This window comes from Python bivittatus, unplaced genomic scaffold (genome assembly GCF_059951505.1).
Source record: "Python bivittatus isolate LINGU-HERP-01145 unplaced genomic scaffold, Pbiv_v1 ctg000060_np1212, whole genome shotgun sequence".
Classification (NCBI taxonomy): Eukaryota; Metazoa; Chordata; class Lepidosauria; order Squamata; family Pythonidae; genus Python; species Python bivittatus.
Window position 1 is genome coordinate 271,070 of NW_028277044.1, and position 144,179 is coordinate 415,248.

The 144,179-nt window shown below is 37.8% G+C and overlaps 2 protein-coding genes across 4 annotated transcripts; one reads left to right on the plus strand and one right to left on the minus strand.

Annotated features, from left to right (window-relative positions):
- Nucleotides 1–11,469: 11,469 nt before the first annotated feature.
- Nucleotides 11,470–89,843, minus strand: MBNL2 (muscleblind like splicing regulator 2). Of its 3 annotated transcripts, XM_007428391.4 has the most exons (8): nucleotides 89,694–89,843; nucleotides 71,409–72,109; nucleotides 50,929–51,093; nucleotides 49,169–49,369; nucleotides 41,140–41,403; nucleotides 36,750–36,803; nucleotides 33,779–33,932; nucleotides 11,470–13,945 (listed from the first exon to the last, which is right to left on the minus strand). In XM_007428391.4, the coding sequence occupies exons 2-8, from the start codon at nucleotides 71,580–71,582 to the stop codon at nucleotides 13,818–13,820; spliced, it is 1,140 nt and encodes a 379-aa protein (XP_007428453.1). In that variant the 5' UTR covers nucleotides 71,583–72,109; nucleotides 89,694–89,843; the 3' UTR covers nucleotides 11,470–13,817. The 3 variants fall into 3 exon arrangements, with proteins under 3 accessions (XP_007428453.1, XP_087992565.1, XP_087992564.1); XM_088136439.1 differs by lacking the exon at nucleotides 36,750–36,803 and having other exon boundaries at nucleotides 33,779–33,827; XM_088136438.1 differs by lacking the exon at nucleotides 36,750–36,803.
- A 35,386-nt stretch (nucleotides 89,844–125,229) lies between these two features.
- OXGR1 (oxoglutarate receptor 1) lies at nucleotides 125,230–126,267 on the plus strand. The gene has a single exon (XM_007428396.1). It carries the CDS (start codon nucleotides 125,230–125,232, stop codon nucleotides 126,265–126,267), a length of 1,038 nt encoding a protein of 345 aa, XP_007428458.1.
- The last annotated feature ends 17,912 nt before the right edge of the window (nucleotides 126,268–144,179 follow it).

Sequence of the window (144,179 nt, forward strand, 5' to 3'; positions counted from 1 at the left end):
CAAATGAACACTCAAAATCCAATATATTTGCTGGCCCCAAAGAATGGTTGCAAATCTTGGTTTATGTTTTATACTTTGGGCAAGATTGGTATAAGACTGGCATAACTCTGCATGGCCAAAACCTTCAGGGTACTATCTGGAGAGAGAGAAGTCCTACTAGAAGGCAGCACTGCAAACATAGAAAGATACATGGGAACAGAACTTAACGAAAGTCCAAAGCTGAAAGTTCATGTGAACTGAAAGTTGAACATGTTATCTCGCCAAAGAGAAAGTCCTTTTGGAGGAAAGTTGCTCACCTTGGATCATCATTCTACAATGTCTTGACTGCAGCTGGGAGAAAACAGGTGATATTTGCAACCCTCAAAAGGCATATTCCATTATCAGAAGAACTAATAACATATATACAAAATGAGCTAGACAATAGTGTGAAATGCAAGAGGTTTTCAGTTATTTGATATACTTTACATATATCAAAAGGTTTATCACACAAAAATGATAAATACAACATACTAGCATTAGGGAATAAAAATGTATATTATCTGAAATTTTCTTATTTCAGTAATAATTCAATATTCATTTATTTCACCCAGAGAAATTCTTAGCCAAGCAGGGATTTCAGATAAACAGTTCTTCCTGAGCTTTGTCCAGCATTATATCTGCTATTGATAGTAACTGGTGAGGAACAGTTCTTATAATCATCATACTTTTTAAAAGCCAACATTTTATCACCCAAATGAACTACCTTGTGCATTTGTTCCTCAATTATATATCAACATGTACATGCTAGCTATTTCAAAAACAACAGCTATAGAATCAAGAGAAAGATGAGAATTACCCAGGTTAAATGTAAGTTCACACAAGCTTTGTAAAAGGTTAAGGAACTAGAGATGGCATTTGTCCAATTTACTAAGCTTCCTTTGTAAAGTTTTTTGTTGTTGTTTGTGCAACCCAGCCTCTCTGGTTAGTGGAAACTGTAAGTACTGTGAGAACCCAGAAATTGGGTGATTTCAATAACTAGGTTAAACAGTGTTCAGTGACAGATCAAGTAAATGTAAGTCATAAGTAAGAACATCTCAATTACAAATAAAACACCACATGTGCAGGCTGCTGTCTAGTTTATTGGAAAATAGGCTTCCCTGGAACTCTGTTCATGAGGACATCTAAAGAAAGCCAGGTAGAACAAATTGGAAGGGCTCACCTTAACTCTCCTTTGCAGCATATTGTGTTCTTTGATGCACAGAAGTCATTCAAGAAGTCCTTTAATTACAATGAAGTTCTTTCTAGGACATCACACAGAGATGATTTAGAGAAATAAATTATGGCCAATAGATGTCCATACTGTCATCTACATACTGTAGATGTCCATATTGTCAGAATGTCAAACATGGCACTGAAATGTTTGATCTAAAAATTATTAAAAGATGCTCGTTACACATGCAGTTTCTGTTTTGTGCCTATTATAAACACTAAGCTGAAACAGATGCCTCAGAGAAGCACCACTAGATGGCAGTGTTGGCAAAGGTTTATTGTAGTTCCAGCTTTTTCATTTTCCATAGCAGGACACAAAGTAAATTTGTGATTGGGTGTTAAATAAATGATCTAGTTTATGCCACATAATAATTAAGCATGATATATGTAAATTGCTATAGAGTAGTACTGTAGCAAACTGCTGAAGAGGTGTGTAAAACGGTCAAGGATAGGAACCATACTTTTGGTGTTACTGTAGTGCATATTTTCCATTATATTCAGGAGGAGTTAATGTAGGAAGAATCAAATGCCTCAACATTTAGTTATGTATGGGATCACTTCCCATTCATATATCTGTTGATGATCTCTGGATTCTCCTGCAACCATACTGATGAATTTGAGTGGTGTGAGTCCTGAAGATCAATGGCAGAGTTTTCTACTGTTTTTATCTGAAAAGCATAATAAAATCATAATATAATGGTGATAAGATTGATTGACTGATTATGTGCCATCAAGTCAGTGTCATTTCTTAGCAACTGCACAGACCTGCTCCAGGATGATCTGCCCCAACTTAGCCCATCAAGTCTTCCAGTGGTGCACCTATGCTTGTGTTCATTCAGCTTGCTGCTGGTCATCCTCTTCTCTTTCTTTATACCTTTCCCAACATGGTAGACTTTTCAAGAGAGCTAGGTCTTTGCAAACTTTATTAAAATATGGTCTGGTCATTATGCCTCAAGTGAGAACATTAGATTGATTAATTCTACGATTCATTTGCTTCTTTATTTTGGCTATCATGGCTATTCTCAGGAGTCTCCTCTAGCACCAAAGTTCAAAAGCATCAATATTTTTTATCCTGATTCTTTAACTTTTGCTTCCATAGAGTAACACAGGAAAAAACATTGCCTGCACCAGTCTGATCTTTGTAGGTATAGACAAATTACATTATCTAAATATCTTTTCCCAGGCCTTTATTGCTACCCTGCAAAGTAAACTTATTTCTTGACTGCTTAACTGTTGAAAGGCAGAAGCTACCCACCATTTATAGAATCATAGAGTCACTTTGCGTGAGATGGGCAGCTATATAAATGTAATCAATCAATCAATCAATCAATCATATGGTTGGAAGGAACCTTGGAGGCCTTCTATCCAATGCTCTGCCCAGGGCAGGAATCCCAGATAAACAGTTGTTCAACCCTTGTTTGAAACAATGAGTGATCTGTTCCACAGCCAGCCCTGGCCTTATCTTTTCTTTATAACTGAGCTCTTCTACCTCAGTGTGCCAATATATAGTATAGCCAATTTGATTTCCTTATACTCCATCTGGTGATGTCCATACAGGCATTATTTTAGTTTGAAGATCGTGTTAGCAATGAAGAAATCATTGGATTCCCAGAAACTGGTAAGTTGTTCTCATGCTCCATTTCTGTTTCCTAGTCCATACAGTCAAACTATATTTCTTCCTTACTATTTCCAGCTATGGCATCCCAGCCTCCAACCATAAACAGCACATCTTTCTTGCAAGTTCTGCTGATTTCAGATTAGAATTGACCATAAAAGTTGTCGTCCTCCTCTTCTGCATCAATGGTGGGAACAGAAATGTAGGTAACCATCATATTAAAGGGTTGTACATGAAGTCTAATTGATATTGGATATCTCCTAACTCAAATGCTTAGGTATTCTTCCAAAATAGGGCTACCTGAAGCATTGAGATTTTACAGTGTCAGTCCACTGATACATTTTCCCCATCTTCTTTTGCAACCCTGCATGTGGTTGCTCCCTTCCATTTCTCTCTGCTCCCTACAGAGTAGTCCCCTTGTGTCCTTAAGCTCTGTATTTCTTCAGAGCCATTTCTTTAGATGCAGTATGCTGTATCTTGTCAAAAAGCTTCCTTATTCATATAAACTTTTACAGGATGCCAAAGAAAGAGGTGGGTTAGGTCTTCCAGATTTAAAGTTATACTTTGATGCCTGCTGTCTGGTATGGATGAAAGAATGGATAACTTTACAAAACAAGAGGTTATTGGAATTAGAAGGACATAAGTTAAGATTTGGATGGCATGGATATTTATGGTATGACAAAGTGAAAGCTAATATTGATTTTAAGAATCATTTTATCAGACGTTCTATACTGAGAATCTGGACTAGATATAAGGTAAGATCATCTCCAAAAATTCCTCTGTGGTTGTCACCCCAGGAAGCTTTTTATAGAAGACAAATGAGAGTTAAGCAACCGTAGTTGATGTACACAACTTTGTTATTTTCTGAAGGAGAACCTAACTTGAAGAAGAGAGAAGAATTAGAATTGGAAGGTTTTGTTTGCCAATGGTTTACATGTGCACAGTTGCTGGAAAGATTTAAACTAGATAAGAAAAGCTATGAATTTACCACTGAGAATACTAAGTTTCAATATGTTTTGTGTACTAATGATGAACATCTTATTGCTAAAATGTATACATTTTGGTTAAAGATGAATTTGGAAGATTAATGTTAAAGATTGTATGGTTAAATGGGCAAAAAACTTTGGGTATAACATAATGTTAGACCAGTGGGAAAATATGTGGAATAAAGGGTTAAAGTTCACTCTCAATTGTATGTTGAAAGAAAATTTCTATAAAATTATGTATCATTGGTTTTTGACACCAGATAAATGGTCAGAAATGTATAAAGGAACCTCAAATGCCTGTTGGAAATGTAATCAGTGTGAAAGTACATTCTATCCCTTATGGTGGACTTGTGAAAAGGCTAAGAAATATTGGAATATGACATGTATTTTGATTCAAAAGATTTTAAAAATAGACTTGCAATTGAAACCAGAGACTTTTCTTTTAGGTATGATGGATAAACAAATGGAAAGACAACATGGACATTTGTTAATATGATAGCTCCAGCAAGACTTTTATACGCACAAAAATGGAAGGATTTACAAATACCTACTGTTGAGGAATGGATATTGAAATCAATGGAATTGGCAGAGATGGCGAAACTCACCGCTTTCCTCAAAGACAGGGTACTGTCTAACTTTGTCTCTAATTGGAAACCACTCTTAGACTTTTTGTTTGATGCTCAAAAAAATCCAACTTTGATTCTGGGATTTGCTGATTGATGTTATAGAAATATCTTATACAAATTATATGTATTATCTAAATAGATTGATTTTAAGAATCTTCTTCAATATTAGATTAAAAACTATTTTTTACTATGTAAACTTTTAGATTAATTAGAGTAAGAGGCAAATGAATATATTCTGTATCTATACCTGTATGGAAGCTAATCTTTCTTTCTTATGTCCCTCCTCCTCCCCCTCTTTTTCTTTTTTTCCCTTCCTTTCCCTTCCTTTTTCTTGATTTTTCTGTATTTTAACTTTTTTTAAAAACATAATAAAATTTATAATAAAAAAAAGCTTCCTTGTTCATCTGTCTTCTTATGGATTCTTATTTATTCTCTTACAAATCACACAGGACTACAGCTACTATATAAGCTTAGTTTACGTAGGATATTGAGATGCTTGGAGTGCCAAAGGACCCAAAAAGAGTTGCTGTTTGATATAAGAGTATGCTGCAGTGTAAACTTGTAAAAGAGATGGGGAACATGACAATGAATGCACCCAGAAATGCAAAGACTGTTAATATAATCGAAAGTAGTTTGATCAGGACCTCTAATATCATCCTTTATGGACACAGGGCTGATTCAGACCACAAGCTTGAGAGTATGGGCCACTGACCATTTCTCCATAGCGTTGTCCTCTACCATCCCCAGCTCACTGGGAAGGAAACCTCTGCCCATCTTTTCCTGCTATACATAAAAAATGTGATTCTCTGACTTGATTCACCTGCTGCATTTCATTTCATTGTATATAAATGTCTCCATTCCAGTTAGCTACTGTGTGGGAAGAAACCCTCTGCTCTCATCACTAGTCACTGACTGTTATGACAGGTTTTTTCACTAGTTCACAACTTGAACACAAAAGTCTGGTTTCGTTTTTTAAAAGGTTACTGATGGAAGAGCAGAGCAGTAAAAGATGGACCTGACTTTTTTTTACAGCAGGGTGAAATTGACAAGAGTTCAGCTAATTTCCTCTTTCAGAACTGTAAAGCTGTGGTGTTCCTTTTTCCCATCAATCCTCAAAATCATGTCCAAGTACATTCAATTATTTTAACAATCTAAGTAAGAATTTGAAACCCTAAATGCCAAAATCTCCACTATTTGTTGTTTAAGCATAGAAAAAAGATACCAAAATGTTAAAAATATTATTTTCTATCCCTTTGTTCCACTCTAATACATGATATTTATAGACATTTAACATTTTTGTGTTTCTGATTTCAATTCTCTAGTCAGTTCTTGTTCCTTTTAAAAGCCATACTCTATTTATATTTATCTTGCTGCACATATATATGTATGAAAGTTTACTTACATTGTTAAAATAATTTAATGTACTTTATTTTATATAGTTTTATTGAAAGTTTTTATATAATTAAAAGATAAACAAGAACAATGTATAAAAGTAGAAAAAGATAAAAGATTAAAAAAAAAGTTAAAGCAGCTTCCAATCTTTACAGCAGTTACCCCTGTACAAATTTTTATCATTTCTTCCCCTTTAGAAGTACATTATATTGTTCCATTCTTCCCATATTCAACCCCTTTTAATTGACAAACCTAGAAATTGCCAGTTCATTGTTATCCATTTTCAGCAAAAAGTCCATAAAAGGTTTCCAGTCTTTTATAAAAATACTTATTGTTTCGTCTCTAATGAAACAGGTCAATTTTGCCATCTCTGCAAGTTCTGCCATCTTCACAATCCACTCCTTCATTGTGGGTACTTCTGTATTTTTTCATCACTGTGCATAAAGTAGCCTTGCTGCAGTTACCATAAATAAAACCAATTGTCCATGAGTCCTTGCTAATCGTATATCCATAAGTCCTAATAAAAAAAAATGGTTTCATCTGAATATTAGTTCTTAAAATTTGTTGCATCATTGTATGTATGTGTGTCCAATGCTTTCACATGTCCACCATGCATGACAAAATGTCCCTTCATGCTTTTCACACTTCCAACAAGTTTATACATTTTAGCAATCACATGTTCATCATTTGTACATAATTCATTTTCAAATTCCATTTTATGATATTCTATAACTGGTGTTTTAAAAAATCTATATTAAATCTTTGTCTTAATTGTACATATGAGAACCATTGAAAACTCAATCCTTCTGCAGTCAGTTGTTTTAATCTTAAATTCTCCATTTTCCTGTGCTAACAAATTTGGATTTGTTAGCCATTTCTCTTTGCCCACTGTCTTTTTTCTATAAAACACTTCTTGTGCTGATGCCAATAGAAGTATTTTTGGACACAGCCTGGATCTGTATTTATTCCAGATTCTTAATATGGCACTTCTAACATGATTTTTGAAATCTACATTACTTTATTGTACCATAAAAAAAACCCATGCCAGCCACACCTCAGGTTGTGCTGTTCTAGTTCCAACATTCTCTAATATCTCAGCAATGGCCATTCTTTCATCCATTCACTGAGTTTTTTATGGTTAATTTCTCATCAATGATATATTGAGCACTAATTGTACAATCTTGGTAGTTCCTTTGTCCACTTATGGATATTATATTTCTGTATCTATTTTTTCCCCTGTCTCCTTTTGCTTGCTTGTTCACTTTTTTTTTAAAGATTAATAATTAAAAAAAAAAAAGTCCTGCCCAAGGGAGGGAAAATGATTGGTCCTAGCTTTCCCACCATAGGAGAGAGGGCAAGGAAACAGGGGAATCCACCAATCAGAACTTGGTAAGTAAGGTTCACACAGAATACAGACTATCACTGAGAGAAGGTGAGAGAAGGGGTTGAAATCTAGAAAATATTTTTAAGGCGTTTTTCATTTCTAGTCACTTTACATACATGAAACAAACAGCTGAAAGCTGCCACATGGAAAGGCTCCAAAAAATGATCACCAGGGGAAAAAAATATCCACAAGAGATTCTGCCACTTTTTTTTTACCAACCTTCATCCCCAGCCAGCAAGTTCTTGGGAATAGAGGCTCCGTGACTCCAGAGGGTACCACACTGGAGAAGGCTGTTATGCATGACTGCTTTTCAGAGAATAACTTAATCTTAAAGCTGCAGGGTTTCAGGTCGCAGCACTACCTCTATTTTATCAACTGATTACAACAGCAAATCAAATCAAGTCAGTCCAATCCAAATGATATCTTTATTATGGCCATAAGGCCAACTATCAGATAGAAATAGTGGGGCAAAAAAGTATTTAGTCAGCCACCAATTGTGCAAGTTGTCCCACTTAAAAAGATGAGAGAGGCCTGTAATTTTCATCATAGGTATACCCCAACTATGAGAGACAAAATGGGGAAAAAAATCCAGAAAATCACATTGTCTGATTTTTAAAGAATTTATTTGCAAATCATGGTGGAAAATAAGTATTTGGTCAATATGAAAAGTTCATCTCAATACTTTGTTATATATCCTTTGTTGGCAATGATAGAGGTCAAACGTTTTCTGTAAGTCTTCACAAGGTTTTCACACACTGTTGCTGGTATTTTGGCCCATTCCTCCATGCAGATCTCTTCTAGAGCAGTGATGTTTTGGGGCTGTCGCTGGGCAACACGGACTTTCAACTCCCTCCAAAGGTTTTCCATGGGGTTGAGATCTGGAGACTGGCTAGGCCACTCCAGGACCTTGAAATGCTTCTTACAAAGCCACTCCTTCGTTGCCCGGGCGGTGTGTTTGGGATCATTGTCATGCTGAAAGACCCAGCCACATTTCATCTTCAATGCCCTTGCTGATGGAAGGAGGTGTTCACTCAAAATCTCACAATACATGGCTCCATTCATTCTTTCCTTTACACGGATTAGTCATCCTGGTCCCTTTGCAGAAAAACAGCCCCAAAGCATGATGTTTCCACCCCCATGCTTCACAGTAGGTATGGTGTTCTTTGGATGCAACTCAGCATTCTCTCTCCTCCAAACACGAGTTGAGTTTAGACCAAAACATTCTACTTTGGTTTCATCTGACCATATGACATTCTCCCAGTCCTCTTCTGGATCATCCAAATGCTCTCTAGCAAACTTCAGATAGGCCCGGACATGTACTGGCTTAAGCAGGGGGACACATCTGGCACTGCAGGATTTGAGTCCCTGGCGGCCTAGTGTGTTACTGATGGTAGCCTTTGTTACTTTGGTCCCAGCTCTCTGCAGGTCATTCACTAGGTCCCCCCATGTGGTTCTGGGATTTTTGCTCACCATTCTTGTGATAATTTTGACCCCATGGGGTGAGATCTTGCATGGAGCCCCAGATCGAGGGAGATTATCAGTGGTCTTGTATATCTTCCATTTTCTAATTATTGCTCCCACAGTTGATTTCTTCACACCAAGCTGCTTGCCTATTGCAGATTCAGTCTTCCCAGCCTGGTGCAGGTCTACAATTTTGTTTCTGGTGTCCTTCAACAGCTCTTTGGTCTTGGCCATAGTGGAGTTTGGAGTGTGACTGTTTGAGGTTGTGGACAGGTGTCTTTTATGCTGATAACAAGGTCAAACAGGTGCCATTACTACAGGTAACGAGTGGAGGACAGAGGAGCCTCTTAAAGAAGTAGTTACAGGTCTGTGAGAGCCAGACATCTTGCTTGTTTGTAGGTGACCAAATACTTATTTTCGACCATGATTTGCAAATAAATTCTTTAAAAATCAGACAATGTGATTTTCTGGATTTTCTTTCTCATTTTGTCTCTCATAGTTGAGGTATATCTATGATGAAAATTACAGGCCTCTCTCATCTTTTTAAGTGGGAGAACTTGCACAATTGGTGACTGACTAAATACTTTTTTGCCCCACTGTAAAACAGGTACAAATGAAGATGTATAAAACAAAAAGAAAGTTTTTTTTTTTCAGAGCCAAGGTATACACATACACACATACAGAAGTACAAAATTGGGCAACCTGGAAGGATATATCTGAATGGTCAGACAGGAGAAGGGACCAATAGAATTCATGCTTTCTGCAAGGCAATTTCTTCAGGTTAGGATAAATATCGTCTGGGATTCCCTGTAGAGAGAGCAAAGGAACCCCCCCCCCCGAACTCCATTGCGTTGCTCCCCCACCAAGTATAAATACATTAATAAAATAGAATATTTTTGTAGTGCCCCAATAAGACAGCAGAGGACACTGCATCCATCTTGGCCAAAGTGAAGACCCGGCAAAATTTCAGGACTGTGATAGATGAGAGGTAGAAGACTGGCACATGCCCATTAAACACCCAATGATGAAGAACCAAACAATGCCCAAGACTTTTCTTCAGAAATGATCAACTCTGAGAGTTCCAATGCCTTTTTTTCCTGGAATCCCCTTTCAAAGAAGACCATCAACTTAAAAAGTACTTTGAGACAGCTGATACCAAGCACCAAAATTGAAGGAACAACTTCTTGTCCTACCGAAATTTGATACTGTGCTGCTTCATTATGAACTGAAGATGCTAAGCATCAATATATCTGGCACGACTGTCTGAAAGCAAACTAAATTTCATTCTATGTTTATTTCTTGTAACTAAAAGAAAAATATGTATTTTTCCATTCAAGCATGTTGCTTCTCACTGTCATAGAAATGAAATAAAACTGATATACAGAATGATTTTAAAAGGCTTCTTTTTATTTCCATGATTGCACATTGGCAATTAAATAATATCTCAACACACTTATAAATGGGTATGTATGCTGCTAAATAGTTAAGGACATGGACTAATGGGAGGGATTTATTTAACTGTTAGCAGTGTAAATCATTTTGTATGGACAGATTAAGGTATTTTGGCAAAGACCTTCTTATAGAAAGTACAGACACATTTCAAATAATTTGAAATTATGCTCCAGTTTCTGTATTTGCATGCTATTTTGGCCCATTTGCTTCAAAGGAATTATAAAAAATAAAAATAAAACCAACATGAGGTCCATTTACTATCATTATGCATTATTTTCCAAAATATAAGTGAAATTTTGGCAAATAACATTTATACAAAAAAAAAATCCCCAAATCAATGTAAACTACAAAATTACCCTCTAATAAATAAAAGTATGCACTTCATATTTCATATTTAGGTTGTTTCTTAATACAGACCAAAAGCAAGAGGCACAGAGATTAAATAAAGTGGTGAATATGGGCACAATATAGCTCAGACTAGTAAATTGCTTTTTTGGAAACAGCCATACATATGGGGCAGGTCTATACTTGCATAACTTCTGCTGCCCTAGATAGCCCTGCTGAAACTAATAGAAATAAGATGCTTTTGCAGGTGGACATCACATCTGGCATACACATTCACAGTTAGTTCAGCAAATACACATACACACACACTTGGTAGGGCTTGAACAGAACTTGTTTTGTGATCTCATCTAAAGACTATGTTGGGACAACAGTGTGGACCAAGCAACAAATCAGTGGAATGAAGTTTACTTCAGTTTTGTTTAGATGTCAAAATTAAGAAACGTGAAATTAAGAAACTGGTCAATAAGTACTTGCATGCAAATGCTTGAGGGTTAAAACAACTAGCTAGGACTAAAATCAAGTAATACTGTCCTCTCTAAAGCATAGGAATGTTGATATGCTCATTAAAAAAGCAAAACAACCCGTTTATGAATTGGGGAGTCTGAGCAAAATAAAAATGAAATTGCTGACCATATTGTGGTGGAGGAAATATGAATCAATATTTCCTCAAAAATTTGTAAGAAAGCAGGTAAGGGACAATTTAAGGGCTATATTTTCAAAAGTGGATTGTACAGATATCTATCATGTTCAATGTCATATTCACCATTTGTACATTCTCTGTGACACATACTTTAAAACTACCTAAACCATTTATTCCAGCATATCCCCATGGAGATCAGCTTGACTTTTCTGGAACAAATCATTTAATAGTTATATATATATATATATATATATATATATATATATATATATATATATATTTAATATAGGAACAGAACAAACTTGTATCCAACAGAGGGGATCTCTTTTTTTAAAAAAATACATTTTCTTTTTTTTCATTCTTTATCCAGGATGAAAACTCATACATGTCTTGAAAATCTGTTTATCAATGGACAGTAAATAATATTAGAGTGATTCTAAGAAAATAATTGTTTAAACATAGTATGTTCATATATTCTTTCTACAGTTTAAATATTGTAAACATACATAATTTGCCATTTAGTACCAAATATTTAAATGGATCATTAAAAAACTCTTAACAACCACAGGTTAAGTAAACAGCCAAGTCAACAAACAAGTTATAATGACAGAGTAAATTTACAAGTAAAAACAAAAATTGCATACATTTTTCTCACAAATGAAAATAAATACAAGATTACAAACTTGTTTTCCATAAGATTTTTGGGTGTATGTGTGTGTTCTTCCTTAAATGATCGAAGTACTATTAATATAAACAGACATTAGACATTTGAAAAACAAAATTAATACTGTAAAATAAAGTTGTTAAACATCAATTAGTAGTTCTGGTCTCCTACAATAGGCGGTGCTGCCAAAGCTATAAAACTTAATATCAGTCTGAAAAGCCCAAGTTAAAATACTGCAATCATTTATAATGTTCATAAGGGAAAATGTTTCCAACAATTACGCATATTTTCCTAGACAAGTTTTTGTTTAGAAACATTAATTTAAAAACTATATATTTATGAGATATATGTGCAACATACAAAACATGAAATGTAACATATTTGGTAAAACAGTGTGGAAACCTTAAAAACAAACATACCTTAGTCAAATGTACATAACTATCTTGTAAATCAATGCAGTTTTGAAAAAGGAAATATTAAAATCTGTTTTGCCCATATGTGTGCCTGTACAGTATACAGCTGTATATAATACAATCTGTATTTAATACAGCTGTATAAAATATAACTTTGTATTTCTGTGACATAAAATCTTTTAAAGAAACAATGAAAAGAACTAGTTTCTTTCTCTGTGTTGTAAGCCTGTTTATACCTTTTTAAATCTTATTTTAAAAATATGGCAGCAGTAACAGTGGATTAAAATGAAGCTCTTTGTACATCCTTTTCCATATTTTCCTAATCATCTATATTAAAGTCACTTATTAGCTTTTACAGTGACTGCATTGAGTTTTGAGTTAAAATAGAATGTCATATCATCTCATATAACCTGTAGCCCCATTTCCTTAACTGGGAAGAAGTTATAACATTATTTTTGGTAACCTGATTGCAAATCTGAAAGCTTAACCACCTGGCATAGATTCAATTATAGACTGCAGTGTCACTTAAGTTTCAAGTTTTATGTGACAAAATTTAGGCACTTCTGCAAAGACTTCTTTAAAAAATATTCTCTCTTTGTAAAATAACATAGTCAAGACTTTTGTTAGGGGTATGAAAATCATACCGTGCAAAGGTTTGATTTAATTCTAGAATGTTGTGATTCCAGTATAACTTCTCCATACATATCCCAAAGCAGCTTGTGTGCATTACTGCAATTTGTGCTTTACCTTGGATCCTCTGTTTCAGCTTCATCCAATTGACTGTTCCTCAGACATGGTATATTATGACTCCCTGGACCACCACCACCACCACATGGCCATTGGCTATGCTGGCTGCATATGCTGGAAACAGTAATCCTACCTATCTGGAGGACACCGGGCTAGGAAAACTATTTTGTTTGGAACCTCTAGTGGTGTAGGAATATAACATTCCATTACTGCATCACTTATTTTGTCCTGCAATAGAGAAGTCAGCTTTTTAAGAGAGTACAGAATGTCAAATTACTAAATCTATAGTTGGCATATATTGGCAAAGAACCAAAGAGTTCTGATATGCCCAAAGTATTTTTTTTTTCTCCCTTAACCTACACGCTTGGAGCCACATTCTCCTTTGCAGTATTACAATGTACTTTTGAAAGTCCAGTTTCAAGAGAAGTTCACTGTGCAAACTGGGGTGGGGAGAGTACAGTTGAAGAAACATGCAACCAAAGCAACAGCACTTATGGGGAACTAATCATGTAATTGTTTGGATCCTGGATTTAGTGGCCAATGTAAATCATTTATTGCTAACATTGAAAGAGTCATAAAATTGTGAACTCTACAATATATGAACGGGACTACTTACATTCACTATTTTATGGTGGTAAGACAATATTCCTAAGAAGTAAACAGTGTTATATAAAACTTTTAAAAGAAAAATATTACCCTTTTATGTCTTGAACCATCACAGCTGGCATCAGGTAGTTAACTAGATTAGTTTTGAATATACTAAGCATACCATATTTAATATTCATATATGATATAGCAGTACTAGCTCTTAAGTGTGTTTTGTCCAGATGAACAAACTCTTTACTCAGCATGCAGTTTGTGGCAATTCTGTTAAGGAAGAGACAGGGTTGTATGTACAGTAACAATGCTTTGCTGTTCTCAACAAGGTCTCTTGACATTCCATTCCATTCCTGTTCACTGTTTCAGGATTATCTGTTAGAAGAAAAGAAAACACTGATAAATTTCAGAAGTATATTTAATTGGAATATTTGGAATATTTAATTATTGGAATATTTAATTCTTATGAATGCTACTTTTCCTTTCTCCTTTTTTATAGTTTAAAACTTTCCATCACAAGGAAAGCACACAAGAAATGGATTCATTTTAAGATTTTTATATATTCTTAAAATATATATATATTTTAACAACAGTAATGTTGTTAAAAATACATACATACATACATACATACATACATACATACATATATATATATATATATGTTTTTAACAACAGTAATGCTAATTAATTTTCAAGGAGTATCAGAGACCAAACCAGGGATATTTAATCTCATCTAATATGCTGATGTTGTTTGGAAATAAGCTACATATTCAAAAACAAAGCATCTGATTGGGATTTTATCTCAAAATTATAACCTCTTTTTTCTCTGATGGTGATTGGACTGAAAAGGCTGTTATTTTTTCTTACAAGTTACAAATGATTAACATCTGTACAGCAGACTAATATAATATTTAATGATTTTTATAACATGACTTTTTAGTGACTTTTTGGAATGTTTTCAGACTGTTTTGCTGATTTTTTAAAAAAAATCTGTAGTCTGAAACTTCATATTCAAAATTCTTGAGAAATTGAAATTTATATGTGTTCACATACACACTATGAAGACAGAATTTAATCTAGGAGTGTCAATATATCAGGCTTTAACCATATTTTATCAGCTAGAATCAATACACTATCCTAGAAAGTGAACTATATAATTTAATACTGAAAATAAAATATGTGATAATTTTTGGGGGGGAAGTGGCTTTTTTAAAAAAATCTTTCTCAGGACTTTAACTAACTGATTGTATGGTCTCTGTGTGTATGTACGTGTATATGTCGTGTGGGTGGTGCAACATAAAGACAAACAATTTACTAACACAAGAAAATATTGGTTGAATTTTTGGCCTAGATGAACCTAGCCACTGCAGTTTATAAACCATACATAGTTTATGACTTAGCACAGTGTGTGAATCTCTCATATACAGACTATCCATTATACAATAAACAAATATAGTTGTGTGAAAAAATTAAGTACCCCTGATCAAATTGTATGGAGTGTTTTCGAACTCTCCCTTGCAGAATTCTTCTGGCTCAGAAATATTCTTATGTAAGTGAAGAAACTGAAGCTGAAAAGTGGCTAGATAATTCAGCAAGACAACACTCTGAAACACACCTCTAAATAAACCATTAAGTGCTGGCAGGAAAAACCGAAAAAGGTTTTGAAATAGTCTTCACGGTCCTCAGGCTTGAATATTATTGAGAATCCACAGGGAGATCCCAAACATGTAATACATGCAAGGACACCTAAGAGTATTTCTGAGCTAGAAGAGTTCTACAAGGAAGAATTGGAAAATATTCCAAAAGAATAGAAAAATTCTTACTGGCTACAGAAACATTTGGAAACGGATACTTCTGCCAAAGGAGCTGTCATGAAGAACTAGCTGAAAGGGTGTCCGAATTTCCACGTGTACTATATTCACTGTTTTCTGATTGTGAATCTGTTAATAATTGCATATAAATAATAAGTCTGCATTCAAATTTGCAGAAATACATCACTTTTAACTTTGTAATATGTAGAGGTTGTGTCAGTTTTTGTTCACCAAAACATACAATTTGACCATGGGAACCTAAACTTTTGCATACAACTCTATGGCAGCACATTCCACTCAAACTCATAATTAACATCTGCGTATATATGATTGTTAGAGCATCCAAAACTATAAAAAACCCAAAAGTTAAACCAGAAGACTGATGATGCATAATGTAAAGAGTGGATGGGGAGTAAGGATGTACAAACAGTTGCCTATGCATGTTTTGTCTGAGCACGGATCCAGAATACACATACATGTTCTGAACAGAGATCTTGAACACACATGTTTTGGGCAGAGTATTCCTGGGTGGGAGAGTAAAGAAAAAGAAATGGTCTTCTGAAGTAGTGGAATACAGGAGACAAGAGAAAGGAAGGGCACAAACTTTGGGGATGGAGAGGGTGGGCTGGCTGGTTGTGGCGCAGGCAAGTGGATATGCCCAGCAGTGGCAACAGACAGGTTGGGTATGTGCAGCAGTGTGGGGTGGGCACACAGATAAAGGAAAGGAAGGAGTGGATAATTGGGAGAGGGTGAGCATTTTCTTTTTTTAGGTGAGTGGGGTTATTGTTTATCCTTGGGCATTGGGGAGTTATATGTGGTGGGTTTTCTATGTTTTAATCTTTGTAAATCATCCAAAATCACTTATGTGATATGGGCGGCTACATAAATCATATAAATAACTAAAATAAATAAGCCTAAGCCAAGCAAAGGAGGAGGGGAGAAAGGAGCAAGATGCACCAGCCTTGGACTTCCAAGATCTCTCCAGAATTTGTCTTTGCTCAGAATGGTCTGGCCAAACTTTGAGCCACTATTTCAAATGGAAATAATGGAACAAAACACATTTTTCATTTTATGCACATCTCTAATAAGAGTTTGTGATCTCAGGATGCCTCACTACTGGTCATGTAGGCTAGGGCTGCTGGGAAATGGTCCAGAAGTATCTGGTGGCAAATCCCTTCTCCTGGGATGAGGACATGAAGGCAATCATAAAGTCATGTAAGGTTCCTGCAAACCTTGTTAGACATAAGACTTGTATATTTACAGACCTTCCCTGTAAATTTACTTTGAGAAAAGCATGTTCTGGAATTTAAATGCCTTTTAATTTTGGGGGCCATTTGCTGATTGACTTTCTATAAATGCAGGCACTCGTATTTTTTGGAGATGTAATGAAAGTAAAGGTTCATTAACACACATTTTGTTAATCTGACTTGAGACAGGATTCAAAATTTCTGGACATTCATATAAATTTGAACAACTTTTCTATTACATGGGAATTCATCTGGACAATGTAAAATGGATTTAATATACTGAAGGTGCTATAATTATTTGTTACTGTTTGCCTATAACTGGAGATAGCTACAGGTAATCCTTGGTTAACGACCATTCGTTCAGCGTCTACAGTGGTGTTGAACAAGGAGATTTACAGCTGGTTCTCAAAGTTGTGGCTATCGCAGTGTCCTTGGGGTCATGTAATTGTGATTTGGGTGCTTGGTAACTGACCTGCAATTATGACAGTCACAGTGTCCCGTGGTCACATGATCACCATTTGCAATCTTCACTGCTGGCTTCTGACAAGCAAAGTCAATGGGAAACCAGCAGGAGGTCGCAAATGGCAATCACGTGACGTCATGCCTAACAACCATGATGGATTTGCCTAACAACCACAAATGGAACTGCTGAAATTGCCATCGTAAGTTGGCACAGGTATGTGATGTCATGCTTTACTACTACGCTTCTTAGCAACAGAGTTCCTGGTCCCAATTACCGTTGTTAGGCGAGGACTACCTGTGCTCAATTTTTGATTTCTAATACCTTATCTTGCCACTCCCTCTTATGACCGGAACCCTTCTTTATGACTTGGACTGGTTTGTGGAATTCTCTGATGTTTGAATCCTGGGCCAACACAGACCACTTGTTTTATTGCTGCCACCTTGCCTCTTCTGAACCTGCACACCATTGGCTGCTCATCTTCTTGCCCTGTCTCTTGTCCCTTGTGAATGTGACTCTGGAGTGGATTCTGTGCACCCCTGGCTCTGGATATCTTCCCTGTCAGGGAACTTGTCCTCTATAATAGCCCTCCCTGCCCCCTTCCCCCACTCCAGCCTGTATGTCTCCAAAAGTCTTTGAAACCCTGGCTGTTCTCCCAGGCCTTGGGGAAGGGTGGTTGTTAAGCCCTTGTAGGGTTTTTGTTATGCAAGTTTTTCTGTTCTGGATGTCCATGATCTATTTCTCAATTTTTACTGTTTCTTGCTTTTAAAGGTCACCTGGAGTCATTTGGATTTGGGTAGCCTCTAAGTTATATAAATATTCAAATACAACTGCACAGCCAGTTGTCTACTTCCAGGATCCTGTTTTCTCTTCTTCAGACATAGCATTCCAACTACCTGTGCTTTGAGTTCCTTCACTATCCTGCTCAAGGCTTTGCAGTCTCAAGAGATTCTTTCAGTTTTCTTCTGGTTATATCATTCATCCCCACATGGATTAAGATGAAAACAGTTGTGGGTAGGTTTGAATAGTCTTGGTAACCTGTCACACTCTGTATTTGGGAACATGAAAGGTAAGTTACCTCCCACAACATATCAGATCTGCACACAGCTACTGTACTTTGCCTTAGCAGGGAACCACCAATCACAGTATACACCTCTTCTTTCTCATGGCAGTTAGGTTTCTTTGATTCAAGAGGGTTCAAATGTTCTGTTGCACTGCTTGCTCAGGTGGCTATTAATTGTTTTCTAGAGGGGGGACCTCCTGATGCTCTTTTCTTTGGGTCACATTCTTCCATGTGTTTGCCTCTGGCAAAGGATACCTCTCTCCCCCCTTTTAGTGCATTCTTCACTTCTCTGCCCCTCTTGGAGAATGTCAAATGTCCTGTCCAGGAATCTGTCATCTTCATTAATTTATTTCAGTATAGTAACACTTTCTGAAGTTCTTACACAGCAAGTTTACATTTGCCAGATTTCAGTTCTTTTAAGTAGAAGTCAAACGTTACAGAAACATCACATATCCTTCACTGTTCATGCTACTTGGTGTCTTCCCTGCCAACCCCCCCTAGCCAAATGTCCGTATTAAATGTTCCCTGTTGTGAACTCCCAGAAGATGCCTCTCTGGGTGAGAACTAGTCTGGACTGAAAGATCATCAAAAAAGAGAAAAGAGGCAAAAAACTCTTCTTTGACCTCACCTGCCAAATTTTCTTGCTGTTTGCTTTCCTTGTTTGCTTGCTCAGTGCAGGAAAGTGAAAGTGCAGGTGTATTTATGAATGAAAGTGCTAAAATGTATTTCATAAAATATGAACCAGTGCCACCTATGATTGACCGTTATGGGTGTGTATGAAAATAGGAATCCCTAAGTTGGTGATATTTGGATGTTAAACTCCAGTGAATAATGATAATGGAAAAAACAGACATGAGTTTTGGGGAAAACTGCAGCATGCTAAGTGAATGCAATCCAGGAGGTTAAAAAAAAATCTCGCTACATGATGGAAATGATACAAAAGAATGCAAAAGAAGTAATTAGGCCATTTGGAAACTCAAAAACGAATGAGCATTTAACTGTATGGTGAATATCTGCTTGCCAACAGAAAAAGGTCTGTTTTAGTACATGATTTAAGCATAAGTGCGTATAGCAAAGGAATGAAGATAAATCAAAAAGTGTTACTATTTTGATTATAATAAAAGACAGAGAATTAATGAAGGATACAAATTTGATTAGAAATTCTGAATGCGGGGCAGACCATTTGGGATAGAAACAGACATAAAAAAAAAGGAAACAAGTGAAATAAACAAGAATGAAAATCCTGAATGTGGGACAGACCATTTGGGATAGAAACAGACATTTAAAAAAAAAGGAAAGTAGTGAAATAAATAAGAATGAAAATAAAACTGTAGGAAGATATAGTATGAAACTTTTATGAAAATGTATAATAATAAGATGAAGTGAAAGAGGGTGTGAATGAGAAAAAAATGCCTAAGAGAATTACTGCAGTACAGGTAATCCTTGTTTAGCGACTGCCTCAGACAGCGACTGCTCAAAGTTACGATGGTGATGAAACAGTAACTTTGCAAACAATGTACACATTTATGACCTTCACAGCATCTGTCGTGTGTTCACTATTACAGTCAGTTAGTATGCGTTATCCGGTACCTGACCCATTTTTTCTCCCCCCCCCCCACAAGGCAGCGTGTCCCTAAAAAGTGCTAACTGCATGTTAACAAGCTCAGCAATTAGTTGATTAGAACCCTTTGCTGGTTCCTGTTGCTGCCTGACACTGACAAGACCCTAATCAGTTTCATATTAAAAGCTTTTGTTTGCACCCTAAATGGCTGGCAGCATTAAGTGTGCTAGGCAAATAGCCAGTGCTAGTGCATTCTTTTGATGTGTATTCCCCATTGTGTGCCTGCTTACTCTCTTGTAATCCCTTCCTCACCAATGAATGTAAATACAAACATTAATTCTCTTTTTGCTAATTATCCCAGTGCCCAGGGTAAGCATTCCAAAGGGTGGGGGAGTGGGGAAAAAGGGCTATAAGATTTGCCCTTTTACCCAGCTTCCTCATGAGTCAAGTTCCAGAAAGCTTTCCCGCCATTTAGGTTCACCCAGCTCTTTGGTGTTGTATCCTTCTGACACTGTAACACAAAGGAAAGCTGAAGTAAAATCGTAAGCACAGTTGCAGTCATGTGATTTTTACTTAGTGACCACTTCACTTAATGATGAGTCGCTGGTCCCAACTGCAATTGCTAAACGAGGATTACCTGTAAGGAGGATGAGGGAACGATATTATATAACAGTTATAGAGAGAAATATAGTTGCAAAGAATGTAGATAAAGAGAGCAAAGATTAAGATTAAAGAGGGAATGCAGAGTTTTTAATGGAAATTGAAAAACGTTTTGAAAGCGGGATAAACATGGAGTCTTCAGCAGAATGGAAGGAATTAAAAATAAAAGTGATAAAAAGGATTTGGGATGAAAATGAAAGTAATGCTGGAAGGAACATTTTATTATTTTGTATGGCAATGATTTTTGAAAAGTAGAATTGAAATGAATTCAAGGAAAAAAAACTGATGAAAAGAAAGTCATAAATGTGAGAATGTTGGTCAGATGTAGATGGTATAAGAGGAGAAAAGATAAAATATGGATGTGGTTTGCTTATGAACAGCTACATGACATATTTAACATTGGTGTGAAGGCTGTATTCTTGACTGACAATTGAGAAGTGTCACACTGTTATGGTTCCTCTACAGAAGGAGAATGGTAGCCAGAATGAATGTAGAATCTACAGGGGGATTAAATTGTTAAATGTCCCTGGGAAGGCATTTGTCAGAATTCTGTCTTAAAGGATGCAAGGAGTCTCAATGGACGAAATTTAGGAAATGCAGTGCAGCTTTATGCCAGGCAGGGGTATGCAGACCAGAGCTCTTCAGCAGGTCATGTATGAAAGTGAGAAAGTTGTTGATTTACATTTGTTGATTTAGAGAAAGTGTTTGCTATAGCAAATAGGTTTGAATTATAAACTGAGTTACATGAATTTGGAATTGAAGGTTGGTTTTTGTACGTAAGAGCAGTATATGGTGGAAGTAAAGCACACATGAAAACAAATGAAAGGCATAATGTCAGTTCCCAAATGTAGCATACTGAAGGCTAAAAGAATATGTAAGACATAGCATTTGTCCCACCAAGTTGAGATTTAATGCTGGGCTTATTGGGAGCAAATAGGAACGTGTTTGATGCCATTTAAGATACTTTTATATACTGCTATTGATCATAGCATACAAGTGAATATTAAAAGCAAATATTCCAATGCAAATAATTCTAGCAATTGCTGGTATCCCTCAAGAAACCCTTTTAGTAAGTTACACAATTTCATACTTGGTTTTTGTTTTTTTTCAATTACCAAGACACAGAGGAGAAAGTTTGGCATTGCAAAGACAACAAAAAGTCTTGTGACATCTTAAATAAATATATTATGGTATGTGCTTTTAGTCCAGCATCAGAAGAATTCTAATACTGGAGGCCAGAAGCCAGGGGAGGGTAGTAACTAGGACTGGAGAAACACAGGCTAACTGGAAACTTTAGGTCAGTTCCTATCTCTCAGTCAACCTATTTCACAGGCTTATTGTTTTAAGGAAAAATTGGATCTTGAACTCCTGGAGCAAATGTGATATACAAATCTCACGAACAAATAAACAAACAAGAATTCTCAGTTATATTGAGATGACATGATAGATAAATATGAAGACAAATATGATCTCATAGACACTGCTAAAACTTGGTGGGGGGAACAGACTCACAGAAAGGGAGTGCAGTACATAAAGAAAGCATGACAGTACAGAAACTTACAAACTGGGATATGGAAATCCCATTAGGAGTGTTTGGGTAAGAGTAACAGGAGAAACAAAAGTGATATTGTCATCAGAGTTTATTACTTGGATAGGCAGAAGATATGGATGTGGCTTTTCTGTTTCAGATGACCTGAACTGTTATAAACAAGCTAAGTACTGGCAGAAATCTGAAGCATAACAACACTGCTCTAAATCAAGGATAGAAAAGTGATGCTGCAGCCCTTGAGTCAACAGAAGTTGTGCATATTTGCTTTTGTTTGATGAGAAGCACTCTATAAATATGCTCATCAACCAGCTATAAATCCATATTTTTCCACTGTCTACAAAAATATCATTGGAGAGCTTACCAAAGAGTGTTACTGAAATCAGTATATACTACATGCATACTATTACTTAATCTATAATTCTGTGCTTTCTACTTGATTTTTGCTTTTGCAAAACAAAATAAATCAAGCAAAAAACAACAAAGAAAGCCTTGCTAAAATCTCAAGTAGTTAACAGATTTTGATTATTATCATATAAATTAATAGGATTAAAACTGAATCATCTAAACTAGTTACTGGCATATGAAAAAAACCTAATAAATATTGTTCTATTAACTTATTCCATAATTTGAACTTGAGACTACTACAAATATCTATTTGGCACTTCAGGTAAGGTAATGATTACAAATGGTGCTGTATTTCATATTCCCCAAAGCGTCACAGAATTCAAATATTCATTTTATTTTGAATTTATAGCATTGATACATGAATGGGAAAAAAATTACCTCTTTTTTTTGCGCAATATTTACTACTTAAAATTATAGTTATGAATGTATGATAAACTATATTAATGAACTGCAAAATGATTTAAAATATAAATGACATGCTACCCAAGACAAAAATAAAGAAGCCATCTAAGTGGTGATAGATAGACATTCTCACTCAGTCTTCTATGTCCTTCCTATCTCAATCTCAGTTCTCCATCATGCTTATAGCACAAGTTCCCCTAGTAACATCAAAACTTGGAGCTTCTCTCTTTTATCTGGTTTACGCTCCTACAATTAATGCTGCACTGCTACCACCTTCCTGTCTCAGCAAATAAGAGAGAAAGTCTGCTCCAAAGCATCAGAACTTTTAAAGTACAACAGAACACACTGACAACAGACAAAAATCTTATACTTGAAAGTTTCCTATTCAGTATAAAGAATTGTGACTTTAATCGTGGCCTGTGAATTCCCTTCCCTCATATTCTCTTTGGACTGCAAAGATGACGACTTAATGAGTTTCCTGTGCACAGATATGTGTTGTTAAGCCTAGCATGACTAGGTTCCCTAGATTAGAGATCTCTCTAGCGCAGGAAAGGATACAAATCAGCATTTTACATTTTAATGGTTTCTTCAAGGTAAGCTACTCACCATACAAATTACTGATGACAGATTCTCGAAAAATATTATAAGTGAATTTTTTTGAACAAAACAAAACAAAATCTTTGGATCAATTTGAAAGTTTATCAACTCATCCACAAGTATAAGCTGGGGAAGCTGTAATTTCCATATGATGTAAGCACAAAGCACACCTATGTATTGTTTACAACTGGGTATCTACACTTCTATTATTTCCCTTATTATTTCAGGCCAAATGCTCTTCCTCTGTAAACTGGGGGAACATGAAATAGATGACACAGTGGAGTCAACAGCAACATTTCAACAACTGATCATCTTTCTTTGTACTGGAGCTTAGAAACCACAGGTTTCTTTGTACTGGAGCTTAGAAACTACAGTAAGCCAACCATTTCCTTCTCTTTTCAAACTTTTGTCTTTGATTAGATTGTCAGTTGATTGTCAAAGTACCCAGTACATCCTAGTATACCATCTACTTGTAAAGATACCATAGTTAACATTGTCTGGAAGTTGCATACATAACGTGTGCATGATGTACCACAAACCATGGACAGCTCTGTTCACAATTTTAGTGGTCCAAAACATAAAGTCTGATTTCCATTAGGAATGGATCCTGGTTTATAATGCATCCTAATCAAACCAAGGATGGAAACAACTGTAGTTCCCAAGTTGTACCTCCTTGCAACAGAAATCATCAGTCTAAGCAGCAGGTGCTGCCATACTCATTTGCTCTAAACCACATCAAGCCTTAATGGTTCATATGAACCTGTACACTATGTTCTCCATGCAATTGTGCCCATGTTCAAAGACTTTTCGCTGTCTTTAAGACAGAATTCAAAAATTGGGCAAAACTTTAAATGACAGATATGTAGCTGAGACTTAGGGATTGTTGGTAGCTGATTTTACAGTTATCTAATACAAGTCAAACTCAATGGATGACTTTAGCCTGATCTCTTTCTCTCAGTCCAACTTAATTTTACAGGATTGTTGCAGGAAAAACTGGAGGAATGAATGCTGTGTAAGGCACTTTGAGCTGCTAGAGGAAAGATAGTACAGGCTTCTTATGTTAGACTTTAAGATTTGATCTTTGAATTTTCTATAGGTAGTATCCTTCTAAACTCAACAAGTGTCTACTATTCACTGACTGAGCACGTCCTGTATGTAGATATTTGAAAATAAGTATTGACAGTTTATTTTCAGTTCTATGATGCACATGATATAAACAATTACTTCCTGAATGTAGCATATATTCACTTATGAGTATACTTGTATTTCATTAGTGCTTGTTTCTTTTACATATCTTCTTAATACATTAAGAAGTAATAAATTAAGTATCTGAATTTCATGTTCTTTTATTTTTCTTGGATAGTGCAAGAATACTGCATTGATAGTCTATTCTAAAAAAGTTAAATTACCTAATGATTTTATATATTACTCTATGATTCACTGATTCTTAACAAGATAAAATTGGAAACAGGTTGCACCTATTGACATTTAATAATATTCATAAGGAAACAATTCCAGAAACATTGTTATCTATATATCTGTCTAGATTCTGTTAGCCATTCACAAAAGAGTTAGATGGTCTCAGTTCCCTGCAGGCAGAACAATCCTTAAACTCTTGTTAGAGCAGCTGAAGACAGAAACATCTGACAAACTCTCTTGTGTTTGGGTATTTAAAAACCTCTCCCATGCATTCAATGAGAAGAAATATGCTTAGATTAGTTGTCATTCATGTTGATCAGTTTAGCAGTTTTCATCGGCTCTAATTTTGTAAAAATAGATTAATTTCATAAAATGTTCCAATGATAATCAATTCATAAAACTATACGCAGAGCAATATGTTGCCAGAGTGGCTGCAAAGCTTAAGAAGTATGATAAAATAGCATGACACAACCAGTACATATCCTTAGTTACAGTACTTTAAAAGACTGAAAATGTAAGCCGTTTCTTTTATCAATGCATTCCAAAAAGCATCCAACCCAATGAGAACCCAGAAAAAAAAAGTTCCTTATTCTACACATGAAGAATGGGAACAGATGTTTTCAGTGTTCTCCTGGTCTTCTGCTTATGCTCTAATCATCTTTCCCATGGCTTCATTAATTTCAAACTATCTACCTATACACTATGAAAATTTGAAGGAAGAAAACAGCAAGAACATACAGCCAGAGAGAATGGAAACAGAACTGCAGATCTGATCAGGAATTGCTTCACTTCCCATTGTGGCTGAAATCTGGCCCTTTTACAAACATAAAAGGAATAACCTCCCTAAGCCTCATTAGGTTGCTTTCTAGGTTCTTAATATAAATATAACTCCCGTTTGACGATTACTTTTACCATGAATAGAAGCAGTTAAATAGAGACAAAGCAGAAAAAAAGAGCAATATTGTGAATTGTTAGTAGACATGATTCTTAGGGCTAAATAGAGCTGCCAGGTCTGAAATGCCAAAAAAAAAGGGGGGGGGGAATAACTATTAGGTGGCAAAAAAGTAATGCAGAAAGCTCTAATTCTTTGCTGCCATCAAGAGATCATCCAGAATTTTGCAGCCCATATTAAAGCTCCCACCAAATCTTCCAGTTATAGTATGCAAGCTTCCATAAAAATATGGTAAGTAGAAATATGAGTTATTTCCTTTTCTTCAGCCTCAATCTTTTGGCCTGTTTAAGCCTTAAAAGATTAAATAATTATAATTATGGTATGGAGAAAAGACAGTTAATGGTTAAACCCAGATTTAACACATTTTATTCTAAAATTTACAAGTTAATTGGATAACTAAATCAGCACTAAAATGGTTGTTGAGCTAGCATTAGAGACAAAAAAAATCATACAGACGGAGCAACATTATACCCTTATTTGCAATAAATGTTAACTCTAAATAAGTGCAACCTGTCCGTAAATATTAGCTAAATAATTATTTCAAAATAAAGTCTGATGGGTAAAAACATGAAGAAAAAAATTCTCCAGGAGAATTTTTTTTAAATAAATACCAGCACTCATTTAGAGTTTGGGATTTGTGAAAGAAAGCTTTAAAAGAGGCAAACCTGATTGGCTGAGGCTGTTGCAGCGAAGGGGACACTTGCTGTAGGAGCTGTTGGTGCAGAGACAGTGGCGGACGTAGCGCTGTGCATCATGGATACTTTCAGGAGGGGAACCATGGAAGCAATGAAACGGTGTGGGTAGCATTATGGCAATGGAAGTGGAATTTTGGCATGGTGAATATCAGAGCAGCAAGCCATCAAGTGTTAAACCAGCAGATGGCATGCAATCACAATGCAAAGCAAGAAAGCATGGCAGAGAAATAAAACAAAAGGGAAAATAGCTTATTACATGTACAATTTAAAGGAAGTCTGTCATAGTTATCAGCAATTCCCAGAAAAAAATAATTGTTTTAGGTATTTGTTAATGTTACCTAGGTATTAGGTAATGTTTCAATATTCCTACCATAGTTTCAATATTTGAAAACAGCTGGTGCATGGATTTAATAAAACCTCAAATGTGTTATTTTTTGGAATTGTGATTGCTTAGATGATCTAGATCTGGAGTTACCATATCTCAAAGTTCCTCCGAAAAAGAAGGAAGCAGGGAAGTCTTATTCTGACAGGAAGAAATCAGTGGCAATTATAAAGAAACTTCTTCATATTCTACACAGTATTTTTCTCAAAAGCATGTGATCTAAATTAGGTATCAGTGCTGTGCAGTTACCTTCTAATGAAGTTTTTCTCATGAAACATTTATCCTCCCTCCAAATTAGCCTGCTTGATTGCGGTGGAGTGGAGAACAAATCTTTTCTGTTTTTTTCCCACCTTTTCCAAAATAAAACTTGCCTATCTAGTCTTTTCATCCTTCTCAACCTTGGCAGACTTTTCAGTTCTTATCTTATCTTTCTACAATCTTAATATGGGGTCCAGCAACCCCAACACTCACAAACAGGAGGTTACTTTGCCTTGGGACCTGCTTCTTGCAATCCTTTCTGAAAGCTTACTTTCTGCAACCCTCAGGCAATATGGCCAGCTTATTTTTAAACAACTGAAAACTACATTTTAGTCTTTTTCTATCTCCTTTTTTCATGTCAACACATGAAGAAATCTTCTAATAAAGTAAGTACTATTTTATTTGCTATCATTTTGTTAGCTTATTTCCAGAAATTCTTACTCAGTCTGTTGAATGTAGCACAACTTAATTTTGTGTTAATGTGCATAGTTTTATTTTGTATGTCTCTTTCCCCGTGTAATTCCCTGTCACTTGCAGGTCCTACTTTCCTAGACAACCCTGCATGACCAGAAGCATTATTGAGCATGTCAGTCTTGTTCTGCTTCTTCTATACCACCAACACTGCTTTTAGCTGTTTCTACCACTTGCTGTTTCTACCACTTGCTGAACCTGTTTCATTTTTTTTGTGGCATGACATCCAGTATGAATTCTTGCTTCGAACAGATCCCCCATTTTGTTTCTTTTTTAGCTTGTGCTTTGTATCTGCTTCCATCACGTCCTTTGCTATTATTTAATCACCTGTTTCTTAGTACATTTGGTGAGTTCATGAATAAGTCCATGCAGTTTTCTGGGCAACAAAACAGAAATGCTTGGTTAAGATTTCTGTAATGTTTCTCAACTTCCCAATCTTGCCTACAGCCCTCATATTCCCTGGTACTTTGTCATTCACAGACTAATTGGGCCCAACTCTGCATAGCTTCTGAGCACGTGCAAAGTCAGCCAAATGCCCCCATCTGCTGAGGCACATAATGAGGTAAACTATGCACATGGTAAGGTAAAAACACTCTTGGTGACCATATGAATGGATAAGTTCATGTAACATTCTTTGGCAACAAAACAGAAGTAGTTCACTATTGCTTTATTCTTTTTTGACTTCCTAGTATATATCTATGAGGGAATAGTGTTAAGTGAGTGATAGCAGAATTTGCATTGGTAACAGCATCCCAACATTTTCATTCTTAACAGGTTGTTTGGATAAACAAACATTGAAAAGCATTCACTATTTCATGAGCACCTTCAAATAGTCCATTTATATCACATGTGTGAACTTATGCTAGCATAATGACAATCTTTTAACAAAGATTGAGATCATTCAATCTATCATTTCATATCAGTGAAGTTTCATTATTATCCTTAAATAAAAATACAGTGAACTTCTTAATTTTGGAAATTGAAAAGATGTAGCTATTAAAACAACCTAAATTTGAATTCATGTTTTCTTTTGACTTTTTATTGTGTGTGTGTGTGTGTGTGTGTGAATGTATGTATTCACACACACATACACATGTGTTTGTGGTCCTATAAGCACACTCAATTTATTTTGTAATACTATTAGATGTAACCTAATTACTATCTAAAATTCACAAGAAAAGTGAACATTATGATAATTTATTTTGATTCAGTTTTGCATATATAACTTAAGTGGGGGTATGAGAAAGTTGAGGACATCTGGAAAATACAATCTAAAACCTTGATTTTAAGATATAAGTGGTAAGGCAGGAAATTCAAACAGCAGTGTAATAATGTGAATACTCAAGATTAATTTGAAAAAGGTTTGTTGGACAAATAGCTAAATCAGAAAAGGAAAACTTTCAAATATTTCAAAATGTAAAAGTGTACTGGTATAAATCATTGAATTAAATGAGAATTACTTCTAAAAAACACTTATAGGACTGCAATGATAAATAGCTTTATAGTAGTTTGGAGCAAAATGTATTTAATGTTTACTTTTATTGCAAATATTAAGATAAATGTTTCTGGGAAACACTGATAAAACTTTTTTACAACACAGCAAAAAAGAAAATATAGGCACACCACTATGAAACTTCAAAACACTGATGAAGTTAAATTGCTTTTTTCAATATTTTATGACATAATAATGCTAGCATTATAAAATACACATTAAAAAAACAAAAGCACACTGGAATTCATGATATAAGTGCATTTTGCAGTAGGACTGGTATTGCAAATGATGATGCATCTAAGTAGCAGGGTTGTTTTTTTTTTTAAATAAATAAGTCAAACTTTTTAACAATTCGAGCAAAAATTCAAAAGAACTACCAGAAGGAATCAATTGTCTAAGTTATATTTTAGTTCCTCCAAACAAAGGAAGCTAGAGAATACCATTAAAAAGAGATCAATAAATAAGTTCGAAACCTACCAATACTGGTAGCAGGTGTCATGCACAAAACTGACCCTGTGTGTCATGCAATGGTAGGTGAAAAAAGGTGAATAAAGGGAAGAAACAGGTTAGCTGTTTAGAGTTAACATTCGAAGATCCAAGCACCCCAAGGAAAAACCAAAGTGAGTTATATACAAATTCAAAAAGGCCATTCATAGCTTCTTTGCTATTTTAAAACATTTCCTTTCTATGTACAAATCTTTATAAATACAAATCAAATGAAATCTTTTATTACAGTCAATGATCAGATGTTATAAATACACAATATAGTATGCATTATACATCATAATCTATACAGCAAACATTTCATTTAATATTTTATTTTAGCAAAGGGACCTTCCCATTAAAAAGAATTCAGCTTGAATAGAATAGATAATAGCTGCTTTACTATGTGATCACTTTTAGGGATCAATTTTAAACAGTGTTGTACTAAGTTTGTGGATTAGCATGTCATGTGAGCACAACCAGTAAGTAAGTTTTGCAGAAGATTATGTTTTTTATTTCTAAGTAAACATTGGGCTGTGGTATAGACTACAACTTTGATCTGACAGTGATATTGGCATGCGGTTATTTTTCTTATGTGCTTCGGTAATTTGGAATTATTTCCTCTAACCTAAGAGCTTCCCTGAGTTCTGTAACTGGACAAAATAGAAAGAACAAAACTTTCTCATATGCATAAAATATTTTTGAAGGCAATTAAAAAAAATGAACAGTATTTGAAGAAAAATATTTCTACTGCTTCTGCATGAAATAATCAAGGCACTAAATGGGTATGCTAAATGAACCTTTAGAGGCTGGTTTGGTGTAGTGGCTAAGGCACCAGCTAGAAACTGGGAGACCATGAGTTCTAGTCCCACCTTAGGCACACAGCCATCTGGGTGACCTCAAATCAATCATTCTCTCTCAGCCCCTAGGAAGGAGACAATGCCAGATCACTTCTGAAAAACTTTGCCAAGAAAACTGCAGAGACTAGTCCAGGCAGTTTCCAGGAGTCAAAAACTGACTTGAAGGCACCACGAACCCCCCTGAACTTTAGACTTCATAGACTAAAGTTCAGGGTTTTTGTGCACACTAATTAAGACTACAGTTCACAACCCATTTACTTACTTTAATTATGGATCAAAAAGATGACTCTAGGGTCAGTGTACAATACACATGAGACAGAATGAAATATCAGGAGACAAAGAGGAAGAGCAAAGTATTCCATATTTTCTATATGGTCCAGTTGAACATTTATTTTTCAAAAAAGAAAGCATTTCAACATATTTTCATCAATGAAAACATTATAGGAATCATTCCCAATTTCAAGTAGGACCAATATAAAAATGTTAAATGATTGCAAGAATATCAAACTACTTTCAGTAGCAATTAAACGACAAGAAGGATGTATTTTCTTTTTCTTGGAACATATGATTCACTACTGTTTACTTAATGATGACAATGACTACCCAATATACTAGGGTACAGTACTTGTTCATATACATTCAGAGGTTGGCTGCTACTTCAAATTACTGTAAAAACATTTCTTTTCATACATAATATATAAATCCCACATTATTTTCTATACATGAGATGATTACCTATTCACTTTATAGGTTTTGTTAATACTTATTTATGTACTACTAGGGCTGTTCAAAGCATCCAAAAGAAGTGATTCACAGTGCACAAGACTCAAATCAAGGATATCTCCTTGAATTGGTAAAAGCCACATGTTTTGCAAGGCAACTGCATGTTTTGTAAATCTATTCTTGGACGTGTCCAGATAGGGACAGCCACTTGGTCTGCTTATTATTATGTGATTCTACTAGTTAGAAAATAAAACTTGATAAGCCCTGTTGTATCTAATTTTGGAGCTATTTTCAAAGCCATTAAAGATATGGGGCTACATTGTGCCTCATACAAGTATGAGCTGTAGAGACACGCACATTAAAACATCTCAGCAGACAAATTTGCTGTAAGTTCCTAGACATTTCACTGATGTCATTATGTTTTCCAGACCACCACTGGTTCTTAATGAAAAGTACAGAAAATAGATGCTTATGTAACTTATGTAACTACTGAATAAGATACTCCAGGATTTCAAACAATTGTCTTCCATCAGTACTTTACAAAAGAATGTAAAAAATTACTGTAAAATATGTTGTTATTCATGCAATCATATATCAAGAATAATGCCATCTGGTAAAATGAGGCTGCTGGAAACAACAGAAAACGACTCTTAAACTTTTTTCATGGACTTACACTTGTTCCTCACTGCCCACTAATGTAAAGCAACAAACACAGACATACAAAGTTTTTCCAATAAAAAAGGACAAGCATTCCTAGTGATGATTAATAAATGTATGATGGTTTGTAAAACTGGTATGTGAGAATAAATAAACCACAGAGTAAATGTGGGATCAGTAAGAGTCACTCATTGATATTAGAGGTGTCCCTGAGTGCTCACTAGGTCTAACCAGCCAACCAAACTCTCCTTCTCATTTTTTCAAAATGTTCAAAAATTAAAAAGATACTGCACCTTGAAAACCAGGGCAGCTTACAACAACCTAAACGATGACTTTGATAGGTTTTAACTGGGCCATTAGTTGAGATCCTATAGGCACAATTGTTGTCTCTGATTCATCATGGCGTAAAAAAAAGAATCATGACATAAAATACTGACAATTATATCCAACTATACCCTCCACAGCTATGTTGCAGTCAGAATTGTGGGTCTGATTTATTTGCGCTCAATTACAGACAACCTTGCAGCCTTTCCCTGCACTCTAATTTTCATCATAAGAGTGAAATGTGAATCTATTTGCTTGATTAGGGGAACCTTAAGCACCACTCAGTTTCACAGAACTCATATATATGAAACAACTGTGCACCAAAATGTATATGTATCTATTGTTAAAATATTATTTTGTTGAATATTCTATTTGTTATCACTGGTTCATTTGGGACATAATATCAAACTTTAGGTTACAGTTTAGTACTATGTATATAAGAAATAGTGAGTTTCATATTCACATGCTGTTTCCTTAATGGCATGATATGGTTTTCTTCACATGCTGTTTCCTTTTATGTTACAAACAAGATCAGATCAGGATGTGATGGATGGATACATGTAGGCTACTGCGATAAAGCAATCCCTATACATATTTATCAGTCTTGATGTGTGAAACAGGCACAAAATCTTGGGCAAACAGAGAAATGATTCTGCGTTTGTGATTTTTTAAAAAACTGATAGTTTTTTTAATGCCTCCATTGAGCAGAAGGGAAGGAAAAATGACAGACGTCTGCTAGGGAAGCAAATAATGGGGAGCCACTGTAGATGCTAAAGGATGTAAATCCTCTACTTTCCTCTCCCACAAGGTATAAGCAGTGGCGGCAGCTTAATATTATGCAAATAGGAGCAATTCTTTTTCCATTCTGCTTCCAAGCTCTGATTGATAAAAACTTTAAGATCCTTTCTGGCAAATATTAAAATGGCAGAGAGCAAGGAGGAAAAAGAATGAAGAAAGAGTAAGACATGTAACTTAATGTTACAACAATAGGAGATTCTTGTTATCATATTCTATGCTATTGCCAGATCCCACAGCCTTTGCGAAACTGCCTCATATAAGTTATGATGTAGTACATGGGGCCTCAAGTTAGCATCAAATGTGACAGTAGACGGACAATGTAACAGATATGAAGCAGAAACTTTACTCTGGAACAGAAAGGAAAGAGTAGCCGGCAGTATACATCAGAAACAGAGAAGGAGAGGGTAAACCCACCCCATGGGATTGTTGTTTAGGGGAAAATAGAATAGGAAGCAGAAGCATTATATACTCTGCCTCGGGTTGTACAAAATAAAGGCAGGATACCACACTCCCAGTAAATCTGAATATATTTGGTTTCTCCCTCTGGGTTCTTCTCAATCCTTAAAATATCTATATAGAAGGTATGTGAAAAAATGTTTTTGAAACATGCCAAAAAACTGAGCAAGAACATGCTCTTTTCCAAGAGAATGTTTAGACATATAAAAAAGACCAAGGTTAATCAAATTGTTCAGACTCAAAACTTTTTGGCACTACTTTAGCACTGGTAAAAATTCTGAAATTATAATATTCTGCAGAAATATTAAAAGTAAAAAAAACAACAACAACCATTGTCAATGTCCTCTAACCCTAACCCTAAAAGAGGTTAGAAAAGAACACAATTATTCAGATGAAAGCACAATGAATGGGATCGCATGGAAAGCTTTTTTGGCTAAAGACAAAGTGATCATACTTATTTCTTTAATTCTAAAAAGAACATACCTGTTGGAATAAATGCTGCATGTTGCTGCAACTGTGCACTAGCAAGAGCCTGTTGGTAGTGCAAGAAACTGGGATTAAAAACAGCACTGGCACCATTGCTTTTCTCAAGTGCTTGTCTCTTTGGTAAAGGATGAAGCACACCAGGTGGAAAGGCCTGTGAATTAAACACACACACACACACACACACAAATACACACACACACACATATGTATATATATCTCCATATATATCTATATACATAGATCTATATTTTTAATGAGGATTGTATAATTATTATAGCTTTTTCAACAGTTGAAAATGCCTTGCCATGCTCCAGAGTCAGCAGCGTAAAATGAATTTTGTTGTTATTGATAATTAATGCATGGCACAATTAAACTAAAATTGTAGAATCATAGTAATTAAACTGAAAAAGGGAGTCTAAAGAAAACATTAATTCTTTTTTGAAATAAAGTTACAATAGGACAGGAACATCATTTGTGTTTCATTATATTTCTGTGGAGTCCACGTGGTTCTCTGAGCTTGGTTCTTTTCTTGCAAACGTTTCATTACCCAGCTAGGTAACATCTTCAGTGCTAAAATGGGATGAGGTTTGTTCTCTATTTATCTGCCCTGGCCTGCTTTGCCAGTACTGGTGGGGGTGGGGGTTCTGTTTTGCTCTTCTGGTAGTTCATTGATTAGCATATGTTGACTGCTTGATTGTGTGCCTGGTGGTAACCTTTGCTTAACTGGGTGGTGATTGCTGGTGACTGAATGCTGGTGAAGCGATCTTCTGGTCTTTTGTCTCTTTTGAATAGTATGTAGATGCTGTTTATCTCTATGTGTCTGTTAATTGCTGCCTCGTCTGAATACCAGGCTTCCAAGAATTCTCTTGCATATTTGGATTTGGCTTGGTCTAAAATGCTGACAGTTTCCCAGTTAAAACTGTGGTTGAGTCTGTCCATGTGTTGTGCAATTAAGGAATTTTCATCAAGTCTTCTGACTGCTAGTTGGTGCTCATGGATACGTTCTGCTAGTCTTCTGCCTGTTTGTCCTACGTAGTGTTTGTTACAGTCCTTACACTGTATGTTGTAGATGACTCCTGTTTTTCCTTCTTGGGCAACTGGGTCTTTTGGTTTACTTAGGATATTTTGGAGTGATTTTGTTGGTTTGTGTGCTACAGAGATGCCATATGGTTGTAATAATCTGTTGGTGGTTTCTGAGATGTTTCTGATGTATGGCAGTGTGATCTTTTTCATGGTTTGTGTGGGTTGTGTTGTAGTAGGTTGAGTGGTCAGGCACTTTTTGATAAAATTACGTGGGTATCCATTTTGTTGGAAGATGTTGTATAGGTGGTCTTTTTCCTTTTTCTGCTGTTCTGGGTTGCTGCAATGCGTTTGAGCTCGCTTGAATAATGTTCTTACACAGCTCCTCTTGTGGGAGGTCGGGTTGTTGCTTTGGTAGTGGAGTATCTGATTGGTGTGGGTTGTCTTCTGATAAACTTGGGTTTCTAATTTCCTCTTGTTTCCTCTGCTGATGAGGATATCTAGGAAGGGTACTGTGTTGTTGTTTTCTTCTTCTCTGGTGAATTTTATTCCTTTGAAGATGTTGTTAATGGTTTCATGTGTCTTCTCTAGTTGTTTCTTTTTTATTATAACAAATGTGTCATCTACATACCGGATCCATATTTTAGGCTGTATGTGTGGCAGTGCTATAGTTTCTAGGCGTTGCATTACAATCTCTGCTATGAGTCCTGACAGTGGTGATCCCATGGATGTGCCTCTGATCTGTTGGTATATTTGTCCATCGAATTGAAAATAGGTGGTGAGGCAGAGGTTGATGAGGTCCATGATTCTGGGTATTACGATCTGGGTGTATCTGGTTAGGTCGGGTGTGTTGTGTAGTACAGCTGATATGGATTCTTTCACTATTTCTGGGTTTATGGACATGAAGAGTGCTGTGACATCAAATGAGACCATAATTTCATCTTCATATCATGAACTAGCACACAAACCAACAAAATCACTCCAAAATATCCTAAGTAAACCAAAAGACCCAGTTGCCCAAGAAGAAAAAACAGGAGTCATCTACAACATACAGTGTAAGGACTGTAACAAACACTATGTAGGACAAACAAGCAGAAGACTAGCAGAACGCATCCATGAGCACCAATTAGCAGTCAGAAGACATGATGAAAATTCCTTAATTACACAACACATGGACAGACTCAACCACAGTTTTAACTGGGAAACTGTCAGCATTTTAGACCAAGCCAAATCCAAATATGCAAGAGAATTCTTGGAAGCCTGGTATTCAGACGAGGCAGCAATTAACAGACACATAGAGATAAACAGCATCTACATACTATTCAAAAGAGACAAAAGACCAGAAGATCGCTTCACCAGCATTCAATCACCAGCAATCACCTCCAGGGATCATCACCCAGTTAAGCAAAGGTTACCACCAGGCACACAATCAAGCAGTCAACATATGCTAATCAATGAACTACCAGAAGAGCAAAACAGAACCCCCACCCCCACCAGTACTGGCAAAGCAGGCCACAGCAAATAAATAGAGAGCAAACCTCATCCCATTTTAGCACTGAAGATGTTACCTAGCCGGGTAATGAAATGTTTGCAAGAAAAGAACCAAGCTCAGAGAACCCCATGGACTCTACAGTTCAACCCTGAGCTACACATATTCGCCTCCATTGCTACGTTATATTTCTAAAAGGCACATGTTATTTATTATGGAATAAGCACTGTCAATGAAAAAAATAATTTTTCTCTTCACTTCAACTTTTAAAATAAGTCAATTGAAGATGCAACTTTGTTAGGAAAGAAGTTAGGTTGTTCTGCGATAATAACATGTGAAAATGAGATGACCCAAATACTGAAATTATGTCTTACAATTAAAAATACAATAAAGATAACATTAAATTTGTTTGCATTTTGGAAAAGCTACATGCAAAGCAAAAGGTGAAAGTCAAAGTACCAGGTCTACAGTTGTTTCGAGAGGTCGCTTCATTGCTTTGGCAGTCGACTGAGTCTTTTAAGAATAGGCAGCGAGCACATGATGGCAGTGGCCAATGGAATTCAAGTGAATTAACATACAGGCAAACAGCAAGCAGAGGTGCATCATGGGAACGGCATTGCATTGTGGATAGGTGAGAAGGAAAAAAATATTCTGAATGCAATATACAGAACACCAGGCATGCACAACAACAGAAATACTTTATCATCTAAAGAAATGAACATTACATCTTGAATTAGTATTGGAGCAAAAAATGCATCTATCATAACTTAGTTAAAAACATATAAGAATAAAACAGATGTTTGGAATTTAAGAAAGTTGAATAAAATAGCAGCTTCCAGACAGATAAGCACCAGTAAGCTTTTGCACTATGTAGAAAAGTAGTTATTTCAATGATTTTCCTAAACCAATTTCCAATGTTAGTTATGTCATATTAGAAAGCATAAATTAATTTCCAAAAATTAACATCCAAAATTGAAATCACTGAAAAAAAATTAAGCTATCTAATGAAATGAACATATATAAAACTGAAAAAGTTTAATATTATTTTAAATTTAAATTTTATTTATATGTTCAGTAAATTCTGCTCACTAACTTATCAAATTCAGCATATTTTAAAATGTTGCCTAATTATATTAGGAACCACAGCTTATCATGTTAAATAGAAAAAAATAATAGCATTTTTGTTTAACATTTTGTTTCGGGATGTTAGACATAACGTATTCTATACCAACTGTTAATAACATCTAGAAATGGGAGGACTTTTCTTTGTGAGTAAGAAATTTTGTGTTCTGCTCAGAACAGAAATTACAGTGACAAAATTGCGCTGAATAATATTCCTCAAATATAATTTAATCAGAATACCAAAAGCAGATGTAGCTTTTTTAAACAATCAGATCATAATTTCATCTAACCTAATGCTACTTGCTCTACCTAGCAGGATCTTCCCGGAATCTCAAGAGTTCTTTCCCTGAGATGTTTCTGTTATGAATTTATTCTACTTTACCTATTTAATATATTTTAACTCTATTCATGCATTCAGCATAACAGTTCTCTCCTCAGATGACATTAGAATTCAAGATCACACAATTTCATGCTTGGAATATAAATAAATATAATAACTTAGATAATATCTTATTTAAAAAAGGCAAAAGTTCTGGAAATTCCAAAGGTAATAGCATGAATCAATGGAAGACTAAAACTACACTACCTATCTGACCTCAAAAATAGCTTATCCGGGTTGCACCTGGGTAGCACTTGGATGGGAGACCACCAACAAATCCCAGGCAGATAAACTACCCTGGGAAATTGAAAAATGATAGGCAATAGCAAACTACTTTCTCACTGTTGCCAGCAAAGCTACATGGACATGTAGTCACCAGGAGTCAAGCTTATAGGTTGTTGCTGCAATTGTATCACTACAAACTAACATTCTGAATGCCCAGGCACCTGCTTCATACTGAAAGCCATCCCCACAGTTCTCTTATTTGAAGAGTGGGATTATGTTAATTTAAAAGAGCAGCATATCAGGGTTTCTGGAAGCAGCCTAAGAAAGAAGCAGTAGGGTTCATATTTCCCTTATCAGAACCACAGCAGAAGTGGTCCTAGTTTTCATTTTACTCAATGGTCACAAAGTGAGTTCCAAAGTTATTGGATCATTTGATTGATCACTGTGTAAATACCAGCTGATTCCCTTATATGTAATTTATGATTTAGTAAATCTTTGCTCTCATTTACTTTCTCTTAATCTCTTAGTATTCCTGTGCATATACAAAGTTTAGCGAGTATATTTCCCCTTAATAAGCAGAATTAATTCAATTGTTTGAGACATCAACAAAAAGACTGGTCATACTTCACATAGGTCTGTGCAAAATCACAAAATAACCACAAGTCTGCTTGAATTTTGTTCTCTTCCACCCAAAACACTTTTTTGGGGCTGTCTTATCTTACAGAATGAAGTATTGAGAACTCAAAACCTTTGCACAATGTTTTTGATTCTGAGTTGGCTCAAATAGGTATTTTCTTAATGAGGATAACAGAATTTAAACCATAAAGTTATATTTCTGCAGCATGCCTTCATTTTTGTTTGCAGCATGGTATTACGTGTACTCAGGGACTGAACAAACTCTTGTATCCTGAGTTCGGTAGAGATGGTGGAGAAACGTTCTAATTATCTTTTGTTCTCTTCCAAAAGGGATATCTGTAATGCTAAACTGCACCATTTTCTCAGAACTCACCCCTCAGTAATTCCGACGTCTACTTAATCTGGATTTGTTTGCTTAAAAATGCCCAATATTGAAGTAATATTGAAGTCTTTTCAATATTGGTAGAAATAGTTTTGTCCTCAGCCGAACTCCTAACAGAAGTATTAAACTGTTGTTTTTGTCATTGCAATCAAAATGAACACTCACCAAGGATCACCCAGAACTAGCTATGCAAAACAACAACAAACCATAAGAAGAGCTGTGCTGGATCAGGCCGAGGCTCATCTAGTTCAATACTTTGCTCCCATAGTGACCAATCAAATGCCTGTGGGGAGCCCACAAGGAGGTCAGGAGAGCATTAAAACCTCCCAGTAGCTGTTTCCTGGCAACTGGTATCTAGAGGCTTACTGCCACTGATACTAGAAGTAGTCTATAGCCATAATGCCTAGTAGCTCTTATTTTATTCTTAGGACTTTAAACACCTTTTAAATCCTTCCAAATTGGCCCACACCACTGCATTTTATGGCAGCAAATTCTAAAATTTAACTATCCACTGATCAGAGTGATTTCAGCAAGAAATCAAGGAAAGAGAACTTCTCTGACTTTAGATAGTGATGAATGGGATCCCCAGGCAAAAACAAAATTACAGTACTAAACTGAAGTAAAGCAAAGTTCACACTCCTTAATTCTTACAGTATGGATGGAAATATTAGATGCTCCTTCTTTTTAAACAAGTTCATGTGAAATTATGGTTAATCATAGATTTCTATCTTTGATTGTGTTTATGTTTTGTTATATAATTGTTTGATCCTATCTATCTATCTATCTATCTATCTATCTATCTATCTATCTATCTATCTATCTATCTATCTATCTTAAAAAGAGGCAGAAGTTTGAGTTCTGTTCCCTAAAAGCAGATCTCAATAAATGTCAAATTGATTCTGGTGGATTTAAAATCATTATGTGAGGCTTGCAAGAAGCTACTTATTAGCTGTGTTTCTGACAGTATTTTGTATTGGGGCTGGATGTACAATCTACATCTACCACACAAAGTAACTACTTTGTTTTATTACTTGCCCTGCTAACAGGGAGACAATTCTGAGGGTAAAACAGCTCTTTCAGCACTTCTAAACTAAATAAACTATTTTTGAAAAAATATTGTAAATAGAAATATCATGGTCATTAAAGTGATATTCCTACAAGATTTTAGAATGATCATATAGAGAGCTTAGCTTCGAAATTCAGTAACACAATGACATTTTTTTTCGAAAGCCAAACGTTAGACACATATAGTATAATATTCCACCCACTTAAAGGGGTTATTGGGACTGTGACAAGATATCACAGGTTAATGAATGAAGCTATTCAAAAACTCCACAGGTGACAAAATGGTATTTTCTTTTTTGGAAAAGAAATAAATAGAAATGGTGAAGATCATTCTAACAGAATTATATCATAACAGAGCCTTCCAAGATTATCATTATGAGACATAGTGACTGATTGGCAAAAGTTCCTGCACATGTTTTCTTCCAGGGACTCAGTCTATTCAGAGAATGCATATCACACTATTGTACACCATATTTACCCCATCAAATTAAATAATTTTGGAAAAGAAACTGCGAGAGACATCCAGTGTTTTTTCCTCAAATTAAAAGACATGCATATGAATGAAGTCATCTTTCCTTTCTTCCCAATGTTATAACCACTACAGTCACTGGGTAAGCCACCATGACTCCAGTTGGAGCAGGCAGTATGCAAATTTAATAAAGAGTTATAGATAGGCAGACAGACAGACTACATTGGATATTTCATAAACCACCATATGAATATATAGGTATATGTAGTTAGCAGACCAGTTTATCTGAACTTTGAAGGATCCAAGTTAAATCCAAGTTATTCTTTAGAAATAAGAGCCTGTACTAAATGCAAAGGAAAATGCTGAACAAAAAGGGACAATTAGAACTTGAGCTTTGCTGCATTCCAAGAAGATACCCCTCATGCTGAAATTACTCAGTAAAACAGGTTTGCTGGATTGCTGATATGTAGCAAAAATCCATTTTAAAAGTACCAAGATCAAGGACCTGAAGCTGAATCTCAAAGCAGTCTAGATCCCCCAAAGCAGCCATGATCTGTCCCCGGGCACTTACCATGACTGTAGCAGCTGCAGCAGCTGCCTGGGCCGCCAGTGCAGCTTGGTTTGCTTGGTGCTGAGCAGCTTTGATTTTGGCCTGCAAGTGAGCAGGAGGGTGAAAATATTTGCATTTCTCCCTCAGGCAGCGCCCTTTTATGTAATCCATACAAACAGTTACGGTGTTGTCATTTGTATCAATCATAGTGCTGTCAGCAGGATGTGCAAAGCGACAATCAGTTTCACCCCGTGCACAGTTTCCTCGCTGGAATTCCCTGCAAACCTGGTGCACAAAACAATATTTATTATGCACATGAGGGATGAGGGTAATTACACACTGAGTACAAGAAGGAATTTAAAATGCAATTTTTGAACTGTGCCCAAATTACCTTTGAAAATTGCAAAACCTTTAATCTCAATCTACAACATGGGCTCCACTATAAATTTCGCATTTTACATACATATCATACTCTTGCTCTTTTCATCTTTTCTTTCTGTCAGTTTTTTTCTTCTCTCCAACTGACAGACATTGTTCACTATTTGGGTCATCCCAAGCACCTGATGTGGGGTTTTAGAGGAAATTTAGGGTTGTTTCTAAGACTCTGATGCAGTTTGACTGAAACTTTAGTCACAGTTGGGAATCGAGACACTGATGATGGCCTTGGATTGGATTACACCTGTATGGCCTCTCCCTGGGGAAAGATCCTGAAGCTCCCCCTTGTTTTCAGAGTAACTTCGGAGATGAAATGGCAGAAGAGACACCTAGAGAGCTACTGGAGAATGCAGTAAAAGCCTTTGTTAAGGATTACCTCAGGAATGATAAGAGTGGCAAAACTCTATTTTTCTACTCTTTCCATATTCACAGATTGCCAGCCAGAGGCCCTGTTGAAGATGACCAGTCCTTTCTGGCTAAGGAGAGGCAAGAGCAACATCTGCAGGGCAGCTGTGAGAACTATTTGGATAAAATTGCTCAATTCGCTTTGAGTTGGCTCTGATTGTGCAAGTCCATGGAGTTGACTGAGGCACAGACCGGCTTGGTTATCTGAGAGAAGTTTGAGCCACACTAATCACAAAAAAGTGACTGGCTCCTTGGGGCAGTTAGTGGGGCCCCACTTGTGCTTAAGGAAACAGTGACCCATCCACTCCTCAAGAAGCCATTGCCAGACCCAATGGTATTGGGCAACTTTTGCCCTGTCTCCAACTTCCCTTTTTGGGGAAGGTTGTTGAGAAGGTGATTGGGCTATACCTTCAGATGGCCCTGGAGGAAAAGGATTATCTGGGCCCCTTTCAGCCAGGTTTCAGAACCGAGTATACTACTGAAAATTGTATTCATCACACACACTGTATGGATGATGAATGATGGGATGGGATCATTATGGGATGATGATGATGATGATGATGATTTAAATTATTGGCCACCTATCTCCAGTGGACTCTGGAGTAATGAATCCATCCTGTGTCCTTGATCTCTCAGTGGCTTTCAATATTATCAATCATGGTATCCTTCTGGACTGGCTGAGGGGGTTAGGAATGAGGGTGTGGTATTATGGTGCTTTTCCTTCCTCCACGATTCCATTCCGTGGTGACAAGGGACAGATGTCCAGCCCTAAGCCTCTGCTTTGTGGGGTTCCACAAAGCTCTCCCCTTTTCCCACTCCTATTTAATTTCTATATGAAGCTGGTGGATGAGGTCATCTGATGGCATGGAGTTAAGTATCATTAATATACTGATGATACTCAACTGTATATCTCAACTTCTGGCCAACAAAGTGATGATATCAAGGCTTTTTCTCAAGGCTGAGGGAGTTTGGATGGAAAGAAACAAGCTTAGACTCAACCCTAGCAAGACTGAATGGCTAAGGGGATCCACTGGTTCTGGATGGGAGTGCATTGACCCAGATGGAACATGTTCCTCCTAGATTCTCAGTTCCTGCTAGAAGAGCAGATGGCAGCTGTGGCTAGGAGGGTCTTTGAATAAATTCTTCTTTTGTACCAGTTGTGCCCATTCTTGGATCAGGAGGCCTTGCTCAAAGTCACACACATTTTGTTACTTCCCATTTGAATTATTCCAATGTGCTCTACATGGGGCTGCCCTTGAAGACCCCTTGGAAACTGCAGCTGGTGTCCAATGCAGTAGCACAAGTGGTTATGGGAGCACCTCAGTACATACATGTAACACCACTACTATGTAAACTGCACTAGGTTTCTGGGTCAATTCAAGAGGCTTGGTCATCTTATAAAAGATGTTCATGGCATAGGGCTCAGTTATTTGCGGGACCACCTGTTTCATATTATTTCTGCCAATCCCATAAGGTCTGCCAGGGTGGTCATGGTCTGAGTTCCCTCAATTAAACAATGCCCTCTGATGAGACCCAGAAAGCATGCCATCTCTGTCACTGCACTACGCTGTGGAATAGTATATTCCTGAGATTTGGATGGCCCTAATCCTGATGACTTACTGTAAGGCATTAAAATCTTGGCTATTCCTGTGGGCATTGGGCTAGGAAGTTAAATGAGCCATTTGTTTATGTGTACTGCCACAGGCATGATGGGTTTTGAATTTTGTTGATGTTTTTATTATTCAAATATATTATTATTTTTTTAAAAAACCATTTATTAATCTTTTTTTTAAAGAAGGAAAAAAGAGTAAGCAAAAAGCAAAAGGAGAAAAGAAAAAAAAGAAAAATTATTTGATACAAAAATATAGTATCTGTAAGTGGACAAAGGAATTACCAAGATTGTACAGTTAATGCTCAGTATATTGTTGATGAGAAATTAATTATAAAAAACGAAGTACATTAAATTATTTTAACAATGTAAGGATTTGAATCTCTAGGTGCCAAAATCTCCACCATTACTTCCTAATTTCCCCTTCGTTGTACTCTAATGTATAATGTTTATAGACCTTTACATTTTTTGTAGTTTCTGATTTTAGTCAGTTCTTTTTCCTGATGCCTTCCAAAGTATGAATTGTTTTATTGCCTCTTTTGTTTCTTCGATAGTTTACTTAATATTTGTCTATGTTGGCAATTAAATTCTTTAAGAACAAACTTTTCAATGTATTTATTCATGGCTGCTTCATTGATGTTAGTCACAGAATACAGTTCCTTGAAAAAAGCTACCGGTTCTTCTATAATTTCCAGTCTAATATGTAATTTTAGTCCCTTTCTTTATTGCCGATATTGTCTATGTTTTTTTTCTTGTTTCTAATCTGGTATGCTAAAAATAGTTCACATGTTCAAAATTCTTTTGTTTAGCAAATTTTATCTCCTTTGGCAATTCTTCTATTTCCAATAAATTTAATTGTTGTTTAACTTCTTGTAATTCTTTCACCAGCTGTCTTTTTGGGTTAGTTCTAATTTGTTGTAGCATTTGTTCTAATTCCTTTATTTTGGCATCTTTCCGTTTGTTATGTTGATTTTAAAAAAAAAGGCTTCTTTTTAATATGCTTTACTTGTTTCCCAAATTGTAGTAACAGAGATTCCTGGTGTTTTATTTATTTATTTTTATTTATATCGATTTTCCTCTTTGCAGTTCTGTAGAATACTGTAACGGAGTGGCAAACTGTCATTCATCTTCCATCTGAAAAGTAAGTTTTCTCTGGAATGCCATATATTGTGGTCTGTGGACATCATTGGGAGAATTTGTACTTCTTTAATGAATGGTTTTGAGTCTTAGAGACCCAACACATGTCTGTCCTAGAGTATTTATTTATTTATTTATTTATTAAATTTCTCCCGTGCCCATCTCCCCTCAGTGTGGGACTCTGGGCAGTTCACACAAAACATTAAAACCATAAATACAGTGGTACCTCGGTTCACGAACTTAATTCGTTCCGCGACTCTGGTCGCGACCCAAATCAAATTTTCCCATAAGGTTCAATGTAAATACAGTTAATCCGTTCTGACCCCTCCGAATTTGGTTACGACCCGATTTTTGGTCGCGTCCCAAATCAAATTTCCCCATAAGGTTCAATGTAATTACGGTTAATCTGTTCTGAACCATTTTTGTTTTTTAAACCGCAAAAATATGAAACAAAATACAGTACGAAGAGAGAGAACGCTAACCTTGCTCGACGCAACTTCTGGCGTGGAAGACAGGAAGGCGGGTGGGGAGGCGGTTATTGCTTGGAGGGAGAGTCCCCCTCCCTACAGGAAGCCGCGACCACGTGTCACAGGAGGGAAAATGGCCACGGATCCTGTTTGTCACCCGATCCGGCACTCGCGAACGGAGGCAAAATTTTGCGAACGGAGCTGTTCGTGACCCGAATTGGTCGTGAACAGAAGCGTTCGTGAACTGAGGTACCACTGTACATATAAATACATAAAACATAAAAATTTAAAAAACATTACTAAAAAAGAGGAAGAGAGTCCAAGAAGATGAAGGATCTGGGGCTGAAGACAGCAGGCCTCTATGGGGCTAGCCATCCCCACGCTTGAAATATTCCCTCCCCACCCCAGGCCAAGTGGCAGAACCAGGTCTTCAAAGCCCTCCAAAAGGCCAGGAGTGAGGGGGCCAATCTCACTGCCGGGGACAGAATATTCCAAAGAGTGGGGGCTACCACAGAGAAGGCCCACCTTCTGGACCCCGCTTATCAAAGTCCTTTTACTGCAGGGGTCCGAAGCATGCCCCCTCTGTGTGATCGAGTGGGATGGGTTGAAATCATGGGGAAGAGGTGGTCCATTAGGTAACTTGGTCCTATGCCATGTAGGGCTTTAAAGGTGATAACCAACACCTTGAATTGGACCCGGAAGCAAACTGGTACCCAATGCAGCTCGCAGAGCAACGGCTTTACATGGGCCCTTCTTGGGGCTCCAAAAATAGCCTGTGTGGCTGCATTCTGGATCAGCTGTAGCTTCTGGATACTGTTCAAGGGTAGCCCCATGTAGAGTACACTGCAGTAGTCTATGACTGATACCTTCCAGAGTAAAAGTATAATTTATGTCTTTTCGATTTCACAACCTCCATTTATCTGTCAATACCTATTCATCCATATATTGGAATACGTTTTGCAGAAGCTTTCCTTCTTTCCTCCCTTGAAATGATCTGTCCAAATCTAACAATCCATTCATATCTCCAAGGAAAAATATTTTGCTTTCTTCAACTTCTATTAACATTTGGAAAAATCTTTTGTAGTGTTAATTGCTGTTCATACCCAGCGTCATATGTCAAGTGGGCAGTCATACAAATAAAATAAAATTATATAAAATAAAATAAAGCACATTATGGTTTATACCAGCTGAAAACAAGAATTTTCTCCTGATAGTGTTTAATATATTAGGAGTTGCCCATATTTAAGTATCATTCCTACTTTCTTACAAATTCAAGATTCTTTAACATTTCTGACTCTGGTTCAGATTTTTTTTTTTTTAAATATCTTGTTAAAGTTGTAAGTACATAATTACCTGGTTTGGTGTTAATACATTAAATCAGAAATGGATACTGAGCAATAGGAAGAAATAACACTTTATTTTCTTTGCACTAAAATCAGTAAAAGAATAAAGGAACAAATCCTCCATTTCTCTTACCAATTGTCTTAGCGTATCTTCCTATCTAAATATTTTGCTCTAGTTTCCAGGTACTACAAAGTCAAGAAAGAAGGTCAGATTTTCCATACTTATAGCTCTCTGAGAATGGAGCACACAAAGGTGGTAATGGACAACAATTAATTGAAGTTAATGTTTCTCCCTTGGTTTATTTTTTGTATTTCCTAATGTAATGCTACCACCATAATTTAGTCTACAAATTACATAATAGAGATAATGCAGCACAAATGATATATTTACTAGGGCTATGTAAAACTCTGAGGAGATTATTTGTTCCACAGGTGACTCAAGTGACCATTTTAACTGAATTTCTGGCCTTTCAGAACTCTGTTCATGTACGGAAACTTCTCTAAGATCACTGCTGATGTCTTTACTCTTTGGCATTGTGCTAACACACACACCTCAATACTCAAGACCAGCAAACTTCTAAAACTTCGGCTTTTATAGAGGTAGTCATACTTGCTGATGATCAATTGATCAAGGGCATTTGATTAGCAGCACCTGGCTGCTACTTAGCCTCTTCACACCTATGGAAGCAGTAAGGGTGTACTTAGTTCATGTACTGAAGCCACTTACCTTGAACCAAAGCAGCCCGTCAAGATGAACAGGGCCTGTGCTTCATGAGGTGGAGGACTTCTAGTGCTCACATGAAATGTGTTAAAACAAACCTTTGCACAGGCTTAATAGTGAATTCTGCACTTCTTTACAGCACTTCAACTGCCACACCAAAGATCAGAATAGAAGATCTGCATTGCTTATGCTAAGTAGTTACAGTCATGTGAAAAAGAAAGTACCCCCTCTTTGAGTTCTATGGTTTTATGTATCAGGACATAATAAAAATCATCTGGCCCTTAGCAGTTCTCAAAAGTTAGGTAAATACAACCTCAGATGAACAACAACACATGACATATTATACCATGTCATCATTTATTTTACAAAAAGAAAGCCAAAATGGAGAAGCCATGTGTGAAAAACTAAGTACACCCTTACTGCTTCCATAGGTGTGAAAAGGCTAAGTAGCAGTCAGGTGCTACTAATCAAATGCCCTTGATCAATTGATCATCAGCAAGTGTGACTACCTCCATAAAAGCTGAAGTGTTAGGAGTTTGCTGGTCTTGAGCATTGAGGTGTATGTTAACACAATGCCAAAGAGTAAAGTCATCAGCAATGATCTTAGAGAAGCAATTGTTGCTGCCCACCAATCTGGGAAGGGTTATCAGGCCATTTCCAAACAATTTAAAGTCCATCATTCTACAGTGAGGAAGACTATTCACAAGTGGAAAACATTCAAGACAGTTGCCAATCTTCCCAGGAGTGGATGTCCCAGCAAGTTCACCCCAAGGTCAGACTGTGCAATGCTCAGAGAAATTGCAAAAAATCCAAGAGTTACATCTCAGACTCTACAGGCCTTGGTTAGCATGTGAAATGTTACAGTTCATGATAGTACAATTGGACAAAGACTGAACAAGTATAGTTTGTTTGGAAGGGTTGCCAGGAGAAAGCCTCTTCTCTCTAAAAAGAACATGGCAGCATGGCTCAGGTTTGCAAAGTTGCACCTGAACAAATCACAAGACTTCTGGAACACTGTCCTTTGGACAGACAAGACCAAAGTGGAGATGTTTGGCCACAATGCACAGTGCAACTTTTGGCAAAAACCAAACACAGCATATCAGCACAAACATCCCATACCAACTGTCAAGCACGGTGGTGGAGGGGTGATGATTTGGACTTGTTTTGCAGCCACAGGACCTGGGCACCTTGCAGTCATTGAGTCGACCATGAACTCCTCTGTATACCAAAGGATTCTAGAGTCAAATGTGAGGCCATTTATCCAACAGCTAAAGCTTGGCTGACATCGGGTCATGCAACAGGACAATGATCCCAAGCACACCAGCAAATCTACAACAGAATAGCTAAAAAAGAAAAGAATCAAGGTGTTGCAATGGCCCAGTCAAAGTCCAGACCTCAACCCGACTGAAATGCTGTGGCAGGACCTCAAGAGAGCTGTGCATAAACAAATGCCTGCAAACCTCAATGAACTGAAGCAATGTTGTAAAGAAGAATGGGCCAAAATTCCTCCAAAACAATGTGAGAGACTGATAAAGTCATACAGAAAACAATTACTTCAAGTTATTGCTGCTAAAGGTGGTCCTACAACCTATTGAATCAAAAGGTATACTTACTTTTTCACACATGGCTTCTCCATTTTGGCTTTCTTTTTGTAAAATAAATGATGACATGGTGTAATATGTCATGTGTTGTTGTTCATCTGAGGTTGTATTTACCTACTTTTGAGAACTGCTAACGACCAGATGGTTTTTATTATGTCCTGATATGTAAAACCAAGAACTCAAAGAGGGTGTACTTTCTTTTTCACACGAAAAGACTGTAACTGAAATGAAGTAGGTTTTTCACTATATTTAAATATAGTCACTGCACTTATTCACAATCCTTTACCACCAAATATCAAAGTACCGCATGTATCAGAAGAATGATGCCATACCTCCAGTTTATCTGTCCTGAGGAGTTTCTGTGTGGTACCTGATCCAGAGACAGTTACAGGAGGATTTCCAGGAACAATTACAGGTTGTGCGGGGACAATTTCTGTAGGAACTAATCCAACCCCAGAAGTAACAGGAGTTAAATATGGTGCAAAGTTTAGTGCTGTGTTAGATCCTATTGTTGGTCCTACTGGAAACGATGGCTGAAAGACAGAATAAAAAGAATAAATAAGCATGTAGAAATGAAAATAACGTGCTCTGTAATAAAATGTCAAAGTTCACTGATTTAAGTTAGCTGAGTTCACACATTACACTAAACTGAAACAAAATAAACCATATTTTAACTTAGCAGAATGTATGAACTTAGCTCAAATGTGTAGATATTTGTGGCTTTCTTAATGGCTTAAACTGAGCATCATGTTTTAGTTTTGGTGAACTAGTTCCAAAGGATTCTGAAACAGGCATTATTAACAGAAAAGGCAAACTTCATACTGAATAACTGACTCCGCATGAAAGCTATGGAACCATTTTTGTCTGTGAGGGATTTGATATATGCTACACATATGTAAACTAAAAATAGTGAAAGGATGCTTAACCAAGTGAGGAATGGCCACATACGTTTATAGGAGCAACATTAATTCAGTGATGAAGTAGCATATCTTGCTGATGCAAACAGGGCAGTTGAGGACATATCTTGGTATGACCTTCTGGAAATCAGCAAGAATTCAGAAAAACTTTATTCCACCTAATAAATCAAAACCATAATTTATTATGCATGATTATGCTACATGTTATCCTTCCAATAAGGATGAATAAATTTACACATTAAGGACCTCACTGGTGCTATTCAACACTAAAACTTTTGATGTGAGGTAGATACACACACATTATTGTTTAAAGGAAAAATGTGCTATTTTCCCTTAAGTCCAGATTTAGGTCTCTCTTGAAGAAGAAACAGCATTTGTAAAAAAATAAATTTCTAATCCAAGGAGTACACAAATAAAATTGTGTATAAAATTGCTATATTGTAGAAATATACAATTATGGCAAACAAAACATTGCAAGTTCTTACTTTTTTTTTTTTTTTGGTGCCTTGAGTCAGTGTTGACTCCTGGCAACTGGCTGGCAAGTCCCTGCTGTTTTCTTGCCAAGGTTTCAAAAGAGGTTTGCCATTTCCTTCTTCCTAGGCCTGAGAGAATATGACTGGCTGAAGGTCACCCAGCTGACTTCATGCCTAAGATGGGACTAGAACTCACGGTCTCCCGGTTTCTATCCTGGTGCTTTAACCACTACACCAAACTTTTTACTATTTTTACCTGTTATGATTTCTACATCTCAAAAAGTTTCTGGATCAGTTTAGGATTTTCACATCACAGGCTAAAATTTTATAACTAAATATTCACCAATGTCCATGACAAATTACAAGTGTATGCAAATAATATATATTTATAAATATATTTATATATATTATAAGAAAATTAATATATAAATTATTCAGTTTAGTTGAATCTATGTATTTTCTTTGTAGTTTATCCAGAATAAATTGGCTTGTCCCAATGTGGAAAAAGTTCAACAGCTGCAATAAGATTACAAAGAGAAAACGTTCATAAAAATGATCTATACATTTTTATTTGACAATATAGAATAACAATATTGTAATATATAAATTTAAGTGATAATAAATGCATTTGTCATTTATGTTAGTCAGACGTGAGCTATGAAGATAAGGCAGATGGTCTGGCATTTCATGAAAGGTACTTACCATTGGCTGAAGAGGCGCTCCTGGGAACATAAACTGCATCTGCTGTGCAAGCATTGCTGCTGCAGTTTTCTGTTGGATCAGATTGTTCCTACCATTAATTTCTAGCTGAGTTTTCAAATGTGTTGGTGGATGAAGATATTTGCAGTTCTCTCTTGTACAACGGCCCTGAAAATGTTAGAAAATTATCCATTTTGAGACATTTTATAATGATCTGTTACTGCAAAACAATTATTCCATATGCCCAAAAAGAGTCTTTCACATAAATCAAATAACACCCTGGACTGTACAGCTCTGTTGACATTACTCTGAGGCATTACACATCTATCATAATTGTATTAAGAATTTTACCAAAATCAGATGGGAAGTACTCCCATATCTTTTCTTTAGTATTGCACTGTAGATCCTTAGCTACCTTACACAATAATGTTCCTCACATTAAATGAGGATTCAGGTGTATGCTGTAAAAAGAGGAAGAAGAGAAATAGAATATAAATGCACCAAGGCAGACTCTAATCCTTTTCTGTTGTCCTTCAAAAGTTTATATTTAGGGATGAAGATGAATGAGAACAGAACTGCATTTTCCAAACCCATTTCAAGGACTTTAAAAACAGTAACTCTCTGAAACTCACCATCCAAATTTATGGTGCTCACCCATTCCAGAACCCATCCCAGAGCAATTGTGACATCTTAGGACCATATCTAGCTTGGGACTATTCCAACAACTTGGGTATGCAATATTTCTAAGGGTAGTAGGCAGCAGAATAAGACTTTGGAATATGCAATGCCCTGAGAGAAGATTGGCCAATTACTGATTTCATGGAGGAAAGAAGTCGCCACTTATATCACAAACAGCTGCTATCTTCAGCTGAATGAACAAAATTGATTCAAAACATGAAGGAGCCAATTTCCATCAGATCCAGTAGATTGATTTTAAACTGCCAAGAGAAAGTGAGATAAAAGATGCCAATATATATATTAGTTCAAGGTTCTGATAAGCCAGCTGTCTCCAAGGCCCTTTGACCAATGGGAACCTTATGGCCTCTTGTAAAAACTTTGGGTGTCATTCCATCCAAAAAGGATTAAGAGTTAATAATCCAAATGTTAGCCTATGCCTTATACCTGCTTCATTATTCAGCAGAAAGGCTGAATATCAATCGTTGCCCCTTATAGTCCCCCTTTAACCACAACTGAAGAGGTGGATTACTAAGAACTAGCTCTTATGTTACCATTAAAGCAGCAGAAGAAATAAATATATTAATGACAGACAACAGTTTTCTAACCAAGAGATTTCCTGAAAAAAGGAATGAAGCGATTGCTCCAAATGCATTGCTTTGCTACTTTGCTCATACATCTAACAACAACATCCAAATCTTTTAATCAAGAAGCTCATAGGTCCTTTGTGCAGCAGAAGAACAATTTGCTTAAAGATGTGGTAAATGTGAAATAAGAGGTTGATTTTAGTTTGAACGTATCTAAGGCATCTAAGGTATACTTGAAGATGACTGTTCAGAACTGTCAAAAGTAAGGGCTGGATTTTTTAAACATCTTTTTTACTGGTTAAGTAAAACATGTAAACAAAAAAAGCAAAAACAAAAGGAAAGGAAAAAGATATATATGCATACATAAACGATTTTGAAAAAAGTAAAAAAAAAAAGAATCACCGAAACATTTCAGTAGACATCTTTTACAACTTTTACATCTTACAACTATAAAATAATATTTTATAAATATTATAATTTGCATTATTTATAAATTGCATTTATGTTGCTAGAGATCAGTGAAATTAATGATTTATTTAAATATATAGTTCCATTTGGGAAAGAAGTAATTACATGCATTAACTTTGAGATTTAATATTTTCAGATATTTATATTTGATTGAAGTTTATCACATGGAACTTGACATCTGGATAATGAAAATGGACTTATAGCCAAAAGACTTACTGTTTAGCATTGAAAAGGCAAACATATGCTCCATCTATTCAGTGGTTTGCAGAACTGATTAATACAGATCAGTATGGATGACTGTAACAAATCATGGCTTCAATTTATTGATGTATGTCTGTAAATATATGTCCTGTATGTTTTTGTTTCTTTTTTTCTTATTTTATAATTGTATGTATTCTTTTTCTTTGTTTTTTGCATTAGTTAATAACAAAAATAAAAAAATAGGGGGTGGTAATTACTGGGAAAGCATCTTCATGAAGTAAAAAGTATGCATTATTACAACTGTCATAATGATTAGTTTAAATAATCCTGTCTGTGCTCCTGTCTGTGCTCCTGCACTCTGAAGATGCCAGTCACAGGTGCTGGCGAAACGTTAGGAAACAAAACTTCCAGAACATGGCCACACAGCCCGGAAGACCCACACCAGCCATTAAATAATCACCTTATTTTTTTCTGTAAAATTTCTGATCATGTGTATCAAGCATTTGTATCCTATACTAATACGGGAAGCGTCTATCTTGTTTAAGCTGAACCAATACATAAATTATTATAAAGCAATCTGTGTACTACATCAGGGGGATTATTTTGCCAGTTTGCTCTGGTTCATTAACTTTTTCTCCAGAGCAGCTGGAGATGGCATGTGCCCAAGTTGACTGTGTTCCAGCAGTCAGCAGCCCGGATCTTTCCTGGCGGTTACTGCCCATGAGGAGAGAAAGCGGCAGGTGGTCCTGCTGCCTTGGTGGCTGGTGTCATTGCCTCCTTCTTGCTCTTCCTGCAGAGGCCCCTCAGCCATTGCCTTTGTACTGTTCTGTGGGGACTGGCTGCTGCCCTCTGCCTCTCACGCCCTCTTTTTAATGCTGGTACCCCTGAAACCTACAGCTACCACCACAACTGCCTCTTCACTTCAGGTTGCAGCTACAGATTTTTTTTTTTACAAATTTTATTTAAACAGTACCAGTAATAACAACTGAGCACAATACTTATATTGTGCAATCCAAAAGATTCAAAAAAGCTTTATTTATTATTAAATTTATATGTCACCCATCTCCCCCAGAGATAGATACCTCAATATACTAACTTAACAATAAAACTAGGGAAAAGAAACAAAGAAAAAAAATACTAAAAAGAGAGAAAAAGAGAAGGCAGTATGATGATATAGTCAATAAGCATTTCTTTATATTTATATCTAATATGCTGAACTTAATAAAATCATAATTCTACAAATACTTACGAACAATGAATTACTTTCCTTTGTTCTTTGTTACAGGTCACAAACACCAAACATGTCAAAATAAAATTCAATCAAATACAATAAGAACAATATGACACCCTAATACCTGACTTAATATGACCAGTAATCAATTCCAAATTAATATTAGCAAAGGACTAATTTTACAAGCTACAAATGAAAACCTAGCATTAGCTGTGGTGTCTTTGGAGCTTCGCATAAAATTCATCTGGTAAGATTTGGTGAATGGTCTGATAACTGAGGGAGTGGTGGTTGGAAGCACCTTGATATAGGTATCTCTGGAGAAATTATAGTAAAACGTAGGTCAGTAATTCAATATTCCCATTGGGCAGTAATGTGAAAGCCCTACAGATCGTATTATTAACCTTAAGCTGTTCAAGATACAGGGCTGGTTTAAAACAGATTTTACTATGTCTAAACTGAACTCTGGGAAGTCTTTTGCCATATTCTGCTTGCTATTTGGCATCAAGAATCCTTTGTTTAAGAATCGGCACAGGCTCTTCTCTCGCTCTCTTCTCTCAGGGTCAGTGGCACCTCCAGTGTAAATCCCAGTTTTTGAAGCTAATCTCCAATTTGCTGTTTGCAGAATGTAAATCTAACAAACAAACAAATAATATGATTAGATAACAATTGAAAATATCTAGTTTGTAGCAGGGGATGTGGTGGCGCAGTGGCTTAATGACGCTGAAAGTTGCTGTCCAGAAATTGTTGACGCTTCAACGGTTCGAGTCCAGCCTTCGCGTTAGCAGGGTGAGCTCCTGTTTCCTCCCCAGTTCCTGTCAACCCAACAGTTCGAAAACTCACGTGAGTAGATAAATGGGTACTCTCACTCCGGTGGGAGGAAAAATGCTGGCGGCGCCTTGCAAAAAGGAGTTGGGAGCAGTTGCTGGTAAGCGCGAAAAATCGTGCGCGCCCAAAAAGGGCGCGAAGCAACGGAAACCCCGCCTCCTGCGCTCGCCAGCTGGGCTCTGCTCTAGGAAGGAGGCACTGGCAAACCACTTCCGAAACACGTTGCCTTGAAAACTGCAAAGGACTCCTCCAAGCAGTCACTGCAGAGTCGGTAACGACTGAGTGGAGATAAAAAAAAAAAGTTTGTAGCAATTTGCTACAAATAGTGCTTCCATTGGACACTACAGAAAATATTTGGATGTGCACACCATGCGATCTGCCCTAAGAATCATAATGTATTAGATAGTAAGAAAAGAAAAATGCTGAAGAGGATAGAAATGTGGCCAAACTGACAGTTAAAGGTAGGAATACAAATCAAAAAGAGATATATCCCACAATCAGCATGATTATTAAAACTAAGAAAAACTTCTTATTTTACAGTTACCTAGCAATGGGATTCATTTGATGAATTTAACTCAAGTTTGTGTCATTTTTGGGAATAAACTGGCCAATAAAGTAATGGTACCCAGAAAGCTAAAAAGATATTTCTTAGTAAAACATAGTTATCTTACTGATAAATACAAAAACCTGAAATTTGTTAAAAAGGTCAGATAAAGCTCAGGAAACCAGCTATTCAGCAGCAGAATTGATAGCTAAAACTATGAAACCTCATACAGAGAAACACCAGTTCGTCATGCATGCAGTGCTATAATAAAGGCAATGGTTGGAAATGGAGGAGGAGGAGGTTATCTTAAAGAATAATATTAGCAGGTGGATTTATAAACCACTTATCACTGAATAAAATGTTTGTACCTAATTAAAAACAAAACAAAAACTGAAAAACTTCCCACAAGTGAAATACAGTACTGTGCAAAAGTTTTAGGCAGGTGTGAAAAAATGCTGTAAAGTAAGAATGCTTTCAAAAATATATATTGTAATTGTTTGTTTATCAATTTACAAAATGCAAAGTGAGCTAACAGAAAAAACCCCCAAATCAAATCAATATTTGGTGTGACCACCCTTTGCCTTCAAAACAGCATCAATTCTTCTAGGTACACTTGCACACAGTTTTTGAAGGAACTCAGCAGGTGGGTTGTTCCAAACATCTTGGAGAACTAACCACAGATCTCCTGTGGATGTAGGCTGCCTCAAATCCTTCTGTCTCTTCATGTAATCCCAGACAGACTCGATGTTGTTGTTGTCCTGCTGCAGAATAAATTTGGGGCCAATCACACGCCTCCCTGATGGTATGGCATTATGGATAAGTATCTGCCTGTATTTCTCAGCACTGAGGACACCATTGATGCTGACCAAATCTCCAACTCCATTTGCAGAAATGCAGCCCCAAACTTGCAAGGAGCCTCCACCATGCTTCACTGTTCCCTGCATACACTCATTATTGTACCGCTCTCCAGCCCTTCAGTGAACAAACTGCCTCCTGCCACAGCCAAATATTTCAAATTTTGACTCATCAGTCCAGAGCACCTGCTGCCATTTTTCTGCACCCCAGTTCCTATTTTTCGTGCATAGTTGAGTCGCTTAGCCTTGTTTCCATGTCGAAGGTATGGCTTTTTGGCCACAATTCTTCCATGAAGATAACTTCTGGCCAGATTTCTCCGGACAGTAGATGGGTATACCTAATCCCACTGGTTTCTGCCAGTTCTGCGCTGATGGCACTGCTGGACATCTTCCGATGTCAAAGGGAAGTAGGCATGATATGTCTTCCATCTGCTGCATTGTTTCCTTGGCCAACCACTGTGTCTACGGTCCTCAGCGTTGCCCATTTCTTTGTGCATCTTCAAAAGAACTTGAACAGCACATCTTGAAACCCCAGTCTGCTAACCCTAACCCTAACCACAAAAGCTATGGAAGTAGGGAAAAACCTGAAGCCTGGAAACTTCAGACCTGCCGTTCTCCACACTTGACAAACAAAGGAGGAAGGCACCATTCACATTGTTAGAAACACCCAATATCTTCTGATCCAAAGAAGAGATGGGACAGCATCTTTGGAAAAGCATTCCAATGGATTTGTAACATCTGTGACATCACTGGTTTGTATGCTGAATCTACCCAATGCATATGATAATCAAAGTAATCAAAATAAATAAATGCAGCTACATTTAATTCCATAGGAACCTCAATTTGGAAGAAACTGAAAAGGGGCTAAATTTAAAGTCTCTGAACTGAAGTAATGTAATGCCACAATAATTTATGAAAAATTATGAACCATAATTATCTCTCTAAAATTGGCTAGTGTATAATAAATCATTTAACAACCATCTTCTTATTCTCTTCATAGTAGAGGACCATAATATTTTGCTCTCTTAGAATCACAGTTGCACTGTGGCACATCCATTGTATTTTGATCCACTTTGCATTATAATTATTGCTATTTATTCTTTCAAACCCAGCAGAATGTTGGAAATAAATTAAGTAAAGAGGGAATCTGCTTGTTTGTCCATCAGCAGGATAACTCTCTGAAACAAACAGAATGGGGCCAGATTTGATGTAGGGAAAGAAGCTGGCAAAAGGAAGACTTTGAAACTGGGCCAGATGAGGCTGGATGTTGTGGGGAAAAAATTATATAGTAAAATTCCCCAAATGCATTCCTGGGGGACAGGCAGCTGGAGAATATCTTAAAGACCTAAAGGTTAAAAACATTTCCATCATTAGCCTACTGAGTTTATCACTTACATCATAATGTTGTTAAAAATGGCTGCTTTACTTAGTGGAAATATTTTTCCTTTTTCTTCCTTTCATCAGTGCATGCTAGTAAAATTATGACTGACCACAATCTAATCATAAGAAAAAGGTCCCCACTGCTGGATTATAGGCAATTTCTGAGATTAGAAGTGAATCTGCCTAATTTTAATAAAAATTTCAAGGGGTTTACTTAAAAAGAAAAACAACTGCACATGAACCTCTTATCTTTAGCCATTATTTCTTCTATATTTGTTTTATCTCAGAATTGTTTTGAGATCCATCATGTGTCTATGACTATGTAATAAAACAGAACTGAAAAATATTGAGCTTGCAGGAGTAACAAACTTATTGCACAGTAAAGCCTTATACTGGAAATGTATTTTGGAGTAAATATGAACAGGACTATTTTCTTATATATAAATTTGAACTTTGAAGAAGCAAGATAAAAAGAATATTGATGCTTTTGGTGTTGGAGATGACTCCCAAGAATACCATGGACAGCCAAGGAAACAAACAAATGGATCATCAAACAAATCAACCCAAAGTTCTCACACAAGGTCTCAAATTATCCTACTTTGGACACATTATGAAAAGACCCAGCTCTCTGGGACAGGCTCTAATTCTGGGAAAGATAGAAGGAAAGAAAATAAGAGGACCAACAGCAAGGTGGATGGACTCAGTTACAATGGTGATGAGTGCATCACTGGAAGATCTGAAGGACCAGATAATCATAGAGAAAATCTATCTTTTTGCAAACCCACATATTTATATCTTTAAAATTCTATATCAAGAGATTTTACAGCTTCACAAAAAGAAAAACCAACAAAACCCTGACCCATAAAATAATTCTGTAATTTGACAAATATAAATATCACTGGATGACTTACTCCTGCAAACATAGGGTGTTTTTCTTTCCATAAACTGATTTAAATTAAATTCAAACATGTCAGGTACAAAAAAGGTTACACTGAAATTACACTGAATTTGAAAATCAGTATTAGTCTGCTAGAATGGGCAGAGGAGGAAAACAGAGCCTTTATTTCAGAGATTAATAATGTGGAACCACTGAAGCCAGCATGAATTGTACTCACAGAAACTGTAGCTGGAGTGCTTGCACTTACAGGTTGGCTTTGAATGCCTCCCCCTTTCCTAACCAAAAGAGAAGGGTGTGAGAAAACATGAACAGAGCCAGGTTTTCAAAGGAAGAACAAAGTAAAAAGTAATTACTTCCCACTTTGGTTTGCACAGAAAATAACAACACCGTGCAAGACAAGGCACATAGCAGGTGTTTATGTCCATGCAGGAGGAAGTCAGAAAAAGCCACTTTATGCAACTTTCACAGAGAGATAACTGATTATATCAGAGGCGGGTTTGGGTCCAGAAGTGAAGTTTACTTCCTCAAAATCCCATTCTCCCCATCACTACTATGAACAGAGTCTCTGAGGGATAAGGGAACCTTGGACTAGATTCAGTTCTACACTATAATATTCACGCAAAGATGAAACATGGCTCTTTGCATAGAAAGATTCCACAAAACAAAAGCTTGGTAAGGCTTGAAGCAGGTAAGAAGAGAACCAGAAGTTCCCATGTCAGAGAAGATTGTTAGTAAATATGTAACAACTGCTTGGCTTCAAGACCACCAAGTCCCACAACAAAATCTTTAATTTGAAAGGGCAGGAGGAAGAAGCCTTGTGTTTAATTTCACAAGAGTTTTCACATCCTTGCACTAGCATTGGAAAATCAACAGCTGTGTATGGCTTCATTCTTGTCTTTAAAATTCTAATCAACTGAGCCATTTCTGAGAGTTTCAGCTAATCCCAGCTGCAAAGCGCAGACCAGGAAACCTGACAATAGTGGCTTCTGCCAATGTTGTGCTCAACTTGAGCTAAGATGTATCTGCATGCATCTTCTTTCTCTTCCACTCACACAACTCTTTGCAAGTCTGTACTGAGGAGTCATCAGTCAATCCAGTACCTTGGAATATCCTTCTCACATTAGGAACCTCCTAGGTCTGCCCACCCTGCAGAGAGACCTCTACTTAGTTTGGCCTGAGGATATCACTAATACTCCTGCCAGATTGGCCCCCAAAATCCTCTGTATTTGTTAGCCCCAGGTCATTACAGTGACATCCTGTGATGTCATATACATTCCATTCTTCCAGGCATGGCCAAACCATAATATTCAAGCTACAACCTGTTAAACCTATTTGAGTATGTTATGTGCATGAAGTTGAGAATCAGATCAAATTTGGTTCTTACTATCTACTCCAGGCTGTGGTGGTCTGGATGGAGAAGAATTGGCCTCAGCTCAACCCTGGTGTCAGCCCTATGAGGAAACTGACTCCACAGGAAGACTAGAACTATAGTCAGGTATTCTAATAGTTTCCCTTTGTGTCTTGAGTCCAGAATAGCTTCCACTTCACAGTCTTCCTTTCCATCCACCAGAATGGGGAGCTGGGGGGGGGGGGAGAAAGAACTGACTTTGAATGCAAGGTGCAAGGGTGTTCCCCCCAGACAAGTAGCAATCGGTGGAAGACATGATGAACTGCAAGCAAAAGGCCACTGGCTTACTTTGTTGCACAACCGGAAGGGCCAATGAACTTTGAGTCTAGCTTTTGGGAGGGTCACACAGAAAGTCACACCAAATCTTTTGACTGCAATTTGTTCCCTTTTGCCTGTGTGTATCTGCCGTCTATTTGTACATAGTTTTTGCCAACTCTCCTTTTAGAGAGGTTGAACACCTTGCCTCTCCTGCAGAGAGTCTGAGGTGTGAGACCCTGCAGAAGCAGGAGTCCTGGTGAGTAAAACATGATGAGGAAACTGTAGACTAGAAAGGGAGACATTCCTTTGGAGGAACTGAGGTACTGAGTTGTTGTAGGCAAATGCTGCCATTGGCACAGTTCAGTCCAATTATATTGTCGATAAGAGACATAGTATCTTAAATACTGTAGTAGTAGTAGATGATAATTTTATTGATAAATCAGAAGACTATATCAAACTCAAAACACAATATCACATCAAAATCAATAAAAATATTTTAATATCTGGTTCAATTTCTCAGTTTGGCTGTCTGATTCCAGATAATGGACTCATATAAATGGATCTTAATGTGTAACAATTGGAAGAGGATCTTTCAAAACTTGGAGTAAAATGAGATATGAGATCCAAAGTCACATGATTGACTATGGCTCTGTATCTAAAAACATGGTATAAAAAAAGCTGTGCCATTTCCTGAGCTGATAGAGGTGCTTGCAAGGAATAAAATGAGCCATCTTTGTAAACAAATCCACCAATACAAGAATGCTATACAAGGGGAAGATCAGCAATAAAATCCATGGAAATGCTAAGGTCACAGAGGGGAACACAGAGGCTGGAGGAACAGACTTTGCCTGGCTGTAAACATGACAGGATAAAGCATAATTCTTGACATCTGCCATCACTCTCAGCCACCAGAACTCTTTGAAAACCTGATGCAGTGTCTTAAACACTCCCCAATGTCTTGCAGTACTATCGTCACTGGAGTCATAATAGTTCTTCCGTTAAAGGAAGGGGAATACATAAATGACCACTGGAAATAGCTGCCCATCCTCAGACATGAAAGGTGAAGAATCATCCTGGAAGTCATGCATCCAAGCCCTGGCATAAGTGTCTTGTCACTGCTTCCTTTAATTTGATCTAGCACATTAACAATCTTCCTCCCTGCCTCCAATCTTCTCTGGAGAGTGTAATCCCTGGGGAGGGGCAAAGTTGCTTGATTGTGGTATTGTGGTGGGGAGGGAAGGTCATATTCCAGTTTATTTGACAGGGCATTTGGGAGCTTGTTCTGTGAACCAAGAGTGTATGAGATATAGAATTAAAACAGCAGAAAAACTGTGCCCACTTGATCTGACAAGGTGTGAGAGCTTGTGCTTTCTGCAGAACTTCCAAATTCCTGTAGTCTGTGCATACCCATACTAGGTGGACACTTCCAGGAAGTGTCTCCATTGCTGAAACACTGTCTTTACTGCAAGCAACTCCTTACTGAAAATGTCATAGTTTCATTCAGCTGGTAGGAGCAACCTGGAATAAAATGCACATTGTAGGAAATCTGTCCCCCTCCCTTTCTCTACTTGGAAGAGAATTGCTGATGCATTGGTTTGCACCACAAATTGGCAGGTGGGGTCTGGGTGTCAGAGTACAGGATGTGAGTAGAGTAGGGTAGGGTAGGGTAGGGTAGGGTAGGGTATATTTCAACTCCTGAAATGCTGATTGCTCTTGAATAGACTATATTAATTTATGTTCTTTCTTAAGGAGTTGACACAGCAGATTATAAAATTAGGGATGAACTTCCTAGAGAAATTAGCAAAACACAAAAAATGCTGTGCAATCTTCACATTTTGAGGTGGTTGCCATGAAAATATGGATCCATTGCAGGGTCCATTTGTATGCCTTCTGTAGAAATTCTGGATCATAAATAGTCCAATTGGGTTAGATCAAACAGACATTTCTCCAATTTTGCAAAAAGCTTGTGTTTGCTGAGTCTAAGACATTCCTGACATGAGCTGCATACAAGGAAGGATCCTCAGAATAGAATGGTATGTCATTAAAATACACCACTATATATTTGCCTAAAATGTCAGAAAACATTTCATTCATGAATGTGGAAAAGACTGCTCTCACTTAACCAAGGCAAAAGGCATTATTGTGTACTCAAATTTGCCATACCTGGTGTCAAATGTATTCAAGTATTCATGTCCCTCTTTCATCGTGATCAAATTTTAAGTGCCTCTCAGGTCCAAGGCACTGTGAAAACATGTGCCTTCTGGAGGCAGCCCAGGGGATCGGAAATAAGAGGCAAAGGATTGTAGTTCCTAATGGCCATCTGGTTAAGAAGTTTATAATCAGGAACAGCCCTAAGAGAACCATTGTTTTAGGTGAAGGTAGGTGCAGATGCTGGAGATTTGGAAAGATGAATAAATCATTTTGTCAAGTTGTCATCCAGAAATTCCTTTAATGTGGCCATTAGTAGTAATTGAGTAGGGAATATTGGAATATTGCCTCTTAGCTGGAATCTGGGCTCCTGGCTTCAAGTTGATGGTACAGTCACATGCCCAATGGGAAGCAATGCAGTTGCCTCTTCCTCCTCCCCAAACACACCCACAAAATCTGAGTATTTCTCTGGAGAGGCAGGAGAGTCATTGTGCTGAACAGGCCTGGCAGGGAGGAAGATAGTGAAAAGATTGCAACCAGTGTTGTTGACATTTTGGGGATGGGAAAGAAATAATTCCTTGCTCCCAGCCCACATTTGTAATTGTAATAATAGCCAATAAATTCCCAGCACATGAGGAAGGAAGCAGTCACAAAGAGCGGCAAGAATCTGGTGTGATCTTGTATTGTCAGTTGCAGGGGTAGCACATTGTAATACAGGCCTGGCTCATAGTGTCTGCCCATCCATTGTTTCTACCAGCACTGGTCTTTCTAGGGTTTGACTGGATAAATTAAACTGTTATATTGTGGTCTCATCTACGAAATTGGCTGTCACCCCCAAGTCTATAAGAGTTGTATTTTCCAGGCTTGGAGTGAGTCAGACGCTTGCTACATGGCCTGTAGCTGCGGTGTTTCTTAGCTGAGTCAGAGGTATGAATATTAGCTGTGCAAGAACTGGCTAAATGTCTGAGAGCTCTGCAGCAAAAGCAAATTTCTTCCTTTGTTTTTATTCTGGGGACAAAGATATGTTGACTACTCCAATTTGCTTAATTCCAAGGAGTCCCCTGGAGAGGGTCAGGGATGAAGAGAGACTGTAAAATCCCTTCCCCTTGCCATTTCTCCCACACATCAATTCTTCTATCTGTTACCATGCAACATTGGAATAACTTCCAAATTACCTGGGGTGCCTTGTCTCACCAATTTATCTCTCAGGTCATTTGCAAGTCCTTCTCTAAATTGGTAAAGCAGAGCCAAATTGATGGCTGGTGTGGGTCTTCCGGGCTGTGGCTGTGTTCTGGAAGTTTTGTTTCCTAACATTTCGCCAGCATCTGTGACCGGCATCTTCAGAGAGCAGGAGCACAGACAGGAGCAGTTCTCTCTGTGCCCAGAACTGCTCCTGTCTGTGCTCCTGCTCTCTGAAGATGCCGGTCACAGATGCTGGCAAAACGTTAGGAAACAAAACTTCCAGAACATGGCCACACAGCCTGGAAGACCCACACCAGCCATCGTATTCCGGCCGTGAAAGCCTTCAACAATACACAGAGCCAAATCATTCAACTCCATATTCCTGGTAAATAATTTAAAATCTGATACATATGCCCATACTCTATGCTGACTTTGATTTTGCAAATCTCAAGATTGGTGGTAGATCTCATAGAGGATTCATCAAAGAATGCTCTAAATCTTTGCATGAAACGCTGATAACTGTCAAGTATTGAATTGTTGCCATCAGTGATGGGTACAGCTCATTTGGCTGCCCATTCTTTCAGCAAACTCGGCACAAAAGTCATCTTGGTATAATCTGTTGGAAATTCTGCTGGCCAACCCACCATAAACAGTTCTAACAGAGTTGTGAAGATCAGGAATTGGTTCTGGTCTCCTCCAAGTTTTTCTGGTAAACTCCCATGAGAACACAGAAATACTAGCTGGACTGCAGACTGCTGTGACACTGCTGGCTGAGATAAACTCTTTCCCAAATACTGTATTAGTTGCATCACGGCATTTTGCAGTTAGTTATTTGTAAATCCACCTGTTGTTGGTGTTGCAGTAAAACTGTAGCAAGGTTCTGAAGACAGTGGAGTGTGCTGAGAGTTGGATGCCATCTCCACTAACAAAAGTAAGATCCTCTGCCTCGCTTGAAAGAAAGTAAGAAAGTTGAAAGATTGATGTCAGGCCTACAAGGTAGATCAGATCAGGATATTAACTCCACAGGAAGACTAGAACTATAATTTACTGAGATAGGCTATGGTAACAGAATCTTGCAAGTCTGCCTGTTTTCCCTTCCCTCCCTCTTTTCCCCAGGGATTCAGGGACCATGCAGCAGCACGAAGAATTGTGGGTGCACCATGGTTACACTTCTGCTCTATGAGCTGCACTGGTTCCTATTCAAGGTGCTGGACACCTATAAAACCCTTCATGACATGTGGCCAGCTTATTTGCAGAACCATTTCTCCTTGGTTGTTTCTATCCATCCCACCAGGTCTGACAATTTAAAAATGCCATATAATGGGACCTAGGAAATGGGCCTCTTCTACTGCAGTGCCTGCCCCCTACAACATCATACCTGCCTCCTTTAAGATTTGATTGGCCCTTTCACTAAGTGATGAAGACCTGGATGAACTCCAGGGCATGAGGGTCAGGAGGTTAGATGGTCCAACAAATTATTGTTACTGTTGAGCATTTATTGGGTTTGTTCTCTGTGATGTGACCACTGTAGGTTTTACAAAACATTTTGTTGATGTACTATTTTTCAGTGAGTTGTTAGCTGCCCAAAGTCACATTTGTGAGATGGGCATCCTTGTAAACTAATTTGATAAGTACAATTTTATTTTCCTAGCCTTTCAATTCATGATGATTTTAACTGCTACTTTGTAATTACTGTAATGTGTTTTATTGTTATGTAAACAAGGAACTGAAAATGTACACCAAAACAGCAGCCTTCCTCAATTGTGGCACCTTCCAGATGTGCGGAACTCAACCTCCCGAATTTTCTGTAAAGATCATGCTTAATAAGGGAAGCTGGGAAGTTGAAATCCACAATCTGGAGCTGCCCAGGTTGGGGAAGGCAGCATAACAGTAATGGAAGAAAGTTATGGATTGTCAATGAATAGTAGTGCTGAGCAAATCTGAGGTTAGATGTTATTAAAGGGGCAGGTTAATGTAACACATGATGCCACACTGGACATAGATATTTATACACGATATAATAATAAAGAGTAAATATGCAAAATTATTAAAATATGTGGACTGCCATTATCCTAATTGAACTAGAACATCTCTAGGGGTAAAGATATTAGTACAACAAAGCACAAATTAAGATCATTAATACTGCATAATGATAACTGTTTGGTGTACTCTGTAATGGCTTTTCCTTTTTCTAAGGGTCATTTCTAAGTTTCTTTGCCTCTTAAATATATATACTGTTTCAGAACAAGCACATACTCTTAATGGAAAGTTATTGTATGATTTTACTCATTTCAATTTATGCTTTTAGCTGACACATCTTTATATGTGGCGTAAAACACAATTCATTTGTAAGTGACTTTACATGCTCATCATAGAACTAAGTCTTATTAAGCACTCTTCATCAAATAAAATATGAATGGAACAAGCAAACAGCATAGTTAGGGCAAGGTAAACATAAAGGAAGCTTAGAAAGAGTGTTCTCCTAGATACAAATGTAGTAGAAAATTCTTTCTGAGAACTGCTACCAGAACAGGGTCTATATAAAGATTCTGCCTGTCTGCATCCTTCTGCCACATTATCAACAGAAATAAGCTAGAATTCAGTTTCACATTAGGAAATTCTAGGTTTATTGTTACATACAGACCAGGAATTATACAAACCTGAAAATATCCAGTCATTACATAACCAAGTAGGAGTCTGTAAAAGTAAAATTGAATTCTTGCTTATTTTCTCCTGACCATGTGGGAGGAGGGAAAGGAACACAGTTGGATATGAGCTCATTACTTTGTGAGAGAAAGTTTATGCGTGTGCACACAGTGTTGGATTATGGTTTAAGTATTTAATTATTTAAATTAAGTATTTAAACTGTTTGATGCTTCTCATGAACTATTTGACTACCCACTTAAAGAAGTGCTTCCCAATCATTTTCCTTCATTACCCAAAACTGCTTATCAGAAAGTCCTTTTTACCCAATGTAAGTAAAACACTTTAAGTCAATTTAATGGGTTCATGTGTTGTTACCCAAAGAAAAACCACTTTTACCCACTTTTGGGTAATTTACCCAGGTTTGGGAAGCACTGACTTAAAGAATAGCATCACAACTGAAAGTTTCAGGGTTGGGGAGCTAAATATGATTGCTGAATGAGTTATGAGTTCTTAGTATGTTTATAAAAAGGGTAATTATTTCTAATTAAGCACAACTCCTAGTGATTTCATGGATATAACTTGTAGTTTTCTTGGTAATAATACATAACTGGTTTTCCATTGCCTTCTTCCAGGATATTTTTTGACTTAGGATAGTCTACAGCCCTAGCAATCCCTGGAAGTCTTCCATATAAGCATTGATCGGTCCTGGCCCTTTTTAGCTAAGCTAAGTTGGCCAAGTGCATCTTATGTAAGGTAAACTGGATTAATAAATGTACAGGGTTGAATTATAAAGAGACAGAAGATCAATTTCTGCATTCCTAGTATTCATTATATGTGCATTAATACTCAACCTGCAAAATATTAGTTGACAATTGCTGTTCCTGTCCTGTTTTGTGTTGGAATTTTCTAAATGATTGAAGAAGCTCATCAGCTTGGTGAACTAGAAGATCCCTTGAACTGGCTGACTACAAAGATTGTAAGCAAGCACTAATTATACAGTTCTCTTTGGGTTATGAGAGATTATTGATCTGTGTGTCTGTGCGCACATGTATATGTTGTAAAACTAGACTAACTGCTTATTTGGGTAAATCACTTTGTACATCTCTAACTACAAAAATTTTATGTGGTTTAAATTCTTGCAAACTTTACAAAACCCTTTTGGAATGATATAGAAAGAAGTTGCACTACAATTATGTTTATATTTAAAAGAAGAGGGAATGCTCATGTTTATTAAAAAAACATACATATGCATTGAAGGGAAATGCATTTATCTTGGTATTTTGAAAATGTAAATGTCTAATATTTATTTTTATTGTCTAAAACATTTTAGGAGATGATTAAAAAACTAAAAAAACATTTTAATATATTTTAACTTATTTTAATATAGATAGCAGTTTAGTGTAGCAGTTAAAGACACCAGGATAGAAACCAGGAGTTCTAGTTCTGCTTTAGGCACAAAGCCAGCTGGGTAACTTTCATCCAATCATGCTCTCTCAGCCCTAGGAAGAAGAGGGCAATGGCAAACCACTTCCAAAAATCTTGTGAAGAAAACTGCAGGGAGTCGTCCAGCCAGTCACCAGGAGACAAAACTGACTTGATATCACCAAAAGAAGAAACAAGAACCACCACCTTTAACATAAATTATTTTATTTGGTAACGTGAAGTCAGAAATTATACAAGAGAATATAGAGAGTATTATTAAGAGCAACCATAAACAAAATCCAAAAGATTCTGAGTAAGCAAGGGATGGATATTGAAGTTATATGAGGAGGTACAGATACTAAGGCAAACATACACTGTGTGCACAATTATTAGGCAAGTGAGTATTTTGACCAGATCATCATTTTTATGCATATTTTCCACCTCCAAGCTGTATAAACCTGAATGCTTATTGGATATAAACATATCAGGTGATGTGTATTTGTGTAATGAGGGAGGGTGAGGCCTAAGGAGATCAACACCCTATATCAAGGTGTGCATAATTATAAGGCAGCTTCTTTTCTTCAGGCAAAATGGGCCAAAAAAGAGATTTAACTGACTCTGAAAAGTCAAAAATTGTAAAAAGTCTTTCAGACGGATGCAGCACTCTTGAAATTGCTAAGATATTGGGGCGTGACCACAGAACCATCAAATGTTTTGTTGCAAATAGTCAACAGGGTTGCAAGAAATGTGTTGAGAAAAAAAGATGCAAATTAACTGCCAAAGATTTGAGAAGAATCAAATGTGAAGCTTCCAGGAACCCATTATCCTCCAGTGCTGTCATATTCCAGAATTGCAACCTACCTGGAGTGCCCAGAAGTACAAGGTGTTCAGTGCTCAGAGACATGGCTGAGGTAAGGAAGGCTGAAACTTGACCACCGCTGAACAAGACACCGCTGAAACGACAAGACTGGGCCAAAAAATATCTGAAGACAGATTTTTCAAAAGTTTTATGGACTGATGAGATGAGTGACTCTTGACAGACCAGATGGATGGGCCCGTGGCTGGATCAGTAACGGGCACAGAACTCCACTTCGACTCAGATCCCAGCAAGGTGGAGGTGGGGTACTGGTATGGGCTGGTTGGACCTTTTTGGGTTGAAGATGGACTCAGAATCAACTCCCAAACCTACTGCCAGTTTTTAGAAGTACACTTCAAGCAGTGGTACAGGAAAAAGTCTGCATCTTTCAAGAAGACCATGATGTTTATGCAGGACAATGCTCCATCACATGCACTGAAGTACTCCACTGCGTGGCTAGCCAGTAAAGGCCTGAAAGATGAAAGAATAATGACATGGCCCCCTTCCTCACCTGACCTAAAACCTATTGAGAACTTGTGGGCCCTTCTCAAATGGGAGATTTATGGTGAAGGAAAACAGTACATCCCTCTGAACAGTGTCTGGGAGGCTGTGGTTGCTGCTGCCCAAAAAGTTGATCGTCAGCAGATCAAGAAACTGACCGACTCCATGAATGGAAGGCTTATGACTGTTACTGCAAAGAAGGGTAGCTATATTGGTCACAGATTTTTTTGTCTGAAATGTCAGAAATGTTTATTTATAAATTTTGAGTTTGATTATTATTCTCACTTTAACAGATGAAAATAAATGAGTGAGATGGGGGAATTTTTGTTTTTCATTTAGTTGCATAATAATTCTGCACACTAATAGTTGCCCAATAATTGTGCACACATAGATATGCTCCTAAGAAAGCCAAAACCTCACTTTTACTTTCTTAAATATTCAGGTTTGAGGATTATTAACATTTTGGATTGACCGAGAGCACTGTAGTTGTTCAATAATGAAATTCATCCTCAAAAATACAACTTGCCTAATAATTGTGCACACAGTGTATGCAGGATAAGCAAAAGCCAACAAGGAAATATAAAATTCTTTTCCCCAAAAAGTTATTTGTATATTGTACATTGGACTATATAACGCTGTATATTGGAGTAACAAAGTACCAGATAATGAACCACCTTTATAATTTAGTAATCTTGGGAAATTCACTTTTATGAAATTATTTATTGAATTTCCCAGAAGATAATGGTAAACCATTTCTGTATTGTTGCCAAGAAAACTATATGTACATGTCACCAGGATGTGACTTGAAAGAGACTTTATATAAGTATCTATTTAACCAACTTTTCAAAAACAGAGGAAAAATCTTTGTGTGTGGAACATACAGTAACAACTGTTCCAGTAAAGGGGGCCAGTTTGGTCTAGGGGTTAAGGCTCCAGGCTAGAAACCAGGAGACAGTGAGTTCTACTCCCGCCTTAGGCATGAAAGCCGGCTGGGTGACCTTGGGCCAGTCCCTCTCAGCTCATGACATCAGGCTCAGGCAACAAGCCGATCAGTCAATCCCTGTGGCAGCCAATGAATCAGCATTTGGTTGATCCGGGGAAAAAAAAAAAAGAGCGACCCTGCACCTGTGGGAAAAACACTAGGAAGAAAAAAAAAACTGCTCCAGTAACAACTTTTGCATAAACCTGCTATTCTACTCCATTCTAGAATAGATTGGATGGAAAATCTACATACCCAGTAACCAGGGTTTTTGGTTTATGTTGAGTTGCAATTTTCCTATATCAGACACCTGCCTCTGTTACTCCAAAGAATTACTTTCTGGGAGGTGGCAGGTACCTCTTCTTGCCCTATTGTCATCAACAAGTGATAATTAATGTCATATCTCAAGCAGGGAACAGTTAGTAAATTCACAATGCAGTTTCTAGACCCAGATCCAAAACTGAAAAATGGAAGGGCTCCAATTAATTGCAAATGAAATAATAGCTGTAACTTTTGGATGAGGATATCCTCTGACATATATCTGGCAATGATTTCATATTTATATACCAGGGCCATGAACCAACAATTTTTGGTTTTATTGTACAGGCAGATGTTCCATAATCCATCATAGTTCAGTGAAATGAATCTAAGACTTCCTTATGTCAATAATATACATAATGATACATTTAGGCAGGACTTTAATTGTAGCCGATGAGACATATTCTCTTTTGGCTGGAAGAAAGGTTTAAGATCTGAGCACACAGAGTACCTAACTGTTCAGTGAGACTGAACAAGCATTGAAGCACACCATACGCTACGTGTGTTCTATGAATATGGGGCAAGGGAGGGTGTCTCTGAGTCAGTCTTGACCTCTGACAACTACTTGGAAAGTCCATGCAGTCTTCTTGGTAACATCTTCAGAAGTGATTTGCCACTATCTTCTAGTAGGGAATGACTGGCTCAAAGTCATCCAGCTGGCTTCCATGCCTAAAGCAGTACTAGAATTCAGGTTTCCCTGCTCTAGTCCTTAACCACTAGGCCAAAGTTTAGTAAAATTCAACTAATCAGACAAAGTAAAATAATGTATTGACTGAGTTACTGTAACAATGAGATACCCCAACAATTAATAACATTATTAGCTTACCATCCTCAGTAAATGGCCTCATCTGTACAACTTAAGTTAGATTTGGAAGCTGAACTAGGCCAGGCCCAGTTACTATTTGGATAGGATAGCATCAAGGAATTCCAGAACTGAAGGCTAGTCTGGGAAGCTGGGAAACATTCTGGGAAAAGTCAATAGCAAACCAATTCCATACTGTTGTTGAGAAAACTGCCTGGATGCAATCCATTCAGGCATCAGAAGCTTAGCCCAGCACAAGGGCATGCTTACATTACCTCCTTGTAAGGCATGCATTCTTACCTTTAGGGAATCGAAGCAGGCAATCACTCTTCCATTTTCAACCTGGCAGCTTTTGGATGGATGTGCAAATTTACATTCCTCATCAGAACGTGAACAAGTCCCTCTCTGAAACTGCCTGCACACTTCCAACGTCAGCCATTTTGTGTCTCTTACCGGAGCAACAATCGAGGCCATGATGTAAAACTGCTTTCGATTTTGTGAGTTATTATTAATGAAATTGCCTCTGTGTAAAAACTCCAACAAGTCAAGAAGTTCCTTTCAATAAAACCAGTTGTAGCTTAAGAAACTCCAATGCATACAAAGATGAATAAGCAGCTATTATCAGCAAACATCGCAATTATCAACCAATATATGCCACTCGTACACTTTTGTCTGCAAAATATTCATGCTCAGTAGCATTTCTGGCCAGCGTTCATGCTACTGGTAAAAAACTTTGTTTTCATACAATGGCATTCTTTTATACATGTTAGACTGCAGTACCTTCTTTGTTGGTGTTAATTAGATAGGAAAAGCTACATATTCAGCAGTCTTCTTATTCAGTTCAATATTTTTTCTCACGTTTTGTAAACGCTGGAACCAGATTCACAGGACGCAGCTGGATTTGTAAGGTTAAAACCAAAATCTAGCTGGGAGAGATCATCATGAGAACAATGAAGTTGTCTCTATACAATGACTCCATAAGGCACTTAGAGTGCAGAAACCTGTAAAAATAAAACCAAAAAATCATTCAAATAATATTTGAACACAACTTTTTTCTAGAAAATATTCTAGAGATATAGCTACAATAGTCACATTTGCAATCAGCCACATATTTTAAAAGTCCAGGAAATAAAAAGACAAGATGTACAATACAATAATCCAGTAAAGTAATAAATGATATTCAGAATAAGGCTTTTCTCATTGTATTTATTCACCTTTGGAAGTAAGGACCAAGCTGTCAGAGGATTAAGATTTTAATATTTTTTATGCATTCTGAGGTACCAAGAATGGAATGCTGCTGGCAACGTGTTTTAAATAAAATAACTGAGCCTTTTAATTTGGTTGTATTATGAATGAATATGCTGAATATTGAGAAGATTGGCTAAGTTTCCAGTTCTTTTGCCATGTGCGGTACAATCTTACACAGGCCCACAGTATCACCGGATTCAATATTTGGAACTGCAGCACTGTTTATGATACAGCAATGCTTAAACGTTTGTGAACCTTTTTGAATTTTCAATATTTCTGCATACATATGACCTAAAACGTGATCTGTTTTCCATACATGTCCATATCTAGATAAAAAGAACCCAATTAAACAAATGAGTCAAAAACATTATACTTGTTTATTTATTTATTGAGGAAAATGATCCAAAGCTCTTGGGTGCCCAAAATTACCAGAAGAATCTCCTCTTGGTGCTGTGCTATCCATTCAGAGTGGCTAATTCTCCTTTTCTATGCAATAATTTGCACGATCAATGCAAAGATGTACATCAAAGTCACTAGCAGTTAAAATGTCACAATTTCAAAAATTAGTTGTCACTGGCAACCATGAAACTTTTCCTGGTGACAACCAATCCAAGCTATACAACTATTTTGGATGAGTCTCAGGCAGCACGGTTTTCTTCAGGAATGATAGGAGTTGGTCCAAAACACCTGGACTGCATTGTGTTGGTGAACTTTATACCTGTCTCCATTGTAACATTTCTGTTGTACTCTGGAAAACTAGCAGTGATGTGAAAATTCTTGTGTTTCCCTAAGATGTATCCTCGAAGGAAAACTGAGTCGAGAGGCCAGGCTCTCACTTCATGGTACTGACAAATAGTGAGAGGATTCCTCCTTGATTCCAAATGACAACTATGCCACCACAGACTGAGAAAATATTCCTTCTAACAAAAATCTAAGGGATCAAGGAAGGGGTAGAACCATTGTATTTGTATTTCATTGTACTTAGAAAGCACTAAAGTAACAACATATATTGAATCATTAACAACCATACAGTTTGTTTGTTTCTTACATCTGCTATTATTTTTTTGGAAGGAAGAAAAGTCCCAATCAGCACTCTTTTTTCTCTCATCCCACTCCTAACAACATGTCTTCTTAAAATTGAAAGAGAAACACCCAATTAGCAGCAAAAAATTGGGTGATGGATCCCTACAAAAATCATGTATGTTGTGTCTAGATTATTCCCCAGAAGAAACAAAAGGAATTCTCACTGTTTGATTGCTGATATCCTTTCTCCATAGTGTACAGGTGAGAAGAACCAACCACAAATGGTGGCCAGCTATGAAGGCTTTATACTGTGTCCACACCCAGAATCGTGATCCATTGATAAACACACAAACTGCACTCTGAAAAATATACAGTACTTCACATCCTCATGGTTGTATCACAAAACACTAATCTAAAATTTGGATTGAATGGTAATCTGAATCTATCCTCAATTTTTCTTCAAAATAAAATGAGATTATGTTGCTATACTTCCAAGAAAACTTTGAAATGCTATTAGTAATTAGAAATGCTGTGGATATTTTACAAACCAGAAAGGATGTACATATTTCTAGTGGCCAAGGTTTGAAACTTCTCAGTTCAACCCCTTTTAATCTTCATCAACTATAGCATAACTGTTGTAGGATTGTTCTTCCCTCTATAAATATTTCTCTGCCTTTGAAATCTAAACATATAGTTGATTTGACTAAGATATTTAATCCAAAGGAACACAACACTGAATTTAAGACAATTCCAAAAAGTAAGATTAGACAGGAAAAAAAAATTATGAACACCCTGTCATCCACTATCCATCTTTCAAACTAGTCAACTAAGACTGACAGATGCCACTAAACCAATCCTGGATTTTTTTTGCACAACAAATGTGTACATGCATGTTTATTTGTTTGTGAATATAAATATGTGTTTACATACACTGGCCAGAGGCCTCACTCTGAGCACAGCTAGGACAAAAAATTATTTTTTATTAACTAATGATTGATTAAAATGAATTATGTATTAAAATGAATTATGTATAAAGTACTCCTTTTGTAAAACTATTTCATATGTGTGTGTGTACTGTGTGTATGTGTGTGTGCATACATACATACACACATAGCACACATATACAGTCCATTCAGAAAGTATTCAGACGCCCTTCACTTTTTTCAATTTTGTTATGTTGCAGCCTGATATTACAATCGTTCAAATTCATTTTTTTTCTCATTAATCTACACTCAGTGCCTCATAATGACAAAGTGAAAACAGAATTTTAGAAATGTCTGTAAATTTATTAAAAAGGAAAAACTGAAATATCACATTGGCATAAGTATTCAGACCTTTTGCAACACTTGAAATTTAGCTCAGGTGCCTATTTCTCTTGATAGTTGCTGAGTTGTTTCTACCCCTTGATTGGAGTCCACCTGTGGTAAATTAAATTGATTGGACATGATTTGGAAAGGCACACACCTCTCTATAGAAGGCCTCACAGGTGACAATGCATACTGTATCAGAGAAAAAGCCATGAGGTCAGAGGAACTGCCTGCAGAGCTCAGAGACAGGATTATTGCAAGGCACAGATCTGGGGAAGGCTACAGAAAAATTTCTGCTGCACTCAAGGTTCCCAAGAGCACAGTGGCCTCCATAATTCTCAAATGGAAGAAGTTTGGCATAACCAGGACTCTTCCAAGAGCTGGTCACCCAGCCAAACTGAACAATCGGGGGAGAAGAGCCATAGTAAGAGAGGTGACCAAGAACGTCGATGGTCACTTTGACTGAGCTCCAGAGATCCTGTGTGGAGATGGGACAACCATCATTGCAGCCCTCCATTGATCTCTGCCATAAAGCAGAGTGACTAGACAGAAGTCTCTCCTCAGTGCAAAACACATGAAAGCCCACTTGGTGTTTGCAAAAAAGCACCTGAAGGACTCTCAGACTGTGAGGAACAAGATTCTCTGGTCTGATAAAACCAAGATTGAACTGTTTGGCCTCAATTCTAAAAGTTATGTCTGGAGGAAACCAGACACCGGTTTCCAATACCATCCCAACAGTGAAGCATGGTGGTGGCAGCATCATGCTGTGGGGGTGTTTTTCAGTAGCAGGGACTGGGAGACTGGTCAGGGTTGAGGGAAAGCTGAATGGAACAAAGGACAGAGATATCCTCAATGAAAACCTGTTCCATAGCGCTCAGGACCTCAGACTGGGCCGAAGGTTCACCTTCCAACATGACAACGATCCTAAGCACACAGCCAAGATAACACAGGAATGGCTTAGGGAATTCACTCTGTGAATGTCCTAGAGTGGCCCAGCCAGAGCCCTGACTGAACCCTATTGAACAACTCTGGAGAGACCTGAACATGGCTTTCCACCGATGGTCCCCATCCAACCTGAGCCTGAGAGGATTTGTAAAGAAGAATGGCAGAAAATCCCCCAATCCAGGTGTGCAAAGCTTGTCACATCATACTGAAAAAGACTCGAGGCTGTAATTGCTGCCAAAGGTGCTTCAACAAAGTACTGAGTAAAGGGTCTGAATACTTATGCCAATGTGATATTTCAGTTTTTCCTTTTTAATAAATTTACAGACATTTCTAAAATTCTGTTTTCACTTTGTCATTATGGGGTACTGAGTGTAGATTAATGAGAAAAAGAATGAATTTGAACGATTGTAATAGCAGGCTGCAACATAACAAAATTGAAAAAAGTGAAGGGGGTCTGAATACTTTCTGAATGCACTGTATATTAGAGCAAATTCCTGGCTAGGTGTTTTACTATAGAAATTATATAATTCTGAAGAAAAAGTTCTTCTGTAATTGAAACAGAAGCTGCATTTCTCTAGCTTCCTGGGAGATTCAAACTATTAATTCAGAGGCTGCTGGGAAGGCAGAACATGCCGCTGTTTACCACCTGTAGTCTACAGACTTCTCCTGAGTTCTACCCTTGGGAACATCTTATACCTATGTTGCGGCCACTGCACTGGTTCACTTCTGAGTATAATTTAAAGTGCTGGTGTTAACCTGTAAACCCTTCATGATTTGGCACCAAGAATAGCCTCCTCCAACTGGATTCAGACCAGCCTATTTGATCGTGTAAAGAGGGCTCTTGTTGTCCCGCATATCCATGACAGGGAAGCTGAAACTAGAGGGCACCACTTCTCCAAAGCAGCACCAACACTGTAAAATGGGCTCCCCACTGAGATGAAACCGGCCCCTTTTCTTTTAGGCAGTTTTTAAAAACTAAGCTTTTTCAAGGAGCCTTTCATCACTTGCACCTCTTGAGGTTCTTTCTCTCCTACTTCAGTTTTGTTTTTATGATTTGGATTGTATGTTGTTTTAATTCTGATGTTGTTATTTTACTGTGACATTGTAGCTACCAAGAGTTGCAAGACTGCATCAGGATAAAAATCAAGTATCTTTTCTATCTCCAGCAGAGGAAGAGGTTGAGCTAATCTGATTTGGTATGTGACCAAGAGTCATGCCTCACTTGTGAGCATAGATAGCTGATTTATACATATCAAATCACTGAGTCTTGCTCTACTACAAGTTTGAAAAGTCATAGGTGCCTGACAAATGCACTTGCTCCCGCCCCTCATACCTTCTTCAGATTTTGTGCATGAGTTCATACCAAAAGCTGGAAGTTAATATCTAAACACAATTTGTTAGAAGGAGCAAGAAATGGATGCAAGATCCTAAAATAAAGAGCTAGTTTTGTGCACATGTTCATACAAATGGAGTTGGCCCCATATATGAAGTGGGGTAAAGAACCAATGGAAAGGATAGACAGAAATATGGAGGAGAGATTTTTTTCATTACAAAAAATGAAAAAGAGATGCATTCAAAACATCTCTTGGGACTCTCAGGATGAACTTGCCCGTTGCTTCTGTTTTCCACAGCACCCTTTTTCCATGTGACCCTGACTCTGAAAGATCAGTGAAGCACTTAATGATTCTGCAATGGATGGTAAGAATTTAACAACAGTCTTTAGCTTGTATCTTCCAGAAAGATCTTGAAAGCCTTTCCCTTGCCTGTTTCCTTCTTTCCCTTTCTTTTCCTTTTTTAGATTAGGACACCAGATTTTGTAATCATGTATCAAGCCTCAGACACTCAATTTTGTAATCTGTTACCCAGCTAAGTAAAGGAACAATGAAGAGGAAAACCTTGTCTGCTTTGGGAGTCTCATGCACACAACTTACTGAAGAAGAGAAAGGGCTGTAGCTCAAATACTGTGGCATTGCTATGTTTGAGAAAATGAAATGCATGATTGAAAGAGTTATACAGGGTATCCTAGGGACCAATCTGGCAGGAGTGTCACTGTAAGATTTTGGAGACAGATTTGGTATTCATAAACAAAACCAGAGTCTCTTAGGAAGTAATCTGGTAGAGGTATCCTCATGACTACCTTGGGGTCAGATTTAGCAGAGAATTCCCTGGAGGGTGGGGATGGAGCTACTAATGCAGAAAACTTGAGAGAGATACAGGATAGATTGAAAGACTCATGGAGAAGAGGACTAATTAGTGGCAGTCCATAACATTGGATAGACTGACAAAGTCCCCAAACAGAGTTATGCGAGTGGGAAGGAAAGAAAGCATGCATGACTACTAAACCCCCAAAACTAAGTTGAACACAACATACTATTGTATGTGTCTGAGTCTGGAGCCTGTAGTTGGGCATGCAGGATACATTCACATCTTTTAACAAGACTACATACCAAGATAGAATGAAAGGTACAAGTTATTACATCTAAATTGGACCTGTAAGAGAACAGAAATACTAGAGGGGACATTAAGGGATAAGAGCATAGTCTTGTTGCACTGCCTTAAATATGGGAACACAGAATAGAAAACATATTAAGAACTTTTTATTAGCTACTAAAACTGCATCAGCCTAACATGGAAATTATGATAAATATAGGAAATGGAACAATAACTAAGGAAAGTATATTTAAAACATTTAAAACTGGATGTTAATATAAGATTCAAATTGAAGAAATAAAATTATTTAACAATATTTAGCTATGGAACAATATCATCAAGCTAGTTTCAAAACATATCAATATATCAGTGCCATTCACAAATAGCCATGAAATTATTCTATATTTAACTATCACATTAATAAATAGCATTTAATAATTGAAAAAACAGATTTAAGAACTTCATCTCAAAGGTACTTTTTTTTTTTTTTAATCTGCGCTCAGTCGTTACCGACTCTGCAGTGACTGCACACAAAGTGCTTAATTTAGAGCTGGTGATAATTCAACACAACACAGTACAGAAGATATATTCATTTTCCAACAACAGATATATCCCTTTTCAGCAGAAATGAACTATTCATGGTTGCTAACAAATCACTCTTGGATAAGTAAATAGTACACATATTTGTATTATGCACAACATGTTTTGAATCTGAAACATATTTAATTAAAACACTTTGCTTCAAGTCCAAAGTTATTTTGAGTTCAAAAGTTTGTTTTGGCCATTTTTTAGAGCTAGACTGAGCTCTGTCACTACTTCATTTAAACATCAAACGGGGTTGTTTTGAGTTTAAAACATATCCAGAATGATTGAAACAACCCATTTTGAACTTAGCCCAATCCAATCCTGGGGCTGTTCAGAGTTAAAAACTATCCTCCTCTAACTCAATGATGAATGGGCTACAGTATTTACACAAAACTCTAATCCTGCCCATGACTTGACAGAGTTAAGTTGTGCAAACAGAGCCTACAAGTAGCCTTAGACTGCATTTATATTACTGTAAGGTAAATGGGGTTGAATAATTTTCAAGAGTTCTGTTTTTTCCAAATTGTTATACTGTACTTTAGATCTTAGACCTGATTCATATACATTCTTCACATTTGCATCTACCATGCTTTCTAAAGAAAAAAAATCTCACTGTTTTGTGGTCAGCAGAAACATAGAGTGAAAGATTAGTAATGGAATATATTACTAATAATCTATTAGTAATAGTTTGGAAGTTACCACTAAGGCAGGTATTTATCCAGCAGCTCTATTTCTATCAACACTTCTGCTATAGGAAATAAAAGACAGAGCAGTTGATACTATTCATAAATTACCAGGTAACATTTCTCAGTTAACAGATAGATAAAAATCTGTCATACCGTAAACTCTGGATTGGCTAAAGGTGAGCATGTGTAAACAGACATTTTTTTTCCATAAAGGAATCCAATATCTCTGAAAATCACAGTGAAACTGCAGCAAAAAGAAAGATGTTCAGTTCTTAAATTTATGCCTTAAGTTTTATCTTGTATAAACCTCTGAGAAGTTGAATCTTAAGTACAAATACTCAAAATACACACTATGCATTCATCTTTGTTTGTATATAAAGTTACATAAAGAAAATGTTAAGTACAGACTATCAATGTTTTCTGGGGGGGGGGGAACAAACTGACCCAAATTTTAAGTGAGAAAAATAAAGAATATTGTTAAACATTCATGTAGAGATGAATTACTTAAAAGAAAATCAGAGATATTTTTTGTGAATGCTATTTTTTTTAAAATGAAAGGGTTATTTCCTTGGGCTCTACACAGAACAGTTTAAATTGCTTTGAACTGAATTCATTTAACTCTCACACACTCCTAAACAGATTCTTTGTTCATAGGAGAAATCTCCAAGTAACACATATGGTATGCAGCATACTGCAGTAAACTCTTTAAACTTTCAATAATAATTTCTTTAAAAAACAGCCTCCCACCTACCTTTTGTAGCTCTATCTACTCGACACTTCCAACAAGCAAACAGAATCCTCTAATGCAACAGTAGTCCTATATTTTCAATTACATCATCATGATGATGAATAAGTCTCCTGTGAAATAATTATCATGCTTATTTTCTCCCTCCCCTCTAAAAGCTTTATGCCTTATCTGGGGATTTTCTTTTAGATGATGAAGCAAAGACAGCTTGAACTCTGCTGGGGAAAGACTGCAGCCCTTCCTTCCAGCAAAATCCCTCCCAGAATACCGTAGCCAATGAGGTGAAAGCTTAGTCGCTCTGCTGGTCTTAAACTGGTTGGAAAACAGTGATTGACAAGGTAGCGCAACTTACTAATGTGCAAAAACAGTGCATCTGTGCCAATAAAAAAGGAATATCCCTTTCCCTGGAAAATGGTGCTTTGAAGAAGGTAAAATGACACCAGCCAGAAACAGAAATGTAAGAAAGAGGGGGGGAGGGAAGGCCCAGATGCTAAAGCACTGATTCACTGGGTTTAACAGGCAGTTACACAACACAGAGAACACGTACACATTAATGGAAATAAATTAGATTTTAACACTGGAGTAGCCCTTTTATATAACATTCAATTAGTTTTTTGCTGATAAGTATTCCTTTTGGCACTTAAAAGTCTACTTTGCAGTAAATGATTATGAAGAACAGGATGCTGTGGTTCTCTGCTGAGATTTGTTCATGCATATTAATCCAAGTCCAATAACTTTAACTTTTACAACAATACTGCTGAGATGGATCACATGACTTTAGACTGCCTGTTAATAATTTCCACTTCATTTTGGCATGTTTGTTAGAACATATCACATTTTTCCTTTTTGTTTTTACTATATATTAAAAAGGATTCTGATGATATTTTAAAACTTTATTTGGCACTAGAGATATTAAAAAGCACAGACATTTACAAAATATGTATTTCATACCAATGTTCAGCCTATTTTCATTAATTTCTAGCACTTCTTAAAAACTAAACATCTACTGATTATTCTATTATTTATATATGTTTTTCCTACAATGTTTAAATATAACATGCCTATTTAGGGCTTATTGTATCACTTGTTACTGTGTTCCCACCTTAAAATATCAGGAACTTTTGTGTCATCAGTTTTCAGCAGTCATGACCACAGAAAATTCCCAACAGACACAAAAAAGGGATGCGAGAGTGGCAGGTAGCCTTATGGCCACAGTTTGCCCAGCCCTGGCCTACTTCAAGGATGGGGAATCTGTGGCTCTCCAGATTTGTGCAGGCCAGGACTCCTGGGAATGATTTAGCTCTTTCTGAAGAGCCAGAGCGTCCACATCCCTGCCCTAATCTAAGGGACGCTTAGTGATCGACAAGCCTTGTCCAAACAGACCAATAAGCAGCTACCATAATCCTCATGTACGACACTAAAAATAAACACTAACAATCTGTTCTGTTTGAGTTTCGATTTTTCATCTACAAGAAAAATAGAGGGGGGCAATATTCAAAATACAGTACATTTTGATTCCATTCATGATTATATACACATATCACAAATGTATTTTGTTTGATTTTAAAATACTTTTCATTACAAAATATATAAATATAAAATAATCAACACCTTAAATCAATAAAAACAATGGGAAAAGTGAGGAAGCAAGTTACTGGGGCAAGTGAAAATAGGTAATTATTTTTAAGAAATGTTCAGTGATAACTATTTGAACCATTCATTTTTATAAATGCACCTAAAACATAAAAATAAATCATACTATGTATTTGTGTCATGTGACATTGCCTTGATTTTTGTTTTGTTTTGTTTTACTATGACAGAAGCAATTAATGAAAAAGGAAGTTTTTTCCCTACTCCATGATATTAATTATATCTATATCTATAGATATTCATATTTATTCAACAATGAATTGGCCCACAACATATCACTGGTCAAAATGCTAATGTTGGACTTGCCTAGTTAAGTGCCAATCATTAGAAGGCATTGGCTAACCTCAGAAAGTTACCTGGCATTGGATCTTGTTACTACTTTGCTGGAAAACCATCAACTTAATCTAAGTGTAGATGAGATTGTAAAGCTAACTGACATCCTAGAAGAAGGCAATGGTAAACTATTTCCATACTGTTGCCAAGAGCACTACATTGACATGTCTATGAAATCACCAAGCATTGAGCTCAACTCTAATGAGGCTTTACCCTTTTAAAGCAATGGACATTTTCAAGAGGGAACGTAATAATAAACAAAGCAAGATCTCACAAAAGACAAAAGGTGGCATGACGTATTTAAAAGAATGACGAAACCAGAAAAAATCCTGAAAATGGCATAAATTAAAATTCCTATCCAAGATATCCACAATATATATGCTAAGAAAATCTCTTGTAGTTGCAAATTCAGAAGGAATCTGGTAGTACCTTTTCCCATTACCAGACTTTTCATTTTTTGCCACCATACACTAACAGAGCTCTCCTACAATATCCAATGGTCACTGAAAGCTAGACGACATATTTTACATTCCTTCTGGAATATACTTGGTCTTAGACATTGTTTCTATAGTGAAGGATCACAACAATACAAACTCACTCCTCCATATACTCTCTGAAGCCAATCTGCTCTTAAGAAGTTATTGATTAGTGTTATCAATGCTTCAGAGGAGAAGGATATAATCTTGTTGTCTTCTGGGCTCAATGTATGTTGGGCTGCATAAATCTAGGAAATTCTATGAAAATCAATTTTCAAGTCCAATGAATTCAGAGATTGAACAAAAAATTAATAAATGCATGAGATAGAATATTTAGCTATAGAAGGATGAATGAAAGCTGAAGACATCTGACATAAATGCAGTAGAGACAATAAAAGGCAGCCTGAACCTTAGGATGGAACAATACCAAATCAAAGAAGGATTGACTACTAATGAAAAAAAACTGACCTAAACAAGGCTATATTTTTCCTTCCTCTGGAGCAATCAATCAATGCATAGTAACATAAGTGAACAACTGATCAGCTGCTGACAGACTTACAAGAGAAAAATTAAATCAGTGTTTATTTCAAAGACAATACCAGATTGAGGAAGAACAATCAGAGCTTTCATTAAAAACACACTGTTAAGCAGGAATGAGTTGGCAAACTTCATATATGGCACCAACTACCCATTTTGGGTGGAAAATTACTGAATGCCTTGATGCAAATTGAGGCATTAGCTCTAGATGAGTTTTCTGTCTTTTCAAGCAACCTTGTAATTTAGCAAAGAAACAGATGTTAGAAGTCCTGATACACTACTTTTCAACTAGGGCTCCCTAAACGTATTTCCAACCAAAACTTCCAGTGTTCCTAGCCAGTACTTGGAGAAGACATCCCTTTTGGGTGAACAACATGGAGACTATAGTAGGGGAATCTCTCAGGTTGATTCAACATTGTAGACTTGCTCTGATATCCATATTATCTGGTGATGATTACTGACCATCTTTTTGAATGATCCCATCTTATCGGGACATGCTGAAAGAGCTATAATCAGTGAGGAACACTTAGTTCCTCAAGGTCCTTTAATCAGGGATCCTCTTTTCCACCTTTTTGGTATCTTGGCTACCAGGAGCTTGGGTCTTCTGTGTAGCTCTCAGCATATGGAAAATACTTCCCAAGATGTGTTTGTCCCTTTTCCAGGTTCCTTGGCCCAAGTCTCAACTTTAAATTTCCAATTACCAACTTTACATAGTTTTATTAGACTCCTATGCTCAAAATAAGCATGGCTAGATCAGGATCTTTACTGCAGACCAGACAGAAGCTAGTGTTAATGGCTGGCAATCCTCTCAGAGTGAAGATATGGCTCTCTCTTAACCCACAGCAGATTAAACTTATTTTCCACATTTTAAAGGACTCTTTGCCCTGTAATCCGTGACTCTGAAACGGAGTGGTTGTCAGTTGTTGACATGACCAACATCTTTACCCTGAGATGTTAACAGGGCAGTTAACATTTAACTGTTAATTATTTTAATGATAATCATTTTAATGTTTGATTTAAATTACATTGATTTTATGGTTAGGTTTGGTATTTTGTATTCTTTTAATTGTTGTGGGCCATCTTGAGTGTTTACACAAACAGAATAGTATACATTTTGTAATAAATTTTAAATATAGTACTTATTTATACTTAACTACAATTAGCAATCTATTTTAAAGAATAATTATTACTGTTATTAGATATTTATCTCACTCTTTTACTATATAACTCAAAGCAGCGAACATACATTCTAAGCATCCTTCTTTATTAGTAAGACTTACAGATAGCCCCCAGTTTAAGAACAAGTTCTGTTCCCAAGGTCTGTCCTTAAGTTAAATTTGTATGTAAGCCGGAACAGTATTATTGTATAATACTGTATAAGTAGTATTGTGTAATGAACTCAAACCATTGTGTATTTAACTTGAATCATTGTGTATTTAACTCAAATTTTGCTACAAAAGGCTCCGTTCTTAACTATGGGTCGTCCTTAAACCAGGCGTTCTTAACCCAGGGACTATCTGTACTAAAACTGTGATTTGACTTCACAGATGGCTACTAGTAAATTGAGGAAAACTTACAATTTTCAGTCATAAACTAAGGCATCAGAAGTTTCCCTGACTCTTCACATTCTCCTGTTTTAAAGGAATAACTGCAGATATAAAGTTTTATGGCTTAGGCCACTATAAATTGGAGGAAATGCAACAAATATTTGCACTAATCTTCAACAAGACCCCTACTCCAGTCCAAAAGCCTACAGCCCCCTAACTTGTCACTAGACAAGTGATAGTGATAGTTTCCTATCTTTCTGCTATCTTTTATTCACCACACCAGAGAGCACTGATTTTGACCAGATTAAATTTATTACCTTCAGCACCTCTAAAAGGCCACTGTAACAAGACCATTTTATGTGAACATCTCTGTCTCTGTCCAATGAAGGAAAATGAATCAACTCCCCACACTCTTCCACACAGTACTGCCCTTTTCATTCACAGAGGTGAAAGATCTAAACTTCCTCTCCTGCCAGCAAACCATGGAAACGTAGAAGAAACAATCACCTAGTCCACTTTCTAGCAAATAAGTCAAGGACATCCTCCAAGCAAAATTCTTGCAATTGTTATTGCAGTATGTTCAAGGGCTGTATAACTACCATAAACTACAGCATCTCTCATCTGAGAAATTTTTTAGGTAGGATTCTCATATCTTTCTAATACATTTTATTAGATACTTTATAAATCTATCTAATCTATTAAATATAATTACTATTTCCATTTTTAATGTGTTTGTATATAGGAATACAGGGTTATATCCAATTAATAGTTAAGCATTTAAGTCCCTCTAAGTATTTTAGATTCATTTTTGTATTTAAGACTCTTGGGGGTTTTTTTTCTCTTTTTCTTTTACAATCTGCTTATCTATTTTCCTTTTCCCTTTGACTCTGTCCTTCTGTCATGGAATGGGTCCATAATAAAAGATATACACAGCATCAAAAACCTTTAAACATCAAAGATGATTGTTGCATACAATTACTTGTATCAATTCCTAGAATAAATTATTGGCCAAAGCTAGTCATATTTCCTATGTCATATTAATAATACTGGTTAAAAACAGCAAATATTCAGAGTATAAATATGTCTGAATCGGCAAGATGAGTATCTATTTTCACTGTCTTCACAACTGAAGCTTGGAAAGTGATCAGTCTGTAGCTAATCAATCAAATTAAGAGTAGATTGAAGGACGATGAAATGACTTTAAATTTTGGTCTTTGTCTTCTAAACAAAAGATAACTTTATTAACCTCAGTACTGCCCATCCAATCTGTCCTGTAATGGAGAATCATATAAAACAAGACACTGTTAAAAGGTTACTCTTGCCTTTAACAAGTCTCTTTATTGCACTTCCAACAGTACAGTGAAAGGCCACACTAGTATCAAGGCTATTAATAAGTGGAGCTTTGCTTAATCTGGCAAAAAATCTTCATTACCTTCTTCCTTCATTACCATTTCAGCACTTATGAGCAAGCTGATTCACAGGACACTTTTTTCATCTGCCATTAACACATGTGAGGAAAATATTATGGCCACCAAATTCTTCCCAGCTTCAACTACAATCCTTACCATTCATTGATCACCTAACTCTTTTTCAACACTGATCAAAGAAGCATGGCATCTTCCTTCTTCTTTCTGGTGACTGATCTGATGTGTAACTCCATAAGATCTTGCTATGAGTTTGCCAAAATATCCTCTTCTAAAATCTACTTAGTAATGTCAGCTACCACCAGAAAGTGAAGGTGAAGAAGATTAAAATGGTTGGAAGGAAGGTTGAATTTTGGAGCTGAAGATGTAGCAAATCTGGTTTTGTTCAGAAAATGATAAAGTAGATCAATTTGTATCAAAATCATCCCAATAAGAGTGAAGGCTAAGCAAAACTAAAATTAAAAAAATGTTCTCTCCCCATGATGCAAAACTACTGCATTAATGCCAGATTGAATAACTATAGCTGGGTGAAGTTCCAACAGACAACAGCATTATACCCCACCTACTCAAAGTGTCTACAAAATATTGAATTAATCTTGCTAAGTTTAATGGGGCCAGCTCTCCCATATCTCTTCTCAATAATCTTACTATCAAACACAGAGCATTGAACTCTGTATTCAAAACAATTTGTGATTAATCAAAATATGAATGTTTTATTTCCAAGATAGTTAGATCTTAGGGCTCTGAAAGAAATAACTTCCAAATACGAACAGATGCTTCACCATTTTCTTAATCACCCTAGACAGTGCTTTCTACAGGTTGACAGTGGGGGGAGAGTAGATTCACTGCCATCACCACAACTATGGCCCAGAGCTTTTAAGATCCAAACCACAGTGAGCAAGTTTTAGTAAGAGTTAAGTGACTGTACCCACAAAAGGTGGGTATTTAGTTTTTTTTCAGCTTCTTAGGACTGAGGTTTGGACTCTGAACTGTAAATAATATCCAGGTACCAGGGTACCTGGTGTGCCCACAGGATCAGGTTCCAAGAAAATATGTTTAAAGCTGAGGTGCTAGAGTTACCAGAATGGAAATCCTTGTGCTACAGTTCAGAAAGCAAAACAATTCCAACAAGAGGATATTAATGTACAATAGAGAATATGAAGCAGCAGTTAAGCATGCAATCTGAAGTGAGATACATTGAAATCAGTGTGACTTATTTCCAAGGAATATCATTAGAACTGTGATATTGAACTGTTCACATTCAGTTCAATGTGAACTGAAAAAAATCAAAAGCAGGTGCTACCCCTAGCCCTTGAGCATCTAGCATTCTGCATCACTCAGTTATGCAAGCGAAGAGGAACGGTACAAAACATGAAAATCAGTAAAGGATTTTGTTTGGTGATGGCTACCTTCTTTTTCATTAACAATGTGTTGATGTAGAGAATAGAATGTCTTTGCAGATGGAAGTTTCAATGAAAGATTTGGCAGGAAAAAACAACGTGTTGATTTGTATGATACAGTAAATCTTATTAAAACTTACCAATGAACAAACATACCTGCAATTCTCATGAGTGCCAGTGGTTAACAAAAGAAAGGCGAACTATGTTTTGCTTTAGATTTTTCTCTAATTTGTTCTAGGAGGAACAATTTAGGGACAGTACCCTAAATTAACCACAAACTTTGTCGTTTTCTGATGGTGTCTGCTTGCAGAGAGAATTCGCTTGGACCACCCTACTGCTCATTTATTGATAAACCTTAATACAGCTTGCTGTGTCATTGCAGACTGACTCTATGCATGGTTTAGCTTGGATTAAAACATATCTGATTTACAGGAGACAAAAATAAATATGATCTAGTGGAATATTCTGACAGCATACAGTATTTTCATATTAAATATTTCAGCAAATATTTCAGCATATTTTCACAGCATATTTTGGATGCAGTGCTCCACTTTCCAATCCCTCTTTCAATGCTCGTAAGAATGTATATCTATCGCCAACTACTACTTGTTGGAATCTTTGTTACACAATTCAGGAATAAAACTAAAATTGATCTGCTTGTATAGAGTTAATTTTAACTAATGGAATAGGGAACAAATATTTAAGGAGAGATGCCATTGCTTTCAATAGGACTTAACTCTTCTATGCACTGGATCACTGCCTTCTTTGCATTTTCAGACATGTTTTCTTCCATATGCAACAGGCTATAGCATTAATTAATTAATTAAGCTATTCATTAAACGAAGGGATGGGGGATGGTGAGAACAGCAGATTCCCGTGTGGAAGAACTTGGTGATACTGACAGCAACTCATTTCCTCTTTTTTCTAATGAAGGTTGATAAAGACACTCCACGGCTCGGAAGGGAGACAGGCTCTGGCACATTAATAGGATTTTATAAATTTCAAATACCTGGGAGGAAAAAAACCCTACCTCCTCTATTCACCTCCGTGGGTGAAACTTCTTTTTTATGTATCAGAGCTTCCAAAGATTATGCTTTCACTCAAATCACTTCAGCAGCATAAATTTCCTGCTAGGCCTCCATTTAAGAAGCCACCCCATTGCATAAAACATCTTGCATACAGATAAGCTCTCTTCCTTGCAGGAACAAATTCTGTTTAAAAGCAAACTTTAGTTCTGCTTACTGCTGTTCCATAACTAAAGAATCACATTGCCAAATGCTGAGTTAACAAAATAATGAACCAGCGCTGAACCACAAGTAACACTTGCTTTCTTTTCACATGTTCTAAGCAGCCAACAGCTGGTAGAACTGTCCACAACACGGCAAGAGTCGTGTTTCTAAATCACCCAACAGTATTCTGGGCAGGGTACAAATTCTTTAAAAGTATATATTTAAAAGCAAGTGGGCATAAAACATTTTTATGTTTAAAATTGCATATGCTATTCATTAAACGAAGGGATGGGGGGGGGGTGAGAACAGCAGATTCCCGTGCGGAACAACTCGGTGGTACTGACAGCAACTCGTTTCCTCCTTTTTCTAATGAAGGTTGATAAAGACACTCCACGGCCTTCCACCGCTCGGAACAGTATTGGGAGACAGGCTCTGGCCCTATGGGGTTTAGCCAAGAGTTGCACATAACGATTCACATAAATAGTCGCCTATACAAACACACACACACACACACACACAAAGCGATCGGGCCCTATATACTAATTGGGATGGGGTAGGGAGAGAGGTCCACTTGCTTGATTACACTGCCTCCCGGCCAGCTCCCCAAAACCGGATCTCAGCTAGTCAGGGGTTAAACCCAGACCGAGCAGCAGCAGCGCGAACTGTTCTTGGTGGACTAAAGCAAGCCCCGACATGAAAGCAGCCTGAACACCGGGCAACGCCGCTCGTCCTCGCCACACCGACTACGCACGGAACCTGCAATCATCTCCATAGTACCCGCTGAGCGCTGGCCTACAAATATATACAGCACGCTCGTTCTCCCGGCACAGGCGCGCACGTCAGCGTTGGATGCGTCCCCGCCACCTACCCAGAGGCCGGCGTCCCCTCCGCAGACCGCCGCCCACACCTGGCTCCCCGTCACCAGGCGCTGGAAGCTCCTTTCGCTTGCCCTTCGCCAGCAGTCCTGGATTGGGAGGGAAGCTACCGCGCCTCCCGACAGCCCTGCCACTTTCCCCTCACCTGCAAGGGAGACCGAGCGGCCGCAGCGCTTTTGAGCTTCGGCGCGAACCGCAGGAACTTGTCAGCGCTCTGTTGGAGCGGCGGAGGGGGCCGCTAGAGACGGGCTGGACCAGGCCCTCTACGAAAGGGCTGAGCTGAAGCAGCCGCGCCACCTCCCTCCTGCTCCTCCTCTTCACGGAGCCGCAGCCCCCGTGACAGAGCCGCCCACGAAACGCGCTGCGGCGTGAACCAGGAACGGCCGCCCGCCTGACACCGCGGCGCTGGAGACGGCGATGCCCCGCGCTTCGTCTCTGCCGCGTGTACTTCCCCCCACCCATCGCCCGTCCAAAGTGGTTAGTGGGACTCCTGAACGCCGGAGGGATTATTAGCAGCCGTGGCTGGGAAGGAGAATGAACGACGAAGCTTGATGTTGGCGAAATAAAGGCCTGCCACCTTTTGATACAGGCAGAGCATGACCTTGAATGAGCGAAACGAAGGCTATTCCGACCTTCCTTCGAATAACGCGCAGCGTTTCTGGTGTGATTGAGGTGGAAGTAGGCACGACTCAAAGGAGAGATGTAAAAATCCAAAGATACTAGGAAAGCGGTGTTCGAAACTCAGACTTGTTTCAGATGCATACTTTGCCTCTTTTGCCCACTTTTCTTGAATGGTCAAGCAGACAAAACATAAATAGCAAGTTGCTAATATCTCCATCTAAGAAATATATCAGCACAAAGTATGTACATATGACCAACCTCTTGAAAATGGAGGCCAAGGATACATCTTGCAAAGACATAAAAATACAGAATTACATTCCTTCTGATATTTTAGTATGCAGGTCTGGATTTCACATTGGAAGTGAAAAACAGGTCAAATAAATTATGCATTTTAAACCACCATTTTGTAAAGGTATAAATCGAATAATAAATACAATCAAGATCATTGCAATGCATAACGCTTATGTTGTTCCGTCTCTGCCCACTCCTATTTTTGTTGCTGTTTTAAGACAAGAAGATATTTTTGCTTGAAACAACAGTAATCAGTTTCCCCATACCAAGAGGGTACCAAGGGGGAAACTGATGTTTCCCAAGCTTTGTTGCTTTGAATGACAAACACAAATCAGTGAATAAAGTCCAGGTGCTACTCTTGCTCTGCCAGTTCTACACTTGTCATAGTGGGCCATCAGTGGAGAGAAAAACAGATCCTACAATTAAGCAGAGGAAAGTAACTGATCCTGATCTCAAAGAAAGGACACCAAAAACAAATTATTATTGTAATTCACAGGTATTTTATAGCCTGACATTTGCTGCTTACACCTCAGACTACAAAATGCCTAGTGACAGAAATTGGGACTGAGATTGCCTTCGCTAAGCAATGTCACATCACTGCATTACTCAGTGATGGCAATCCCCCCAGTTCTGGTTCATAACCCCAAGACACACAGTTCATCAGGTGGGAAGCGGAAGGAGTCCCAGATAAGGAGCGCAGGAATGCCACAGGGGAGGCTTGGCACAGGCCATGCCCGAGTTTGGGGAGTGCTGCAGTGTGGTGCAAGCACAGGGAAGCCAAGGAAAGAGGAAGTGGGGTGCATGTGTGTGAGTGCAGAGAGACTGAGGAACAAGGGCGTGGGATGCATGCATGTGTGCAAGCACAGGGAGGCCAGGGAAGGAGGGCACAGGGTGTCTGTGAGTGCAGGGAGGCCAGGGATGCAGCATGTGGTCCATGTAAATGAAGAAAGGCTGGGGGGAGGGGAGACTTAACCAAGTGACTTGTGACCTTCCCTGCCAGCTTCCCCATTGACTTTGCTTGTGGGAAGCCTGCAGAGAAGGTAGGCAATGGCGATCCCATGACCGCAGGATGCTGCAACTGGTCGTAAGTGTGAGCTAGTTGCCAAGTACCCAAATTTTGTTCATGTGAATGTGGGGACACTGCAATGGCTGGAACTTTGAGGACTGGTCCTAAGTCCCTTCATTCAGTGCCACTGTAACTATGAAACAGTCACTGAACGAATGGTTGTAACTTGAGGACTACCTATAGTTCTCTTTCCAGCTCTCTGTCTATAACTTCTGTCTTATTCTCCAGAATTTCCACTTTGTCATTAATTTGTTTTATATCTCCAGACACTTGTTTTACAGAGCTTTCCATCTTCTTAACTTCTTCTGTCAGCTCCTCTTTCATCTTTACAAGCCTTTCATCCATTCTTTTTTCAAAAGCTGTCAATTTAGTATCCAGTGATTTAGTCAATTTAGTATCAAGTGATTCAGTTAACTTATTGCTCTCAAATGTTCAGTTAACTTATTGCCCTCAAACATTTTTCTGAAGTAAATCTGGTGTAATTCCTCTCTCTGCAGGTTGCTCTAGCGATCCTCTCCTCCTCTCTGCTGTTTTTGCTGCTTTTCTGGTGGATGCCATTGTAATATTGTAATCCAAAAGTGAAAGTGCCTTAATTGCAAGGGAAAGAGTAAAAGGCAAACTTCCTTTTTTTCTGTTTTGTCTTCTTATGCCATTAATACTTTCATCTCAAATGGCACTCCATAGTTAGAGTCAGCATCTCAGTCAGGCTCATATTACCGTTATCTTTTGCGTTGTAAAATCCACCAATTGTCTGCACTTTTTAATAGTAAACAAAAAACATTCTCACGAAGGTCCGGTCCATTTGTCTATTTTAATTCCAATTTGTTCAAAAGCAATTTCACCAAAAATAATCTTTCAAAATAACTATCCCCTTTATCCATTTTAAACTTTCTTACATCCATTCCTTGTTAAGCTTTTTGCCAAAAGTTTTTAAATCTTTAAAACCTTTTCTTTCCTTTTTAAACCAGAAAGAATGTTGACTCACCAAGTAGAATTCTCTTATCCTGCCATTCAGAAAATCTCCCTTTAACTATAAATTAATTAAATCCAAAAGTGTTTAAAAAAGTGAGGCTTGTGTGAACCTTGTGTCCATGTGGGCTGCATTACAGCTGTGAGCTTGATTGAAATCCCTTGACTCCCAGCCACTCAACTCACAAGCCATCCCCGTTCCTTCAGGGATGTCTAGTCCACCATAAATCCGCACCCAGAAGCTGCTGCATTTGGAATCAATTTTAGTTTCTGAGTAGTTTTCAAAGCAGTCTCATGTAGAGTTCATTTCAGTAATCTAGCTGGGAAGTGACAAGAGTATGTGTTACTGTTTTCAGTGCTTCCTTCTCCCAAGAAATGTTGCAAACTGGCACAATAACCAAGGCTAGGCAAAGACTCACATATCCACTGAATCTACCAGCTTGTCCAAGAAACTTGTCTGTAGGCATGGACAATTCATTCATTCATTCAATAAAGAAGTACAATTAAAAGAAGAGACAGATCAAAAGGACCCAGAAGACAGACTCTGAATTACAATAAAACTACCTACAGGGATTCAACCACCATTCTGCTCCAAGACCTTGGAGGATAATTTAAGGTACTGGACTGGAAACTGAGAGGCTGCTTTGAAGGCTTATATTAGTTAGTTAGGATTACCTCTGGAGCAGCCAGAGCTAAATTTGGAAATCTGCAGTTCTATGTAAGGAGATCAATGGGGATTCACATAGCCCTACAGATTAGAGTATTAATCTCTAGATTAATTAACTCTTCCAGGCTGCTTATTGGTTTGTCTAAATAGGGCCTTCAAAACTTTCTGTTCAGCATGAGAATTTTGTCTGGGCAATAATAGTATTTCCTATCTCTTAGCACTCATTATGTTGACTAACAGTTGCTTACGGCTCAGCTTTTACAATATCTTTTAATCCTAGAGTTGGATATTCCCAAAAAGAATGTGATAACAACTGAGAGGTGTAGGCAATCGTAAAGCCACCAATTGCCTCTCAAAAATGACATAGATTTACTGACAGTGCTCCAGCCCATGGTGAAGCTGGATTGAAGGCAGCTATTTTCCACACTACTATTTTATTAGGAATGTAATAAGCCAACTAGATACCTCTGTTTAAAATACTTTGTTTTTCAATATCCTTTTCAATGTGAGACAGTGATTTTAAGTTCATCAAAATCTTAGCCACCTCAAGCACATACTCAGTTTCTTCTGGTAGAATCTCTCCCGTATGCTAAATAATTCATCAATCTTTTGTTGGTTAGCTTGTTCCCCCTATTCAGGAGATTTGAGAGCATTTAAGTGCTCAGACAGTGGCATAGACACACTCTTAGGAACAGAATGTTCTCATTCTCAGTTTTACCTCCTTTATTCAATAAAGAGAAGATGGAAAAAAAGGAAGAGATGAGATAGAAAAGTGTTGTTTTGCTTGGTAAGAATACTGCTATATCTGCTACTACTTCACAGTATTCTTAGTACTCATAAAGTTTTCAAGTATTTTATTTAGTATGACATTTCAAGCAATGTCGTAATTTACATTTCTGTTTATATCTTACAATCTAAATAACTCCTTCAAGTCAGATAAAAATCATTCAATTATTATTTTGTATTACAATCTGTTTTCAGTTATAGCGACAGTAAACAGAACCATAGCAAACTGAGTATCAGTGATTTATTCAAACTGAATAGAAAGAATGTTAACTTGCTTGATTGGAGGATTCAGAAAACAAACCAAATAGATACAAATCCTTCAATTTTGCATGTGCATAAATCAGAATATATATGGAACAGACCTTGTGATTCTGTATCATTATAAGCTGATAGCAGGCAGCAGTTGTGTGTTTGAACTAGGGATATGATGTACTATGAAGTGTTATCACTGTCTCTTTGCAGAAGGCCCAACTGAAATGGGTTTGGTCATTACATTTAGTGCAATCCTATTCAGTTTAGTTTAGTTTAGTTCATGTTTAGTTTGTATGCTCGATGAAAGTACAGAGGACTGCAGTGTTTAGCCCAATTGATTTTGAGTTTATTTTTAAATCAATGGGATTTTGAATTATGGCACCTACTTTTCCCATCCAGACTTTTCTATTATTCTTCAATTATTATTAAAGATCATAATCATTGATAATGAGACTGCAGTAATGAGAGGCACATTTGGGAAACCTTCACCTTCTTACCAGTAGATGCTACAGTATTTCCTTATCTTATGGGAGATACCAAGATACATAGGATCAAGGTGACCAACATCTTTGAGATAAAGGGGGAATAACCCTTAGAATTTATTTAAGCAAAGTTGAACCAGAGTGCTTTTCATCTCTGTCTGCCACAAATCCTGAATGTGAGTAATGCAATCCAGTTTGTTTAAATGTAAACCATGGAAACCAATGTAATTTAAATATACTTGTCTAAGCTGGATTGAGCACCATAGGTTGGGAATGCTGTATGTTGCCTAAATTTATTTTATGATTGTATATAGAGAAGGTAATGGTCTACTTTTCCAAAGGTAGGAAAATTAAAATAAAAAAACCCATGACTGAAAATAAAATGAAATGTAAGTGTATTGAGAAAAGTTTATTGTACATTATTGCAGTTCTTGACTCTCTAAACATGTTTCTAAATGCATTAGTTCTTTCTTAATGGCAGCAGCTAACTTTTTAATAGATTTGTATTATGTAATGTCACTTCAGCTGCACTTCAGCTCACCTTAGCAGAGCTTTTTTTACAAAAGTCAAGAATAGCAATATCTCAAAGTCAGCAAGTAACTGATGAAATATACTGTTAGGCAGGATAAATCAACTACAATCCACATTCTACTTAAATATCTACTTAAATGGCAGATATTCTTCTACATTTTAATTAATCTGGATTACATTAGGATTGGGAAGAAGGACTGATCCTGCATCTGCAAAAAGTTATCTTCCACCATATCTTAGACAACACAGCTGACCCAGTCAGCAGCCAGAAGAAACACTCCAATTGTAGGTGTTTGCGGCACATGATTGTGAATGCCCTGGTTAAATTAATCACATTTTTGACAGCTTCTGGATAGTTGCGGAGACTTCAAGATATTCTTTGGTGGTTGTTTTTTTTAATTTATGAGGGGTGGTTGAGGCATCAGGCTAGAAACTAGGAGACCATGAGTTTTAGTCATGAAGCCAACTGGGTGATCTTGGGCTAGTCATTTTCTCTCAGTCCTAGGAAGCAGGCAATGGCAAACCACTTCTGAAAAGCCTTGCCAAGAAAACTGCAGGGACTTGTCCAGGCAATGGCCAGGAGTCAACACTGACTCAAAGGCACGCACACACGTGCACACACACACACACACACACACAAATCTATGGGAGCCCAGTGAGAGTTGGTGCTGCTGTGGACAGACCTGGGGGAAGCTTAACCACTCTTGCATTTTTTGGTCCTATGTTTCAGCCTTCCATATCAACCCAGAAGGTAAACACAAGCTGAAGCAATGGGAAGTTCCTACAATGCCCCACTTATGGACCTTGATTTAGTGCCAGCAGGAACGGGAAAAAAGGATGAAAACCTCGGGACTATTTTGGGTGAAAACTAATCACCTTCAGTTTTATTGCTGGCTAGATTATAGTGTTTGCACAATGTACTAATCCTGCCCATGCCCTAATTTAGCACGATGTGTGAACACAGCCACTGAGTTGCCCATGCAATCAAATGCTTCTACACTTTAGGCTGAAGACTCAACCTTTTTGGCCCCAGCACAATGTCATTGTTGCAGGGCCTTTAATCATCCACTGGATTTTTTTACTGCACGTTGACCGATTCCTTGTCAGAAGATGAACAGTTTCAGCAAACAGTTTGAGAATTGGTACTGTACATGTTTAAAAGCCCTGTTCAAATAAAAAACTCAATGAGGTGTGTGGCTTGATCATTTAAAAGTCTTATATTGCTTACATTTTATTTTCTTTTGGCTGTCTTCCCATTAGTATCTGGTTTTCTTAGAATCACCCAATGATTGTTGAAGTGATATAAAGCCTTTCCTTATTACTATTACTTTGGCCCAATGATGGTTAGATGATTTTTAGAAAACATTTAAATCACTAGTGGGGAAATGACCCTTATATTATAGGTGACTGCAAAAACAGCAATACAGAATTAATTAAAAGATTATTGTCTATAATCTTCCATGGATTTAATTTTTGCTAGTGATATTTGAATCACTTGGAAATGAGTAATTCTGAACTCTTAGAAAGTATACCCTCGTCTTCAGCAAAATCATATTTCTGTGCTGTCAATTTTTTTAGTCAACCCAGCAGAAATGCTTGGAAAAATTAGTGCCATATTTGGCATTAAAGAGTAAACTTTATGTGGCATAGTACTCTGAATAATAAACAATTGTCCGACTACTGCCTACATGAAAGTGTAAAAAGCAGTAACAAGAGCATATAATAAACACATATGATAGAAAGCTTTAAAATAAATGAATTCTCAGCTCTGAATAACATCCCTGTGGCTTATATACAATTAGTTATTTCTCACTGAAATAACTTTGCTACTCTGCCCTCTTTTTTCATATTCAGCTTCTTGACTGTCAACTCATTCTACATTATGTTCCTCCTATCCCACTCTTCCTTTTTGCCCTTTATTGCACATGACAGAAGATAACTTTATTTCTTTTTGGATTATCTCAAGATAATCCCTTGAGAACACTGAGTTTTTTTCAGCTTATCTTTGCATCCCTCTCTTAGATTATTTTCTTATGCATTCCTATGCTTATTATTCAGAAGTAAATCCTGGTGCGTTTGGTAGGATATATACACACACACACACGCACACGCACAAACACAAACATGTAGCCTTGGGTTGCAATCCTAACCATGCCTAAAGTCCTTTCAGGCAGAGGGCAAGCAAAATAAAAAAAAGAAATTGTGCAGCTATTCTATTCTTTTCTCTTTAATGGGTTTTTTGAAAATATCTCTAGCAATGTAAGCTATGAAAAAAATCTTCATTAGATAAGCAACACACCCATAACTGATCTTCCACCACTAGTTAGGTAAACAACTCCCTTCCTCTTGATAAATAGCAAGGGAAGAGTTGGTTGCTTTTTGCTTCAATCTCCCCTGGAACAGCAGCACCTGGATATGAGGGAGGAAAAAAAGAATCTAAGCTCCCCCCACCCCCACCTCCAAGTTGTTGCAGGTGAAATTTTCCAGGACTCAGAAAGGAATCAAACCCACACAGGCTTCTAGGCACAGTAAATAACTACAGTGGGGTTTGGATTTGATTTATTTCATACAAGTCAAGCCTTGCCCAGTTACCTTTTCAACTTATTTTTCCCTGAGGGCTAATTGCCATCTTGGGTGGGAAGGCTACCCTTTGTTCACCCTGCCCCTTCTGAAACTGGCTATCATTCACATCCTGATCATTCTCTTTTCAATTAATATAACGCCTTTACCTAGTGTTGCCCTTGGGCTTCATCTGGAAGCTGCAGCCATGTTGCTATATTGGAGTGCCTCACTAGGCCTATATTTTTCCAGTGCTGAAACAAATCAGATTCAAGGTTTTACTTTGGGTCTATTGCCTGGGTGATCACTGAGAATTTCCTGTTTCCTGCAGAATGCCATCTGGTAAGTAGGTGTGTGGCCCTTTTCTATGGTGGTTCCTACTCTTTAGAATACAATCCTCTCCTGATATTTGGGTGGTACTATCACAGCAAGAGATTAGATGATTAGATGATGAGATGCTATAGCTCTGAAGAGCAGGCAGGATGCAAATATTATTTCCAAGAGGACAAAGAAGAAAGTTGGTGTCATTAGTGACTCCAAACCAGAAGAAACAGAAAATGAGGGACTCATGAAGTGGGCCAGGGAAGGATATGCATTCCATGGGCAACTGTGAAGAGGTGGCTGTTATGAAGCTGCAGAACACCTGTGCTCTTCACATAAGACACAGATATCAAATGCACAGAGATAGAATGGGGTGACCCTCTTGGTCACAGTATATATGAAAAGGGTAGCTGATCACAAGCTGAATATGATTTATTAGTGTGGCACAGCTGCTAAAAAGCAAATGCAGTTCTAGAGTGCATCAGTAAAAGCATACTAGGAAATAATAATTCCGCTATGTTTCTGCATTAGTCAGAGATCTCTGTGAGTACTATGTCCAGTCCAGTATCATCTTTTACGACAGATTTACAACATGGAAAGGCAACTGAGATAACCAGGGGATTGGAAACTTGAAGTGAAACTGAGGTGATTTATAGTCCTGAGAAAAGATGCCTGAGGGTGATTGATGACATGTTTCAAGTATCTGAAGGAATGTCACACTGAAGAAGATCAGAAATAATGAATGGTAGAGAAACTTCTTAACAGTAAGAGTCTTTAGAAAAAGTACATTGTCAGTGGGCCTTGTTGGTCAAACATAAATGTGTAAACATCTTACTTTATGCTGATAACATTGTTTTGTTATCTTAATCCCATGCACTAATTTAGTTCTTATTGAATTTAACTCCCTGAATATTAATAAATCTAAGGTGGTTATCTCTGGAAAGAAATGAGCTCGATATAAATGGAGATTGGGTGGAAAACCAATAGATCAAGTTAAATCATACCTGTACTTAGGAGTGGATTTTTCAGAATCGTGTTCCTGGATTCCACATTAAAGCAGAGTTTATTAAAGGCCATAGGTAGTTCTAATTCTCTAATGTATCCTATCGATCATAGCCATCCACCCATTGGAACTTTAATCCCCATTCTTAAAGTTTATAGTGGAAAAATAGTTCCTATTTTAACTTACAGAACAGAATTATGGGGTTTATGAATGTTCCTATATTGGAACAAATTCAGTTCATTTCAAAAATGTATCCTGGTATGGATAAATCCACCCCATCCTCTGCGACTAGGACTGAGCTGGGAATATTTCCCATACAAAGCCATCCTGTAATTAAAGTATGTAATTATTGGTTGAAGATCCTTTCAGTGGAAACAGACAGACTCCCTAAACTGTGGGTGGAAGAACAGTCCTGTCACATGTTTGAGCATACTTGGGCTTCTCAAATCACCAAAACCAGATTACAATTTCAGTGCATTTCCAAATGCTAAGAAAATTGTCAAGCAAAGGATTTATGCTATTGCTGCCCAAGAGGATATTACATCAGTTAAATCTTTGAACTGGCTGGCTAGACACAAATTTCTATTTCTTACCGAAAAGTATTTGACAGCCTGTATGCCGCAACACCACAAACTTTTACCAGAGCCCAATTTGAACAAGTGAAATCTATGCTTAAGCTTGAGAAGTTTTATAGAGTTCTTCATCAAGAAACATAGTGCATATGTAGTGCAAATAACATTGAAGATATTGCTTATATCAATTGAATGTCAATTATATGTTGTAGAAAGGGCTGATCAATTAGAATCTCACATAAAGTTTAAGACTTACTTATCCCACTTCCTGGAGGGAATCAGCTTGTTGGTCATTAGAAGAACAATCTCTTTTATATAGAAAAGGAAAGATCACCTAGCACAGACTGGAGGTGACTGTATGGGTGATAAGATGATTTGACTGATACTGATACTGATTATGGTTTTAATTGTATTTCTTTTCCTTGTTGGCATTTTTTGTGAGATGAGCGGTATCTAAATTTGAAATATAAATAAATAAATAAATACATTTTATTGTTTGATGATATGGTTGAAAGATTAATCAATGAAGTGTTTATGTATGAATACAATAACAGTAAAACTTCTCAACAGTTTGACAATGGAATCAGTTACTCAGAGTTTAAGGAGAGGTTACATAGCTATTTATTATGAATACTTTAATTTTGATTCCTGCATGAGCTTGGAGTTGAATTTTGACTTCTGTAAGTTAATATTATCTATTTAAACAATACATATACCACTTGGAGATACATTGGATAGAAGTAATATAAAAACAGCAAAAATGCATATAGGCTAGTTATAAATATATTTCTTCCAATATTAAGAGAATATATGTAGCATGGTTGAACCGTGGAGTTCTTGGTGCTCTCTGAGCTTAGTTGTTTGCTTGTAGAAGTTTCATTACCCAACTAGGTAACATCATTAGTGTGACTGAGTATGGGCTTTGCTGCCTGTTTATATATAGTAGCTTGCCCTGTCAGTTTTGGTGGGGGTGAGGTTTCCCTTTTGGTGCTTCCTTGATTACAGTATTGTTTTCTGCTAGTCAAACAATCAGGCAATGGGATTGTTCCGCTACTTAGTATTTTTTCAGCATTCTGCTTATGTTCAGGAGCATATCTTCTAACAAGGGCTCCTGCTTAATTCACATTTCTGACACATAGGCTCTGAAAACATAAATGCAGAAGAAAGTGTGAAAAATCAAGATTTAAATCAGTGCTAATGTTTATCGTGTACGTATGGAATCAAACAGTTTCAGTTTGCAGATCACATAGTTTACTACTCAGGATGTGAAAAACACAGCAGGAGTGGTGCTGCTTTCATACTTAAGAAGAATGTAGCAAGAATGGTACTTGGCAACAAGGCAATCAATGACTGAAATATCAATTAGATTTTGTGGATAACTGTTAAATATGACAATTATCCAGGTTTATGCTCTAAGCACTGATGCAGAAGAAGAGGAAACTGATGAGTTTTATGATCAAATTCAGTTTGAAATTTACAGAACATGCAGGTATGATGTGCTGCTTGTGATTGGTGACCAGAATGTCAAGGTTTGAAATATTAAAGAGGAAAATGTATGGCCTAGGAAACCAAAATGAAGCAGAAGAACCACTTAGCAATTTCTGCCAATTCAATTATTTCTTTGTTGCTAACACAGAAGGGCATTTGCATAGATCCCTTTTGTAGAACAATTATAGTCTTTCATAGATTGGGAGTTCTTTCATGGTCACTCATGCTTAGTCACTGTCATTTGGACAACTGCAATTTGCTTTATATGGGGCTGCCACTTGGAAGCTAGATGTGGTCCAAAATATGGTGGTGCAAGCAGTAATGGGTATTTCTTCTTTTGACCATTTTCACTTTCTCCTGTAATTTTTGGCTGGCCAGTGAGATCTGGCAGAGTTGATTCACTCCAGGTCCCATTTGTAAAACAATATTGTCTTGCAGGGCTTAAAAGATGAGCCTTCTCTCTGGCTGTGCATGCGCTATGGCCCTGGCTCTTCTAACAGGTCCTGGGACAGGGTGGATTTTGATCTACTTGCCAAAATTAGACTTGTCTTGTTTGTTATGGGGCTTTGTGTTTTGCTGTCCCCTGATGTGCTGTCTATTATTGTTTTTTTTATTATTATTATTGTTGGTGATACAGTCAGCCAGAAGTTTAGACTTGATTTGGCATTTTTATCCACCTATTGAGTCCTTCCCAAGGACCTGGAATAGGCAGATGTTGTTGTTTGATGGTGTTAAAGGTATCATCACAGGATGCAAGCTGTTCCAAGTAAAGCTGCCTTTTGCCATTGCATTTGTTGACGAGTGGAATCAACTAAGAATTTACCCTTATACCTAGGACATTTTTTTCCAAGTGGTATAACTTCATGCCCGTATTAGACTATTTTTGAGTCCAGAATATGTAAAGGGTCTTCATTGGGAGGGGGGCAGGTAGTAGATACCCTGGGTGCTGTTTTTGATCAAGATGGTTTAGAGATGGGTCAAAGAATGCAAAATCTGGCTAAAGATGCAGAGGCCTCTGATAATCTCTTGGATACATCAGTATCCTTGCTGTCCTGCATGGGCTAGCTACTGATCTCACTATGCTGGAAAAGATCTCTGATGGAAAAAGTTCTAGTCACGCCTGATATATTTACCAAATACACCATTGCCATGCATACGAAAGATCAAACAGCACTGATCACAGCTAGTACCCTGATTGAATGTAGGTTTTATTACTATGGGTGCCTGCCCATATACATTATGATAAGAAACATAAACTTAAATCCAGAGTGGTAGCTGATGTTTGTCAAATGTATGAGATTTTTAAAGTTCCCATTCCCATTGCATCAACTTACTTTTATGTTACTCCTGACTTACTTGACTCTCACTTCTATATAACAGAGTGGCCAGAAATATACAACAATTTCATTCCTTTTGATATTCATCCCTCACTACCCATGACAGTTCTACCAGCATTTACACATGTTGATTTTTCCCACATCTTTAAAAAACATTCTACCAAGATATGCAGCTACTTTAATTGTTCACAATTCATGTATAACTTGCAATTCCACTCTTTGACATATCACTCTTGTTCCAAAATCTCTAAAATCCTCCTTTCAGTATTTCCTCCTTTCAGTTTCAACCCAAATCATTTCATCACTTTTTTAAATTCCATTCACTCTGCTAGAGGCTCCTTGTTTAGTCTTCTCCAACCATGTCCAAAATACTTTTTATTTCCATCAAAATTACTTTATATCTGCTCTGCCTCTTTTAATCTTGATAAGTTCTTGTTTTCTTTGACTACATTTTCTCTCTATATAGTGAGTCATGTACCTGAGATGGGTGGCCATATAAATTGAATGAATAAATATCTTTCTCTTATCCTCAGTTGTGCAGCAATCACAGTCTTACAGGTATACTCATTCTTCCCACAGCCTCTTTCGCTTCCTCATTTGCCCAAGCATCTCTTTTTATGCTTGCTATTAGCATAACTCCACACTGTTTGTGGTACCCTGTAGCATAATGCTTTGCACTCTGTCCCAAACAGCTGTCATATCATCTTTCCTTACATCTGATTTTGTTTCATTCTGTTAGGAGACTATCTTCTAATTTTTTTTCATACAGAACAGAACTCATACTTTCATTTTTTTTTTTTTTTATCTGCGCTCAGTCGTTACCGACTCTGCAGTGACTGCTTGGACGAGTCCTTGCAGTTTTCAAGGCAATTGTTTCGGAAGTGGTTTGCCAGAGCCTCCTTCCTAGAGCAGAGCCCAGCTGGCGTGCGCAGGAGGCGGGGTTTCTGTTGCTTCGCGCCCTTTTTGGGCGCGCGCGGTTTTTTGCGCTTACCAGCAACTGCTCCCGACTCCTCTTTGCAAGGCGCCACCAGCATTTTTCCTCCCACCGGAGTGAGAGTACCCATTTATCTACTCATGTGAGTTTTCGAACTGTTGGGTTGACAGGAACTGGGGAGGAAACAGGAGCTCACCCTGTTAACGGGAAGGCTGGACTCGAACTGCTGAAGCGTCGACCATTTCTGGCCAGCAACTTTCAGTGTCATTAAGCCGCTGCGCCACCGCGTCCCCTACTTTCATTTTAGTTTCATTCTTTTCTTTCCTTTTCTTCCATGTCCACTTTTTCCCAAGATCCACTCATGACATTATCAAATGATGGTCTATCCCACATTCAGAACTTCTCATACTCATTTATTCTTCTCTAATTCTCTCAATTTTTCATCAAAAATCAATAAATCCAGCTTTTAAATTTGTATTCATTCCTTTGCCACATGTATGTATGAATCAAGTTATTCTTGAATATGCTGGTATTTTTCAAAGCAATACACAACAGTCACCATTCCCATTCATTTTTGAGTCTCCAAATGACCCAGTCCCTCTTTCTGTACCCTCTTGCCTCATTTCCACCCATCATTTTTGTCCCTTAATAAAATATTTTTTTCTCCTGGATCACATTGATTCAGAATGTTGCATAGTTTCCCCAAAACTAGTTCTTCCATTATTCCATTATCTCTAGTTCTTCCATTATCATCATTCACATATTGCTCAATGAAACTTATTTCTGTGTAAATGGCTGATGGATGGAAAACGAGTCTAATAAACTTATTGCAATAAACACAATTAGGGTCAGATGGAACAGATGCTCATCACAGTTTGTCATAATTAATTTAGGAACTACCCAGCAAGGGAACATGTTATGCAAGAGGAGAATGGAACAATTTGTAGCCACATTATTCCAGCTGAAGGGACAGGAGTTAAATGAAAATGCTTAAAAATATTTATTTGCTTCTCTAGCACTAATTTTTAATGAGTAATGCCTCCTTTTTGCAATTTGATAGTTTAGTCAGGCAGTCCTATGGCAACCTGGCTGAAAAAAACAGGTAGAAGGGGAAAATCACTTAGCAACAGAGATGCTTTTGTAGGGCAAATGCTGTTTTAAAGAACAGTAGCATCTCCTCCTCCCTCCTCTTTCAATATGTCAGTCCACAACATTTGAAAATAAGGATGTTGTAACTGTTTAATAATACATACACAAGGAGGTTATAAGAGAAAAAGTGGTAGACTAGAAAGAGATAAAGGTCAATTTAAGTTGCTCTTTCGGTGGGTTTGCACATATTGAACCTTCAGGAACAAGACAAATCAATACATAAAAGTACCCAGTTAGAAACTATTTGTTGTGCTAGTACACAGTTAACTAGTGTCTAAAGCTGAGTTGCAAGCAGAAGTTTGGTGGTTCCAACCTGCTTCCTAGCAGAGCACTCTGCAAGTAACACATACATCCCAAGTTCTCTCTGTGGAGTTACAGTAGCTTTGGCTGGCAGCAGTCACCTACAAGGTGCTTATTTTTAATTTGTTCCTCCCCCAAGGCAGATTATTTGTATTTTCAAAGCTGCCAGCATACGCTCATACTTCTGTACCTTTACATTTACCTGCATGTGCTATAATTTCCATACTTTTTTTTTATTTTTAGCAAATCGTATGCCACATACAGTATTTATCATACTTATATGCTACTGCATATAAACAGGGAGCAAACCCCACACTCACTCACACTAATGATTTACCACATTGGGTAGTGAAACGTCTGCAAGGAAGCAGACAAGCTCAGAGAGCACCAAGAACACATTTATCATACTGTGATTTAAAGTTTATATTTTGAATCACATGATTTGTTAATATGAAAATGAAGCTCTCTATTTTTTCTTTTTCGTTATTATTAAGTTGATTTTGTTATTTTCTTTTTAGTTTATAAACACAAAAAAACCCCTGCGTGTACTAAATCTATTTTTGAGTGCAACTGTCCTCCCCCCAGCCTGTGCAAATTACTATTGGCTATTTTTATACCTTATGGGGAAACTATTTTTTCCTATTAAATTGCATAAAATACTGAGATGGAGAATTTTTCCCTTGTCACGACCCAGGTCAGAAATTACATGTTTGATCAAACAATCCTAGAGCAGGAAAATAATGGATCTTTCATTTCAGATCTTTGTCATTTGACTCCTTGCTAAAGCTATCATTGGCTGTCCTTCAATTTCACCACAACCTGCACTTGAAACAACCTTTTGCTCTTCATCCCTTTCCAAAGGTAGGTCACATACACAATACACTCACTTACAGTGAAAACCATTCTAAAACTAAAATCAGCTTTTCAAAATAATTTGTCAAATGTAGCTCATGCCATATTTTTGATAAAAACACTGAAAGGAAAAACAAGACTTTAAGACACCTCTAACACTGTTCAAGGCAAGGGCATACACTTATAAGGAGGACACCATAAAAAAAGCCCTCCCTGTCACGTCCATCACTGGCCAGATTGCCTCCACAGGAGTCTTAAGGACTGGGGGCAGAGGGTAGTTCAGTTAGGCTGGCCTCAAACTGGCTAGGACTAAAAATCAGTATTAGTACTTTATACTTGGCCCCACGTGGAAAGATAGTTAATGCCAGGGCAGCCTTCCCCAAATAGGTGACCCACAGAGGTGCTGAGACCACAGGATTGGAAAGACAAACCTGTCACATTTGTCCAGTGTGGTTGCCTAATGCACCTTCTTTAAGGACAGCTCCACACGGAGCCTATTGCAAGAGCTCTGGATGCAATCCAAGCATCTCTAACTGAGGCAGCCTCTACTTTCTCTTGGCAAGGCTGCAGCCAATAAATCCAGTCTTTAAAATGTACGTATCGAATTGATTTATCAGTAACACATATTTATAAAGACTAATTATGAGCTTTTTCCCTCCTTCATAAGGTTTAGTAATCACTTCTAATAATTTAGAAGGACCAAATTTTTCCTATCTCCAGCAGAAGGATGAACTAAGTAATCTGACCAAATGCCATGCTGCACTTGTGGATATGGACAAGAAGTGTGTTTTCTCAGTTTTGGTTAACTATGTAACTATGGTTATACCTATATCTTTTTGAATTTATTTAATATGACTCTCAAATAATATTGTGCCTTTTGAAAATTTGGGAAATGCTTTCCTTTCCCTGCCACCCCCATGATAATATCTGATGTATATAATGAAATAGGCATTCTGTTCAGGCATTAATTCTGGGTACTGACTGTGGGTGTGCTGCTGACTGCCATGTTCTGCACAGAGCCTGAAGTTTACACCCACACGCACAGAGGCACTTAGAGCTGTGATCTACAGTTTTCATTGTTTCCTAGAATTAAGCACTGGGATAGGAAGTCTAATGACAGTCATGTTTTGTCATATTTTGGTCTAAAGATGACTGAACCTTTAGTCCTCTGGGGGGCTTGTCATGATTTACTTGATTGATCTCTATTTCCAGGATTATGATATAGCTCTCTCAGAAATTATTGTCCAGCATGATGGCAAATGCAGATTTAGGGTTTCATGCCAACCCGAGCTCATGAGCAAAGCAATTGTGACTTTTTGTCACCACTTTGTAAGATCTTCCCATGAGCTACTGTACAAAGTACAGATTGTGGTGCTTTTGCCTGATGTTATACTGAAAATAGTGAAATGGGTGGTGACTAAATTTGAAATAGAAATAAATAGAAATGTAGCATGGAGTTCAGTGCTTGTTTTTGTTTTCCTCTAAGCTAAGCATGGTTCAACACTCCTGATGCAGACTAGAACTATTTTGTTTACAAAATTAATCACTGAGCTGCACACAATGTATTTAGTGTAATCTATACTGTAGTTTGAGTAGCATTTTCATAGGATCATAGAGTTGGAAGGGTCCTTAGGGGTCTTCTAGTCCATTCCCCTGCCCAGGGCAAGAATTCTCATACCATCCCAGCCCAATCTTTTCACAAAAACCTCCACTGAGGGAACACCTACAACTCCAGGCTCTTCCTCTGTTTAATAGCTCTCACAGTCAAGAAATTCTTTCTTATTTCAAGTTTGGAACTCTCTCTGTAAAGCTTCCATTCACTGGTTCTTGTTTTACCCTCAGGCTGTATAGAGAATAAATCCACACCCTCTTCCCTATGACAGCTCTTCAAGTATTTGAAGACTGCTATCATGTCTCCCCTCAAACTTCTCTTCTTTAGGCTAAACATACTCAGTTCCTTTAAATGTTCCTTCATGTGATTTAGCCTCCAAGCCTCTCATCATTTTTATCACTTTCTCTGCACTCCTTCCAGTTCCTCTGCATCCTTCAAGTATTGTTACAACTAGAACTGGACACAGTATTCCAGGAGGTACAGTCTAACCAGTGCAGCATATAGCTGGACTATCACTTCACAAGTTCTTGGCATTATACTCTGTTGATGCAGCCCAAAACTGCCTTGGCTCTTTTGACAGCTGTAGCACACTGCTGTGTAGTCTGTAGCCTGCCAGGACCCCCAGATCCTTCTCACAGCTACTGCTGCCAATCCAGGTACTGCCTATCTTGTACCCATATATCTGCCTAGGTGCAGAGCCCTATATTTCATGCCAGTGAACTGCATTTTGTTGGATAGGGCTTAATGTTCAAATTATCAAACTCCTTTTGAACCTTGAGCCTGCTTCTGAGGTGTAGCAATCCCACCCCCACCCCCCACCCAGCTTTGTGTTGTCTGCAAATCTGGTGATCATCCCTTCTATCTCCTCATCTGTGTCATTTAAGAAAACGTTGAAGGCCCCAGTGTTTTTTGGGGGAAAATAAGCCAGTATCAAAATGTGGGTGAATGGTGCCATCTGCTGTTTTTTTAAAAAAAAATTGGTAACAGGCATAACGTGAGCAAATAATTCTGTATAACCATGAATCAATTCAATCACTTCAGTTATGGTCAAACTATGCATTGGCTAGGCTGGCTGGGACTTCTGGGAGAAGCAGTTCAGCAACATCTGATGGTCCACATGCTCTCCCCTCTTCTGATGTTTTCCAAATTAGAACAGAATTTGATCTTTGGGAATTGTTGGTATAGGGTAATGTGATCTGTACCTCTCAGACTTGGATTGAAACGTAACTGTTCTTCAGTTTTTTCATTTTTCCTCTTTTTAACCTGTATTTATTGTCCTCCACTTGGGTTACCATCTCTTTGCTGCCACCTAATGCTCATCTGGATTTCTCAGTCTAAAAAAAAATCTGTATTATAAAGATTTGTGATAAAGTATCCAAGAATAATTTTTTACATATGATCTTACATTGTTTTTTGTGCAGATTCCAAAAATGAGATAAAAATATATACACTGGAAAAAGACTTACACGTCCATCAATCAGCTAACCTACTTCACTTACACATCCTTCAGTCAGCTAACCTACTTCATTATCTTTCTGGATAGGTGAACCACTCCTTGTGCCTTAATCCTTCACATGGCTCAAAGTTTGTGAAAAGTATTTGATACTTTTTAATCATATAATTTATTTGAAAAAAGATAACTGTTTTTATTGATGCCTGCATCATCAGCCTATCATTTTTCAATAAATTTCTACCAGCTATGGAAAAATGAAATCTCAAATCACTCAAAATCACTTACAAAGGGTAAAGGACAGCCTTCTGTGCCATCCAGTTGCTTCGGGACAAAACCTTCCAGTATTTGTAGACAATATGGCCATGGAGGGAAAAAATTCTGACTCAGCACTCCTGATATAGAATTAGCTGGGAAGACTATAGTCTGAAGGTAAATACTGCACCACCTTGAACCCATCTAAGTATTCTGTGATGAGAGGTGTTGCATTAGACTCATAGAAGGTATGAAAACACAGCAGTTTTCTGAGCTGTCTTTTACTAAAAACTTTGCTTCCCCTTAATAATACATTAAACTTATGTTACATAGAGAAATTATTAAAATAATGTATATTAAATCATTTTATGTAATTTGCTAACAGCTTCTGTACAAATCCTGTTAAATTATTATGTACAGTGGAAATGTTATTTTCCAGGTCTGATTATATAGTTCATTTAGCTAGCTAACTATTTAAAAAATTCCAGATGGAGCCTTTTCTTAAATAGCCAATCTTGTCAGGGCTCAGAAGCAAATCAAAGTCAGGTCTGATTAGTAGTTGGATGGGAGATCACCTGGAAATTTCAAGGCTGTAAGCTAGGTTGAAGTTGAAAAAAGATTCTGGAAAAAGGATTGGCAAACCATTTCCCAAAGACTGGGAATAAAATTGCATGGATACAGTCACCAAATGTGACTCAGTCATATTTACCTTATTTTTATAGAGACCAGTGAAGGTCAATCTGAATTATACTTCTTAAAAATCCATGGGTGAAACATCCTGCTCTGAAAGCAAGGCTCTTTCGTTAAAATAAAATAAATAAATTTGTTAAAATTAAAATAAAATAAATCCAAAACACAATGATGGAAATTCATTCATTTTCTAGCTGGCATAATTATAGAAGAACAAAAGAATAATCCTGCTGGCTCAAGATGCCCATGTAGAGTTTCTAATCCAAGACATGGAAAATAATTTTATCTCACATTTGTTCTACAGTAGATGGCATTCAGAGGCATCTTATACTAAGAACTGTATTTTAGTTTTTGTATGTCTATTTAAGTTGGTAGCCATCTGTATATCTTGTGACAGCTACACATCCCATGGTTTATGCTGGCCATGTAATCCGTTCTGACATGCTCTTATTCAGCTCCTGTTAATGGTTGAAATGAAGAAGGACCTATGATGGACATATGACCAGGGTGTTTAGCATGGCAGTACTTGTCTCTCGATATCCGCTCGCTCATTCCCCATAATTCCCTTTCGCAGTGTGCTGTGTAACCTGATCGTGAGAGAATAACAACCATGGTGGTTCTTATATGCTTTCTGGAAACAAGGTTAAGAACTTGTTTGTTTGTTTGCCAAATGGATAAAGTGATATTGAATTTTGCACCAGCTCTTGTTAGCAGAATTAAATAAGGAAGAAAAAAAATCGGGAAGCAGTTATCTGAAGGGAGCTCCTTCCCTCTGGGACCTGACCTTGGAGCTACATGCCAGTTACCCAGCATTATTCTGCTTTCCTAAGTTCTGGGCAGCTAGGTTTCCATCAATGTGGCAACTCCAAAACTAGCTATCCCTTTGGGAGATTTACAGGCTGAGGGCACCCTAATTTTGGGGTTTCCATAGATGGGATTCTTAGAGAAAGCAGAGGTCCACAGGATGGTCAAAAAAGTCAAGATGGTTACTAGCTTGTGTTCCACCATGTGCTCCAACCCCACCCCTTTGTTATGTCCACCAGGTTTTGACTGCATGGTTGTGGCCACCATGTTGACTTTTTTCACTCCTTTCCCTCCCTGCAAACATTCTTGACTGCTGGTTTGTCATTAAATGAGAAAGGAGAGGAGAATAGGGCCTGGAACATGGCCTGGGGGCAAACCCTGAAGTAATCTCTGGCAGAAGGAGAAATGAGGGCAGGCCAGTGGCTAGGCCCTCTCCTTTTACCTTGCAACTTGACCAAGGAAGGATTGGTGTACCAGCTTTACATTTTTCATGAAACTATAATTCATGAGTAGCAAAGCTGATAACAGACAATGGAATGGATATAAAATTAACATCTGGGGGTCCTCCTGGACTCACAACTCCTGCTCAAAGAACAGGTGGCAGTCATGGTTAGGAGGGCCTTTGCATAGCTTCCTGTTGTGCGCCAGTTGCGTCCATTCCTAGATCAGAAGGACCTAATCACTGTCACTCATGCCCTGGTCACCTCCCGTTTGGATTTCTGTAATGCACTCTACATAGGGCTGCCCTTGAAGAATATCTGGAAGCTTCAACTGGTGCAAAATGCAGCGACGCAGGCAGTTATGTGTGCCCCTAGGGCGGTACATGTTAGACCTCTGCTTCACAAGTTGCACTGGTTGCTAGTTTGCTCCGGGTCCAATTCAAGGTGATAGTTTTGACCTTTAAAGCCCTTCATGGCATGGGTCTGGGTTACCTGAGAGACTGTCTCTCCCTGATTACATCTGCCTGTCCCATCAGATCTGGAAGAGAAGGCATGCTGCAGGTCCCGTCTGCCAGAGAATTACATTTGATGGTTCCCAGGAGGCGGGCCTTCTATGCTGTGGTACCCGCCTTGTGGAATCTACTCCACCCAAAAGTGAGATTAGCTCCGTCCCTCTTAACATTCCGCAAGTTCCTCAAGACCTGGCTATGTGATCAGGCCTGGGGCTCCCAGGGGACCAGGGAGATTTTGCAATGGCTCCCTTATTAACTTTATCCCCTCCTGTTTTGTGTGTTTTTACAGTTTTTTATGTGTAATCGTTTTTATGTATTCATTTTTTAATTGTTGTACACCACGCAGAGTCACCTTATGTGAGATGGGTGGCTATATAAATATGATAAATAAATAAATAAATAAATAAATAAATATCTCACATAGATGTACTTGTTTATTAAACATGTATAAATTTCCAGGGAATGCACATGAGGGAGGAATTGATGCTTGAAGTTCTAATCCTCTTTATTCCACCATGGATGCATTCATGTGTACACATGAAATATGTGTACAATTTAATAATTCACACACACACACACATACACACCTGTCGAGTCAGTAGCAGAGATAGCAGCATTCTATATATCAATTGCTCACTCAGGTCACCAAATCAATTTCTCTCTCTCTCTCCAAGTTTCCAAATTCCTGGCAGACTTTTTTGTTATTCAACTTAACTTTTATTTATGCTTGTATTATGGGGTATAATAATTTTTTAAACATTGACCAAGAGTGTGCCACCTCCTGCTGAACTCTTGAACAGTCAGTGATTGGCTAGCTAATGTCAATATTCATAGAAGATTATTTAATTATTGGGTTAATATTTTAATTGTGGTTATGTTACAGGAGAGGATAATTTGGCCTTTTAAAGTAAATAATGAATAAATCAGTCATGTATAAACGGTGGCTTCTGGGACAGAGGAATTGCTCAGACATTACAACGCAACCCTAAGTGCCGTTTCATTTCCACTGCAACAAAAGGGAATCAGTCGCAGTGAAGGGCATAGGATAGCAGCCGCAGCCTGCAGCACTTGGCTTGGCTCCAAGGGTTTTATGATGGCATTCACAGGTGGGTTGTGCAAGGCTCTAAATTGGCACTGTGTGACCTGAATTAAAAGAAAAAATAATGCTTTAGACATCATCTCTGACTCAATTCACAGCTCGTTTAAGGGGTACCTAGGAAAAAATTTCAGTATGGCATAGAGAGTTGGGGCAGTGGAGACCTTTCACTCAAGATAAGGAACAATGGGCACATGTTTCAGTCAACTGTTTATAATTCTAGCCAGGCAATTATGCTTTTTTCTTGGATTCTCAATCTTATGGGAACTTCAGTACTCAGCATTCCATACCTACTAAGCTGCTCAGTTTGTATTTCAAACCTTTGTGTTCTCTAAGTCTGCAGATATCTTCATATGAGGCAAATGGACACAAAAATGCGCATCCAAAAATGCATTGTTTATTTGTCCTTATGCTGCCACTATATGAGCAAAGTGACAGATTCCAAAGTGTTTAGCCAGAGAGAGCTTGAGAATGCAGCAGAATCTTCCAGCAGCCATAATAATGGTCACTTGGTAACAGGATAACAGCATCCATAAAAGCTGCTTTTCAGAAGGGTGCTGCATCACTATGCAAGTACAGAATGTCTGGCAAAGGACTTAGCAAGATGTTTCCAAGATTTCTGTAAAATTTTCAGTGGGGTCAGTCAGGAGGGATGAAAATCTGTCAGTTTCACTTTCTCCTACAGCTGAAGTCTTAAAATCACATACTGATAATTTTCACATAAAGTGTCCCTCAAATTGAGTTTGACTCTGGATTACTTCATGGACAGGACCATGTCATTTTCTTGGCAATAGAATAAAATCTATTTGCTCTTGCCTTTTTCCAGGATGTTTTTTCTGATTTCACAATCTTGCCAACAGCCTAGATTTCTACGCCAGGGTCCCATCCAAGTACTAATCAGGGTTGACCCATGATCAGCTAATGTTGGTTAGATACCGCCATCTGCTGTGACATATAACTGAATGCTTCTCCATGAAAAAACAAAATTCCCACTAAACAAAGATAATTCCCCCAGGACATTTGGGGGGGGGGTATCAGGAGATAAGAAAAATCATTTATTCATTAACCCCCTCCCATATAGCAACACACAAGGCTTGCCAGTGAAGCACTGGCTATAAAGCATCTTCTTTGGCTGAAATAAGCAGGCAAAACTTGTCCATAAACATCAGAAAATTGGAAATGTAAATATTTGTATAATTGAATTCAATAAACTGAGGGTGGGGTTGGCACAGGCAATGCCAAACACATAATAAATCTCAGAGTACCAATCATGTGAGTGTTTCCACCTAGAAAAGAATGCATATGAAGAAGCTAAAACTACTAGAAACTGTCAATATAAACAAGAATATGAGGTTTTAAGCACCATCAAGGACATATGTAAAGGTTAATAAAAGTAGTCCTTGGGTTGTGACCACTCATTCAATAACTGTTCAAAGTTACAACAGTGCTGAATGAGGGGGACTTAAGACCAGTCTGTGAAATTGCAGCTGTTGCAACGTCCCCAAAGTCACATGACCATGATTTGGGCCCTTGGCAACTGGTCTGCAATTATGATGGTTGCAACATCTTGCAGTCACATGATCACCATTTGCAACTTCCCTGCTGGCTCCCCCCAAGTCACTCCTGCTCCTACCACTTTTTCGCCCGCCTGCAACACTTGCTGACCCTCCCACACTCCATAGCGCCTGCCCCTGGCACTCGCCTACCTGTCCATAGCACCCGTGCATCTGCCTACGCTCCATAGTACCTGCCTGCGGCACCCACCCACCTGTCCACGCTCCATAGCACCTGCCCAGGGTGCCCTCCTGCCCACCTGCAGCACCCATGCACCCACCTATCTTCTGTAGCGCCTGCCGTGGAACCCGCAACTAAGGACTCAGCTGAACCAATCACCAGATCCTCCGGGAAAACCTTAAGCTCCTTCTGGAACCCCATTGAGTACATCAGTCACCTGAGGTGGGTTGATCAAATGGGCCCTATCTCATCTCAGGGAAGGGTGGCACCAGTGAGCTGGTAGGCAATCAGAGAATACTCTGTCCATGGCAATGGACTGATGCTAATGTCCTCCATTACCATATCACGTTGCAACCACCCTGAAACAAAAACGAGATCTAACATGGGGCCACCAGTATCCATCGGGCCACTGATGGCTTGGGATAGGTCCATGGTGGCCAGGGAGCCCATGAACTCCTGTGCCACCATGGATTCAACGTCAGCAGGCAGAAGATGGAAATCCCTGAGCCCAGCCAGCCTCGGGTCTCAATTACCAGCCCAGCCGCAGGATCCAGACAGGAATTCCAGAGGGAAATGACACTGGGCTGCAGGGAGGCTGATATACTGGCCACAATCCCAACTGTTCCCTGGAGCCCACCTCACATCCAGTTATCTGTGGAGCTGTTTTTTCCCCTCTCTAGTTATGTTTTTATGTAATTTGCTGATCAATTATCAAAATAAAATTGATTGAAGATGTTGAAATAGATGTTCCACATCTATTTCTTTCTATATAACTTCCACAATGAAAAACTGAGGGGAAAAAAATTGTCACCCCACCCTCATTGCTAGGTCATTGAGAGTTAACTGTTATTTTTAAACACAACAAGTAGGTTATAAAAAGTTGTTATCTAAATGTGCAGTTAAAGCAAATGTTTAGAACTGACCAGGAAATGAATTTAAAGTATGACTGTGCTCTTTTATTCTTTGAACTGGGTACCTTGACAAAAAAAAAAGAGAGAGAGAGAGAAGCAGATTTGGCCAGTACCACACAAGCTGAAATTCTGAGAGGAAAATGAAGCTTCTTAATTTCAGATTTTGCTAAAATTAATATTAAGAACTTGCCTGTGGGTTAGGGGAAGTTTGCTTCAACCTGTGGCAGTGCTTTGATAGCTCTCTGAAACGAAGCAGGATTGGTTTTTATTAGTGCTTTTGGGTGGGGGGGGGTGACCACCTGGGAATTCTGGGGCTATTGGTACACAGTGGCAAACCATTTCTGAAATGCTACCAAGAAATCTACATGGGTGCATCAGAAGCCTAGCTTGACCACCCCCCCTTTTTTTTTTGTTAACTGGAAAACCTGCAATTTGGAGGGATGCCGTTCATATATATTTGCATGGCAGAAGCATATCTTTAAAGAGCAAACAGCATTACAAGAAGTAACTTTGAGTAACAGTCACAATCTCCCAACAATAACTTAATCTCCTGCTATTAAGCTACAGAAAATTCTACATTCTTTTTAGCTATGTCCCAGAGAGAATGCCTTTTCACTTAAATATTGCAGTGGAACATACATGGGGCTAAGATTAGCTTCAGAAGTCTTGAAGTGCAGAAATTCATCCTAAAGCCCTAAAACATTGATGCCCAAAGCAAATAAATAAATCACTAACTTAAAAGTCCTCCTTGTTAAATTTATAAGACTCAACAGTAAACGTGTACATATTATGGTTAGGCTGTTGTACAAGTGTCAGAAGGTTGAAACAAGTGTTAAAATAAGTGTTTTGAACTCACTAGTGCTATTTGATGATCAAACAAGTTCTAGTGAGGTTCAAAAAAGTTTTGAGCTTGAAACATGGTATTTGAGCTTGTAACATTTCAAATGTAAAACTTTTTGCACACCCTTAGTTTAATTCCACATTTATGATTTGTGTCATTCCAGTTGTATAACACAACATACACATGTATACAAGAGAGGACATAAAGGCAAAAATCTGCAACATAGTTCTGAAATCAACAGGTTTTTGAGGTTTGCTAGATCTCAGTGTTAACTGTTTTATACAAGCAAGTTTGCAACAGTTCTAGAAAAAACTATGCCAACAAAATTTACTTTTAGAACCAAAGAATATTTATATACTGAAATCTTACACATGCTTACATGCTGAAGGTATTGCTTGCTTAACTCAATGGGCCTTTTTGACTAGACTGCCTCGCTAATTGTATAGGATTGCATCACCACTGTCTGCAATTATAGAGTGGGGGCAAAGGATACACCCTCTCTAACTTTTCCTTATTTGCTGATTTTAGAAATTAATAGAAGGACAAATTGTTTGACTAAAGCTGAGGTGTCTGGAACAAAAACCTATTTATATGCACACCAATTTTGTACTACCCAATCTCTGGGGAATTTAACTTTCAGTCTCTGTCTAATAGGAGAGAGACCTTTCTTTATCAGAAAGCAACAGGCTAGTTTAGGTCACAAGCCACTCCATGTCATACACGGTGCTTTGACCTCCAATATTTAATAAGCATACACTCCCTGATGCAACTGCTTCCCTCTGTCTACTTAAATGTATTTTAATGGGCTAAGAATGGCACAGGTATTATCATTATCAGGCTATAGTTAACAATAGCATTGTAGCTTGATGGCACCCTAAAAGTGAATTTTAATCCTATAATAATTAAAGCAGTTTAAATATCTGTTGTCTTATCAGTAAAGTAAGTCTACACATCAGAACTACTTTTTTAGAATTTAGGGGAAGCTTGTCTGATAATAAATGACAGATATACATAGATAGACTGACAGACATATAGATGCCTTGCTAAAAAGGGTGCTGCATTTCTGGAGTGGGTTTCAGTTTCTTTGTGGAGTGTACAGCACAAAAGCACATGGTTCACTGTTTCCACAACAGCTGCACCACATGGACAGTTGTGTGCCAAGAAAGGTCTCTTACTATGCCTTCCCTCCCTTAATGTCAAAGGCAAATCATTGAAGGAGACCAGAGTAAAAGTTCTTCTCAGAACTTTAGTTGTAATGGCATGCTGATAGCCTGCAAGTTCTAATTTTTTCTTACTTTCTCCTCTCTGCATTGGTACCAGGTTCAGATAATTTTATAAGGCAATGTTTCTTACACATTGTTTAGCAATAAGATCACATAATTGGGCCTAAACAGTCTTTTAATGAAATAATAATAATAATAATAATAATAATAATAATAATAATAATGAAGAAGAAGAAGAAGAAGAAGAAGAAGAAGAAGAAGAAGAAGAAGAAGAAGAAGAAGAAGAAGAAGAAGAAGAAGAAGAAGAAGAAGAAATAATTTCCGGTATGAATGAAAACCATTTAACAAGGTCAGGCATGTTGAGTAACCTTCTGAAAATATAACTTGTTTGATAAATACACGCTTGTTTTTAATTTAAGATTTTTTAGGATTCTAATTTCAGGGCTATGTTGAAAAATAACACTCAAAAGGCTCAGTTGAGTACACTAGTAGGTCATATTTTTATAGCTACATTTTTGGGTCCTGAAAAGCAGCTGACTTACAATTTTAGTTTTGAATGCTGAGATTATATGATTTCTTCCCATGGTTCTTTAGAAGTGAAGGTTGATGCCAACATTCCCCTAGGTACTTTCAGATATTGATTTTGTTTGGGTCTTCCGGAATCCTATTTCATCATAAATTGCCCCCAATATCTGAACATCTTGACTCCTTTGTCCTTTGTCCCCACTGAAATACCATTTATCTCTGGCTGTCTCCTAGCAACCTTTGCCTTATAATTTATGGGAAAACCTTCTTTCAAACAATAGAAAGAAACAGCTTGTATTGTGCACCACAAGCCAAGTTAGATCAGTGGTGAATTAATTGTGTTATATGCAGAAAGAAATACCTTGGTATGTTTTCCTGAAAAAGATGGACACTGGAATTTTAATCTAATAAAATTTTATTTCTATTGAATAAAACATTGAAGAATAAGGGCACCATTCCATCTCCTTCTTCAACTGATTTACAGATAACAATATCAAGAAGGTTTTAAAGATAAGGATGTCTCTGTGGGCTTATACCTGATTTGAGTCTAAGGGTTTTTATGCAACTCCTTAATTAATAATAGCATCCATCTATCTATGGAAATTTGTTCCAGTTTCCACCTTAATCTTTCCCTTGAGATCAAATCAATGCTACTTTAACATACAGAAATATGGTAAGAAATGCTCCACCAGATAGCATACATCCCTATCAGAAGCTACAAAGTTTAAGAACTGGTTAAGGATATACTGACCAGCTCATCTGCAAAGTGTTGTCTTCCAATACATCAGATTACAGTAAATGTGCCTGATATAAAGTTTACTAATGGTGTTCAGGTGACCAATTGGCCAATAGTTCATCAGTTCCATCTTTTATCTTTTTTATATATTGAAAGAATAATGGAAAAAGTCCAGCCCTTAAGCACTGACAATGAATAAAGCTCCCTGCCAAAAGTGGATTTACCAGTTAGAATCTTTAAGAGTACTACAGGTATCTACCATCATTCCAGTGGTAGAACTTTCCGTCCTTTTTCAGCTGTACTATTAATTTTACTGTCTCAGATGAAATTATAGGAGGTCCCTGTGCCAGATTCCTTAGATCTTACTTCTAAAAACTTCACATGGTCAGTACCAATTGCCAAAGATTAATTATACCAAGAATCCACTGGCCTTTTTAGCAGTTGCATCACCCTGCTTGCTCATGTTGAGCTGGTGATCCACTAATTTTAAAGATCCCACTCACATGCATTGCTTTCAGGCTAGGTTTGCCCAGTCCTGTACTTACACATTTTTTTTTTCTTCACTTGCAAGATACAGCATTTGTCACAGCTGAACCAGAACCTGTTGGATTTGGCATTAAACCTAGCCTTACTTTATTTTTTTCTTTCATACCAGTAGATCATCAGAATTATAGTTAACTTGCTTTCCTAAGCAGTTAAATTGAATTGTTGGATCTTAGTTACCTCCCCTCCCCACCAAGAAACATTGCTTGCCAAGCATTTAGGTCCACCTGACAGCTAAACTAGACAGGTTCTGAGCAGTTTCTACTGCTAAGGGTGGGGTAGGAGACAACTAGAAACACACTTATAGAGCTCCTCTATGATGCATAGATGTCTCCTTCCCTTCCAGAGCACAGCACATGTCCTTATTGCTCTGTGCAAACCTCACTATGGATTCAAGGTATTCACAGAGCTGCCTCAATAGCTGAAGAGTATCTTTTTTCAAACCAGCAGTTTTTTCAATCATTGTAACAAAATAGTTTGCTGTCTTCTGATTTTGAGGTAGGAAAGAGTTTAAGAAGAGTTCCAAATCGTTGACAGGTACAGTCATCTTTCTAATATTAAAATTATATGGAGAAAGTTTAATTAAATATCTAAGGTTAAAAGGTATTATTCTTAATGTACCATTATGCTGATCATTATTGCACATAAAGTATTTATACTACTAGTATAAATTTACTTATCTGCTGACTAGCCTTTATGCAAGTGGTGAAAATGAAGAATGTTGGGGAGATTTTCATTGAGAATACAGCTCATATACAAAGGGAGAGAGAGAACAGAGTGAATATATGAAATAATATATTCTGTCTTATCTATAGCTCCTTATTTGGAGCAATATTATTTTTGGATTTTGTTCCAGAGTGCAAGACATGGATTAATGGTCTTAAGTTACAGGAGGACAGATTCTAATTGGATGTTGGGAATAGCAATAAGAGCATTTGACAGGTTGTCAGGGGGAGCTTTCCTTTGCCAGAAGAGTGGAAGCAGAGGCGGGACAGCCCCCTTTTGGGAATACTTGACTTTAGATGCCTGCACTGAAGAGTTTTGGATGCAGAGATTTAAATTGTCTCTTCTAGCTCTAAGTGGCCTTTTCCAGCTCTACAATTCTCTATGCAGTTTTCTCTGTCTCCATTAAAGGTCATAAATCATAATTATGTACTTTAACTTAACTGGTGAGTTGGTTGTTTTCATGTGTATATGAAGAAAATGGATGTGACCAGACCATTCTCTCTTGTTGTAAGAGTGATGGAGGGCTTTATTTTCTGAGATGATTCCTCTGACTGTACTTGTATGTAAATATTGAATTACAAAGACAAACTTGATTATTTTTGTCATTCAAAAATTGTAATAAATTTAACCAATTAATGTCACAGTCTTGATATCATTTACCTATGCATATAATTGGCCATGAATCATATTGAGGGTTTATTACATGCATCCTCCCCCCCACAAGAAATTGCCAGCCATTTTCACATGTATTTTCATTAACCTTAATCTTCTTGATGTATCCTAGTATTGAGATTAAAATTCTGAAGGTTTGTTGGGGAATTGAAAGGGAGGAATAGGAAAACTGGAGAAAGAGCAGCTACCAAAAGGCATTTCTCAACCTCTTTACCCAGGGTGCGAATATGGCTGTGATGGATAGACAGAACAGGCATGCACTACAGAGCTGTAGACTGTACAGCCTCAATTTCCACTTCTGGCTCTGCCATGAAGTTGACTTCTTGGCAGGTAATGAGGACTTCCTTTGAAGGTTGTGGTCTTGGCTTGCTGTTTGCCTGGACGTGAGGAACAAAACTGGGAACTTCACAGTTTACTTTTCTTTTCCCTTTCATCAGAAAATATGTTGCATACTTCAGGATTTGTGTGGATCTAGGATCCTCTTTCCTTGCTGCATTGTGAATGGCAATTCTGCAGTTCAGCCTTCTTCTTCTCCCCCTCCTCCTCCTTCCTTCACATATCTATATAGTTAAGGACCAAATGTACCTTAGACTGGCCTTCCATGCTATAGCTCATGCAGCATTGCATTTGTGACTTTCATTGGGAGCCTGTTTTGCTTGTAGTTGGCTGTTTTAACTACTGCTTTCCAGTATTTTTCTGCAAGTTCTGTATCTTGCATAGGAACAATTTTTCCTCTATGCCACCCCAATCCGTTCTTGGCCATTGTGTTTCATGTATAAACCCTTGCTCTTTCAAAGGCAAGGCTATATTTTTCCCACATGGTTTAACAGGAAGGGATACTTGTCAGTGAGTTTAAAGAGGGGCTGTTTCTGCCACATCCTGAATGGCACACACCCACACTTCTCTTGATAAACTGTCTAGTCCCAGATTCCTGCTTCAGGCCCTCTCGGTAGCAGGGAATCCTTCCATCTGCATAATCCTCTTCTTCAGTCCTTGAGGCACCTGTTTTCATCAGGAGTTCCAGAAACGTCATCAATGAAGAAGTCCTAGAATCTGATTTGATGCTCTAGAGTTATAAGAGTTAATGTTTGTGTACAAATCACTGGATGTTTTGTGGGCTCTAAGGTGAGGATACTCTTGGATTCCCAGCTCCAGCTGAATGAATATTTCCTTTCCATACCATCTGTCCCCTCAAAAGCATCCTTCCCTCAGAAAATGGATTAATTGTCATTTGCCCCAGTAGGCCTATCTTCTTACTTCCAATAAAGCTTAAAACTGCAGGGATTATTTCTGCCTTTTTCCTTTCCATATTTGTGTTCCAAAAATACCTATCTGGAAATACTTAATTAAAAAAAAAACTTGCGGCTACAATTGTTTTAATGTTTGCATGCCATATCCAATTCTGTAGTTATTGATCTTGTAGATTGCTTTCAGCAGTGCTCTTAAATGAGACTTTTTCACTGTGGAGCCATCTCTCTTTCTCCCCAGGCTGGCTAGAAATTAGGAGGGCTACAGTGCAACACACTGAGATGTCAGGGTGTCAGGTTAAGGAATCTGCTAACCAGATGGGCAACATACTGGTTAGGTTAGTGAAACTTTGGCAGCTTTGTTAGGGTTAAACATAGCTTACTCTGGGCGTGTTGTGTATCCTATTGATTTGTTTATGATTCAGTGTATTGTGCAAATCCAGAGAATAGTTTAATTCAGACTAAGTATGCTGTATGAATATGAACAAAGAAAAGGTTCTAGGAAGTTCTGTTAGATTGTAATGGGGATCTCCAATGAAGTAAAATGCAAAAATAGGAGGAAAGAGGGAAAAAGAGAACTCAGAGTGAAATGTTCAGACCAAGAGGGGAATTATGTACACCTTAAACAGTACCCTATTCAAGAATACGTCCATTCTTTAGTGGAAAAAACAGAAATATTTTTTCATTTTGTTTCATTTACAGTTTACTAAGTTCTGAGAAACACATGGTTTAGGATCATGATTTAAGTACATTTGACTGAGTTCTTCAAATATTTTCATGTTTTCCTGTAGCAAAATAGTTGAACGTACTGAGTTAAATCCAGACAATGGCAGACCCAGATTTGGATGGGCCTATTTGAAGTAAAGTATACTTAGGATCCACCTGTTGGCTATGTTCACATTGGACTATCTGCATTAAGGAACAGTTAGTGGGCTTGTGCAAACAGTTCGGTCCGGGCCTCACTGAAGCTGGAGCAGCAGTTCTGAAGGGTCAGCCTCCGGCTCTCTTTGGTTTAGCTCTGCCTTCGTCGCATGCCCTGCAGGGCACTGCCTGTAGCCGCCTCTTCTCAGCCAGCTCCGAGGGATCCTCCCAACTGGCCAGCCAGCCTCCCTCCAGGCTCATGCAGGGCAGGAGGAGGGTGTCTTGTTGGGGGCCAGGGGTGCAGGCGGCCTCCTCAGCTTGGCCCACCCAGCTGTGGAGCCAAGCCTCTTTCCCTCAAGCAAGGAGGGTGCCGGCTTTTCCACGCACGGTAGGAGGGTGGCCATCTCTTGGCCTGCTCTGCCAAGGCATTGGGCCACAAGGACTGGGGAGGTTGGCAAGTTGCTGCCCCGTTTTCCTGCAGTTTATACTGTTTTGTTTCCCTCCCTCCTTCTCCATGTTAATCCCCCTGATTTTAATTTTTGATCTCTGAAGATGCACGTTGGTTTTCTCATGATATGCAATTCTTTGATAAGAAATCAGAACGTCCAGCTTCCTACAGGGTGTTAGCGGCTGGTGTAGGAGGCCGCTGGTCCCAGTAGTGGTTGCTGCGCTGCGCGGTTGGTCCCAGGCAGCCACCAAGGCCATGCAGTTTCCACTCCTCTCATGTCATCAGCTCACTCTGCCCCAGAGTCCTTCCCATCCCTCAAGGAGAAGGCACAAGCGGAGTAAATTCAAGCAAGAATGCCTTCTGTATATATTACAAGAGACAACAGAAAGGAAAGCAAAAGACCAGAACATCTCTTCACCAGCAATCATCACCCAGATAAGCAGAGATTAACACCAAGATTACCACCAGACATACAAGCAGTAAACAATACCTTAATCAAGGAACTACCAGAGGAAAAAAATAGAACAAAACCAAAAAACCCACCCCTACCAACACTGGCAAAGCAGGCCACAGCAGATAAATAGAGAGCAAACCGCATCCCATTTTAGCACTGAAGATGTTACCTAGCCGGGTAATGAAACATTTGCAAGAAAACAACCAAACTCAGAGAACCCCAAGGACTCCACAGTTCAACCCTGAGCTACACATATTTGTTTCTATTGGTATATATATTACAGATTACACAGAAAGGCAAATTGAATTAAAGAACTGAAGTTAGAGATATATGAAAATTTTAAATATTTATAAATATTTTATTTCATTGGAGTACAACAAAAGGAAGTTAGAAACTAAATATTTACTTAAAATATTTTTTAATAGAATTTATTTTTTCCTATTAGGTGATTTATCTTTAAATAATAAAATAGTGGAGATAGCTCAGAGATTTAAAAAGTCCTTTAAAATCTGTTTCCTTTTAAAATAATGCAGTGTAGTATGGCTTTCATGATTAATCCTTTATCAATGATATACTAAGCACTAACTGTGCAACTTCTGCAATTTCTCTGTCCACTTACAGTTATTATATTTTTTGGTTTTTTTCTTTTTTCTGTTTGCTTATCTATTTATTTTGTAAAAAATAATAATAATAACAGTAATAGAGAATTGCCACATCTACACCAGGCTAAAAATCCCAAAGTGAACCAGCCTAGCATTGCAGGCTGGGGATAAGAGGAAGGCTTTGTCGGGGATTTCTGCCCTTAAACAATGGTTAGCGGGGGATCTGTGAGCTGGAGGGAATAGCATGATATCTGTCCTTGCCTCTTCTGAAAGGATGGTCAAAAAAGTCAAGATGGCAGCTACCACAATGCAATTGACACCTTGCTGGGTTATTTTATATATTGTGATGCACATAAAAAAATAGGCGGAGCTTCAATCACACCATCGTGGCCACCATCTTGTCCTTGTTCGGAAGCTGCAGCTCTTTGGGCTGAAATGAATCCCTCTAACCTAACTCAAGGGCTCACGATTACCCAGGGGCACAACACTGAAGCCTCAAATGAGGCAACAAGGAAGATAAGGAAGAGGACCACCACATGCCCTTAAGCATAAACCTCTTTGGTTAAAAACTTTACCATAAAACAGACCTACTTTCCACCATTTCACTTTGGCCACTTCTCTGTCAGCCTCTGCTGTTATCTGTAACACCAATATTTACTTTGGGTATGATTGAATAACAATATAAAACCCTTGATCTAGAATTTGGCAAGATTTATCACCTCATGGGGGTGTCCCCAGGCTGTGGGCAGAAATTGTGAGCACTTGAGTTTGGTTAGAGGGATTCGTTTCAGCCCAAAAAGCTGCAGCCTCCGAACAAGGTCCACAGAGGCTCAGCCCTCCCGCCCTGCCTTCTGCAGGCCTGCAAAAAAGGGCTGCTTTGTGAACCCTTTCTCAAAGAGTTTTAATTCTTTCTCCTAGTTGGGGTCTTCCAGCCCCCTTTGCAATGGCCAGGAAGCCATCAAATGCATCCAAACCTGTCTGATTGCCATTATCCTCCGGCAACAGAAGGGGATCAGCCTGGGAGAGAGGCCGATTGAATCAACCTGGTGATCTGAATAGAGCCATTTTGTCTGAAAGTATCTTTCTTCCTTCTCTTTCTGTAGCTACCCAGTAATAACAATGGACCGAGCTGCATCTAAAAATAATGCAATTGTGACCGGCGCACACCCAAGCTATGATGCTGTTGATCTTGAGAACTGCACCGATGAAGTCCATGAACTTCGAAAATTCTACCTGCCACCTGTATACAGCATGATCTTTTTTGTGGGATTTCTGGGCAACATCCTGGCAATATGTCTTTACATTTCCAAGATGAGGCCTTGGAAGAGCAGCACCATTATTATGTTCAATTTGGCCTGCACTGATCTCCTCTACTTAATCAGCCTCCCTTTCTTGATTCACTACTATGCCAATGGGGAACACTGGATCTTTGGGGATTTTCCATGCAAGTTCATCCGCTTCAGCTTCCACTTTAACTTGTACAGCAGCATCCTCTTTCTGACTTGTTTCAGTATCTTCCGATACTTTGCAGTTGTTCATCCAATAACGTCCTTTTCTGTTCGGAAAAAGGCATGGGCAGTTGTGGCCTGTGCTGCATCTTGGGTAATTTCACTGATAGCTGTGAGTCCTGTCCATTTTTTGATTACCTCGAAAACAATGGAGAACAAATCTCTTTGCCTTGACCTGACTAGCTCTGAAAACCTGGTTGTTATCAGGTGGTATGTCTGGCTTTTAAGTAGCTTGGTCTTCTATTTGCCTTTAATAATTGTGACTCTTTGTTACAGTATCATCATCTATACCTTGGCTACAGGACCCAACACTCAAAACCCTTATAAACAGAAGGCCCGTAAACTTGCCGTTCTCCTCTTAGTAGTCTTTTATATGTGCTTCCTACCTTTCCATGTCCTTAGAGTACTTCGGACTGAATTGAGGATGTACCCAGTCAACTGCAATGTTGAAAAGCATATCCACATAGCCTACATTATCTTCAGGCCACTGGTTGCGGTGAACACGTGTGGTAATTTATTACTTTATGCCATGATCAGTGACAATTTCCAGCAGGCCATTCAGTCTCTTTTGAAATGCAAGTTGAACACCTTAATAGCACAGACAGGAAGTAACAGTGATTTCAGTAAGTCTGGAATATTAAACTTATGAACTGATGCAAAAATCTAAAATATTTGCATAAAATCCCCACAACTGTCACTATTATGGGAAATGTGTCCTTTCATGGTCCTTGGAAGGGCCTGGAAATCACAGACTAGTCACAATGCTTAATTGGGCCCAAAGGGGTCAAAGGTCAAGGTTTTGGATCATCTTGGGCAAATTCAAATGTTGTATCTCAACATATATTACTAAGCAGCAACACAATAACATGTTATAAATTCAAGAATTATGTAGGATAAACTTTTCCATTCGACTGTCTTTTACTCCTCTAGCATTTTCATGGGCAACCTATGAAGATCAGGGTAATATACATGGAAAGTGGGAGTGCAGAAAAGAGGTATCTGAAGCCAGGATGCTTGTTGGCATTCAGGGCAACCTCCCCTGAAAGGTGCGAAACTGGGAGTGTTCTAAGTGATGGCAAAAAGGGGTTGGGGAGCATATTTGACCAATGAGTTGTGAGTTGTTCAGCTCCACTTTACATGCAGCAAGGCTTCCAGGGATCCCTAGAAGTAGTCACTTGCTGCTAAAAACAAAATCTGGTGGCTCCTTCAAGATTAATATACTTATTGCAGCAGCATCTCCCATGAATTCTCCTTCAGACTAATTATTAACTTTCTCACTCCCATGGACTCAGTCAGATCAAATATATTTAAAGAGAGCTACAGATGAATGAATTAATGAATGAATGAATCCCTCATCTGAAATGTCCCCTACTATGTTGATAATATTCTTTTAATTCCAGGCAAGGGATGTGCAATAGTGCCTGATCAATCACAGGATAAGCACATAGGATCTGTAAGTTCTAAGACTTAATCTTCTTAGAGTTCCCCATCTGCCAGAATAATCAGAGGCATATCTCAGAAAGATGCCGTGCTTCTAATACAGTGAAGATCGGTTACCTTGCCTTACATACAGTATCTCACTGGGCTCCACTGGTCCCAGCTCCTATCTCTGAGGGCTTATCCTCACATTCTCCTTGCTGCATCACAAAGATGCTTTACTAACCATTTTGAGGGACATGTCTTCATGACACTATCTCCATCTCATCTCTAGCCCATTGCTGAAGCAGTCTAGAGTGTTAAAACAGTGTTTTCCCTCTCCTCCCAACAGGAATCTTATAGAAACGCTCTTAATTTTCTACAGTCAGGGCTGAAGAACGGTTAAGTTCATATTGGTTACCCCCACCCCACCAGTGGCCTATTTTGGCTCTGGCTGTAGGACAGATTGGGCACTGGTTTACAGACATTATCTATTGGTGGTAGGGGGAGGGGACATTGAATGTGTGAATATCAATCTCTTGGAAGACTGAATGTGGATCTTGTAGGACATAGATACTCGCATATTTAAACGAACACCCTGCCCAACAAGTATTTGAGTGATGGATGGAGGAAAATGTGTGGTGTAAGGTAGTGAGCATGCGCGCACACACACACACACACACACACATTAAAAATGTGTGTTCAGTCACTCCACACCTCCAGTCACTCATCTCTACATCTGATGGGGAAAAGGGCATTCAGTTGACACTGAATCCTGTAATGGAATTTATAACCAGTATTTTTCCTGTATATGTGTAGAAAATGCTTCAAGTCTTTGTACACTGTGGCTATAAAGCATGACAGGGTTACTTGTGTCTCACTCATGTTGGGCATCTGTGCAAATGTATTGCTATCCAGCATGTTTTCCTGAGGATTCGTATTTTTAAATAAACAGCATATATGCAATAAACACAACAATCATGCAAAGGGTGAATCAGCAGCATTAAAATAATACAAAAAAGAGCCCAGTAGAGATTCATCAGGGATACATTTTAGATGACCAGGGTGGGGGCCTGGAAAGAAAACTGAAGTTCCAAGCATGTGAAGAAAGAGCTTGTCTAGACATTCTTTCTTGAACAGCCGTAATTTTTTCTGGAAAACAAGAAAGAAAATGATGTTTCCCATAGAGATAAATCATATTATAAGTTATAAGATAGAGGTAAATGTGCCCTCAAATTATGCAGCTTTCTTGACAACAGTGCAGAAATGGTTTGCCATTGCTGTCCCAGTCTAGACTAAAGCCCTGGGATCCCTGGTGGCCACCCATCCGTTCATAGTCCAGCTTGTCTGCACTTTGCTTCCAAGTCCAGGAAACACTCAGGAGGTTCTGCCACCTGCTTAGAGATTATACTGGGGCACATTTCACTGCTTCCTAAAGGAAATCACTATATAATATTCAAATGCCCACCATGCACACATGGTGGTATTGCAATACACATGGATTGCAATAGACACATGGTGGCATGGCAATACAATGCAATACCACCATTATATTTTCAGTTTTATTTAGGTAACTAAGACTTGAAATATAAAAAGATCTAGAGTTTGTCTAAGTTGGGCTAGAAATCCTAGAAGCCTGACATGTAATGGGGTGGAATTAAATAGACTTCACATTACAAACACACACACACAACTTAAATACTGGTCAAATTTACCTTCAGAAAAAAGATTGCAGAGGTGTACAATTTTGTCATTAAATCAGGTTTTTGCTGGAGTTAGGACTCGGCAAGAAATAAACAAACCACTTACTCTTAATAATTAAATTTCAATCTACATAACTCAGAAGTTCTTAAACTTGGTGAACTTGGTGAGGCAAAACAAGGACAAAACCTTTAATAGCACTCAAGTATTACTTGTGCGAGCCTGATCAGATTTTGAAAGATTTGCAGCCTCCCTCTAAATTACTCAGTACTTCTTGAAGGGGTTATATCCCACAGTTTGAAACACCCTGCATTAACTTAATGTTAATTAAGTTAAAGATTCTATTTCAGCATGGTCTTCATGAGAAATGGTAGCTTAATAAACCAACATAGTGTTATAATATAAAACTGAAAGGTGAGTGAGATGAGGACTCATGGAAACTTGGCTTGTTCTTGGTCTAAGCAGTTTTAATTTATCAGACAAAATATTTAAGACTGTTCTGAGCTGTTATGTATGAAGATAATTGTTCTCTGCTTTTCCTTTTCAAATTGGAGGTCTCAAGATAGCTTATTATGTAAGAAATTAGTAAGAATAAAAATTAAACATCAATATTAAACCAGATATAGAAGCAATAATAAAAAGTCAACTTGCACTGAAAATGTCAGTTTATAACAAAACAAATTGTAAACAGCAGATAAAGCTTCCCAGAATACTGTATAAATTTCTATTGATCGTAGATCTCTGCAAAATCTATTTTTCTACATTTCTGAGGATGGAATTTGTCCAGATGTAATGAGCTTTTATTATCCTGAATAGGACTCCAACAGTTATAATAAATGCAAACTGCAACACGAAAAACAAATAAATAGTATGAGTGCTAACAGCATTGATAGGAGATTGACAGGCACCAGCACATTGTATAGTTTGTAGTCTACACTTCTGGATCCTACAAAGGTGAGTTGAAAGACATTTATGCTCTCTAATCTCATTGAGGCTGTCTGTTTCCACAACAGCTACTATCGGTAAAACCAGAAACAGTCCCCAAGGAATGGAATCTCTCCAGCATGGCTAATATCCAGAAACTTATTCATTAGAGAAGGAAGAAAAGTGGTTTAATTTCAGGTTTTTGGAAGCAAGAAGAAAAAGCACTTGGGTCTGCAAAATCGTTAGGGCTAGAAAGCACATGAATAGTGAAGTTTTGAAGACAAGTCCTCTAGCAGCGCAAACGAAGCATGAAGTGCACATACAGTCCAGTGGGTAAAATAGGAAGTTCTCAGCATGTCAACCAGTGCAGGGCGCTCTCAAGAAGAGGGACACTGAAGTCTAGGCACATCTTGCATGGAAGATTGAAGTATGTTAATGCAAGGTATTGAAACTATCCTTTTATGGGTCCAGAAGCCCATCAGCTATGGGCATCTCCATCCCTGGTGATATTTACTTATGTGACTAACAAGCCTTTGAAGCTTCAGGTGAAATCATGTGAGTAAACAAGACATTTCAGCAGAAAACAACCCACGTGTCACAGATCTATTGAAGTTTCCCAAGAGAACTGTCATTGAACATACCTGTGTTTCACTGACACTCTGCTGCTTTATAAAATTCCTTTCAGTTTCTTTATTAGTCCCACAACAGGAACTTCTCTTTTTAATTCCTCTCTCATCCCTCAATGGCTAAAAGAACAAGGTTTTGTTTTACCCAACCCCTGAGAGTTTTTGGCAACGTGACTCCATTTCTCTGCCTTGCTCCTGATTATAAGTGCCGATGAAAAGCAGTCCTTTCTAAAAAAAAATAGCAAATGTGTACGGTGTGTGCTTCTTTCCCCTCATACAACCTTTGACATTCTAGACAAGTCTGATTATATAGTGTCATCCCCAGCAGTAAGACCGTAGTTGCTGAAGGATAATAGGAATTGTGATCAACATATTTGGAGGGGAATAGATGGGGAAAAGGTGATCTGTAGTACTGACTGCTGAATAAACATTTGGTAGTGAGCACTTTATTTTTTATTACCATGAGATGGCAGCAAAGAAAGGGAAAAAACAAAACTGCAGCAAAGTTATTTCTTATTGCAACACTGGATCAGCTCTGTGTATTCGATCAGTGAAACGTAAATATTTTAGGGCAGTGTGTCATTTTCATGAAGGTTCATGCAAAGCACCTCTTTGAAGCTGCTTCACAAAAAAAAAATATCCCCCTCCACCCCCCCGGCTCTGACACACTTTAAAAAGCAAAGTGCTGCATCGCTTGTTTTCTCTGCAACTTCAGGTACCTGGAAGAGGCTTCCAGCTCTTCCAGCCAGATACCAGAAGGGTCATCTAGCTACGGAAACTGCCAGATGAGGCTGGAGGAGCATCCAAAAGTCAACATTACTTTAGTTATATTTGTACACTCAGTACCAGGACATTTTTAAATGGAGTGGGTATTGGCACTAATTGGCCCGGGCCCCGTGTGTGTGTGGGGGCCATTTGAAGTATAATTACTGTTTGAAAAGGTTTTTTTTAAGGCAGAAAACTATTAAAAACTGTATATAATCAGTTTCCATATAATGGCAAGAGTTACATTTCCAGTTTCCCCACATATTCCCAGTTGCTAGTCCACTGACTTCAAACCAAAAGCAATGGAGAAAAAAAAAGCCAGCAATAAAAAACATGTGCTTTATCAGTGAAGTATGACTGTTTTCCAAGTCATGAAAGTGTATGCCATTATATGGTTTAATCTTTCAACTGCTATGAAACAAAAAGACCAGGATACACTACCTCCAGCAGCCAACACCCAGATAAGCAGGGATTAACACCAGACAAACAATCAAGCAGAAAACAGTGCCCTGATCAAGGAACTACCAAGGAGAAAACCACACCCCCACCAATACTGGCAGGGCAAGCTACTGTATATAAAGAGGGAGCAAACACCACACTCACTAGCACTGATGATGTTACCTAGCTGGGTAATGAAACATCTGCAAGCAAACAACCAAGCTTAGAGCACCAAGGTCTCCACAACTCTATAAAAAGTTTTGTGGTTAACAATGCCTTTTTACTGCTGGAGCTGTGACTGTTATATTTGAGTGGATGGCAATAATAATTTTTTATATATAATTTTTATTAAAGAATTTTTTAAAAAGGAAGATAAAAACTAATACAAACTAATATAAAGTAAGAAAAAGAAAGTAATCAAAGATAAAGCTAAAAGTGCAAGGGGGAAAAAGTAAAAGAAAAATAGAAAAGAAAGAAAAAAGATACAAAGAAGTAGCTTCTGATCTTCTTTACAGCACTAAGTACAATTATGAATTGACTTCTTACTGTATGGTTACAATATAATTCTCTTCTTTCTATAATCTATCCTGTCTAATAATCAAAACCATACATCATAAGTTTATTTTTTTTCTGTTTCATGCAAAAAGTCTACAGCGGGTTTCTAGTCAACAGTAAACATAGATATTGTCTTTTCTCTGATCAAATAAGTCAATTTAGTCATCTCAGCAAGTTCCATCACCTTCAGAAACTCAGTCTTACAATGTTTAAAACCATAAATTCTTTTGTCTGCTTTAAATCTTTCTAATAATTGTGCGAGGGTTCTTTGGTTTCCAAAGACTGGACACACCACAGCACAGCAAATCTATACACAATACTTTATTGCAGCACACACCTTCCGCAAAAACAGACTATTGCTCTCTACTCTTCTAGGACTTCCAAGATGATATTGCCATGTCTTTAATACTCAGTCCTTTAATATTTAGTTCAAGCAAAAGTCTATAAAGTGTATAAAGTCTGTATAAATATAGAAAGTCTATAAAGTGTATAAAGTGGCATACATCCTTTGCCTTTTTCCAAATGTTCTAACACTGATTGAGATGAGGTGTTGCTTCAGTGTGGTTGTTCCTCTTCTAGTTTCTGCTGGAGCTCCAAACTCCAGGCAGGACTCTGACCAGGATATGTTGCTCAACATAACTTGTGGTCCTGGCAGTTGAATGATAGTCCTCTTGCCTGCTTGTAATAGCTGCCAATCTTCAGATGTTGCCTCCACTTCCTTTGCTTATCACCTTTCTACTCCACACATACTCCTCCTCACTCTGTCTTAACATTTGCTTTTCTAAGCTAAGAGTCTGGGTGGGGTTAGGCTACCTCTGCACATCAGCATATCCCTGAAAATGCCAGGGTGTGGCTCAATTATCACAGGCAGCTGGAATGCCAATTTGGATCCTTGTGAGTAAAGTCTGAGTTAGGGAAATGAAGGAAATGGGGTGAGAAGTGTTCTGCCTGACTGCAGCTACTTTTCCCAACTTCACCCCCTTACAAATTGTAAATAAGAGAACCACTAACAACTATATCCTTCTGCCACCAGTTCTTCCCTTGATTTTATTTTACGTTCCCTAGAATCTAGTATCTCATGATAAGTTAGTCATTTGTGTTTGCCTATTATTTCTCATCTATAAAATGCTTCTTGTGCTGAGATCCACAAAGGTGTTTTCGGGCACAACCTGGGTGTGTATCTATTCCATTTTCTTGTCTAACATAATGATTTTTAAAATCCACATTAACCTTGTCTTTATTGTACCATAAATATCCATGCCACCCAAATATTAGGACATGTTCTTCTAATTCCAGAAGCCTTCTATTTCTCAAGCAGATGGCAATCATTTGGTAGGAAAGTAGATGAGCTGAAAGATGCAGTTGACAGTTTTGGTAAGCAACACAATGAAAATCCAGACTACTCCCACAGAATAAAAATGGTAAGACTCTGCTTATTAACAAATGAGCATTCAACCCTCTGAGTAAAATCCAGCACATCTCAGAAGGTTCTGGAGGAACTCCTACATCAACCAACCAAACCAAATTATGTTAAACATTGCTTATAACAGGGTAAACAGGGGAAGATGTTCATCTAAGAGATCTGTTACTTGCACTGTAGGCCAACTTCTATGTTGAAAAATATACCCAATTTATCTTAAGGAACTGGAATACCTGCCAACCTGGGAAGGTAAGAAAAAAAATTGCAAACATTTGAACACATCACAACCTCAGCTAAGCTGCAGAAGATGAGTGTGTTCTTGGCAGCTTTTGATATCTTTCCCACATGGGTGTTCAAAGACATAAATATCAAATTGCTACTCCAAGCAAAAGAAAAAGCTCCAGCTATAATAATTCAACACTTCCTAGAGTTTTAGATGAGAGCTGAATCATAGAAGTAATAAGGAGGCGCAATAATATATTTAGCACCATAGAAAGGAACAGAAAAATGTCCAACATCTCTGCTCTGCTTCTCTGACCTATTTGTCCTCATATCTCATTATATGCCTGCTGGTGAGTTTCATGTCAAATCTACCATGTTTAGAAAGTAGAGTATTTACTTATTAAAAATTATTTAGGTAATGTTCTTCAACCTGAATGCTCATTCAGAATATCCCAGCCAGCATTACTAGTGTTAAGAATTCTGAAGTCCATATAAATGGAGATTGTTTAGTCTGGGAAGGGCTGCCACTAGAGGTTCAGGGCAAAGTCCATGATGCTCTCTCTTGTCTGCCCACCAGTATTTTGTGAAGTGGGTCAGATTGAAACAAATTCCAGCATGCTACTTTTAATGATGCTACTTTTGCCCCAGGCATTTGGTGGTTAGATGAGTTCTGTTGTTGTCGTTGTGCTTTTTGTTTCTGTAAGTGGGGTTCCTGTTTATCCTTGGGCACCTGGGATTATATGTTGTGGGGGAAGGTTGTTGTTTTAATCCTTATAGGCCACCCAGAGTCACTTGTGCAAGATAGGCAGGTTTGTAAATCAAATTAAATCAATCAATAAATAAAAATGAATATGCAAGTAGGAGGGAAAGGAAGAAGCATGATAATTGTGCTCCTTGCTGCCCTTTCCAAAAGTGGGAAAGGTAAAAATTACCCTCCCCTCCAACTGGGCACAGCAACAAATATAGGTAGAACTATTGATCTCATCTTTCTCTCTCTCTTAATTTGTTGAACTTTCACAAAAGACTGAACAGGACAGTAGTTACTTGTTCTAATTAACCAGTTTGCTCAGTGTGGTTTTTCCCAGTATTAATCAAGAATCTTACTTTTGTGCTTTATTTGTGAAATTTCCATCTGGCTTGACATGCAAAAGGTCAGCAGTTGAAGCATTTCAGTTTCAACATCATCTTAATCATTTGGAAACCACGTTCCCTGGTGATCTCCACCTGGAAACTAGTCTCACTCCTCCTTAGACCATTGCCTTTTCCAGTTCATTGTCTGGCTGATGTTTTGCTACATTCCTCTTTTCTCACTTTTTCCAGTATACACATTGCTTAAGTTTATATTGTGTCGCATAAGCCTTCTGTTATTCTGAATTCAATAGTTGTTACTGAAAACTCATTGTGAGATTGCTATTAGCTAGAGGAATGTCTCTCATCAGTTCCAGTGCCTGTTTCCATTTGTGACCAACCAAAAGAGAACTCAAAAGCAAGAAATGAACCTTCCTTCCTTCCTTCCTTCCTTCCTTCCTTCCTTCCTTCCTTCCTTCCTTCCTTCCTTCCTTCCTTCCTTCCTTCCTTCCTCTCTCCCTCTGAACCAGAACAATGCAAAATGTGAAAAGGAAGAAAAAATGCAAGAGTATAATAATATACTAATATTATATTATATAATATTATTTTATTATTATATATATAATAATAATAATAGCTAATAATAGCTAATACAGAATCCTGAACCCCAAACAAACAAAACATATTTACGAGATCTCAATTTACAGGAATCTCAACTGATCTTTGATAATTGTAGCTTGCAGCAAAGTCACAGCTGTGCTGAATTGCAAAGTATGTTGTCCTCAGGAATATTGTTCCACTATAAGGACTGCTCATCCTCTGAGCTTTGGCATGTTTTAGTCAAACCAACAGAAGGAAAAAGGAAACCCAAAGTGAATTCCTGGGTAATTCATCTCTGGGTTGTTTTTTTAAAGATAACTAAAGTATATATAATTTGTTTATAACAATAAATGAATCTTGGCACATAAAACACAAACATACCATAATGGAGCTATATGGATTTTTTTCTTCCTCACTCACAACCTCACCTGTGTTTTCTGGCTATATGTTAATCATACTAGTTAACACAATTCGATGCATCAAGAGTATCTGCAATCTAAAATGGGATCCCTGAAGTCACAGAACAGGGAGTTTTCAGGTTATTGTTAATTATTCTGGATCAGGACAGTCTTTGGATGGTGGACAACCAGAATGCACAGCTTTTGATTCTGTGGGGCTCAAGGGTAGCTATAGGGGTTTCCAGCTGATCTTCTTAAAGATGCCTATCTCTCTTTGCTAAATTAAGACTGCACTTGGCTGCCGTACTTTCTCTGTGCATTCTTTATCCTCTTTGATAGACTACTCAGTTTACAACTGATTCAGTCTCTGTGGTGAATCTTTGTGGATTTGCTGTAATCAATTTGACTGATTGATTAAATGTAAATGCTGCCAATTCCAAATGGATTCACAGCAGCTTACAATCAAAATAAAATATAAATTGCAGCAACGTAGATATGAACAAACATTTTATTACGGTCCAAACCAGATCATAAAAGTTAAAATGACCAAATACAACTTGAGAATACAATAACATCTCATTAACTCAGTCACCTACTTACAAGTTCTCGCACTGACACAAAATAGTTTGTTGACTAATGTATTTTTAAATTTTTCTTCCTGAACAATACACACTACAAAAATTGAAATTGCAATTTTCTTACCAATAAACATGTCAGTATTCCCTTTAGTCAAATAAATCTATTTGATGTGCTCAGTCATTGCAACCTTGTTCTCAGGTGGATAATTAAAATAATTATTCATGCTACAATTTTTTAAAATATTTAAACTTTAGAAAAAGTAAAATTTGTGTAACAGCACCATCTCCTAAATGTATGTATCTGTGTATGTATGTACATTTACAGTACTTACTTATAATAAAATTTAATCTCATTCTCCAGGTTATAAAGTAGCCTGGACTTTCCTGGCATTTTCTAAGGATGCCCATCACAACGGGTTCTCCTGTATATCTTTTACTGACTGTATTCCGTTTAACCCAGCAGAATCTGTAAATCCTGGTGGCAAGTTTCTCACTTTGTACAGTGCACACAATAAATATTTCAACTCTCATTTCTGTCTCCAAGTGGGGAGGGGGTTGGGGGGCATCTCTTCGTCCTACCTCCTTCCTTCTTGGATTCAAACCCCATCACTGCTCATATGAAGATGAGAGGGTAATAAATAGACAGCAGCTATTCTCTCTCTTCTTTTTCTTTGTCACTGCTGCTGTTTGCAGGGAGCAGAATCAAGGGTAGCAAAGAGGAAGACCATCAGCTGCCGTTTCTTGTGATACCACCTATCAGTCTCTGGTTCTGCCACAGCTGTTTCTCCTCGAGCCTGTCACCATTTAAACATGACTTCATTGAGTTGAAGAGGGAGAGAGACTCCAAGGACATTAAGAGCTACCCACAAATCTTTTGCATAACTGAGGATTTTCTTTGCAGCTTCCTCTAGAGCAACCTGAGGCCCAGCATTCATGTGGCCTTTGAATACCATTTTTGCAGTCCTCAGAGCCCCCTCCTGCTACAAGTCAAAAATCAGTGACATGATTTCAGTCTATTTTACTGTGGGTTACAGCAAAACAGTAGTATGATCCTAACTGATATTCACCATAGTTAAAAAAAAAACCCTAAAGCTTCCCTCAAAGTTCAAGAAAAAAAAATTTGAGTAGTGCCCTTCCTGTGTGTCCCTTGCCCACAGAAGTTGCCACTCCCTCTCCTCAATTGGGAAACAAACTCCCTCACAACATCCAACTAGAGACAAATTCCAGTTAATGACAAATATCTCATAGGCAATGTGTGTCACAAGCTAAAAATTAACTCTGGGTTTGAAGAATAATAAGTAGGCTAAGGAAGTCATGCCACCTTTAATGATTTTTGACATGTTACTAAGAGAAACAACAATCTAAACCCTGTTGAGAGAAATGTGACACCAGAAAATGAATGAAACTTCTTAATCTCAGCAGAAAACATTTGTAATTGGTAGAGCAATATAGTGGTCATTTTTTAAAAACACATAACACCCATGAATTTTGTTTGCATGTTTTTCCTAATATATTCTTTTGTATACAGTTATGGTTAATATTCATATTTTTCATAAGCAGATATATATTACACACTCTTCCATAAACAGGCTTCAGTTATAGATTTATGTATTAGATTAATTAGAGATTGGCTTCATTTCTCAAATAATTACTTTCCCCTAGTGAAATTTAATTGTTCTCTCTTTTAAAAAACACACGGAGATACTACCTGTATGTGTTTGTTCATTTCAAAGATTTCTATAATGTTCAATTCCAAGATTCTGGGCACTGTACAATAATAATAGCCAATGATATCCAATGGGTGGCGAAAGATAAATACTTTCTTCTAATATAGGAAATGAAAAAAAAAGGCAATAATTAGAACTACAATATATATTAACATCTGGATTTGGATTTGCAGCCTTTTCAGGGTCAGAGACTTTTAAATTATTAGAAGTGATTTTTATGAAAGTAAAAAATCCCACAATTAGTCTTTATAAATAATTGATATTGATAAACCAATTTGATATGCAAATTATAAAGACTGAAAAGAATAAGAAATTGTAGATTCCATTTTGTCTCTACAATAGGAGATGGTCTTATTGTCTGCATCAGAAAATTCCAAACTTCTTAAGACTATGAATTTTCAACATAAAATAATATTTTGGCCTCATTGTACTCCATTGCGATTGTACAGAAAAGGAATGAGTAAATAATTCATCATGTTGTTGAAGATGCAATGAGATGCAATGAGAACAGTGTTTTGTTCAAACACAAACTTTTGTGATGTCTTAAATTCTGAAGTCATTGTATATATTAATTTGACTTTGAGTGAGGTTTTAATATTTTGCGTGAGATGGGTGGCTATATAAATACAATAAATAAATAAATAAAATATCTTTGCATGTCCATGGTTTTTTTAGATTGCATACCTGCTCCATGGAAATTAAGACAACTGCTGCTTTGTGCCCTTTTATTGCTAAGAAACTTGTTCATCAACATTGTAAAGATAAATTTATGGTCCCAGTTACTCAGTGGACTGAGGACCTAATGTTATTTGTCACATATGAAAAAGTTACTTATAGAAATAGACTATGTATGCATGAAATAATGAAATATGGTCATCCTTTGTAAAGCTCTTCTCTAATATGCTCTCTCTCCCTCCACACACATGCATGAAATGCCATTTTATATATAATTTTTTTTTCCCCGGTTGGCTCTGTTTAGTTAAATAAATAAAGACAAAACCAACACCAGCAGCAACCAGTGATGATGAGTAGTTTGTAATCTTCATATAGAAAAAGATTTGGTGACAATTTGCAAGTTGGTTTAGCAAGACACAGTTCCACCAGGAGCATCTGAACAGAACCCCAAAGCTTAACTGTTTTTACAGAATACTCTCAAGATGATGAAGAAAAAATGTTGCCAATTAGGAAAAGAAATCTCACAAGTGGCAGAGTCAGGTTGTCTGTGAGATGTGAAAAGCCCTTTGGTAATCTGTCTTTTTATACTCAGATATTCCTTCTGTGTTTTTTCAATGATGAGCGAGCAATAGCACACAACTGTTTTATGAAAGAGGTTTTGCCAGCTGAAGGAAAACATGTCAAATTGTTTCATTTTTAAAATATTCCAAAATGTTCTGAGATAATTCTGATGTATTTTTATTTTATATACACCAGTCTTCCTGGTGCCTTCCATTTGTCAATATGACCTACAATTGGGGATTATGGGAGTTACAATGTGTTTTTTTGGTGGGAAGAAACCATCTTGGGACAATCTAATCTGCACCATTAATTTTTAGCTGGTGGGTTTGAAATCTACTGCTGTTCTAAGGTAGATAGTCAGAAGGAAAGAAGTGGTCCCCCAAGTCAATTTTTGGGACAAATGGACTGAAAAGATTGAAGACAATTAAAAGTTTTTCCTACAGAAATACGTATCTAATACATTGTAGGTCCATGTAGAATCACCAGAAAGAAGTAGAACAATGAAAAGACTCTTCTACCCACATTCTGTGGCCTGATAGTTCTATAACAGGTTTAGGAATGAGGCATCCAACTTTAAAGCATCAGTTCTAATATATAATACCACTTCTTGTACTACCTGGGAGGGTTTGGGGAAATTGGAAACAAGTTTCTTAACTGGGAGTAGCATTTATTATAAACAATATACTCTGTGGGTGTTTTTTCTCATATTTTCAGACCGTTTAGCCAACTGATAAAGCACTATCAGACTACAGAAAGGGATATCTGCATCTTTTCTTGAATTCCTGTTATTCTGAGATGTTTTTATTTCTTTTTTATGTTGGTTATATTTCATATGTCCAGAGATCATTTAAAGAGCAAAGAAAGTCAAAAGAAGCAAGAAGACACAGATATGAAGAAGACACAGATATGAAGAGGCAAAGTAATAATAAAAGAAGCCTTAAAGCATTTATCCTTGGAACCAGTTCTTATTTTTACCCTTTTATAGAATACTGTGAGGTTGTACTTCTTTTAAGGTCTCCTGGAGTGCTTGCAGAAAACCTGAGGAGTTGATCCTCTCTATTGTACAACTATATTCAAAACATTTTCCAGCACATCGAACCTTTTGTTAATATAACATCTGTGACAATCTCAATACTTAAGAGCGCTTCTGCTGATGTAATATTTTCAACCAAATTTACACAATCAAATCCTTTTGTGCACTCACACACACATAGATGACTCATTTTAAATCTATTATACTTAGGGAAATGAAAAACATTTCTATGGAAGCAATGTGACTCAACTAGGCAGGGGCTAAGTAATGTTTTGATATATCAAAACAAACTAGGACAGCCAGATATAACTTGTAAAAGTGATACAGAATTAAAAATATGAAATTAGTAATCAGAGGACAGCTTAAGAAGGGCACGGTTCAACTCTCACAATCTCAGTCTCAAAAATGCAAGTTGCCATAGAAATTTTGTGAAAACACATATATTTACATCTACATATATTGGTAACTGAGTAAGATCAGGCTTACATGGACAGGCATTTTGAGTAGTCAGCACTCAGATTAAACATCTTATTTTCTATGTTCTTCCCATTTTGCTGCCTTCTTCAGTATTAAAAGTTAAATCACTGACTTGAACTAACACCCCTCCCAGTCATTGTCCTTCTCATGAGCGACTACAGTTGTATATCATGGTGCCAACATAGGCTGGAATACATTGAATCAGAGAACACAAATTATGGGCGATTACTTGTACAGTGTAGCCATTTTACTGCTTGTGTGTCACTCAGTTTAGGGAACCTGAGTTTGATATGGTACCAGGATTCTTTACACTGTGTACAGCTGGGATTGGCTGTCTGGAAGCTGGGAGAGGATTGACCAACAATTCAAATCTGCAAAGGCCGACCTGTCACTGATATTCCAAATCAGAGTGCCAGCTTAGTGCAGTGGTGAAGGTGCTGGGCTAGAAATCAGGAGACAGTGAGTTTTATGCCTCCCTTTGGCATGAAACCTGGTTGGGAAACTTTGGGCCAGTCCCTCTCTCTCAACCCAACCCACCTCACAGGGTTGTTGTTGTGGGAAAAATAGGAGGTGGGAGGATTAGGTATGCTGCCTTGAGTTGCACAAAATAAAGGTGGGATGGAAATCTAATAAGTAGTTCCTTATCCTAAATTCTCCACACACTGTCATGGAAATGGGATAGGCCCAACAGACTTGAAACTATGAGAAACTATCATGAAACATAATAGTGGATGAGTAATTAGGAAAAAGGTAGGTGGGCATTAATTATGTCCACTGCCACCTAATTTTAGCTAAATCATGGCTCCCATGCCTTTCTAAAACATTAGTAGAGACACTATAAAGCCTAAAAGCAAAATATGCTGTTAAATGAAGCACTCTGAACTCTTTTTAAGTGCAGTGCTGCATATTTAAATGTGTGTGTTCTCATTATAGTAGCCTTTGCCAAGACTAATAAATAGGTGTTCTGTAATAATAGTAATAATAATAATAACACTAACAATATGAAATCATGTCTGTGAAGAAACACTATTTAGATTTCATGCAAAGTCAACAGATGCTTTCCCTCAGAAGGGTATTTGCACCTAGCAAGTCAGGCCTATGTCTAGCAAAGAGGTCACAGTTTCTTTTGCTATTTATCTTAATTTTTATGATGCTCAGATACCCAAGGGGTCTGAAGCACTTCTAACAGCTAAACTTCAAACTGAGTCACACAGGCAGAGGGCATGTACTGATTCAGAACTAATACCAGTTTTGATTCTGGTGAGAATGGAATATAGAACTGGGTATCGTTTTGCATACAGATGGCATAGGAGAGGGCAATGCTAGATGGCTTCCTTGAACAGTCTCATTAATCTCTACTTTCAAGCAGGGAGGCAGAATTGAATACCATGGAATACCCCTGAAAAAAAATCCGTTTTTAATCAAAGGAATGCTTAACCTTTGTTGTGAGTGCCTGAGATGACTTTAAGCATTTGGAAAACAATCAGTGAACAGACCAGTACATTTGCCAGAAATAAGGAACATCTGCAGTTCTAAACAGATGTGGAAAACCTGTGGGCAATAAAAAGAATAAGGTTGCTTCCGGGTTTTTTTAGAAGCATGGCCATGCCCTAAATCTGTTCAAATGTTATCCTATAACAAATTTTGAATAAAAGCTGTTGCACACATACACACAAAAGGACAATGCTAGAGCAGGATTTCAAAGTAATTAATCTGACTGATTAGCCTAACTAATAATACAGAAAAGGATACATACCAGGATATGCCTAGAGTAAATCATTTTCACTGCTTTAAATGGCTCAGCAGCAGTGTGACCTCTCCGATAGAGCTGAGGTATGCAGGCTTCAGCTCATATGTGGCTCAGGAAAGCATGCTTGAAATTCAGTGGAAAACCACCAAAGATACAATGGCTCAATTTCCTATCATTTTCAAAGGAAAATAAGTGCATTGAGCCTCCAGTATGCTTAACTGAACTATTTATCTTGTTTTGCTTTAAAACAAACTTGCAAATTTTAGATCAGTTTTGAATCAGTGCTATTTCATGCTCTGAATTTCATCATCAAGGTCACAATGCAGCGTAAGAATCCCCTACCACCAATTTCCCCAGGGCTTATGCCCTTTTCCAAAATTCACAAAGGGTACAACGATAAGTTCACAACAATCATAGTGGCTGTCCATGATAAATGTTTCAGGTCACAGACTGATTACACACGTGAGGAACAGATTTAATCTGTGCCGTGAGTTTTTTTCTCATAAAATATTCTGTTCTATAATATTTGTGTGTAATGTTAAAAATGCTGAGAAAGTCAGTTCTATTTTCATAAGCAACTTTACTTGATATAATTTTAAAGCAACTATGAATCATTCTTTTTTGTAGTGCAGTTACCCACTTTGTGTATGCTCCTTTCTCATTTATATAAGTTAATAAACATTTAAAGAGAGAAGGAGTGATGTTAATGGATTCAGTCATAACTGCCCCTTTTGTGCTGAAGGAGCCTATTTTGCTCCTATGGAAATCAATGGATTATTTCTTTTGCATTTATAATCCTGCCTGAAATATAGTAATGTTCTGAGGAGCCAAAGAAAGGTACTTTGAGGGTCAGATATTCAAATGGCTTTCTAGCATCAAACCTTAAGATGTCCATAAATGAATGCCACTTATTGTAGGAGGTGCTACACACTGCAAGGTCAGGACCAGGTGACAGAGCTTTCAGGGAAGAGAGGCTTAGTAACAATGGCAACTGGGAAAGCAGCTCAACCATGATTGCTTGGTCCCAAGCTCCCAAAAATTCCTCCCCAGTTTTGCTGACTGTTTCATTTTCCAGGATGTTGAGGAAAAGACAAGGGGATCCATTTTTCTAGATCTGATTCTAACTGATAGGGAAGAGCTAGTTCAAGAGAAGGAAGCAGCAGGAACTTTGGGAGGTGGTGACCAAGTCATCTAACTCCCACTATTTCATGACCTACTGACTACAAGGGGCAATGGGGTGTAGATGGAGAGTTAAAGATTATCTCTATATCCCCTCTTTATCTGTCACTTCCTGCTCTTGCAAATCTCAGATCACCTCCCTTCTGCTCCAGATCCCTGCCACACAGGCATAGAGCCTCAATTGGAGGCTATGAGTACATCAGGTATGGAGAAAGGAAGATTGTGGGGAGATATAAAAGCTGTCTTCATACATCTGAAGAGTTCTTGTGTAGCAGAATAGTTCAAAATCATCCCAGAAGTCAGGAAAAAAGTCAGTACTGTGGAGTCCTTGATGCTCTCTGAGCTTGGTTGTTTGCTTGCAGATATTTCATTACCCAACTAGGAAACATCAACAGTGCTAGTGAGTGTCAGGTTTGCCCCCTGTTTATATACAGTAGCTTGCCCTACT

Bases quoted from the DNA above. Each gene is read 5' to 3' on its own strand.
- MBNL2 (XM_007428391.4), bottom strand. From the start codon at position 71,582: ATGGCCTCGATTGTTGCTCCGGTAAGAGACACAAAATGGCTGACGTTG. The intron at 41,404-49,168 runs GTATGGCATCAT...TTTGTGCACCAG, and splicing joins TCAGGACAGATAAACTGGAG to GTTTGCAGGGAATTCCAGCG. The intron at 36,804-41,139 runs GTAAGTGCCCGG...TATTCTTAAAAG, and splicing joins CTGCAGCTGCTACAGTCATG to ACTCAGTCGACTGCCAAAGC.
- OXGR1 (XM_007428396.1), top strand. From the start codon at position 125,230: ATGGACCGAGCTGCATCTAAAAATAATGCAATTGTGACCGGCGCACAC.